Here is a 144,179-nt window from a genome sequence, read left to right on the forward strand (position 1 = left end):
TTCAAGCACTGAAACAGACTGATAAGGTGGTGTGAACTGGTGGTTTACCACTTAAAAAAAAAAAGTTCTCTGGTGTCATTTAGAGGCAAGGTTCTAATGATGCTATGGGGGGAAATTGATCTTTGATCACACATTCAACACTTAGATCCTAGGATAGTCTTTCAAGTGTTAACCAACAAGCCGTTTGTTTCCTTAACCTGAATCATTAGTGTGTCAATTTGAAATGTTCACACATTAAATAATTAGGTGTAACTTAATAAATGTTTAAATTCCATTTTCCCCCCTGTTCTCCTCCATGTAACTGTCTTGTAGTTTATGTCATTATAGCCTACTTTTCAACAGGAGCATGTCTTAATATTGAGTGTATCAAATCTAATCCTACGGTTTATTGTGGACAGCCCCAGTTGGTCCTGTTCTAAGACTTTTCCTCCTTTTCTGGTGAATAGAAGTTATACTGTTGCCCTGCTGGTGGCCTGAATCACCTCAATTTGTTCTAGCAATCAGAGGCAGCTGCTCCATGTGAAAGGAGCGTGGACCACTGAACAGAGCATTAGGACTGACCTCAGGCTGAATGCAAAAGGCTCGGCCTTTTCTACTAGGCCAGTCGAGCATGTGCAAACAGATTTGCTGAAGTACAAAATGGTCCAGTGATTTAAAGCAAGTTTTCTTCTTTCTTTCTCTCTTTCTCCCTTTTAGAAATGAAACAGGATCGAGGACAGACTGGGTACAATCTTAGCAACATCTGTTGCCTTTCACTCAGGTCTTGGCTGAGGACAATATCTTTTCAAAGAGGTACTGACATTTTACTGAAAGGAAAAAAGCCTTAAATAGAGAAGCATTTGGACATGTTTCCCAACATGCACAGTTGGGTCTTTTTTATGGGTGTCTGTCAGAATGTGTTGGGAAAAACACTTTTTTTATCCCTTTTCCTCCCGTTTCTGGAAAATTTGTCAGAAGACAAATCTTCAGCCAATTACCAAACTCACTGGGCTTATAGCATTGAAGAACAGTTATATTTTCCCTTTTTTGCTTTTATTCTCCCAACTAAAGGGTGTTTGACAGCCCAAATCTTAAACATACTTGAAAAGAAGTATGAAGGAATTTATGCTTAACATTGTTTCATATCTGCTACTTTCGAATTTTCTCATTAAGTTAACTTTTAAACTGACTAATGATTGCACTGCAATGTTTTAACACTTGCCATGACTGATAGTATATGAAGATTAATTTTTAAAGTATTTGGATGTTTTCATATCCATTTTCACCTATATTTCCCCTCTCCCCCTCAAAATAATTACAATATGCATTAATTTTAGCCAACACTAAGAAACGGTTACCAGCTTTTTTTTTCCACATTGCTTTTCACAGGCAATTTTGCTCAGTCCAACCATGACACACCTACATAAAAATGACATATGAAGCAGCTGAGTAACTAGTGGGTATATTATCCTCCTGCAGGCATCTGCTGCTCAAAGAGCACCTATTTTTTAGTTGTCCTTAGGACTGAGAATGTATATGTAACTCATATATGAAGCCATTCTTACAGCCGTTCCACTATTTTGAAGATAGAGTACATTAAATAAAAAACTACTCAAAAGTATTCCAATAGATTCAGTCAATGTAGATTAACAATACGAATGTGTAGATATAAAGATAAAGGTTTCAACAAAGAGGAGAGTTCAACAATCCTTTACAAGAAAGTATATTGCTATTCAGGGTTTATAACTTCTTTATTTTTTTTAATCATGCCATAATCATTAAATAAATAATTTATATAAATTTTATAGGTTATGTATATTTTGACTATAAATATTTCAAACTATCAGATGATACAAAATACCTTAAAGTGACTTACATATATCAATGTGTGTGTGCTTATTTTTATTTATTGGTATTGTGATAGCGTGGTTATCCCCAAACACATGACAAAAAGATAGTTCTTGCTACAAAGACCACACAGTGTATGTAGTATATCATATATGTAATAAAAAATCTAATGAATCAGCGAAAATGGTAGTAATTCTATTTAAAAATCAAAGGAGCCTAGGATTGACAACACTAGAGCCATTCTGTGGGCCAGCAAGTACAGCATCCTGGCTCTGGCAGTAGACAACATCTGGTGCTTCTAAAAGCCAGTTGATGGCCCATCCTGTGTACCAGTGCAAAGGAATAAAAGGGTTAAGGTGCCCTTTACTTCCTATCACCAGTGCACTGTACCACCACTTCCTCCAGGCTCCACAGGGGTGCTACTTTCTATCCCTCCTTACACCCATATTCAGGCAGGAGTGGGAGGGGACATGGGGGAAGAGAACAGGTGGAGCCTTGAATAAATAATAAAAGAATCATTGGGGGCGGAAAAGTGAGAGCAAGAGAGAGACTCAGTAGCCTGGTAGTTAGAGCACTCACCTAGGAGTTGGGAGATGCAGCATCCAATGGGTTTTTAAAATTATTTACCACAGTGGAACAGCTTCAACAGGAGAAATGGAGGGACATACCTTTCAGAACATCCCATAGCCCAGAGGTGGCAAAGCCTACTTCAAATCCCTTCTCCCCCTCAGGTGGAGAGGGGACTTGCCCCATGGGTCTCACACATACCAGGTCAATACCTTAACCACGAAAAGTTACAAGGGAGGTCCTTCCTCCCCACCCTGTTTTTTTGATAAAATGGTATAAGTGCCTATTGCCAAGAGAAGGTTTGCAGCTGGGAATCTGGGCAATGCTTCCCTGAACCCTGGATTAGGTGCCTATCTCTGAGAGAGGGGCAGGACTGAGCACACATCCCTTGGCTTGGCACCTGCCATTGCCTAATTTAGGAGCCACCGTGGCAGTTTTTGCCAGTCTCATTGTGAGGCACATGTCTCTCCCCATTCATTGGATAGGAAGCCTGGCCCTGAACTCAGGCTTTGTGCCTAAAAGTGAGTCATGGCAATGCACGGCATTACCATACTTAGGTTCCTTTGTGCATCTAGCCCCTTGTGTCTTGTAGACATATAACTACACCATATCTAACTATATGGGTATTTAACAGTTTGTATCATATGTAAATGCAGTCAGTACTCACAAAGAGTTACTTCATCTCAGATCCTCAAAAAGAAGTATGCAGCAGACCTCTTATGTTGAGTGGAGTCCCACTCAAGTCAGTGGGGCTGCCTATACTTCATTCTTTGCAGGGCCATGCATACATTCTTGCAGTCTGTTGGAAAATTGTTATGATGTGTGCTACAATATAAACCAAAAAAGTTGAGCTAAATAGCCTATAAAAATGTATATCAAAATATCTTATATCTCAAATCAGTGTAATGTACTGTAGATATTTATTTATGCATGCTTGCAATAGCTCCAAGCTGTGTCTGGCCCTTTACACACATGTAGAAATACAAAGTCCCTACCTCAAAAAACATAGTGTTGATAGATAATGAATTAATGGAAGCTGCAGGAGTGCAGAAAGTCCAGGAATATCCTTATGTTGACTATACTAGTAATAGAGGTTAGGTTCTCTGCTACCAGAAAGCTTTTTGCCGTGTCTTGACAGGTATTTTTTGCTGTTTTGAGAAATGGGAATGAAGGAAATAATTGTAGACTGAAGACAGTCAGTGCACGGTTCTGTATTTGATTTATAACTATATCAGCGTGGATATGGAAATCGACAACAATCTCACTTCTGAGATAGAAGGTCATAAATTAAAGTCATACACCTGGACTTATTCTCAGAGCACTTCTGGGCAATAGGAAGAGAGCTTTCCTAAAGGTACTTATAGTTGTACTGGTGCTTTTTTCAAACCATATGGTATAGTTATTAGAGGTGCTATCCTTCAGATGAAATGTTAAACAGTAGACTCTTCTACTTTCGGGAATAGTAAGAGAAAGTTAACATTATGTCTCTGAGTGTAATATATTCTAATATCCAAGGCACTGTGCAAGCTGTTGCTGAACACATAATGACTGTTATTTTTGCCTACACAGTCACTGAGCTACAGCTACCAGCATCTAGTCATTGCTTTTTAAAGCACATACTTTTGAGTATGGATATAAATAACAATGTTGGGAGACCGGACAGCTTAGGGGACTAGTAATACGTTTTAGAACTTTTTATGTCTATATCATCAGTTCAGAACCAGCCCTGAGCAGCAATGGCCAAAAGTTGTTACCATCTGATGGCTGTTTGAGAGTCTATGTGAAATGAGTTTGTGATCTCAGTTCAGACCAAATGTCTGCAGCACAAAAATCACCCATTACAACTGGTATGAAAGAAAAAAAGGCGTCCCCATTTGAAGTCTTAGTAGACAGATCAAGAAGTAAAAGGACATAGTGATCAAGGTACTTTCTCACACCTAGGAGTGGTTCCTTCAGGATGTAGCCAAGGCATATTCATAGGGTGATCCAACCTATGTTGCTGCTCCCCCGCCACACCTGTTTTTCTGACAAACTGAGAACTCTCAGACCCATAGCTCTCACACTCACTACACTCCATAGAAAACATGTAAAAAGAAAGACAAAATCACTAGAAGTGTAGACGACAGCCAAACTCAACTAGCCAATGTGTTGGATATAGCCTGCCTCTCTATCAAAAACTCATCAATAGGTCAGTGAAGAGTATTTATATATATATTAAAATATTTGCTTGTGTTACTAATAAGACTATATTTCTAAAACTGAATAAGAATAATTTACTATTTTATATTTTATTCAGTTTGTGGAGTGAAACTAAACTGGTCTGTTCAATCATTTTCATTTTTGGAGTCACTGGGCTCAGTTTTGCTCCCATGTAAATCAATTGATTAAATAAGTTTAATTTCAATTTGGGAATGTAAAAATTAACACAAAAGAAAAAATGCCTATTTTCATTATAATTTGTTTTTAAAATATATAACTATTTCCATTTATTCCATTTCCATTTATTAATTCATGTTTTGATTTACAGAGTGTAGATCTTTGGCACAATATACTTGACAGTGTGCCTTTAAACTTTTTAAGACATTGAAACCCTTTAACTTGGCTAATACTGAGTATTAGTATTCTGCCTCAGTAGTATATCAGAATCAGAATAAAGGTGAAAGAGCCCTTGTCTCATGGATAGTTTAAAATTATCAGATAATTAATTAGCCCACACTATGAGTCTCAACAGGACAAAGCTTGTTGCTTTCAGTTAAAATTTATAATACTAGTTCCCTCCTACTGTTTCACCTCCCTTCCTTGGCCCAGGTTCAAAAATGAAAGATTCTTTTTAAAACATATTTTCATCCTTGTAGTTGTGGCTATCAAATTAAGTATGAAAATATAAGGATTCAAAATTTTGATTAAATCTCATAAAATATGACAGGAAGCAAAGCCCAGGCATTTATTGTATTTGGTGATTTAAACAATATTCTGTTCTTGAACCTTGTTTTTTTAGATCAGTGCCAACCTCCCTGATTCCCCTTAATCATGAAAGATGCATTAAAATATCCTTTATTGCAATCTTGGACAAATTTTGAATAGTTCTGTACAGTTATGTACCACGGTTTTCTTGCTTGAATTCATCCTACAGTATTAAAATATGACTGTGTACTCAGGAGCTATGTAGGTTACAGAAAGCATATTGCTTCTAGTTACATCTTTAAACCACTTCTCCCTCAATTCACAAATGCTATGATGCTGTATTGCCTATCTCTCCTAGTGGGATGACTTCAGAAAACACATGCCTAAAAATGAAGTTAAACGACAAGACACACATACTGCCACAGCAACTGTTCCATTTTGCATTTATTAAAACGTTTGTGTTTGTAATTTAGTTATTGCAAACTGCAAACAAATCCAAAGATTTTCACTATTTAATATAGTAATTTAAAATAGCCCTCTATTTGTAAAAATAAGCAAATGACTCTACTATCAAGGTATTTTGTTATAAATAGTGCCATACTTCACAGTATGATCTATCAGAGAGCAACATTTAATTAAAAAAAAAAACTACACTGGTTTTTTTGCTCTTTGAAAGTTCGAGAAGGCTTTCAAGAAAAAGGCTATAAATCAAAAGACAACATTGGCTCAGGCCTATTTCAAACAGTTGCCCTTGATATGATTCACTGTTCTAAAAGCAGTTAGTGTTAAAAATATTCTGAATCTAAGGAAAATGTCAACCTACTACATCATTTGTACCCTGTGCCATTTATATAAGGAAGCATTCTGACTTTCTGGTAATATCACTTACCAGAATATCACCCTGTTTTATTGCGGGAGGAAAATGTTTAAAGCATGTTGAAATGAAACAAAGTTGTACTTCTGCTTTCAAAGATTAACTGAATACAGTACGTCAGCGATTCATATCTTACATTTTTGTCAACTCTCTTGTGAGCTGTGAGATTTAGAATGTGTGTGTACATTTTATATGTATGTGTGTGAGAGACAATGTGTTTTCCTTCTCCTTCCAGTACATACAGCTTCAGCACTGAAACATTGCCATTTACTCAATCTTCTATTTCCACCATGTGGTTTATGATAAGCCCTTCTGGTTTTTGAAACCTGCGGTGGGTAGGAGGAGCAGTTGCACTTTATAGGCTAAGGCAGCTACAGTTCTAGGATCCTAATGTGATCGCAATGACAGCCTAAGCCCGCTCCAAACATTCCCTCTGTATTTAAGTTCTTTGAACCCAAGGCACTGGCAGCGCGGTGTAATTAGGCTGTTAAAGCCGCAACACCCCGCCACCCTGTTACAAGCCTATCGCCCTCCTCATCCAAGGAGAGACTCTTGAAGGAGAGAATCTCTTCAAATCATTAAGCGTCCCCCTACTGTCTCCTAAGCCGCTCCTCGCTCGAGCAGCAGCAGCTGGCTGCGAGGCGCTCCCCCTTTGCTCAGGTGCCTGGTTCACACGGGGAGCCGCTCACACCGCAGCGAAGTTTTCCCCCAGAGAGCGGAGCGCGGGAGGAGGGGAGTCTGTCTCCAAGCCCAGAGAAGTGGAAGTGGGACAGGCTGAGAGGAGATTGAAAGGGCACAACTCAAAAGCCAGAAGTTCTGATTAGTTTGATGACTTTGCCTTCATGCCTCGGGAGCTCAATTGATCATGGCTCCTATGACAAGCTTAAAAAAAATATCTTAAACTCTCTCCTCCAGCTCCAAGCTTTCAAATGCAAATAGCTCACCCTGAGATAGACTGGCTCCAGCCCCACCCCCTTTAAGCCCTGCTCCTGATTTTTATCCAAAGGACTCCATCTGTATATCCTGTCAAGGAGGAGGAGGAGGAGCGGGGAGTGGGGGGAGTTGTGGGGATGGGGAGGACGGCTTCTTCTTTGGATTCCTTTCCAGTAGCCACCAGTGGGTCCCCGGGAGGGAGGCAAAGTCTCAGTGCCTCCTCTGGACAGCCTCAGATGGAAGTGACGGCAGGCTCCAGCCGCTGAGCGGTGACATCCCCCATCCGCAAGAGCATCGCCCCCCTCTGCCCCCGCCCCATGCTCCTCTTCCCCCCGCCAGCTCCGCGCCCAGTCTGAGCCGCGCTTGGCACGGGGAAGGAGCGCGCCCCTCGCAGCCGCGGACAAGGGGGCTCCGCTACGTCAAACGCGGGAGCTCGGAGGGGAGGACCGAGGTGGGGGATCGCGTTCCGGTAGGAGTCCCCCGCGGCGCTGCCTGGCGCTCTGCGCCGTGTGATTGGAGGGAGGGGAGCCCCCCGCGCTGGCGCTGCCCGAAGCGCAGACAGACTCGGCTGGCCGAGCAAGTTCTCTCCAGCGGAGCTAGCAGCCGCCCGGGCACATGTGCGAGAGCATCCAGCGAGGGCTTCGCTGGCGAGCCACCCGCAGCCGTTTGGATTAAAAGCCTCACTGCAGCAGCCGATCCAGGGGAAGAGGAGACAGGTAAGTGCCGGCTCAGACTGGGTGCGGGTGTTTTCGGGGGGCGGGGAGCCTGAGGAGTTGCAGGGACGATATTTGTCTCTGGTTTTATCCGCTCGTTCTCCCTCGCTAAACTGTTCCCAGTCCAAAGTCAGATGGTGCTGATCTGCAGAGTCAGGCGGTGGCTTGGCGTTGTTCGCCTTCAGAAGTTTCCTTTTCGCTGTGTTCTCCGGTCTGTGTACTGGGAAAGCGACTATATGCAAATAGCCTGAGCTGAGAGAGCGAGAGATCAGTGCGGTTTGGAAAAGCCATCAGAAATACAGACACCAGATGTGACAGCAGAAATAGTCGAGAACTGTAATAATGATTTAAAAAAGAAAATAGCAAGACAGTCGCCTTGTCTCTGCACGTAAGTCACGCAGACAAAAGGGAGAAAATGAAATACTTCTGCAACATTTAGGAAGGAGCAAGTCTTTTCTCATTAACTGATGCAAAACTCAAGTGGCTCTCTTTGTTGCACCCAAAATCCAGCATCAGGTTTGCAAATGTGGAAATGAGAAAGGCTTATTTCTTTAATTAGTATTCAGCTGGTAAGGTTAGCTCTGCAGTGCTTGAGTGTTTGATACTGACCCCTCTCCCATCCATACACATACAAGCATATCCTGCTTTCTTGGAGCAGAGTACATGCATTGCTGGTAAGTGTTTCATGGTCTGGACTGGATCCTCAGGCTTCAAGTTGATAAACGGAGAAAATTGCTTTCCCCCCTCCCTAAAGATCAGTTCTTACCTCTGTGCTTTCAATAGATGATGTAGTTCAGGTGAGTCAGGGTTATGTTATGTTAACTTCCCTGGTGATACAGGGAGGGGTTTTTTTTGGGGGGGGGGAAGCAGGGGAAAGGATTAATGCTACTGAGGCTTTCTGATTCTGCAAATTGAAATGTTGATACTTTAATCTGTTTCCATTGCAAAGAAAAATCTTCTGTTTGATTGATAACTTCTCAAGTCAAAGCAGAGACTTGAAAGGGCAGCGTATACTTTATAGTCCCTCTCACAAGACATACTGCCCTGCCATTTTTCAAATCAAAATGGGTAATCATAAAACATGTAGAAAATAAAATCATTCTCAGGGAAGGGTTAAAAATAAGCAAACAACCTCCTCCCTCCCCAATCCTATAGCTAAACTGTCTTGAATGCCAATCTCTAGAAGCACCTCAGCTTGGTAATGAGGTGTAGACAATTTACTTTTCTCAGACTTTATTATGATTAATACTTTTTTTCTCTTTGCCAAATGCTTTGAAGTTAGCATGACAATGTATTTTATTGCATGGTCATTAATGTGAGCCAGGTAAGGTGATGAGGGTCATTTAAGTACCAAGATTGACAGATTACATTAATAGCAGAAAAGTTGTGTAACTATAACTTGCTTTAACTGCTGTCTAGAATAAGGGTTTTGAAGATGCAGCAGGTAAAAATTAGTTAGGAAAGATCATGCTGCCATGCTGTTAGCAACATTAAAACAGTTTATTAAATGACAGCAGTGTAGTTAGGCTGTTTAGAAATAATCTGGCCATTAAAACTAGCATGGTTTGACTGTGCTGTTATTACCTTTGAAATATTTAGCTGGGGCCCGAATGTGACTTCTTGTTGAAAGTCCTTGTCTAGACTTTCTAGCCTTTCCAGCTTGCAACTACCAGGGCATCTAATCTTTACAACCTTTTGTGTTTTTTGGAACACTGAAAAAAAGATGAAAAAATATTTAAACAAGCAAACAAACAAACAAAGCAAGGGGGAGAACAGAAAAAGAGCTAAGAGCTGACTCTGACAACTTCTTATATTAAAAAAAATATATTGTCTTTGGTTTGAAAACTTAACAGACACAAACTTCTAATAGTGTTAGGTAAATATCAGAGTCAATAGTCTGATCTAGTACTGTACATGGGAAGTGTTCTTTGATTGGACCAGTTCCTGTTGGTGAGAAAGACAAGGTTTTGAGATTACACAGAGCTCTTCTTCAGGTCAAGAGGTCTGTAAGCTTGAAAGCTTGTCTCTCTCACCAACAGAAGTTGATCCAATAAAAAATATTACCTCACCCACCTTGTCTCTCTAATATCCTGGGACTAACACAGCTAAACAATACTGCATACCTTGGAAATGTGTCAGTTAATGTGAAGGGAAAAAAAAAAAAACAATAATCAGTAATGCAGACCGTTTTCCTGCAAAAAAAAAAAAAAAAAAAAAAACGCCATTAAGCTTTGCAGTTTTAATCAGAGGGCATTGTGCCCTTATAATGTGAGATATTATTGTAATTAAGGGTTGCTATAGGTCATTAGGACCGTGTTAACAATCAGCTGACAGCCTCACAACTCTTTTAAGTTTACTTTTATTGATTTAATAGCAAAGTGCTTTTACCCTTCTGTATAAAAGGGTAATTGTAAAGCATCTGTATAACTGCAATTTATCCTTGAATTGACTGTAATGTCCTATGAACAGAAAGTGATGCAGCTTCAGTGTAGGCTTCTGTTTATCCTTCATATATATGCTCAATACATTGCAACTTTTTATGTGCATGTTGTGTGCATCTCTCTCTGTTTAATCTTGTTAGCAGTCAGGCAGTAAAAATTTGAGGAAATCTTCATTAATATATATTAAAAAAACTCCATGTTACTTTACCCTGAGCCAAAGTCCTTATTTATTAAACAAGCATTGCTGAGGGTTTCTTAAGGGTTCTCAATACACAAATTGCATCCTCTGTGTATAGAAAATTGTGAGTTGAGTATTTTCAACTTGATGTGATTTGGGGCTAAATTTGCTACTTAGGAGTTAGTTTATGAATGCGGGGTTGGCTAATAAGTTTTCATTTTGCATTTCACTGGCTATTTCTAAACCTGATATTCTGATACCATTTTCAATGGATCCAACTCCTTAGCCATCTAATTCGCCTTAGTTGATCACATACAATTTGTTCATGTCTGCGTTCATGTCACTACTGGGTATTACTTTCTCGTGGCAATAAAGGATCAGTTAATTCTAGCTGAGGGAGGGTGCATAAGATATGTGATGATTCCCTCAATCCCTGTCTGTCACAGCACGCTTAACCATAAGCAGTAATATAGGAGTGCCTCCTCTAGGGATTTAGTGGTTCTACAGGGAAATACCACAAAGTAATTTCTTTCCCTAGGTATTGTATGAAATTCTACAAAATAACTGAGAATGCAAAAATCAAACTAAGGCCATTGCTGAAATTTAACTATTTGTGCTGTATAGTCACAACTGTAAAAATATTGTTAAACATTTATTTTCAGATATCTACATAACTGATCAAGTTAGCATGATCCTTTTCAGCAACAGTTTAATATAAGCAGATTGGGAGGCTACAAAGAACTTGCATATGGAGAAAATGACAGACTTTTTAAAAGTATGCTTTAAAAATATAGCATTTCAGCCATATAATGTCACATAATCAACTCCAGAATACCATGGAAGACTGAGTAACAATCACTTTGCGTTCTGTGTACATTATGCGAGACTGTGTTATTTATTAAAGTCTGCCCATTGTTTTTCTGTTGTCTTGCCAAATTCTTTCACCGGAGTCAGAGGGTACTAGAGCTAGCTTTGTGTAACAGTGCCATATGTTTAGAGCAGTGTTAGTTTCTTGCTTGATAACCAGATGCAGACTACACGATGCGCACTCCATTTACAGTGCTCCCATGTGAATATTTAGGCCAGTTAGCGGCAGGAGGTTGTGGTCTGTAGTTGTAATGTCATCTGGCACAGGGAGTTAATGGGTATGATCATGCTGGCTTGACTTGTAGAACCTCACTTGCTCAAAGGAACTCTCTTTTTTTGAGAAGAAAGGTAAAGCCAGCAGTTGCAATGTATACTATAATTATCTAGATTTGTTTTCATATCTTCACCCATAGTTGTCTAAACAAGCATGGATTTAATGTTATTTAATGTAAAAGAGACTCCTGTGATAGGAAAGCCATGTGTGACATGCTTTAGAGCTCGCAGTCACTAAAAGGGAGTTTTATTTTGCACAGAAAATGGGACCATTTCCAACTGGCATTGTAAAATAGAATGTCAAAACATAAATATTTCAGTTGTAATAGCTCAGCTACCAAGGGGCTAACCTGCTGATTCCACTGTATTCAAGGAATCATGGTTCAAGTTCCAGTGGCAATAGTCAATTCTACAATTATCTCAGCACAGAGGGTGTTGCTTTATTGAGTGACTGACCTGTAGTGAGAAAATTAAGGGATAACTTTGCACTATTGACCCATCTTGGGCATCATTTACTGGACAGTATTGTCTTGGTCCCACTTCAGGGATGTTTCCAGAGACAGTGAAGATCAGGGTTAACCCCTGTGTATTGCCATGGTATTGAGAAGTGAAAGCCATTTAAAGAATAGATGTGGGGAAGGAAAAGTGGATAGAACCGGTAAAACTCTTCAGTTACACACATAAAAAAATTGTCATCAGCTGGCTGGGAGACTTCACAGCAGAGCATTACACTGTCATGTGAAGAAATGTAGGATTAGAAAAGCTTTTAGTCTATCATTTCCCAGCCTAGAAGTATTAGGACACATGTATTGGGATGTGAAAGGCAAGGAACTTAGGGTGGGGCTGAGTAGGTGGGATAGGAGGAGCAACATGGTTCATGAACTAAACTGTCAACAATACAGTAGTAGCAATGTGTGAGTGGAGGCCTATGAAACTAATGAGATAGATTTTCTCTGTAAAACAGAGGAGGTGGTGGGAGGAACCGAGGATCTTCTATTGAATAGCCTGGAGGCTTGGGGAAAGCAGGGAAAGGAAGAACTTACACCTGAATATCTAAAAAAGGTGAGGGGAAGAAGTAGGCTCAACCCTAACCACAAACAACAAGAAAAAGTTTTATTACTGGTACAGACATTAGCAACTGAAACAAAATATTGAGCCAGATCTTCAGCTGGTTTAAATAGGGCTTGTTGCTTTGACGTTAATGGCCTTTGCCAGTTTAGAACAGCTAAGGACCCATGAGCTGGCTCTTTTCTTCCAGTCAGGATTGCCCTTCTGAAACAATGTACATTATTCACTCTGACACTATCAGATTGTGCTCACAACATAAAAGCATATCATTTCTCAGTTTAAAAGTGTTCACTGAAACTCCTTTGCTTGTAGAGTTTAACTCAAATGCAGTTAAAATCCCAGTAGCAAGATTCCTTTAGACCTGTGATTTTTTTATGCCATGATGTTTTACAGATCAACCAGCTAAATGTCTGTGTGACAACACAAACAATATACAGTAAATGTTCAATGGTTACTCCTTATGGATTTTTCTGATTCTTTGGGCTTATTCCATAAAGCATACATTTCAGCTATTGTGAGATATGCCAGTAGCAAACAGAAATATTAAAGACCTGGTCACAGAATATACTCCCTTAGATTACAGGATTTATCCCTTGAATTACAGTTTGAATGTTTTTACTGATGTTTGGCACTTTTGGGAAACCAGGGAGCTTTGTACAAAGTAAATTACAAAGCTGAGCTCTCACTGAAAATGAACTGCAGTGATTTAAAAACATATACAATCCCAAATTATTTCACACCCTGACATTTAAAATCTGACCTGCTTTTCTGCATCCACAATTTGAGGACACAGGTTTGCACCCCAAACCTTGTGTGGACACAACCTACATCATTCGGATGTCTGACTACTGTACCTTATCTGAAGGTGTAATTAGGTGCTTAGATGTTTAACTTACATTAGTTGCATCTGCATATGATGTCTCCCTTAGTCACTTGCACCCAGAATACTGTGTGGACAACCTTATTCAAAACAAGAACATTTTAAAACACGATAGACAATAATTGAGGATCAGTTTCTCCTTCACTTGGTACCCAGTCCTTCAACAGCAGATGACACAAATGACACTTAAATCAGAGGCCAGAGCTGCATTCCATACAGTGCTCTCAATGTTAGTTGCTTCAAGTGAAGCACAAAACCCTACATTTATGCCTTGGCAGGAAAAAAAGCCTTGCAGTTTACCTTTTGGCGCTATCAAAATGATATTCCATATAGATGCATCAGATGATCCAGAAGAGATAGTTATTCCCCATATGTATATTAGTCTATATACATACAGTGAGAGAGAGAATATATGATATGATATATATGAATATACTGTATTGTATATCTGTGCATACATAGAGATATTAATGAGAGAGACAATGAAAATCATTTTAATAAATAATTGTCTGTTCTGCCAGGAAGCAAAGAATATTATGCACTGGATATTGATTTTTTTAAAGGAATTATCATGTTGAACTATTAAACATGCTGGAAGGACTGAAACCCCCCGCTCCTCCAAAAATTAGTTCAGATAAAATAACGTATATTAATAGTAAGAGGAATGAAATATCCATTGGAAAAAGTATGTTGCCATTTAACTGAATAAAAGTAATAATAAAAGTAATTGGAACAATGAGACAGTGTGATAAAACTATTTGAGAATGGGTAAGGAATGATTTCTTCCGAAGTACATGAGTATTGTATATTCTGCTTTTTATCAGATTGTACTCTCTAGGATATAGACTGTATTTCAGCTGGTAATTTGGGTGAGTTTTCAGTTCCATGCTGTGATGTGTGGCTAGGGACAACAAGGATAGCACTCCATATGGTGGTTTTCATACTTTCCTTCAGGTGTAAAAGAACAGGGATCAGAAAATGTTCAAGATAAAGGTTACAGAAATGCTAGGTTTTAAATTTCTGTTCAGAGCAAAGGCATTTCAGAGTGCTCTATAGAGAGACTCTAACATACTATAAATGTTTTACTGACATTTTTAATGAAAATCTATTTCATATTTTTATCTCTGATAGATATTAGCGTGCTGCCTCTTTGAAATAAACAGAGAGTTTATCAATATCAGATATCTGCAACTAACCTGGTGTAACAGAGATGTTGAGTTGGTACTTTAAGGGTGCATTTACAATTTCTGGTATGAACAGCACTTCTCTGGAGAACCGTCTCTTAACTGAACTGAGTGGTGGAGTGAGAAACATGTCATTCGGCCAGCGAACAAATCCTCTCCTGAATTGTCATGCTATTATTTTTGCTGGTTGTGTTTTTTTTTAACCAGACTATTGTCTTAATTTAAGGCTCACATCAAAGTTGAGCTATGGCTATTCAGAAGTAATCATTCAAACATATAACAAATAATTCATACACCAGTTAGCTGAAACTGGCACCTTTATGTTAGTCCCACTGCAAAGGGAATCTTCCATGTTCCAGAGATGCTTCAGAATTGTAGCATTTAGAAATCAGGGTCATGAGATAATAAGTTGCTTATTTTCTTCACTGCCTGTAGCAAGGCGCTAGCTCTTTACATATGGAGCTTTCAAATTACTGCTGCTTAGTGAACATGCTTAGTGGGTTTGTGGTTTATCCCACTGGTCTCTAAGTAGAGCCTTTCTGTTGCAAGGCAGTACCCATAAGGGATTACTATAAAAAGGCATTAAATACAGACTGTAATCAGAAGGGCTTTTTATTTGTTTTGGTTTTTTGCCCTCTAGCTACCTTTGGGAGATATATAGAAATTGCACAGCTTAAAAAAAAAAAAAAAAAAACCAACCTCTGGATACTGTGGATACTGTGCACAACTATCAGAAACTGTATTTCACTCAGCTCTAATAAAGATGGTTAGTAATAAAAGAATTTACCTAAAACATTTACAGTGTAATCGCTAGTCCACTCAGTTAAGTAAAACATGCAAAAGATTAACTCTTTTTTTCTTCCAGGGCTTCCTAGATCACAGTATTTCACTCTGTATGAATTACTTGGTAACCATTTTAACTTCATCCTCATTTGCCCTTTTATATTTGACACATTTCTAATGCATCTTGACTGCCTGACACGTTGGCCAGATAAGGAGCGGAAATCCTTACTGCAGGAGGAAACATTGCTTACATAGAGTTAAAGCAGTCAGATGATATCTCTGCAATGTAAGACCTACTTTTGGCCCTCTCAAATAACTCTATTTTTATTTAATTATTTAGGTTAAAGATTTTGGGAAAATAACCTCTTTGCGTTATGATATATTTATTTGATAGATCAAAACAGATTTAATAAATGCCAGAGGACAGAAAGTATATCAGAATGATTTAAATCCATGTTTTAGTAAATTTCCCATGCTATTTTGAGGCATTTTGTTTGGATTGGTCATCTTTCCTAGTAAATTCTGCCAGCTCCTGAATAACCAGAATTTTGAAAGTGAAACAGAGAACATACAGTATAAGAAAATGTTTATTTGTGTTACTACATAAGAATCATTCAGCCTCACACCAACATTGCATTGAACATATAAAATCAAATTATTTTCTGACCTTTTTGAAGATATAAATAGTTGCGTAACATGCTTCATATCATATCTGACACTTGGTTTTGAAATGGGAAAAAAAATGAATGGGGAAACTCCTGGCTTTTTAGCTGATCAGATTCAAATCAGAACACATCAAAACATCTGGTGTACTGTGACTCAGAATCAATCAAGTTCTGAGTCACCTTATACTACTTTCTATCACTTTCCTGCTAAATGCAAGAGATTTAAGCTAACGTATGTCCTATCCTTTGGTATGAATCACTGCTGTTAGATGCTTTGTTCTTATGTCCTAATAATGACAAGTAAAATTAGCTGTAACAGAGAGGAGTAAAAAAATCAAAGCTAGTAAATGTAAAATAATTAGAAGGAGGGGGAAAGAGAAAAGACTGTGGTGTTTGTATTAGGAAAACTTCATAATCAAGAGAACGTTCATCAGAAAAATATAAAACTTTGTATGATTTTATGATTAAGATGCAGATCGACCAGCAAGATTAATATAATCAAAGTAAGACAATATAAAATGTCAAAGCATTATTGTATAAGCTAAAGTCTGTTAATACTACTAACGATGATGAGAAAAGTTTTAGTAAAGTATAAGATGCAGCAAGTGAAAGCTGAAAGCGAATGTATGTTTTTTAACTTCCTGACAATAGTTCTTGTCTTTTCCTCTGATAGGTACCTATTATACCATTTCACTGGTGAAAGCTATTCAGCAGTGGTGACCTCTTCCAATCGAACACTCCATGAATTATTATCTCTGGACTCCCAGCTGATACCTTGCCGGAGGCTAGAGCTACTGAGCCAACTGGAATTGCGCCCACACTCTTATCAAGGTTTTTTCTTACACAGGGGAAAAAAGATGAAGTTGGGCAAAGTGGAGTTCTGCCATTTTTTGCAGATAATAGCTCTTTTCCTGTGTCTTTCTGGGATGAATCAAGCAGAACTCTCAAGGTCCAGATCAAAGCCCTACTTTCAATCAGGGAGGCCGAGAACCAAGCGCAGCTGGGTGTGGAATCAATTCTTTGTGCTGGAGGAATACATGGGTACAGACCCTCTCTATGTAGGAAAGGTAGGGGATTTGATCAGCATTTGGAAAGTGAAGATGCTTGTTTTCTTGATGCATTTTTACAGTATGACTCTGATTTGTCAGTCTATTGACTTGGTAGGAGTAGGCCAGAATAGAATATTTTTTTTTTTAAATAAAAAGATTGTTGGAACTACAAAAAACAGTAACAATACACTCTTATCTTTGATTCCTCATTTAGAGTTTTTTTTCCAGGGCCATATATTGTAGCTATTAAAAAAAGAATTAGGATAACCTAAGCATTTTACCATTGTTATCACAAATATGATATTTAATTATACATATAAAGTTAATAGATGCTCATTACACTCAATATGACATTTATTTGTTACATAGCTATATAGCAACATAACTGTACGTAGTCCTTTAAAAAAAATAAGAAAAAAGGCAAACAGAAAACAGAGTTTCTGCCCTATATTGCTTACAGTCTTAAGATCGGGGTCTGCATTACTGAAGACAATGGTGAAAGGGCAGAATGGCAGGTTGTAGGTGGTGGCTAGGAGAATGAGGGAGTGTCTGGAATTCTGCTGTGCCCTGGTCTTCTTTGACTGACATACTGGTACTTTGGGGGCATAGCTGGCCAGTAATCTTTAGTGCAATCCAAATGCTGAGCTACACTAAAGGGGACACTGTGCCAGTATAAAACAACCTCCAGCATCAGGGAGTCCCAAATGGCTTTTTTGTAGCCCCTTGCTGCATACTGAGTGCAGCTGTGAAGCGGGGCCTAAGCTTAGTCACTGTTTTGTGGTGGCATGTAATATAGCTTGATCAGTACCTTTCCAAATGAGAAATGGTTAGGTTTTATTTAATATCTCTGGTAATTGTTTATTGAAAGAAACATTTTTCTCCTATTTTACAATCTAGTTTCTTATTAAGAAATATATACAAATTAATAGAAGTAGTTAGTTTCTTGGCTGAATTAAAGCAAACATAAAATACAATATAGTAATTATTTCTGATAAAATTATAAGTTTATAAGTCGATAAGAAGATCCAGGGTCCAAATAAAATAATTCAAAGCCTACTGATGCAAACACTTGGGTACGTGAAATTTTTTTATATATGTGATCTGTCCCAGTGATGTCAAAATTACTTATGCTGTAAGTGTTTGCAAAGTTAAGTACACCTTGATCCTGCCAGGTGCTTTAACCACATGAGTAGACCCAAAAAGATCAAAAGAGGGATGGTTATTATGCTTAAAGTTATGCACATGTTTAAGTGCTGTGCTCAGCAGGGGTCAGAGTGCTAAGCACCTTGCACAGTTGAGCCCATAAAGACTTACTAAGGTCAGAGATGATGAAATTATCAGATTCCAGTTATTTCTTATTACAGGAGTCATAAAAAGACCTGCTATATTTAAGGTCATGTAAGAGTTTCTATTCTGATATCCTATTTTCAGTCATTTATGGGTTTCAACCTTTGAGGTTGAAATTGTTCCAGCTTGATCTCTGTCTGAAGGTGTAGGTCTGTTTAAATATTCAGACACTTTTGACTGGTAGTAGAAAGTTGAAGTTTGGCTTGAAAATAGTCCTAGCTGAGAAATATCTACAGCTATTTTAGAGAAAGTTGGTTTGGATTTGATCCATTGCAATTCACATTTTGCACATGTTTAGTACATTTTGCATCGAGTTCTCATTATAGCAGTACCATGCACAGGTAAAGAAGTCCACACCACACGTGCATGGCTAATTTAGTGGTACAATGAGGTATTTATTGAAGGTGCATAGTGAATGAGGCAGGCCTCCAAAGGCACTCTTGTGTCATTTAGGGGTACATTTTCAGAAGTCGGACTACAGTATGAGCTCTCTGTTTCTAGGTACAATTTGTATGCTGCCTATTTTTCTTTTTCATCCACAAAATGATTTGCTGGTACCAGAACTCATATTTGAACTAGAAAATCATTTTGCAGATGCAGAAAATATAGGCATAAATTTGCATGTGGAAAAGGGACAGTGGTTTACTGAAAAATACCCGTTGCTGTGCATATTGTAAGATAAGATGCACAGATCATAATGTTAACAGGAAAGGGGATCTGTAGTGTGGACTTCCTATGGGTCAGATTGTGATATTAGCAATGCTTCCATGCAGGGGAGTGAAGGAATGCAGAGTTACTTTTCTGTATGGGCTACTGTAACATTGTGGAGTGAGCAGGCACAGGTGAGCTGCTGCTTCCACCTCCATGCAAATGGTTGGTGAGTGGACAGGTGGGAGTGGTGACTGGGTGAGGCTTACACCCCAGTGTTCGAGGAGAGTGGGAAGTAAGCTGTGTTGGGATAGTTAGCATAGCAAGGGGGAAACAGGACCAAACTCAAGTCACATTCCAATATGCTCTGCTCTTGGGACAGCTCAGCTGTGCATAGCTCCTTGTTCAAAATGCATTGCAAGGTGCAGTCCAGGTCAAACTGCACAGGACAAGACACCTTCCTGTAGCCCTCAGAAACTGTTTGGGATAAAGTGTTTCAATAACATTTAGACAAATAGATCCACATTACGGTATGTGTTTTCCTATCATTTTCTTTAAGAAGCCATAGGCATTTCAGTTTAAAAAGCAGTGTTAGAGGATGTTAGAGTTGCATGGGAAATCATGCAAAGTCACAAAGTGCCAGCGTTAAATGCATGCTTAACATTAATTTTGTCCTCTTCTTTGTATGCATTTTGACACATCGGGTACATGATGACAGAGGGTGAAGTCATAGCCCCAGTGAAGTCAATGGTCAAAGTCCCATTGACTTCAATAGAGCCAGTATTTCACCCATAATATTTTTTCAAATGATATAATATCATAGTTTTTCTAGAATTTAGATGAATATATGGAGTGTTTTGTAATATTGCATTCTTGTATCCTTAAACGATTTTCACTGCCATAATAGATCAATATACTTTTATATGAAACAGGGCCTGCTTCTTCTCTCACATTGGTGTAAACCACGTGTAACTTCACTATTGTTGGGGCAGGTACATCAGTTTAAAACTGTTAGAAGTCAGAGGAGAATGAGACCCTTAGCCTGTTTATATACATTCTTTTCTCTCCAAGATTTGAATTTTAATGGTTCAGGTCTGTCACAGGGGCACGCTACTCACCACTGGGGCACTTCCTGGTGGCTGCATCTGGGGATTAGCTCCACTCAGGTCTGACACCCCCTTGTGCTGGTCGCTGCACACCCTGTTGTTTTTCTCACAATCCCTGTGACTCTGTCTTCATGGCTTGGTCCTCCAGCCAGGTCATTATAGTCTTCCCCTTCTGGGGTATCAAAGACTTACCATACCAATAGGTTTAGGCAATTTTCTCAGTCTTCCCCAGTGGCTCGTAGGGGAACTTGGGCAAACTCGGTACTTCAGGTTCCAGTCCAGGGACCCTATCTCTAGCAAGGGTGGCCTGCTCACTCCCAGATCATGTTGCTCTTCTCTTGGACTCCTTCCTACATCTCAGCTCTATTTTCTGGCTCCCTCGCCTCTCTGGGTTTTCCCTCCTTCCAGGGATTAACTGCAGGCTACCTGGCACTGTAGCCCCAACATCTCCCTTTTCCCAGGCAGTGATGACAGACTACCTCCCTGCAGCCCCTTTCTGTTGCCAGCTTTCTGTCTTTATAAATCTGGCCCACCTTCTCCCCCAGCTGAACTTCATCAGCAAATTAGGTCTTAGCACTACCTGGCTTTGCTCCAGTGGCAGCCTATAGGTTAATCTTAATTTTGCCCCCTGGTGCATACGTGTTTCCACACATATTTTGATTACATGGTCACATACTGGTTCTCAAATAATACAACAGGGATCAGCAACCTTTGGCACGTGGCCTGTCAGGAAAATCTGCTGGCGCCTGGGACGGTTTGTTTACCTGCAGCATCCGAAGGTTCGGCTGATCGCAGCTCCCACTGGCTGCGGTTTGCCGTTCCAGGCCAATGAGGGCTGCGGGAAGCGGTGACCCCTGGTGCATATATGTTTCCACACAGACTTTAATCCCTTGGCCTGTGCCGCTTCTCGCAGCCCCCATTGGCTTGGAACGGTGAACCGTGGTCAGTGGGAGCTGCAGTTGGCTGAACCTGCAGACGCTGCAGGTAAACAAACCATCCCGGCCCGCCAGCGGATTTCCCTGATGAGTCTTGTCCCAAAGGTTGTCGATCCCTGTAATACAATATAATAGCATACAATTTTTATACTGGCATGCAGAGAATTGTTTAGTCCTTCAGGCCTTGTGTGCAGTGGACACCCCATCACAATGGCTCAATCCTGCATTATGTTCAGTGCCTCCTGGGATGTGCTTAATACCCAATAGGATAAGGTGCTTAGCCATATACGGCACAATTTCTTTCCATCCATCAGCACAGCACAGGTACAATTCAGGGGATGCAGCAGTTAATTATTTAGCAAATCTAACTGAATACAAAATTATTTAGCAAATCGAGCTGAGCAATCATGCATACCAGAGGTGAAATGTAGGGGATAAGCCAGTCAACTCTGAAGCCAATTTATCTGGAAACTTAGGTGGCTTATATTTGTTGGCAAATGTTTACTATTACTCTGCAGTATTTTGTGTAAAAATGCCTTACTGTGTATTTTCCATATAAATTACTTTAATGAAGCCTGTTTGGCATACAAATAATAGTGCACAGTACTAAACAATTCTATGCATGTGTGCCTAAAGCTGTAGAAAAATTGTATGCTATTATATTGTACTATTTGAGAACGAATATGTGATCATGTAATTAAAGTCTGTGTGGAAACATATATGCACCAGGGGGCAGAGTTAAAATTGTGCGTGCAATGATAACTTGGGAATTTTCTATTTTCTTGATTGCTTAACCATGTAACCCTAATGTTCTCTTAATTTTATTTTTTTGGATAAAATGCTGATAAGAATTTCAGTCTCCTCCAGAGCATTGTGAGAAATTGCATGACACCAGATCTCATTCAGCCGCAACCTCTTCCATTTTTTGCCTGTCTAAACAAACAAACAAATCAGGAAAAGAGAAGAAGACTGTGAACGGGAGTGTACTAGTTTACAGTCTGATTTCTGGCTTCACTAATTTAATCAGTGTTTGTCTAGAGAGAGGCACTAGCTGTCAAAATCAGATCCAAACCCAGCTCTGGATTCTAAAATCTTCCAAATTTGAGAGCAATGGGAGTGGTGCTGTCCATCTCCAGTTATGTGCAATATGTTTAATGAGATCCCTTCTTTTTTAATACAATCTCAATAGGATCTGAAAGATTCTGCAAACAAAACACAAAGGAAAATAGGTATAAATGAGTGGAAAGAAAAAAAAAGAAAAATCCCTGTGGACTTTTAAGTGGCATTTTACGGATGAGGAAACTGAGAAAGAAAAGTTAAATGATTTGCCCAAGGTTATTCAGTTAAAGTGTGTCAGAGCTGGAGTTAGAACTCAGGACTGGCTGGCTCCCAGCCCCATTTTGCTTATTTGTTAGATAGCCTCTTGGTGCTTCCTCTTAACTACTTGAAGTTAAAAAGACATTTGGACACAATTTTCAAATATGGGCCAAGATATATAAATGGAATTATTATTATTAATTTATATTGCAGCTGTGTCCTAAAGTCCCAATCAAGATCAGAGCCCTGTTGTACTAGATGCTATACAACATGGTAGACATTGACCCTTCCCCAGAGAACTCAAAAACTAGGGCCCTAATCTTACAACTAGCCTGTGGAAACCACCATGGATGAGATGGTGGTAAGTAGTTGTCATTCATTAGGCCTGAACTCTTATGCAACTCACACTTTCTTTTGAAGTGTAGTCCTGTATCATTCTATTCCACTTGTCCTATCTCCTCTACTGACATGTGCAGGGGACAATCACCTGCTCCTCTCCTTCCTCCTATTTTTTATAATGGGGTGGTCAGCTGGCCCACTTACCCTATCTACAGTTTTTGGGCAGGGAGATTGGGCAACTAGGCTCATACTCTATGGTTATTAAATGTTCTTAATTGGAGCCAGATAATCAATCCACATCTCTTCCCCTACATTCTACACTGTCTCAGAAACACTTACTGCTAAAGGCCTCTTACTTCTCTGTGTCTGAAACGTGCCAGAATCCTGTGGACTCATGAGTGGGTAGAAGACCATTAGCCCACTGCCTAGAGGGCCAGTATATTTAAGAGAGTGTATATATATGCAGTGTGCCATTTGGGAAAGGGAATCTATGGGTAGGGGAATGGAATGATCCAAATGTCTCCTCTCTTTTCTGTATGACCAAATGGCAGACGGTAGTGGTTTTTTTTCCAGCCCTGTCAGGCCTGTGAAAGAGGGTTACTGGGGTGGAGAGTGTGCTCTCTTTCCCTTTCTCTTTGAGGCCAGGAGAGGAGATTTATTAGTGTACAGGACATTTCTTTCGCCTCCCTGTAAAGGTAGGAGATGGAGGCCTGATGAAGGAGGGATGATATTCACATACATTATTAATACTGTTCCAAAAACATACAGCACACTGTACAGAACATGTAGACTAGAGCAACAAAGAGCTACCCCAAAGAGCATAGCCCACCATTTTCAGAAGTAGCCATTTATTTTGTGGGGTTTAATTTTGGGGTGCCCAATCTAGTACACTTTGAAAATGTTGGCCGTTCAGGTCTAACTCCTACCAATATGATGGTACACCAGTTCCTGAAGAGTTGAGGAGATTTCTTCAGTGAAGAAAGTAATGTAGGAAAGCTGAAGACCTCTTAATACAAATATTGGCTATTCACCAATTATTAGAAATTACCACCAAAGAATTTGTTATTGACACTGTGGGACAAATTCTCAATTGAGCCCCGAAACGGCAAGCAAATGCCAAGTTATGGCCACTTACATCTGGGCTCCCAAATACTTTAAGTGTTCTTGCACTATATTTCCTAGCCATGTCTTTCTGGGAGGTATGAAAAAGTAGCCACACAGTCATTTCAGACTCACATGGAGGAAATATGTATATGTGCAAGTTTTTCTTGTCTATGCCTTTTTCTGTTGCATAATAGGTATAAGCTCTATTGCTTTGTATATTCACGATCAACTGTTCTGGAGATTGATAAAACAATTCTATTGTGCTTCTGAAGTTTATCAGTCTCAGCAGCTCTTTATTGCTTCATATAATACAAAGTGATAACAGTTGATCCCTTAAGTAAAAAGGGACACCACCATTCTTGTCAATGATATTGCACTGCAAGTGCTGCCGCTATTTGAAACAAATGAGAAATAAAACGAATCTAAACTCTACTTAGATATCTCAGCATGTCTGTCTTAGGGGGCTGCGCACACTATCCATTGTGCTCTAGGGCATACAAGGGGCTGCAAGCTCCCCTCTGTGTTCCTGGTCAGGTTTATGGGCTTGTGTGGTGATAAATGGCATGGGCCATGGCCCTATTTCCTCCCCACCACCTTAGGGCTGGGTTGTGCTCCCAAGGTACAAGAGGAGGAAGTAGTCTTTGCAGTCCCCTAAGCATAGGGAATGTGATTGCTCTTTCTGGAGGGGACTTAATGGGAAGAAGATTCCTTACAATCTCTCTCGTGCACCCACACAAGGGCCAGGAACAATTTATTTATTAGAAAAGATAGTGTGAATGAAAGAGCTAATGGGATACCTACTGAACTAGGAAGTGGACAGTGTCACTTTTTTGATCCTTTAGCATAAGATAGAACACTGACATTTAATGTGAGGTATTGTGGAACGGAAAGTTTTATGGAAGTGGTGACATCACCACTGTTGCCCTCACCTGAACCTTTTCTTCAATGACACAGTCATGCTATTTAGATAATCTTTTAATAGCAGTTCTGCATTTTGATTGGCCACTGGCCTTCACCAATAGCATTATGCTTGATGTTTCTTCAGGAAGTTATTTTAAACTATGTTATAAGGGCTTCTCTAACAATATAGAAAAGTAAAAGCTAATTTTGCAGTGACCTACTGTAGATGCAGGTCTCATGCATGCTTGGCTAGTTATCAGAAAATGCCTTTTCAGCATGAGGACATGAGCAGATTTAAAATTTTGATGACAGTCAAGCTCATGCTGCTTCAGCTTATTTTTTTTTAGTTTATTTGCTTTCCTTTCCTTTTGTCTTGCGCTAGCATTTCACCTCCTTTTCATCTTCTGAACTTGTTCTTTAGTTCTGTACCCATAGCTTTTGACCATCACTAATTGTGCAGTTTTACCTCTGTCATATACTTTTATTGTTGTAAATTACTGAAATCTGAAATGCAGAGCCATTAAATGGAGGTTATTGGTAATTTTGTTTATCCTAAAAAAAATGAATCCTACATCATTTTAAACTTCATGAACCGATAACTATTTGTCCCACCTTTAAGATTTTTGTCTCATTTGTGGTCAACGACAAGTCAGGATGTATGTTTGGACCTCTTGTCCTCCATGCCAGTGCTTAGCTAACTGTTCATAGGTCTTATCCAAAGTACGGGGGATGCAATGGGAGTCCTTCTATTGACTTTAATGGGCTTTGGCTCATGCCCCTCGTGAGGTGATATCAGAAACATGCCTAGCAAGTCTGATTCTTTTACAATCTGCTAGCATAGTGCATCTCTTCCGGGCAATCTTTCTCTTTACTTTGACATTTTTCACCAGACCTTCCTGAAGCATTTGACACAAATATCTATCTACAGACCCATCAGGCTTTCATTCCAGGTATTAAGTGTTTTTCATCTCTCACAACCATAAAGTAATGCTGGACCTATTGCTGTGCTATAGGCTATTACTTGCATTGTAGTGCTTGTGCCATCTCTTCTATGCTCTGTTTCTCCAGCTGTTAAATAATAACCTTGCCTTCTTGTTACAACCCTTTGTTTCTTCCATCATTCTAGAGACTTGACAAAATGTTTCTATGGAAAGATCTAATACACACAAACCATATTCCTGGGTGTATGTTTATGTGTGAGTGCATATGGGTCTTTTTTCTGTATGAACTTTCCCTCTTTGTTAAACAGAGCATTTATGACTTGTTTAAAGACACTTGGAGATCCTGTATGTTCTAGTGTCTAAAGATTAAAGGCTCAAAGTTTGCTTTGAGTGCACAACCAAGTGAACTTAAAGATAATGGAGATTTGTGTTGTAAAATTTCCCCTGTGTAAGTATCAAAGGGGTAGCCGTGTTAGTCTGGATCTGGAAAAGCAGCAAAGAGTCCTGTGACACCTTATAGACCAACAGACATATTGGAGCATGAGCTTCGTGGGTGCATCCGACGAAGTGGGTATTCACCCACGAAAGCTCATGCTCCAATACGTCTGTTAGTCTATAAGGTGCCACAGAACTCTTTGCTGCTTCTCCCTGTGTAAGTGTACATCTCCTCTACACTGACAACATACTTGAGAGGAGAGGGTGCACAGAATGCAGGAGGGGTGCATGTCAGGGGCAGGTAGAGGTATGGTGGAGCTGAGCTCTGTTATGCCTGATTTCCTCCTCTCCCCATTAATGAGCGTGTATTACAGATCCTCCTTTATGTCTGATCTGCAGAGAATATGTGACGATAAAGCCCCACTTAGAGGGAATTGACTTTTTAGTGCAAGCTATACAAGCTAATGCTTTTAGCTCTGGACAGCTCTGATTCAGTCCTGAATGTGTCAGCCAAAGTGGTGACCATCACATGAGTTCCAGTTTCCACCAATGGTGAAAGTTAAAGGTCTCCTGCTTCTCTAGCTTCCAATGAGGCTGGATGGATGAGGATCAATGAGCAACAATCAGTTCCCTGTATTTTCTATTGCCAACTACATCTGAATGGGGAATTGGGGCATAGGAGGTTCTGTGTTCCAATTAAAAATATTGTATAACCTTTTATATGCATAGAATATCAAAAATGGAATGTAAAGCTAGATCCCTCACTGTATCTCACTTTGTCCCAACCCATGTGTGCATATAACCCATTCCTAGCTGGGCACACAGTAATAACTAAGTTCTTCAAAGTAGTTATATTGCATCATTCCACAAGTACTGTATTTCAGGAACACTACAGCTGGTTTATATTTGTCAGTACTGGTGAAAGTCTACATTCCTTTACATTTCAATATTTGTGTCCTAACCCAGATTATCTATTTTGCTGTTTGCTTTGTATTAAATGAAATGGAACATCAGAAGATACATTTACTTTTGTCTCATTCATTTGTGCTGTCTGAAAAGGAAAAACAAAAACAAAACCCAACACCTAAACAACTTCTTAATAAAGGAAAAAAATCCTATCTTTTGCTCTCACTGAAGTCAATGACCTAACTCCCATTGATTTTAGTAGAAGTAAGACATGGCCCTAATTGCTTATATATTCTTTATGTTCATGTTCTGGTTAGTGGGTAGTATTAACTTTAATAATTTTATAGTTCAATTAACTATCGTAGCTGGAAATTTTCTATTTCTAATTCTTTAAACTTCAAAGAACAACCGTTATTTTGTTATATGCTCTGTATTATATTGGAGGTATTTTTCAGTACTTTCATTTGAGGAAGAAAGGAATCATACAGTTAATTTAAATTAGCATCAGTATTTTTGCTGTACCTTTTGCTTTGGACAAAAAAATATATTGCATAAATATGCTGCTGCTAAGCTATACGCTATGAAAGGGCTGGCAGGTTATAATAGCATAAAATGCATATTTTATTTTGTCCTCAAAGCATTGATAGGAGAATGATTATGTATGGATTTTTATCTTAGGGTAAATATTTTTTTCAAATCCAAAAAGGTGCAGAATAACCATCAGTCTTATATCTTAAATATAATATTAATGGCTTGCGGTATATCTTTGCATAACAATTGAACTTTTGTTAGTCAAATTCAAAACATTTCCCTTTATATTTCTTGGTTATATAGAAAACATCTATCTTTCTTACCAAAGTATATTTTCTTCCAGTTTAAAACAAACAAACAAAAAATACCTCACTTGTTTAACATTTATTTTGTACAATCATTATTTAGGATAACTCATTTTAGTTTAGGAGGAAGACCAACTGGAAATATTGAAGGATCATGTGGTAAAATAGCAGGGGAAACCAAAACTGGAAAATACATGTGCGCTAAATAATAGTGTATATTCAAGACTCAATCTTCCAGATGTTTAGAGACAAGTTTTGCACGTGCTGCCTTGGATAGCTCCAATGCTCAATAGTGTTTTGAAAGACTGGACCCTTGCGGTAGAGACCTTGTCCTTGTATATGTGTGGCGATATATAATCCTAAAATACATGGGAAGACAAATAGTACTAATGGAACAGGAAACACTTTGATACAAGTACAGTACAGTAATTTGTAATATGTACATGTACCTTTTGAAGGTACATAAAGGTCACAGAATTTGCCATAATGTCTCAGAGTCTCAGTCTGTGTTGCTCAGTATTCTGCCTCCGGGGGGACAATACTGAATGCTTCAGAAGAAGGCGAATACTCTGTAATGTGCTTTGCTGATTGTACAGTGGGGTAGAACTGAAGATTCAGTCCTAATGCCTGTATTATATTGGAGATATAAGGGGCAGTGGCCATTCTGCTAGGGGACGTGGCCGGATGCCCAGTCACCGAGAGTGGGTGTTGCAGCCCTGGTTAAATGGGTGTATCCTGCCATTTTTCAAAGAGGCACAAACTAAGATGATCAGTTTACACTCTGAAGCATAAGTGCTACTGACTCTGTTACAGCACATGCATAATTACCTATGTTATTTTTGGCCATAAAATTATTCAGTCCATTTTTTAAAATCCAGTCACAAGATTTAACTCTACAAGTTATTAAACAAAGAGTGCTGAGAATTGCTGGACAACAGGTGGCAATATATTCCACAGTTTAGCAGTGGAAAAAGCATGCCTTAACTTCCTAAAGTTCTGTGTTCTTGGTAGACTGCAGCTTATCTTAGTGCTTGATAGAGTTTCCCATGGATGAACAGGATAAATTTTAGGAACAGGAAAAGAATATCTGGACCAAAAAATTCTACCACTTTTTTGTGGACTGTGAGAAATGAATAAAGCCCTACATTTGCCAAGTGATGTCTGAGTTTCTGACTTCCCCTGAAATGAACTGGAGTCACATGGTGTTATTATCCTTTCACATCTATGGAAATCAGGAGCAACTGTATTCATGTCAACGGAGCTAGTGAGTTACATTTATGTAAAACTGGTGTGAGTGGAAGGAGTCTTGAGCCCACAGGTTTGTGTCTCTGTGTAATGCATTGGAAAATTAAGAACAAGTCTGATTCTTAAACTATGTCTGCACTGCAGTCAGGTTGTATTTTGCTATCTTGTGTGAAAGCATTGTTCTAGCCAGGTTGCTAAAATTACACTGGTCTACAATTTTTGAGAAGTCGTCTGCTTCAGAGATAAAATGTGCTATTTATTATGTATTTTGATGTGCTGAATTCAAATATGACAATTAAAACAACTGATTGGCTACTGTTTCTAAGATATTTAAGTTTTTACATTTTATGTCTATGTATATTGTGTAGATAGTAGAGTTTTAATCATAAATTGTAAAGCTAGGTCTTTTCATGTGTTTATGGTTACTTTACATGATAATATTTCACCTGTCCTGTTTATGTAACACTTTAAAAATCAGCAAAAGGGTTATATAAATAAAATTTATTATGAAACAAAAGGCAAAAAACTATTATGTACATAGTTTAGTCCTATTCAGTGTCTACTCGGCGCTTCTTGGCTTGTCTCTTGTATTCATTAAATGGAGCATCTCTTGTCACTGTCCAGCAATAGTCTGCAAGCATTGATGGGCTCCGTTTGCCCTGATAGCGTTTCTCCATTGTTGCAATGTCCTGGTGAAATCGCTCCCCGTGCTCGTCGCTCACTGCTCCGCAGTTCGGTGGAAAAAAATCTAGACGAGAGTGCAAAAAATGTCTCTTTAGTGACATATTGCAACCAAGGCTTTTGTATGCCTTGAGGAGGTTTTCCACCAACAACCTGTAGTTGTCTGCCTTGTTGTTTCCGAGAAAATGTATTGCCACTAACTGGAAGGCTTTCCAGGCCGCCTTTTCCTTGCCACGCAGTGCATGGTCAAATGCATCATCTCGAAGAAGTTCACGAATCTGAGGACCAACAAAGACACCTTCCTTTATCTTAGCTTCATTTAACCTTGGAAATTTTCCACGGAGGTACTTGAAAGCTGCTTGTATTTTGTCAATGGCCTTGACAAAGTTCTTCATCAGACCCAGCTTGATGTGTAAGGGTGGTAACAAAATCTTCCTTGATTCAACAAGTGGATGCTGAACACTTTTCCTCCCAGGCTCCAATGACTGTCGGAGTGGCCAATCTTTCTTGATGTAGTGGGAATCTCTTGCACAACTATCCCATTTGCAGAGAAAACAGCAGTACTTTGTGTATCCAGTCTGCAGACCAAGCAAGAGGGCAACAACCTTCAAATGGCCACAAAGCTGCCACTGATGTTGGTCATAGTTTATGCACCTCAAAAGTTGTTTCATGTTGTCATAGGTTTCCTTCATATGGACTGCATGACCAACTGGAATTGATTGCAAAACATTGCCATTATGCAGTAAAACAGCTTTAAGACTCGTCTTCGATGAATCAATGAACAGTCTCCACTCATCTGGATCGTGAACGATGTTGAGGGTTGCCATCACACCATCGATGTTGTTGCAGGCTACAAGATCACCTTCCATGAAGAAGAATGGGACAAGATCCTTTTGACGGTCACAGTACATGGAAACCCTAACATCACCTGCCAGGAGATTCCACTGCTGTAGTCTGGAGCCCAACAGCTCTGCCTTACTCTTGGGTAGTTCCAAATCCCTGACAAGGTCATTCAGTTCACCTTGTATTATGAGGTGTGGTTCAGAGGAGGAGGATGGGAGAAAATGTGGGTCCTGTGACATTGATGGTTCAAGACCAGAAGTTTCATCCTCTTCCTCTTCCTCGTCTGACTCAAGTCAGAATGATTCTGGTGCATCAGGAACCAGCAGTCCTCCTCCGTGGTGTACTGGGCGTATAGCTGATGGAATGTTTGGATAATGCACAGTCCACTTTTTCTTCTTTGACACACCTTTCCCAACTGGAGGCACCATGCAGAAGTAACAATTGCTGGTATGATCTGTTGGCTCTCTCCAAATCATTGGCACTGCAAAAGGCATAGATTTCCTTTTCCTGTTCAACCACTGGCCAAGATTTGTTGCACAAGTGTTGCAGCATATGTGTGGGGCCCACCTCTTGTCCTGATCTCCAATTTTGCAGCCAAAATAAAGGTGATAGGCTTTCTTAACTAGAGTGGTTTTACTATGCTTTTGTGATGCAAAAGTCACTTCACCACAAACATAGCAGAAGTTATCTGCACTGTTCACACAAGTACGAGGCATCTCTGCTCACTTTGGCTAAACAGAAATGTGTCCCTTTGCAAAATCAAACACTGACAAATAAGAGAGCACGACACTGTATGATTTCTAGAGCTGATATAGGGCAATTTTTTCAGCAGAGTGATGTAAGCTGTGTTATGATTGCATCACCCATGACTTCTAGGAATAACATGATGCAATTCATATCATGTATAACGCAATACCAGCTTCAGATTGCATCATTCATTGTTTTGCCTAAAAAGCAAGTACTGTCCAAACCCAGTCATAGATTTATTCCTAGATCCAGTCAAAGATGTATTTTAGTAATTTCTGGTTTAAATTGAGATCACTTCCCTTTATAACTCATTTATCCTCCGCCATTCCAAAGTCAAGGGTCGTATATACTGACCCAATACCATATCTTGAAAACTAGAGCCTATCAACAATTTTAAGCATCATTTTCGTTCTCAGTGACCCAGAATTAGTAAAGTTTGACTACATTTATTTCAGAAGCATTTTGGCTGTAGAGCAGTGTTATCAGTGAGAACACAGCGACGTGTACATGGCATGGGTTACGCAAATCTGCCTGAGTCTGTACTCATGTTGCAAGCCCACTCTGAATCCTGCTCTACCATGTCCTCCCTGCTATTTTTAGCAATCTAGCTTGGTTTAAGCTAGCATGCTGATTTCTACATGAGCTGCAAATTATGCTTCTTGGTGCAGTAGATTTAGATACAGTATATGTAGCCTTAGATACAGTACAAAGAGGATAAGCTGTTAAAATATTTCTCACTGAAGTATTAACTTGAAGTTCCTGCCTGCTAGTAAATCAAAGCCAGTTCAGTTTTTTTCTATAAGGTTACACGAGTGTTCTGTTAATTTAATTTTAGCTTGTGCTTCTACAACAATGAAAGATTTTCAATCACAATCTGGGAAGCATATACCCATTTTTTTTTGCCTAGATATGTCACAGCAGCATACATAGAATACCATAAATGAGTAAATAGTTTTAACTAGTTTTCCATTAAAGGTGCTTAAGTTACATGGTATAAACTTACTTGAAATTGTGTTATGCATTTTTATGTTTCCCTTTTAAGTTACAGAACTGTGATACTGTATGGGGTTTATTTGAAGACCATTAATTAACTCTTCACATGCCTAGGTGTTTATATTCTTCAAATATTTGTAGACTGTTATTATGCCCCTTCCCGCAACCACTTAGCTATTGCTTAGTCAAGCAATATGTATATTTCGCTCTTGTAATTTTTCCTCATTAATCAGCCCTCTAGCCCGTGGTTCTCAACCAAGGGCACCAGTATCCCTGGGTGTATGCAGAGGTCTTCCAGGGGGTACATCAACTCATCTAAATATTTGCCTAATTTTACAACAGGCTACATAAAAAGCATTTGCAAAGTCAGAACAAACTAAAATTTCATAGAGACTACTCTATATACTATACACTGAAATGTAAGTACAATATTTATATTCCAATTGATTTATTTTATAATATTGTAAAAATGAGAAATTAAGCAATTTTTCAATAATAGTGTGCTGTGACACTTTTGTAGTTTTATGTCAGATTTGTAAGCAAGTAGTTTTTAAGTGAGGTGAAACTTGGGGGTACTCAAGAGAAACCGGACTCCTGAAAGGGATACTGTAATCTGGGAAGGTTGAGAGCCACTGCTCTAGCCCTCTGATAATTTTTATTGCTCTTTTTTCACTCCATCCAATTTTTCAGTCTCTTCCTGGTAACGAAAAGCCCAGAAGTGAACAGTATATTATAGCTTCAGCTAATCAAGAGCTGCAGAAGGAAACTGTTACCTCCTGCTCCATTATACTATGCAGATTTTACAACTCAAAAGTTGCATGCCACTTTTTATACCATACTATATTGCAAACTTATGTCCACTGCCACCCCTGGGTGGAGGTCGTTAAGCATAGCTGCCTTTCAGGATTCCCTCCCCCCCCACTGAATGCAGCGTCCTCCTCCTGAGTCACCCCCTGAGGGTGCAACAGATTTATGTCAGAAACATTATATGGCCAGAGCTCTTGAGAGAGTGAAGTCCATTGCACCACTATAAAGCTTTCCCTGGCAATGGAAACAGTAGCTCTTGCAACCAGTTGTTCTGTTCTCTCTTCCACAGACAATGCCATGTTGAGTATGACAGAGCAAATAAGGAAAGGAGGACATCAGATTACTTTCTTGGAGGGGAAAATAATAACAAAGACTACAAGGGGCTCCACAGTTCAGACTGCCTGATGTGGACTGACTAGCTAGCTAGGATCCATTAGATGCCCATGTACATCACCCTCTGACTGGTGTGAATACCCCAGGGGATGCTCCTTCAATCATGATTTAGTTAGTCAGTGAACCCTTGGGGAGAGGACAGGTGCGGCTTTGGATTTTTATGTGTATCTGTACCCCTGGATTTTAAGCACAGGTTCACTGTGGGCTTATGTGTCTTCAAGAACCACTTCAACATGCCATTTTCATTTGGCTTGTATTCCTGAAAATGGTTTAAAGTTGGTCTTGATCCATTGGATGCACGTTGCAGACCAGCTGTACGCCAGCAATGGCCAAAAGCAAAGGGAGCTCTTAAAAATCTTATTTTAGCATTAATCTACTAGCTGGACCATTAGGGTTACATGCAGAAGCCTCAGAGACCCAAGGGAGCAGACAGCTGGGTTTGGCGGTCTGTTAATGGATAAACTGATTGTTTTATAGACTATTATCTATTCCTTTCAAGTCCTTTTCCCCCAGTATACTTATCCCCCTTATTTTACTGTACCTGGAGGTATTTATTATCATAGTTGGGGGGAGGGTTGTTTTTGTTTGTTTCTACTTAGAACACTGTGTATATTATGCATTGGGAATTTTCAGAGGCAGAACTTTCTCAGAAAGTTGTCAGAGGCAGGTTGACACCATCTGTATACACATCCTCAGGGAGCTGGAGGTAACACTCTGAGTCCACTTGATTATTAACCCAATTCCAGTTGTTGCTAGACCAATGACATAGCAAACCAGGTCAATGACATCCCAGCCTAGAAACCCAAAGCCCTTATGACCAGCCAGATAGTGCTGTTTAGTGGAATAGGGTTTTCATTCAGTATTACTTTATATTTTTCTAAGATTAATTTCATTTTAATGTTTTAGAAATTCTCTAGTTCCCTTTTTATTATTTCTTTGGTCTTACTAGTTTTTTCAACTCCCATTAGTTTATTATTGGTAACTTTTACGAATATGCTGCTTTCATCCTATTCCAGATCATGTAGCTATTTAATAAAAACACGGGTAACATTTTCAGAAGTCCCTAAGTTACTGAGGCCTGGGCTACACTAGCAGGGGGGTTCCAACTAAGATACGCAACTTCAGCTACGCTATTCACGTAGCTGAAGTCGAAGTATCTTAGTTCGACTTACCTGGCCATCCTCACGGTGGCGAGTCAACTGCCGCGGCTCCCCCATGGACTCCGTTTACTCCTTCTGCCGAGGTGGAGTACAGGAGTCGATTCGGGGGTCGATTTATTGCGTCTAGATGAGACGTGATAAATCAATCCCTGATACATCGAACACTACCCGCCGATCCAGTGGGTAGTATAGACGTACCTTTAGGAGTTTAAATCTCATTGAGTTTCAATTGGACTTAGGCTCCTAAATATGTGTTACCTTTGAATATGGGATTTAGGCTTTTAATTCACTTAGGTGCTTTTGAAAATGTTAGCTGAGATCTCACACTGATTCCTTTCAGTACCTCAACAGATACCTTCCCCAAGTTGATACTTTGGTATTAATCATTACATTTTGCTTAAGGTCCTTCAATTGGCTTTCTGTCTATGTGTGTGAGTTTGTATGCAAGCTGATTGCAGCAAGTGTTTATCCTCCTGCATGGCCAGGTCTATGTACATCTAAAATTCCTCCTTCCACTGGGGTCCGTTGCTAGGCTAGATTTTTGTCTGAAAAATCCAGGGGGCTTCAAACCAAGTACCATGGCTCATGTTACCAGCTGCTGTACTTTAGAGAACTCACAGCTCAGATGCTGCCATCATGTTTCTTTCACAAAGAGTGAAGCTGAATGCAGGTTAAGTTGAACAACTGGAACTCTATTAAACCCTGTGGACTTCTCTGTCCATGCCGCTGAGTTGCTTTCAGCCTATCTCCCTGTGTTCCATGTTCCAATGGTGTCCCCTCCAGGGCACTTGTGCCCTCTAACTCCAGTTCCACTGATAATGATACATTCATGGTTAGTTTTTTTCTGAGATACTATGTGAAATCAAAAATTACATCTACTACTTACCCACAATCAACTAATTTAATAATTTTATCCAAAGGGGAAAAAAATAATAAAGTTTTTTTGATTAACAGCACTGTTCTTTAGAAACCCATGTTGTTGAAGTTTTGATTCCTTCATCTAGAAGTTTGGGGGTTTTCCATTTTAAAATTTGTTCCATTATTGTACAAGGTGTAAAATTTTGACTTACAGGTTGGTCACTATCAGGATCTCTATTCTTTTCTGTGCTTTTCTTTGAAAATAGTTACATCTAATTTTCTTCTAATATCAGTGAGTTTTCTGCTGTCAGTGGATCAATATAGGTAATTAAAAATAGTGTAAATCCTTTTTAAATTCTCGAAACTTGACAAATTTCAACTAATTCTATTCATTATTATTCTCAATGCCCACATAATGCATATAGTCTAGATCAGGTGATTTATTTATTGCATGCTCAAATTTTCCAAAGATTTCGTTCCCATTTTTATAAAAATAGTTATTTGCACACAATCTTCATTAGTTTCTAATTGTTTATTATTAAAAAACAATTAAAATAATAATAATTGGCAGTATTATTATATACCGGTTTAAGAAAGCACACGCTATCACAGCCTCTGCTGTAACTGTCCGAGTCAAAACTTCATTCTACAAGTCAGTTAATTCAGAACCTTTTCTAATTTTACTAATTACAAAATAAAAGGAAAGAGGGAAATAAACTAATTAAATCAGATCCTATTGACCTCTTAGGAAAGCTGCCATGTTGGCTGATGCACCATGGTTTGAACCAGGAACCTCCAGAGTTAAAAGCAAGAGTCTTGATAGTTTGAGCTGAAGAGCCAACACTGTTGGGTGGGGGCTTTGACAAATTTATATTCTCCGTGGATTAGGCACAGAGGGGGACCTTTCATACACACTCACCAGTGGATTACATTCTCATGCTTTTCATACAAATATTGGAGAAATTCTTAAGCCATAAAGAGGAAACAGGAACACTGCCTTGCACCACAGTATTAAGAATTAACAGTTGTAGTTCAGATTCACTTCCCTGGAAAATTACTTTACAGAATGATTAGCAAGATATCATGTGAAACAAATTATGGCTTGATCATTAAGATCAGAAGAATAAAGTTGTAATAAAGAGTGGAGTGATTAACAATATTAAAAGTTTTCATTGAGTCCAACATTATAGCACCTGTAAATAGCCCTTTATCCATAACAGAACAGATGTGTACTGTGAATTCAAGGAGAGTGGTTGTACAGAGTAATGGACTGAAACCAGACTGTTTTTCCAATGATTAGATTGTTCTGTTGAAAGTATGAGTACAATTAATGATGGACAGTGTGTTCAACACTTTCCTAATTCACTGACAAAACCAAGATATGCTGCTAGCTTAGTTGGTGACAATGTAGGAATTGTAGTTGTTTATATCACATAAGATTGGATAGGTTTTTCCAGTCCAAAAGAATAAGAGATTCTTTAATAATATGTGACAGAGGATAAAATGATATTTTAGCAGAGATTTTAAGAGGCTAACATTCATAAATGCCAGGATATATAATTTTGACTCATACAGTTTTACAAAATCTTGGAAAGAGAAATTTGTTTGTCCATATTTGTATCCCTAAAATCTGTTGTAAAGTTTATTGAACTGGTGAACAAAGAAATAGTACAATTCTAAGATTGTAAACTCCTTGGGGGCAGAGATCATCTTTTTGTTCCGTTTTTGTACAGCACCTAGCACAATTGGGTCCTGGTCTACGTCTGGGGCTCCTCAGCACTACCATAATACAAATAAGATGTACTACTACTATTACTAATAATAATGAACTAGCACATATAATTCAGCTGAGAGAGCTCTTTGATATTGATAATTAAGGAGAGGAAGTCAATACCTTTGGCTGGATTCCTTTTAGAATGTTTCAAAGGCTTTTGTATATTTCCATATATTATTTTTGCTTAAAGTGTGATTTTACTCTGAAAAGTGACTGTGTAAAATGGGGTGCTTGCTTACACAACAGATCAGCTCCCTGTGAGAATCACATCTGCTGTCTTTGGTGACAAAAATAATTTTTCTGCTTTTTATTTCTGTTAGCCCTACTGAGTCAACAGTGCTGAGAGAGAGAGAGTGAGCTGTTTTCTATTTGTGCGTGTGTGTGTGTGTACCATCTACAGAATTCTTTATAAGGTTCCAATGAGTTAATCCTGTGTAATCCAGTTGCAGGCAATGGGACGATACATTTGATGAGGGCAGAATTTGAAAATCAGACAGTTTTTCCTGGTATAACTGCAGGACTTTTATTTCTAGTGATGATGCAGCAGAATGGTAGAACACAGCTTTACAAGACTTGATTAAGGTTGCAAGATAGTTTGTTTTTCACTTGTCCACTGAGCCCATTAGATATGCAATAAATTGGGAAGCAATAAATACAGATTTTCACAATGCCATTTTTAACCAGTCAAGTTTCAGAGTACAATGCATGTTAAGAGCAAACCTGTTTTCCTCTGAATATTTTTATTATTACTTTTGTTTTTATTGGTAGGGCTGATTGAATCAGTTCTTTGACCAATACAGTATTTAATTCACGGTGTTTTTGTTTTGGACATTTCATACATTCATATTTTCCCACTGTCCAAACCAATATTTTTCCATTTGCATAGACTCAAGGCCTTCCAGGGCTCTGTTACTAGGCTGGCACTCCTCTGTTGTTGCCCAAGACAAAAAATGGCATTTGAATAGCCCCTTCTTGCTTCTTTATCCACTTATCCATCCAGCTTAGTGTGCTGAATTGGGGCTATATTTGTATGATTTTTTAATTCAGATTCATAATATCAAGTTGCATAATGAAAAACTGCCGTGTCATGAGTGCTGACAAGTTCTATAGCACCAGAGATACAATGGAGTAGTGCTTCTAATTCAACAATCCTATTTAGACACAAACACTTGAACAATGGATGAGCTGCATCCTTAGAAAACTAGTCTTAGTTTAACTCCTTTGAAGAGAGGGGGGAGGCAGGAGCAGTGGAAAGTTACCTCAAAGACAGAACAAAGGAAGCCAGTTGGGTTTAAGCAGCTAGTCACACAAGAACAGGAGGAGAAGACAGGAAGAGAAAATGTGGGTAGCCAGGCCATTTGTCCAGTTTTAAACGAGACAGTCCTCCTTTTGGATGGGTTTGTCCTCCAGTTCGGTACTGTCACAAAACCAAATGGGAGTTTGTCCAGCAGCAGATGGGGGATGCCACTTTGAAGAGCACACCGCTCTGCCCCCGCCAGCCTGACCTCACATGCTCCATGCGTGCAAAGTCACGCCAGCAGGGCAGAGCGGCACACTCTTCAAAATGGCATCCTCCATGTGGCATGATTTCATATGCACCATGAGATCAAGGTCATGCCAGTGGGGGCAGCATCACACCATTCCCAGAATGTCCTGAATTCTAGAAATGCATGAGTGGCCACCTTAAGTGTGGTGCAGGATAGAACAAGGTCACAGAAGTGGGGAAGGTGCTCCATGAGGGAGAAAGACCAGCTATAGCTGCATGAGGCGGGAACATCTTGCCTGCCTGGATGCCAGTGGTTCCCCCCAGGCCTCAAAAGGGAAGGGTGAGCTAGATAGTGAGGGATATTGCAGTGTAGACATACCCTTAAACTGAAAACCAAAAGATTCACACCTTTGGGGTGGAGTTTTGACAGAGGGTTGTGTTTAAGAAGCAGTTTTCTGATAGTGTAGCACTGCACCCAGAAGGGCTAGGTGGTGGGACAGCAGGTTCCAACACTCAGAGGCAGATGCCAGATAGAAGGCCTGCATCCTGAGTGTGCACCTAGGAACCCTCAGGTCGGGGCAGTGGCTGGATTCCCTTTAAGTTCCAGGAGCATAAAACAAAACAGGGACTGAGAACACCAGAGGCTTGGATTCCTCTCACAGCAGTCTTAGTGTGTGGATAGGGAGCGATGCTCACTTGGATCTATGACACTTCATAATTCATCTACACATTCTCCACTGGAGTTATTTAGTCTCCTTGTGTTTGCTTAGTCATCTGCAGCAGCATAGCAGACCCAATGATTCCCAGCTCCCTCTTAGATGATTCCGTAGTTGGCCATCAACTCTAATCCTGAAGACTATTCATGTGTTGTAAACTACATACTTTAAGTTTATTAACATATTTTTAAATGGAAGAAAAAAGCTCCCTGTCTTCTCCTCTTAACAAATATGATTGGAGAGGTGCATGAAAAACAAGATAAAACAGCAAGGCAGAACATAGGGAGAAAAAACAACAACCACCACCCAGCATTCTACTAGTGCAGGAATACTGGGCATTAGTTGCCTATGGATCCTGGGAGAAGGGACACGAGGTAGGAAAACTGAGCACAGAGGACACCAGTAAAAGGGGCATAATACTCATGTTTTAAAATAGAATTTTGGTAATGGTGATTGGGGACATAGGGGGAATCAAGATCAAGCCTTGAACTGATAATTAAATTGATCAAATAGAATTTTCCATTTCGCTCTAGTACTTGGTTTTAATTATGTCCAAAGTTTATTCATCCTTGGTCTTCATTAATTTGACCAGTGTGCTTCAGATTTTTCAATGTTTTTATTTTAAATTTATTTATTTGTTTTATTTTAGACAGCTAGATCTCATTAATTCATAGGTAATGCAATTTCTGAAGAGATTACCTTGGTATTTAAGGATGGTTACTGTAACATTTTTAATGTAGCTAGGGAAAAATATTGGGATCAACTACTCTTAGGTAAGTGAAAAAATAATAATAAATGTACAAAAGCTTAATTAATACTTGAAAGATATATATCAATGTTTGAAAGTAACTTTTTTCCCTTTGAAAGTTATAAATTGGGTGAAAAATTGGTGCAGTCCTTCAAACTACCTTCAAATATACAGGATTCGGAGCAATGGAGAAATGATAGATTATTTTCCTCCCTAAAAATATAGGGACAGATTTTCAGTTGGTATAAATTTACATATTTCAATTGAAGTCAATGGAGCAATGCTGATTTACACCAGAAGATCTAGCCTCGAAGGGACTGCCCCCTTAAATAGTGTTAATTAATATGAACAGAGTGTTAAATAAAACACCTGTTATAAAAAAGCCCACAAGAAGGTGTTATACAAAGTGAAAATGCTTTGTGTAAAAAAAAAAAAAAAAGTACATTGGCTTTAGGGTACTATAATTGGTGACAGAAGGCCAATCAATGAGACAATAATCCTGTAAAAAATACTGGAAGATCAGATTGCTTGTAGAATTAGAAAGCTTTAACATGGGTGCACGGAAGGGGATAGCAAAGGAGTTGGAAACATTCCATATGCTTTGTATACAAAGTAATTAGATTGCGATCACTTAGTCCAAGAGGATAGAAATGATACACAATTCTGCCAAGATGAGACATGCAAATTGGATCAATTAAGCTTTGAGAGTGCTCAAACAATCTGGTGGAGAAGTTTACATGCTGTGTCAAGTGAAACTTAGCAAAGATCAGTCTTGAACGCTGGGGGCAAGTATTACACTGATTTAAACTCTAATCTTCAAAAACAACACATTGGGGATTCAGGTTTAAAAATGAAGTGTTCAGACACTGTAATAAAAGTTTCCTTTAGGAAATGGTTGGTGATATACACAATCAAGAAGCATCACAGGCATGCAAGTAACAGTAAATTTAATAGTTGATGTAGATGGGAGGAAACTTAAAGAAACTGATTTAGTTTGCTGTTAATGAAATAACTCCTCTACCTTCATGATGATCACAATTCTTAAAATACATGGAGTGTCCTGTTGGTATAGTGGGAGTGCACTTCTATTCTTATCCTACCAGAGTTCATTCAGAGGGAAAAACAGCATGAAACTGATGATTAGATAAAAGTGCTCTAATTTCCTCAATTTTAGTTTGGGAGTCTTTGTACATTCAACTTGCTTATACCATGGAAAAGCTTTTGTTATGGTAAAATGAAATATTTGTGTCATATAATCAGATAAATATTTATGTAAATCAGAAGATCCCAGTGACGTGGAATAATGGAATGAGCTTCTGAACTGAAACTTTAAACATTTCCAGTAGAAACCAGACAGCTTTCAGGATTCACAGAGAATGCCCAATTTGAATTTTAATGTAGATTCAGCAACCCCACATATCCATAAGTAAAACAGCACATGCCATTTCACTAATTTCTTACCATTTGGTTGTAAATTGAACATAAATCCATTATATCACCAGCAATTAACAGTGGAGGCTAATTTACAAGAAACATGGAGACAATGGCACAGATATGAAAAATAGATAAAAATCATGTCATTTTTCTGGTATTAATCACCTAGGTCAGAAAAGTTTATATATATACAGAGTGAGCTTTGATTTTAATCAATTAATGTCCTCAGCTGATCATATTAAATGCTAAAGGGTGCTCTTTTAAGAAAACAAGATGTACTGACAGCACAAGAGTGAGATGAGATGATACTTATGTAACACTCTGCATACTCAAAGGAATAGGAAGGGGAAAAAATAAATGCTGTCCCCTTCAACTACCAGACCAGCATTAGACGATTCACTATAAACCCAATCCAACTCCCACTGAAGTCAGTAGGTACTATAAGCAGTTTGTCTGATATTGGCCATCCATACCATATGTAGGTGGTTTATTTTTGTATTGTCCCCTTCCACTCAACTCTGTCACCTACAGTAAAAGTGCCTATCAAAATCCAAATCACTACCCAGAGACCAATCTGGTTATATCCAGAAGTCCTAGTAGACCTGCAAATGTTAACGTTAAGAAAAGAATTGAGAAGAAACCAAACCATTTAAAGCACTTATTCACTGGGGATCACTTTAAATGATCTGAACAATTTAAGACAGACTCTGAAACATCCATATTTACTGTGCATGCCATACTTCAGCTTGTTCTGAATACTGAACAGTTACACTATGAATTTATATAATAGAATCCCGTCGACATTTAATGTTGCTTCTTGCAATTAGTCTGTGCAGTGCTTCCCTCTCGTAACCACATTTCTGTTCATTAAAATACCCTTGCTCTGCATGCACATTAAGGCCCCAGATGAGGAAATCACTTGCACAGGTGCTTAGCTTTAAACATCCGTTTAAGATCCATTGTCTTCAATGGGAGTTTTAAGCGTGTGTTTAACCTTCACAAATATGTCTGATTTCCTGAATCAGAGTGTTATTGACACAGATTTAGTAAGGTGTTGTGACGTTGTGCAGTCTATATGGTTTTATAAAAACATGATAATAAGTGAATATAATGTAACTGGGATAGTTTTAGAAAAAAATATGGTAATAAGTGAATATAACGTAACTGGGATATGCTTCATGCAAAAGGTCTCTTGTAAGGTATCATTACAAAGCTCATAATCTACTGAGTGTGATCATCCTATTTGTAGAAATGTACCACTCTTGTATCTAAAATTAGAAATATAAAACATAACTCTGAGGGCCTATTGTAATTATGTAAAGTGTGGGCCATTAAGGATGGTTTGGAATCTTGATCACTCCCATTGTCTGCAGATGGCTGTATTTACCTGTGAATCTTCCTGTATATGTGTGTGCCCGCAAGTGGGTAATGAAGTCTTGCAGTGACATGTGATCATGTCACCTGAACTGGCTTCCATCTTTAACCTGTTGCTTTTCCAGTGAGAGGGGGTGGAAACCCAGAGGGACAAAGGGTTCCCGCCTTATGCAAAAGATATATAAAGGGGTGGAAGAGAACAAAGGAGAGAGAGAGGAGCCATCATGAAGAATCCCCTAGCTATCACCTGAGCTGCAACAAGAGCTGTACCAGGGGAAAGAATTGTGCCCAGGCCTGGAAGGTGTCCAGTCTGAGAAAAAACTTACTGAAGCATCTCTGAGGGTGAGATTATCTGTATTCAGTTTGATTAGGCATAGATTTGCGCATTTTATTTTATTTTGCTTGGTGACTTACTTTGTTCTGTCTGTTACTACTTTGAACCACTTAAATCCTACTGTCTGTATTTAATAAAATCACTTTTTATTTAGTAATTTACTCAGAGTATGTATTAATACCCGAGGGAGCAAACAACTGTGCATATCTCTCTATCAGTGTTATAGAGGGCGAACAATTTATGAGTTTGCCCTGCATAAGCTTTATGCAGGGTATAACGGATTTATCTGGGTTTAGACCCCATTGGGAGTTGGGCATCTGAGTGCTAAAGACAAGCACACTTCTGGGAGCTGTTTTCAGGTAAACTTGCAGCTTTGGGACAAGTGATTCAGAGCTTGGGTCTGTGTCTGGAGCCAGACGGGAGTGTCTGGCTCAGCAAGACAGGATGCTGGAGTCCTGAGCTGGCAGGGAAAACAGGAGCAGAGGTAGTCTTTTGCACATCAGGTGGCAGCTCCCAGGGGGGTTTCTGTGATCCAACCCGTCACAGGTGTAATATTGGATTAAATTACTTCATTGTTGTTAGTGAGGTTAAAGTTTCAGCAATGTACTGGTTGACAAAGAAAGAAAGAAAGAAAGAAATCTTGGGAAAGAAGAGAACATGGAAAATCAGTATAAATAAAAACTGAGTAAGATGAGAAAAGATGAAGTAAAATGGTACGATCTTGCCCATAACTTCTGAATGCATAAAGGGATATTTCATCTATCCTTCCATCTGGTGGTCTGCCCTACAGAAACTGCAACTTTAAACAAACACTAGTGGTGGTTGGTGGAGAACACTAAAAAAGTGTTATGATTGAACATCAACCAAGCCAGTAGCAGTGAAGAACCACTACCCACCCTAATTATATATATATATATATTAACTGAAAGCAAGAATATATATATATATTAACTGAAAGCAAGAATATTAAATTAAATGGGCAACAATGATTTGAAATGATGGGCTAAACAATGGCAGTGGATTTTGCTGTTATTTTTTTTAATGGACTTTACCCAGCACTGGCACTAAAACACAACACCAGCATCTAAGGGAGCATAATTAAATTGTGAGGTTCACTAATATAAGAAACTGAGCTATGCACTGGTTTCATGTGTTACCCTCTGATATATTAGGTATGGGGTGTCTATGGCATGGTATAGATTTTCATTGGTTCCCTTTTTTTTTTTTGTTAAATAATTTACCCATGCTAAAACACTTTACCCATGCTTGTCTGCGATTCTCTTTTTTTAAATTTCTTTGCCCACTCTCAACTCCTTGCTATTTTTCAGTGATGTGCCATAAGCATGGAATAGCCACCTATTGTATGTACATTAAGGCCCTGATCCAGGAAAGCACTTAATCTCATGCTTAATTTTAAATCTGTGAATAGTCCCATTTAATTTAGTGGGAATACTCATAAGAATAAAACTGAGCAAATGTCTTTAGTAATTCCTGGTTAAAGATCATTCTTTAAATGAATGAAGGAATGAACAACCCTCCTAAACCTAGTCTGTGGAACATTCTAAGTATAACCATATAACTTCCTTATACTATATAGCACTGCACTGATTGTAACTGACTATAGGCTTGTCAGGGCAGGGACTTGTTCATTGTTCAGCTCAGATCACCCATACAGTTATATGGTGCTATATTTAATTATAGTAACTTGATTTTTAAGCAAAACAGCTAGAGTTGAGCAAGATGTCTTGATACATGTGTGTTATGAGTGGGGTTGAAAGTAAGAGGAGGGAGACAAGCGATGATAATGCTATTTTATTTTAATAGTTTCATAGATTTTATTTAACTAGTCTTTAACTGCTTTCAGGGAATTAAAGGTTAGAGTGGACTTGGACCCGGCTTATTGTATCTGTTCTGCATTATAAATCTTTCATCATTAAAATGATCAGATCACGCATAGTGCTGCAGTCCAGCACTTTATAGACTTCTGCAGAGACAATTAGTCACAGTAATTACTTTGACTGCTTTACATTTACACACTATACCATTTTCACCCATCCTATTAGGGTTTCAGCACTTCTCAGACCCACTGACGTGCACTGTAATATTACAAGAGAATTTTCAGTAACATTAAAATTTCAAAAGCAAAGGAAGTGTCAGTAAATGGATGCAACCTTGAAACAAAACAAAACAAAACAAAACAAAACAAAACAAAAAAAACCCCATGTACCCTCCAGGAATCTATTTCTCTGTATTAATGGATTAATGTTCTTCGAAAGCAGGTTCCTATGAGAAAATCATTATCAACCAAATAGTGCTACAAGCTATTTTAGATAATTCAAACGGAAAAAGAATAATCTCTTTAAACTAAAAAGAAGAACAGGAGTACTTGTGGCACCTTAGAGACTAACAAATTTATTAGAGCATAAGCTTTCGTGGACTACAGCCCACTTCTTCGGATGCATATAGAATGGAACATATAATGAGGAGATATATATACACACATACAGAGAGCATAAACAGGTGGGAGTTGTCTTACCAACTCTGAGAGGCCAATTAATTAAGAGAAAAAAAAAAAAAAAAAAAAACTTTTGAAGTGATAATCAAGCTAGCCGAGTACAGACAGTGTGATAAGAAGTGTGAGAGTACTTACAAGGGGAGATAGTCAACGTTTGTAATGGCTCAGCCATTCCCAGTCCTTATTCAAACCGGAGTTGATTGTGTCTAGTTTGCATATCAATTCTAGCTCTGCAGTCTCTCTTTGGAGTCTGTTTTTGAAGTTTTTCTGTTGTAATATAGCCACCCGCAGGTCTGTCACTGAATGACCAGACAGGTTAAAGTGTTCTCCCACTGGTCTTTAAACTGTAGATCAGTAATTTGACAAAAAAAGACCATATAGAGTTAGTGTATGCTTATCTATCCACTCTTCAATTACTTACATAAAAATGCTGTATATTGTGAGTGATGCTACAATTGTATCTACTTCTGAGGTCTTTCTTTCTTTCCTTTTTTTTTTTTTTTGGTCTTAATGCTTCCAAAATGTTGATGGAAAAAATATACTTTTTTATGTACCCCAGACTCCTGGGTATTTGATTCAGGTTTCAAATATCATGCCTAACTATCAGAATAAATATTGTGGCAGAATTAGCTTTCCTATAAGTAGGTGTGCTTTAAAAAAAAAATTCCTTGTATGTATTCCCAAAAGCAGTGGGGGGGTGGGGGGGAGTAGGGGGAAGGAAAAAGTATTATTTTTGCAAAATTTCAGTTGCATGTACTATGTAGATTTCCCCCCCACACACTCCAAAGTACAGAACAGAATCTTGTAATGTCAAAAACAAATCTGAGTACTACACATTAAATAATTAATAGAAGAAAGAAAAAAAAAAACACTTTTCCTCTAATATTCTGCAAACTCCATAAAAAATAGATGACCTACATAATGCAATAAAACCATGCAGTTTCTGGAAGAAAGTTTGCTCATGCAAATTTAGTCTCTATTTACATTATGCTAGCTAGTGCTTCTGGATGGTTTCCAACTGTGGGAGTAGAGGTGGGAAATGGGATTTGTTTGACATGTTTGGGGGAGATAATTGGGGCACATAGTTTAACCCTATCAAATGCATTTGATACCTCTAGCTGCACACTAACATTGCTCCATGTGAGCTGATCCATTGAAGTCAGTGGACCTCTGTGCAAACACAGCGCTCCTTCTACATGGAACACCTTGCAGCATTGGGGTCTATGATATTCATGTATTACACTGCATTCATAGTGCCTATTCACTTTTATAGGAGTTATACATGTGGAATACAGGGAGCGTAGAGTCTTACACAATTTGATTAGAAAACTGAAGCAGAGAGTAGCTGGCTTTTGTTTTACAGCTTCAATGCTTCCTGGCAACAAAATAAATCAAGTCACTGGACTAGTAAATACATTGGCATAGTAAATAATATCAGGAAGCATGATGCATTGTGAATAGACACGACGCATGTGATAAAACCTGTAGCATTTTGGAAGAGAGGTGTGACTCTATCTTGACATCGAAAGTAAATTAAAAGGTTCAAATTTGCCTTCTCCAGCTCTTGAGAATAATTATTCAGTTCAATTATTTAAGTAGAATTGTGCTTCAAACATATTCTCACACTATTTGTTTTCGTAAGCACTTGTATGAGCAAAGTTGGATCACTGAGATTTGTCTGATCACAAAATGAAATCGGTTTTGGGTAGAAACAGAAGTAATTTATATTGGTTAGGTCAGAAAGAAGAAACAATACCATATAACTTATCTGGCAAATTACACAGTTTGAATATTGAAATAGTAATACTGAGTACTTGAAGTAGGGTTACCATATTTAACAAATAAAAAAAGAGGACCCTCCACGGGGCCCCGCCCATTTCCCCACCCCCAGCCCCGCCTCAACTCCACCCCTTCGCCGCCCCAACCCAGCCCTAACTCCGCCCCCTCCTCCCTCCCACTCCCAGCCACGCGAAAAGGTCTGCCCGAGTGTTACCGGCTTCATGGTTTGCCGGGCAGCCCCCAGACCCTGCGCCCCCGGCCGGCGCTTCCCCAGCGCAGCTGGAGCCCGGGAGGGGAAGCGCCCAACCGGGGGCGCAGGGTCTGGAGGCAGCCCGGCAAACCGTGAAGCCGGTAGCGCTTGGGCTTCGGGCAGCCCCCATGCCTCCGGACCCTGCACCCCCAGCCGGGCACTTCCCCTCCCGGGCTCCGGCGGCGCAGGGTCCGGAGGCATGGGGGCTGCCCAAAGCCCGTAGCGCTCGGCTCTTAAACAGAGCCGAAGAGTCAGGGGAGGAGCAGAGCCGCCGCGGCCGGAGGCTCTGCTCCTCCCCTGACTCTTCAGCTCTGTTTAAGAGCCGAGCTGCCCGAGCGCTATCGGCTTCGGGCAGCCCCCATGCCTCCGGACCCTGCCCCGCCGGAGCCCGGGAGGGGAAGTGCCGGCCGGCGGCTGGGGTCCGGAGGCAAGGGGGCTGCCTGAAGCCCATAGTGCTTGGGCAGCTCGGCTCTTAAACAGAGCCGAAGAGTCAGGGGAGGAGCAGAGCAGCCGCGGGAGGGGAAGTGCCCAGCCGGCATTTTCCCCGACATGTTCGGCTTTTTGGCAATTCCCCCCGGATGGGGGTTTGATTGCCGAAAAGCCAGACATGTCTGGGAAAAACCGGACGTATGGTAACCCTGCTTGAAGGAATATTCACAGTAAACACAGACCTCTCAGTGCATGTTTCATCCAGTGTATTGTTGAATGTACATTATTTTCCCTGTTCTAAGTTACAGCCTGATTGACTTCAGTGGAGTTGCATGTGTATAAGTGAGGGCAAAATTGGGTTCTATGTATGTAACCACACAGTTATCCCTTACTTGCCCACTTCCTTTATGTAAGTGTGATGTTGCCTGTGGGCTGTTGGTGGTGCTACAGTACAGAATTGTTGCTTTTTCCAATTAAATATTTTGCAATTAGTATGTGAAGATGCACATTATACAAATGGCTTTTACCACTCAGAGCTGCCAAACTGTCATTTAAGAGCGCGAATAACAAATGACCATTTTGAGGAGTGACATACCATGATGATGGCCCATTAAAACTCCTCAAGAATACTCATGGACTGCATATGCCACTCAGCCATCTACAACAGCAGCTGCCTCTGTGCTCTTCCTCTAACTGTGCTAATCTTAATGGGCTTGCTGCACATTTCCTTGCAGCCACAGGGCATCCATGCTCTTATTAAAACTGGGGCAGAGGAAGGCAGAGGTTTAGGATTGCAGCATCTGGACATGTAGAGAATTGAGAGGACCCAACAAGGAGATTTATATCTCTGTATGACATTATATATTATGTATATATTTAGTTGAGTGACATTGCTTGAGAGGAAAAAAGTTGTGCACATGTTATAGAACATGTGTGTGACTTGGCTGGTCTTATCACATCCAATTTTCTGTATGTTCTTATTAATTATTCAACCTCCAGTTCTTAGATGACAGTACCTCATATTCCTAGGTGGACCCTGACATCTGAACTTGGTGTTTCATTCAGGAACCTTGAGGGCTTACTTAGATTATAACTGAAATTTTTTGAGGAGTAAGTTTAAGAATATTGTCATGGATTATGATTGAATAATAGTTTTATCAAGCATTACAGATGTGTTTGCATCAACATTTCTTTATTTTAATGTTGGTTCAATCAATGTTCAGTTGGATCCCAGGGTGTTTAAAAATCTGATATGGGCTACACAGTGTGATATTAGCACCATATAGTCAGTGGCATAGCCAGGATCTAAGAGCAGGGGGAGCAAACATAAAAAAGGCGCCCCCCGCTTGGCTCCTACTCTGATCACACCCCCCTTGTCTCCTCCTCCAGCTGCTCCGCCCCCCCATTGGCTGCCGGCCGCCATGATGTGCCCCACCCCTTGCTCCTCCGGCCATGGCTGCTGGCGGCGCTGCGGAAGGGGATGTGTGTCTGTGCCTCCTTTGCGGGGCTCTCCCGGCCCCGGGTGGGTTCTTGCTGCTCCTGCGGCATTCCCGGCCCCACCCTTCCCCGTGACTTTGCCTCCCGCACCAGCCTTTGTGTGCGGAGGAGGGACAAGCCCGTGCCGGGAGGGAGGCTGGATTTTAGGGCAGGGGAGCAGCTGAGCGCTGCATCTCTGATTACAGAGCCGGGGGGGGGGGCAGCCAGCGGCTGCAGAGGGTTGGGGCGGGGGCCTCCTGCTTCTCGCGAGCCCTGCGAGCTGCCCAAGTCCTGATCGAAGCCCCTGGGCCCGGGACAGGCGCTGCCATTTCCCTTGCCTCCGTGTCTCAGTGCGCCCCGGGCGGGCGTGTCCAGGGCTGGGGCAGGAGTGGAGCTCGCTGCAGCAGGCTCGGGCCACGGGGGACCTGCCCGCGCCGGGGCTGAGCTTGTGTCTCACTTGAACACTAGGGGGCTAGAGCAGCAGGCGAAGGAAAGGAAAGAAGAGTTATTCCGATGGGATAATGGGCCTGTGCAAGGAAGCTCACAGCTACTCTGCCAGTGCTGCGCCCCTCGTCACTCTGCCTCCTCCGGCTGCACTCGCCACCCCGGCCCATTGGCTGCGCGCCGCCCCGCTGCGCCCCCCCCTCGCTCCTCCGGTCATGCCGCCCCCTCCCCATGGCTCCTCCTACGGTGCTGCCCCCCCTTGCCCACAGGAGTTCAGCGCCGGCTGGCAGGTGCGCCGCTTTTTGAAAACGTGCTGAGGGAAAGCGGCTGCTTCCCCTGCACCCCACTAGCTACGCTACTTTATATAGTACCAGTTTGGAAGTGTAGACAGGTTCTGTGCTTCATAAAAGCTCTTTGGCTACTTTAAAGATATAAAGGTTAAAATAAAAAGTGAGTCTTTTTAAATGAAATTTATAATGCTTGTGGAAGTTGGAGGCTTGGCAGTGTGGAAGGGTGAAGTCCTCCTTATTCACAGGACAGGTACTGCATATGGCTTTTGCAGTGAATGCATCACCAAACTGCCCCATCAAATGTCTCAACCCTTGACTTGTAGGAGTGAGAGGACAGTTGAGTCCTCTTGTCAATTCAAAACTTGGCCTCAAGAGCTAGCAACTATATTTCCTGTGAGGAAATGAATAAAATTCTTAATTTTTGATCTCTGTGACCCAGTGCCTACTCTCAGCTCCGGCCCCTTTGTGTTGCTCTAGCACCAAAAAGGGCCAGAAATCTTCCCTAACAGGATCAGTGAAGAGTAAGCTGGCATATGTGTCACAGTGGGTCACAGCTGAAAATATCAGATTCAGGACAAACTGCTGAGAAATAGGGCAGAATCACTCCCAAACTGGTGGTTATTCTATCATAAGATATACCAAGCCAGTAACAAAAGTAAATTTTGTCTCACCACACTGGTTAACAATAAATCTAAAATGCAGTCTCCTTAGGCATTCCAGTCCTTGCTTTACCACCCGGACACTGGACTCTATGATGAGTGGTTACTGAAAACCAATTTAGTCACATATAGGGTCCTCTAATCCCAAGAGATCAGCCACATAGCCAGGTCAATATTTAACTCAGATTTTATCCAATAATCTACACTGTTGCCAATCCTTTATTATCTAATATCTGAAGGTTTATTTATAGAAAATAAAGAAAAGACAGAAAAGAAAGAGGAGAGATTTAAAATAGTTAAGGAAGTCTTATACATACAATCATTGCAAAGTTCTTGGATCAGGTTTGTAGCAGTGACGTTACAGACTGCTTACTTGTAAAGTGTGTGGTAACTTCCAAAAGATTAGAAGGTCCTCTGACCACAGTAAATATGGTCCTTTTAGTGTAAATCCATAGTCCAGAGATCAGAGCAGGAAAGAGGCAAAGTGGAGATGCTTCCAGGGTCCTTCTTTTATACTTTCTCCCATGTGGAGGGACTGCTTAGTTTATGGAAAATTACAGGCACAAGATGGAGTTCAGGGTCGCATGAGCAAGTCACATAACTTTGCATGCTTTGATGACTCATAGACACAGGCATTACCCATATTTTGACTAAAGCATCCACAGGAAGGACCACCAGGTGGGGAGAAGCTTTTTCTGTGGCCCATTGTGAGATTTAAGTGTTATTTAATGGGCCATCAACTTGAATAGTTCATTCACAATGTGCTGGCCAGATTGGATATAAATTACCTTGTGGGTGTTATGTCAGGAGCAAACACATTTGATATATAAATCTGTATAGCAAATATTCATAACTTCAGACACAAAAATGCTACATGCATATAAACAGGATAACCATACTCAGCAAATCATATCTTTTCCATTGACACATTACATGACATACTTTCTACAAGATTTGTTGCAATTGTCTAACAGTGGCAATATTAATGATTCAAATGGTCATATTTCAATCATACAGCATCACAATAGGGAAGCTGGTTGGCTAGAGTTGACATAGCCAGCCCTATGCGAACTCTCTGACTGCCCATTGTATCAGAAGGGCTGCAGGAGCAGGAGATGGTGAGGCAATCATCAGCCAGTACAGAGGCCCTTAAGGAGGGCTCTCAAAACTGGCATAATTTAGAGCAGCCCTGGGCTGCTCTAAATTACTCTGGGGATTGCAGTGACCCATGGAAGCCCGGAAGCTTAGTGAAGCACAAAAGTTTCTTAAGGCCGTATTTCCTTCCATTTTATCACTCAACTATGCTGTTCAGAGCTCTGGAACAGCTGAGGATCTGAGCCTGTGACTCTAAATTTTGAAAAATACTCTAATTCTTTTCACTGCTCTGTGCATGTGTGGTCACTTGCATTTTTCCTTTCCCCACCCCCCGCTTAGCACCTGATTCTGCTGATTCTCCATCTTTTTTAATGTACTACAATCTTCACTGTGCCTCCTAATATATAATGTAACTGTTAATACAAATTTTCCCTGGAGAACAAAGTTTCTCTGTAAACACAGGGTAGTTACAGCAAACATTTACAGTTACTTGATGCTTGTCCAGCAGCAAAAAATGCTGTAAACATTCATAGGATATCCATTGCCCAAGTTGGAATATTAAAAATGCTGGTGAGCTGCTACCATTCTATCCCAGAGATTCTTTCTCCACCCCTAGACTGCAAAATCAGCCCCATTCGCTACTTTATTTTGTCCTTTCTTTCTTTTTTTTACCATCTCCATAGTTCTTTATTTTTCCCTTCCATTCCTTTTCACTTTCTATCTCTCCTGTTATCTTTTCCCTCCATATCCTTCTACCCCAGTGCCTTCCCTCCTCCTCTGTTGTCACTCTGACCTCCATATCTGGTGTGCCCACCCCTTCCATGTCTGACATCTGCTTTCCTCTCATTCTCCCCATATATGGTCTATGGCCATATATGCGGGAGAATATATGCGGTGCGGGCCAGGCCACCGCTTCCCGCAGCTCCCATTGGCCATGAATGGCGAACTGTGGCCATTGGGAGCTGCGAGCGGTCGTACCTGTGGACGCTCAAGTAAACAAAGCTTACCCTGAACAAGCCGCGAACCAAGCTTGGGAACCCCGGGTCTATGGTGTCATGTCTACTCTGTTCTCTTCTCCCTGATGTCTTTTTTCTTCACATCTCGCTGCTCCCCTTCCTGACCCATATGGATCTGTACTCTCCATTATCTCTGGACTTCTGACCATGTCTCTGCATTGCAAAGCCAGTACTAATCTCTTCTGCCATCTACACTCCAGTCGGCATCTGCGCCTCATTGTATCTTCAGGCCAGTGCCCAGCAGATACTGTGCTCTGGGTTGGACCAGATTCTTAGTAGTCCTTGATGTTTCTGCCTGTGTTACACAGAGTGAATGTGTGTTTACTGTGGTGCTACTTCCTCTACTGCACTATGGTCATTTCTGCTCAAGATCCCAAAGCAACAGAGCCAAACACACGTGGCTAGTATGTCAGAAGGGTGAATAGTGGCATTGTGGCATAATTATCTACATTGGTTCCATTCAAGCACTGATGGCATTGCTGATGCTGAAGGCTTGGACACCATGACAAAAGCCAAGCCTTTAGAACACATCTTATTTAAAATAGTTTGTTTTCCCCCTTAACATTCGCTGATTAAGATTATAGTTATTTTTGGACATACATTTATATTTGGTGCTTTTCTCTTTACTTTATCCCTTCCCTATATTGATTCTTATACAAAAAGCAGAACATAGAATAGTGTTTTCCCCCTGTGATCCTAGCATTGTACAGCAATGTAACATAAAATAACAAAACAAAACAAAACAAAAGGAAACATTTGCCCTCCAGGAGTTGTTCCTCAGTGTTTTTTGGAAGCAGGTTTCTAAAAGAAAATCATTATCAGCTGAGAAGTACTATGGCTAGCTCCTGGGTGTGAGGTGAATGATGCGAATTACAAGCCTTTGCTGATGTCAGTTATGTGTATTACAATTATCTATTTCTATTTCACATGATTTTGTGATGAGGCAAATTGGCAATTCATGATATACGGTTAGATTTTCAAAAGTGCTCAATACTCAAGAACCCATTTTGAGAACAGTAAGGTCAATAAGTGAGTGTGAGCCAGGGAGAGCGAGCACCCTGATTTTAACAGGAATATGACAAGTCTCCAAATCAAATTTAACTTTGACACTAGCCCTACATAGACTAATTTCATTCCAGATTTAAACTTCTACTCAGGTTGAAATTATTCCAGTTCACTGAGTCATGATCCCCAAACACCCTCCCATATAACAAATATTATATAGGTATATATTTTATGGAAATATGTAACACATTTTAAATTAACAATCACAATTCAAAATGCCAATACAAACAACAATATAAAAATATATGGCAAAATTGCATAGTTACCATCAAATAAAATAGTAAATCCAATAATATTAAGTATTTAAGTAACAGCATTGTCGTTCATGACCATTGAAATGAATAAGATGGGAAAGAAAGGAGGGAAATACAGTCTTTGCTAAAATAATTTTGTTTGAGATTCCCCCTACTTTCATTCCATCTTTAGACAATTTAATATTTGAAAAGTGCCTTTAGTTTCATCTGGGCATGTGGCTGCACATTCCCTCCCAGCCCACTTCTCAGTCTTGCCAATGGGATGGCAGCAGGTAGTTGTGAAGTAGTTCACTTCACAATCCATCTCCAGTCTTTTTGGTGAGATGAGTTGGTGGGAGGGGAGAAAATGGGGAGAAGGGTGCTGCCAAGGACCTAGCTCATCGAAACTGTTGGCTGGACATAAGACCTGAAGAGTCCACAATTGTAGAGCCAAAACAGAGAGTTCTGCCATTTTGTCTTTCTTTATTGCTTCCCCCAACCCTCATCCTCCTATCTCCCCATCATCCCTGCTCAGTTTTAGTGTTAAGACAAGAGAGCAGGTACATTTGTGTCATCTCCACTATGGATGAGGAATCAGTTCTCCTTTGTCCCCCATCCCTTTCTCATACTTTTCATAGTGGGATAGAAAAGGGGTGAAGTGTGGTGACTCCTCCTCAAGAGACTTTCTCAGTTATACTGAGAATAAGTATCTATATTTGATTCAAAAGCCCAATATTTTTGAATCTCTGAATACTGCAGTGTCTCATACTCTTTTTCTCTCCCTCTTTTTCACCACAGCCTTTGTGATCCTGTTGGTGGTGGAAAGCCTGCAGCTCCTCATGTTCTTTCTGTCTCTGTCTTTTCTACCCTGCCCCAGGCTTTGCATCTCTCTGGACCTTGCAATGAAACAGGAGCCATTAACAATCCTGTCACCATGAGGAACAGCTTCAGATATAGATTTAAAATGTATTTAATGTTAGAAAGAGGAAGACAGGAATATTAGCATTCCACCTATTTTGAGGGAGTCTGAAACCAGGGAAATAGCAGTCCATGCCTCCAGAAGTCAGGGAGAGCCTTGCTGGTCAGACAAATTGACTCTAGTGCACAGGTATCTATAGTTATTGATGGAAATAGATGTTTAGCTCTATAGGAGATACTACAACAGCACACAATAATGCTAAGTAATGCAAAATGATGTTATCATTGGCCCTGTGAATCGCAACCTACAAGATGGCTGAAAGCATAGAGCATTTAGTGTCAGTGAATCTAAAAGAAATGGACTAGTCATTTGTTAGACCCTCAATGGCAGAGTAATTGTTGTCCTAATTAAATAAATACAAACACAGCAGGTCTGACTGTACCCTAAGGTTTAGCCCTTCAGGTTCAGCAGGTCCCATGGGTGTACTGAGGGCAAAATTTGGTTTATTTTTTGATTAGAGAAGTAGTGTCTTTGCTGGTCAAAATCTAAAGAGCTCACTGTATCTCTCTCTCACACATACACACAAGAATATTTTAAAGTGATTTTTGTAGGGCTTGATCCTGTGAAGCGCTAAGTGTTGATTTCATTGGGAGTTAAGGGCTCTCAGCAACTTGCAGTGTCAAGCACACAGTGAAAATAATTGTCATTAGTGATACATAAACCTCAAAAAATGTGTATATGTAGTTCAGAAAACTACCAAACCTCTGGAGATCTCCTCATTCCCAACAGGCTAACATGACCCTGCCTTTCTAGAGTTGTTAGTTCTCCCTAAATCTTCCTGATTATGGAAGCATCCTCCCACTGTTAAGGATGCATTCTGTGTTTTCTCTTTTAGAGCTGGTGCCTTCACTTTTAGTTCTCGTGAGCTCTTGTGCCCAGTGCATGCCAGGGAAGATTAAACCACAGAACCTACAAAGCCTAATGGTAGATGTGCTTGGGGCTCAGCTGAGAGGCATCTGGGACCATTCAACAGATCTTGGAAGATAGAGATAAGGTGACCTAGATCCCCAATGTGGTGGTCTTGCATGGAGGCACTAGGAATTGGGGGAAACATATAGTACCTTCATTAAATGAAGAGAGCTGAAATCCTTTGAAAAAAAAGTTTGGGTTCAGAGAAAGTAATGAAGACCAGTCCCCCCTAATTATGGCCTCTTGTAAAGAAATCTGTGGCTGATGGGGATAGGAGATCTCTCTGAGGTGAAGATCACTGGATTTCCTACAAACTGTGCCTGAAAGGCAATGAGTTAGGGGAACTCCAGAGTGGGAGTGGGCAAAACTTCCAAACCCTTTGGATTCTTGGGACCACCCTCTCTACAGAGACATGAGTCATTTATGTTGCTCTACTGGATAACCTCTCCCCTGAAATCATAACATATTTGCACTGCTACTGGCTGGGCCCCCTTTTAGACTTCTGTGCTAGATCCCTCTTGGATTTCTATGTGGGAAATCACAAGTGCAGCGGAGAGCCTGTTGGGGGCAGTGCCACAGAGCAATAGTACTCTACCTTACACACAATCTGAATTGCAGAAACTCTCTGGAGCTCTTCCACACAGAGTTCCAGAGCAGGGTTTTCCTGGAAAACAGCTGGCAAAGAGTGCTGCAGAGGTGGCACCATCTCTTTCTGCATATTAATCCCCCAGGATCATCCCAGGTCAGTTACAAGGCCAAATATCAATATTTAGCCCTTCCAAGTACTCTGCAGACATTTATTAATCTTTACAAATCTTTAGACTCTGACCTGGGTAAATATCATTATTCCACTTTCAGATGGGGAAACTGAATAACTGAGAGTGAGACTAGTCCACAGACACATTAATAGTCAGTGGCAGAGGTGGAAGTAGAGCCCAGAACTCCTGGGTCTAAGTCCTGTGCTCAGTCTACAAGTTGAGTTACTTCCTCCATCTTAACAGTAGACTTACACTAAAGAGACCCAAAGCAAGGCTGATGTGTACATTCTCCAGCTATCTGGATCCTTTCAGTGCAGTTGAATTTTTTACATTGTTCCTTGCACAGAACTTTCATTTTTCTCAACCTGGTACTAAAATACTCAAAACAGTGTTTAAACAAACTTTTTAGGGTGTTCTTATAGAATGAGAGCACCACACTGCCTTCTGTGGTGATATAGGGTTTTCCCTAGGGTTAAGTAAGTAGGGAGTGCTTCTGCAGCTAGTTGAGCCTGGGACACTGTTTTTTAAAGATTTAGTAGAACAAAATATTCTGTAATTTTAATAAAACAAAATGTGCAGTGAGTGTAGCTCACCCACAGCCTGAATTTTGTAGTATCAAAGAACATTGCTGGTCACTCTTTCAGTCCACAGAGTATCAGTTGTCCACTAAAAGTTCAGACTGCAATCCATCTATTAAGATTGGTAGAAGGAGCATACTGCAACTGCATAAATAGTAGCTATCCAGAGGATATAAGCTAGGTAATGTATAAGTAATATGTAGCTCTTTATCCATTTGAAAAATTCAAAATTGGTCTCTGATTTTTCACTGCTGAAATGACACAGGCCTTTTGCAATTGTATTAAGTTCTGACTCAGACAGCAATTTTCTGCCCATGAATTCTGGCAGTGATTACAATTCTAGTGATACTCCCAGCTGAGAAAAAAAAATAGTGATGGAAAGAATGATAACGATGACGGCAAAGTACAAACAGGCTCAACCTGCGTTTGATATAGGGTGAAAGATGTTCCAAAGAGGATAAGAGAAGCAAACAGTTTGAACATCTTTGTCATTGTTCTCAAGTAATATAATCTTTTAACAAAACAGCAGGTGCTAAAGTGCACATGATTATTCTTTTCCCTTGTTCCCTACTGAAGTGTTTTTTGTTTGTTTGGGGCTTTATTGTGAGTGTGGGGGGGGGGTGGAGTTGGAGTTGGGGATGTGCATGTGTGGGTTCTGTTACCTTTATTCTGTCCCATAATAACTACGCTCTGACATTCATTCTGTGAAGTGGTAGACATTATATAAAGGTGTTAGGCCATCTCTTGGTTCTTTTCATGTTCTAGCCACATACCTGTGTCAAGCAGGGTTGGTTCCAGCCATGAAATGCAGCTGTGGCATACAGTGCTCTTACTACCTATATTGGTGCAGATTGGTTATACTCTTCCTGTATTTTAGGACGGGCTTTAGATGATGTATAATGAATAAACTGATATCATTCCTGGAGCATAGAAAGGTGTGACTATTTTCCAGGTTTTTACTGATCTACACTTTTGCCATTTGTATTACAAAATTGTATTTTGATCATGTTTTGGATGAAATTTTGTGAACTTCTTCTTGATCTCAATGAAATGATAATTTTTAACACTAGTGCAACTCTTTGCAGTCTGGTAAGGGTTGTCCACATTTTACATATGAGGAAACTGAGGCACAGAATTAAGTGACTGGTTCAAGAATATACAATATGTTAGTAGCAGAGCAAGACTCCTTGATTCTCTAATCTATTCTGATTCTCCCAGACTATGTTGTACAATGAACACTGGGAAAACTATCTTGTAGCTGATCTAGGGTACCCAAAAGCAAAGAAACAATTATTGAGATTTAGTTGATAGTAACTTTGCTCCAAAATCACAAACATCCTGTAGGACAGGCGTTGATAGCTGCTAAATGGTTACACCTATTTAAGAACAGACAGCATTCTAGAACTGAAATACAGCATGAGGCTACTATTGTTTTGAAATGACATAAAATACTTTTGAAAGTGAGATTGCATACAGAAAGGAAAGACATTTTCTTGCTCACAAGAGCAAGCTGACAGATTCTAATAGTCTTTCACATGCCGCACACAATAAACAGTCAGCTTATCTTTCCAAGAACAATAGAATTTCATGTACTGCTGCATGACATAAGAATTAGTTTTACATATCTCCATATCACTGACTCTCTTGTAAGTTAATCTCATCTCTCATCAATTTTTCACCAGCTTCACTCTGATGTTGATAAAGGAGATGGCTCCATCAAATACATCTTGTCAGGCGAAGGGGCAAGTTCCATTTTCATTATTGATGAGAACACTGGGGATATTCATGCTACAAAGAGGCTGGATCGGGAAGAGCAGGCCTACTACACGCTCCGAGCACAAGCACTAGATAGGCTGACTAATAAACCTGTGGAACCAGAGTCGGAGTTCGTCATTAAGATTCAGGACATCAATGACAATGAACCAAAATTTCTGGATGGCCCTTACACTGCTGGGGTTCCTGAGATGTCTCCCGTGGGTAAGTAGAGAATACATTGTTCATATCTTGGGAAATCTGTTCTTATTATCTTTTTTAAAATGTCATTATTTTTTTATGGTATTACACCAAGCTATTTAATTATCTATGAGCCACCTGCAACAGTTGGATGTTTGCAGGCTTGATGGGAAAATAAGGCTTTACAAAATATTTATTCTTTCAAAAATGTAGAAAAACTTAAATTAGCTACATCGGGATTTAGATAGGCATTTTATGGTGTACTTCTCATTTCAGTGCCCAGAACCTTTGTTTTATAATTCTCATTAAGAACAGAAAGTTTCACACCTACGCTCTGGCACAGAGAGGTGATAATACCTCCTTTTGTATACATCAACTCCATTATGAACAAATTCCTTTAAAAGCCATTTAGTACATAAAGTGTTTAGTGTGTGTTGCTTATATTGGTGTGTTAGAACTGTACCTCATTTGTAATAGCCAAATTATGCTCTGTGGGAAAACATGCATGGACCCAAGAGCAGAACTTGGCCCAACTTAAAAGAGTTTTGAAGTTTATTGGAATTAGAGAGTGAAGCCTTGTAAGTAGTTCAAGTATTCTACTGGAATATAGCAATGTGAATGAGGCACATCTAAACTCTATCTACATTCAGATCCATTATTTAGTCATTTTAAAGGACCAGCTCCTCAACAGGTGTAAATTGTCAATGTTCTATTGGCTTCAGTGGAGCTATGCTGATTTACACCAGCTGGCAATCTAGTCCAGAAACCGGCTCACTTACATTGAGTTTTGTTCCAAGCTAAGGGCTTGTCTACGCATAAACTGGAATTGAAAAAAAAAAAAACCCGAAATATGTTGTAATTCAAACCTTTTGTTACTTCAGTTACTTTGCAGCTGTATGTGTGGACACTCTTCTTTCAGATTAAGACTGCCCTATGTCAATTTAATTTAAATTGATTTTTTACTGATTTAAGTTGTATCAAAATGGGACATTCAATCTGAATGAACAGTGTCCACATACCCTGGTGTGAATTACAATCATTTTAGTTTTTTACAGTTTCGCTTTTGTATGTTGGCAAGCCCTATGTTACTGTTCCAGAATGAAAGGAGGAGAGAGAACAAAAAAAAAAAAAAAAAAATCTTGTTTAGGACTCTACTGAAATCATTAGTCACCATTACAAATAAAGGAGGCTCACTTGAAATCCAAAATATTAGCAGAGAGAACATAAGTAGAATGTTGCTTTTGTCATTTGATTTTACTTAGCAGAAGTCATAGATATGATCCCTCAGTTGATATTTTGCATTTGTCCATGATCATTTCATTCTAGGTCAGAGTCAGAAAAGGCAGAAGTAACATTTGAAGGAAAGAGGGAGATCGATATTCTTGTAAAATATTAGGGGGAAGGTGAAGAGGAGAGATACTTCTAAAAACTGTTTCCTGCTGCACTCTGGAAAGAGAAGATAATTCAGATAATTCAAGAGATTTTTAAGAACAAATAATCCAAAAGTTTAAGAGCAATATATTCATTACCAAGAAAAACCAAAATACCGATGTTTCAGACTAAGTGACCTCACCCAGGGTTAAGCTAGTTTTACTGCAGCATCACTGTTTTCAGTCATCTTTGTACTAAATATATATCATTCTTAAAGTGTTGGCTCAAGTAAATTTATTCATGGTGCAACAGGAAGTAAGGATTTAAAGCATCTAACTTCTTCATCTTGCACACTGAAGAACAGTATCTCCATCTTTCCTCCTGGTGTAACTTCTGCCTTTTTCCACATTTATTTATATTGTTAAGGCTGGGTCTACACTACCCGCCTGAATTGGCGGGTAGAAATCGACCTCTCGGGGATCGAATTATCGCTTCTCGTTGACAATTGATCCCCGAATCGACGCTCTTACTCCACCAGCGGAGGTGGGAGTAAGCGCCGTTGACGGGAAGCCGCAGAGGTCGATTTTGCCACCGTCCTTACAGCAGGGTAAGTCGGCTGCGATACGTCGAATTCAGCTATGCTATTCGCGTAGCTGAATTTGCGCATCTTAAATCGACCCCCCCCCGTAGTGAAGACTGGTAGTGACCATGGTAAGTGCCACACTAAAAGTGAGGGCTTTCCCCCCCAAAAAATATAGTTGGAAACATTTTTTTTGTTGTGCGTTTGAAACTGGATTGTGCACCTGACTCTTTTGCCATTTGATAGCAACCCACACTAGTGTCATTATATATGGTAGAGAACACACACACTATTGTTTAATGTGAGCTACTTTCACATATTCCTTTGCTGCTTCACCAACATAAATGACTGGGTGAAATTCTCCCCTGAGCAGAGGATCAGCACAAAGTATATATACCATTTCACTCCTACTTAACTACTCAAAATGGAATTTAAGTGGGACTTGAGTGGTGTGGAAGCCTTGTGCTGACCTCTACATGGGTCTGAATTGCACCTCATTTGAGATTTCTAGAATAATACATTTTAAACATCTTTGGAGTTTGCATTGTAGTAATACTGAATACTGCATTAATATTGGATTAAGGGTTTAGTAGCATGAAGCCCTTGTGTGGCATTTATCTTACATAGTCACATTGATTCATAGTTTATTCATATTACATAATTTCTAATTAAACATCTGCAGCATTCGTGAAATATTAAGGGGGAACAAAGTATCTCTCTCCTATTTTGTCTAAAATTATATCAATGACAAGGATTCCTTAATTGAATATGAAACAGAATGAAAAAAGATCACAGGTTTATAAACCAAAATGAACTATAAAAGCATGAGAACTATAACCCCACACTTCCAAATATCATTATTATGTAAGCATGATGATTCTACATTACATTTTGCAAATATTTTAGAACATTATCTGAGGACTATTGAAGCCAATCAGAGTCTTTCCTTCAGTGGGCTTTGGATTGGACCTTTTATGAAAATATTGGGCAGGGGAATATCTTCATAGAATCATAGAACTGGAAGGGACCTCAAGAGGTCATCTAGTCCAGTCCCTTGCACTCAAGGCAGGATTAAGTATTATCTAGACCATCCCTGACAGATGTTTGTCCACCTGCTCTTAAAAATCCCCAATGATGGAGATTCCACAACCTCCCTAGGCAATTTATTCTACTGCTTAACCATTCTGACAGTTAGGAAGTTTTTCGTAATGCCCAACCTAAATCACTAAATATTGATGGCTTGCAAATTTTTCATTGGAATTAAAAAAGCTCCAAAAGTATGGCCTATAGGAATGTCAGAGACAATAAAACATGTTAAATTATGGATAGAGTTATGAGTGACAATGTATTTTGCTTATTTTAAAAATGTAACAGAATGTTATATTTCAAACAAAAAAATAAATCCCTTTGCGAATGGATCTAATGATGTAGGCTGGAATTTCAAAAGGGCTTAGTATGCAAAAGCTCCCACATTAGCATCTAAAAAAGTGGATTTGCAGAACACTTGAAAATCTGGCCCTATGTGCTTCAAAAGTAAGGAGACTGAAAATTAAGATTTTTACGCCTACCTTAATTCTGTCTCTTTGCTCTGCCAATTTTTCACTTACAAGAAATCCTCCCCATTACCACATAAAAGAAACATGTCTGTCTTGTTACATATATGATGGGCTTTCATCGTATGATGATTTATTAAATTTATTTATTTTTAATCTGTTATTTTGCCACTGGTCAACTCTGCAGGGACTTACAATTTTTTTTTTAAACCAGACCTTTATCAAGCATAGCCAGTCACTAAAAATAGGTTTTCCTTAATGGGCCATATCAGCCCTAAAAACAATCTTCTCCCCAATATTCCTTGCACAACCTCATTTAAAAACCCTGCCTCCCATGCCACCGCTTTTTCTCAAGGTACACCTACAAACCCCCAAATAAGCTCCTCTGCAAAAACCAGTTAACCTCAAGCAACCTTTTACCAACATGAATAGCCTAGGAGAATAGGTGACCTTTAGCAGCATTTCCTGAATCTGGGAATCCACCAAATCAAAGTGGGAATGAGTTGTAAAGCCAAGAGTCCCTCACTCCAAATGTCCTGCTGCTATCCCCTAAAAGTTTAAATAAGAGAGTAGTTAGGTCACATGCTTCAGATTATTATAACTCTCTCTCTATATATATATAGTAATATTTGCTCCCTGCATGAAACACCATTTAATAAGCACTCTGCTCCATTCTGCACTAGCTGTATTTTCTGGAAGAGTTTAAGGTGTAGCCTAATTACAGAGGTCCTACCTGGAAGTGACTAAGGCATGGATAATTGTGGTTAGATCCACATCTAAAAGAAAAGGAAGAAACCTCCTTGGCAAGTACAGAGGATAAAATAATTTACAGTCTTATTTTTGGCCTATACAGGTATAGGCAAACCACAAGACATTGTGAGGATGTGTATTTTGCTGTGTGTTCCACAGCCCACCTATGTAGGTGGATATGGTGCAGATTAATCTTTTGCTTGTATCTGGAATTTGGGGTCTCTGACCAATCTTGGGATGGTGAATGAAATTCATTGGGGCTCCCAGTTCATTATTGGTGACAGATGGGAATAAGGTGTGGTGTGGTTTGTATGTGGAGTATCAATTGCAAGATGTAGCATACCTACCTCATACCTGGAGGCCAGAAAGGGTTTGGGTCTGTGGTCTATAAGTAGTAGGTGGGTTCACACTTTATAAGCCAATATGTAGAACTGATCATGGGATAGTGAGGTTATATAGCATATATTTGAATATTATATGAGGAAAAGTGGTAGGAAGTAACAGGTAGCTTTAAAGTTGGTGTAGGAATCTTAACTTCCAATTTCCTTACTTAAAAGTGTTGGTTTTGAATTGTAACTACTATAGAAAAATCTGTTTTTTTTTTCCTAAGTAATATAGATTATTGTCCTTAAATCTTTCTTAACAAACTTTTGGCAATGAATTTTTTCTTTTCTTTTCTTTTCTTTTCTTTTCTTTAAGTAAAGTAAAACTTCCAAGTACTTCCATTTCTTTCCACTTCTATTTTAAATTACTTTAATAAAGAACTTTTGGAAAAGAATGAAATACAAATCTTGTTAACTTATATAAGGATAAAACAGCCGGGGGGGGGGGGGGGGGGAGGATGTATGTTCTACTCCTTGAGAGACGCAAAAGCAAGACTACCAGGGCTTTTTGTCACTATCTGCATTTTCTGAGCGTTACAAGTACTGACTCTCCAAACCTTGTCTTGTACTTCCCTTAGAACACATCTTCCTCCCAGGGGTAATTTTCTATACAAAACCTTCACATAGAAAACTTCCTATCTGAGGTGATTTTATGCTGAAAATTTGCTACACAAAGGCTTCTACATGCTAAATATCATATACATAAATAAGTAGGTTGCACACATTTCTTTTGTAAAAAGTCCTTTATAAAATATCTGCTCAGAAACACACATATAGATTTGTGTGAAGGTTACTATATGAAGGTTTTCTACCTAGAAAGTTTTCTGCAGGAGATATTTGTATGAAGGGACTTATCTTCACTCCAGAGGAGAGCCAGGTGCACCAAAGAATGGTTTAATAATTTAATAAGTCCCTGATTTATTCCTCTCATGAAGTTTAGAAGCTCAATTGGCTTCATCAATGGAGTTTGAAAGTACACAAGTACAGTTAAATTTGAAGAATTTACAAGCTCCCTATGTTGTGGCTGCAGAACTTGTCATTTCCTTGTAGGCATTTGTTTGTAGACCTTGAAAAAACCATGAGCAGTGAACAAAGACCTTACTGTCTGAAGATGTTTTAAGCATCACTTGCAATATTTGCAGACCTTGTAAGCTCCATTGGCAATGCTTAGCGACCTTGTAAATTCCAACATAGTAAGCCTGGCATTCACAAGGAGTACAGAATATCAAATAATGGTTATAATATTCATACACTCCAACGTTAAGGATTCTGGCAGGGTTAAACTAGGCCTCTGTATTAGCTTTCATTGTAGCTCAAGCTGTAAAACCAGTTTAAAGTACTGAATCAAAGATCTTAAGTACCTACCAGGTCCCTAGGTTGCTGAGAGGAAGGTGACAAAAATCCACCATTCCCTGTCTAATCTGGCAGTGAGAGAAAAATTCCTTCCCAGCTCCCAAAAGCTGACTAGCCTGATGCATGCCCCAAGACCCAGAAACCTAGTCGTTCTCTGATCCCAAACAGGGGCAGGGTGGGAGTTGTTCATCCCAGATGCAGAATGACACCTCAGGCAAAGGAAAGGGCTTATTGACCTTCCCATCAAGTGCATGGGAGCCAATGGGCTTTTGCTGAACCCTTCCAGCCAGCCAGCCTCCTCTCCCCAAGCCAGTGAGGAGGCTGAGGGCCCACAAGGAGGAGAGGAAAATTAGGAGAGACTGTCCTTAAAGGGGCCAAAGGTTTTCTTTCCACTGTTGGCCCCAGATAGGGAAGGGTGGTAGGGGTGGGGCATGTATAGAGTTGTTGCCATAGCTAATAGTGAGTTGGGATCTCAGCCCATTTGTGGGTGGACAAGTGTTTACATAGCAAATTACCATCACAGGGGTCCCTAATGCATTCCCTTATTGGTGATCTGATCACTGAGGTCAAACATTAAGTGGTCATAGGGAATGAATGTCCCTCATACTTAAATCTGGTCCCTCCAGGTCAGGACTGAGCTACATTGATGGGGCAATGTGGGGTAGTTCTCACTGCCTATCTTGTGGACTACTAAAACACTTACGTCACAAAAACAGCGAAGCCAGCTCTTACATCAGAACGAAAAATAACCATAAAGGCAAAATATTACAATATTCAATAAGATTATGTACTTATTATACATTTCGTGAGGAGGTTTTAAAGGGCAGCAGTTAATCTGTACTGACATTACAAACTTGTATCATAGTAGCCTGTAGTAGTCATTTAGAAAGGTGAGCTAACATTCGGAGTGGGATCAGTGTGGAAATGTAGGGTGGGCTAGTCACCTGTTATGTTAGGTGGAAGCAGAGGGATGGAAAAAGTATAACATTGTTTGTAAGTCTAGTTTGTTGCAATAATGTAATTCAGAACTGTGGGACATTTAACTAAAGTAGTGTCTTAAACCTTTTGTAGGAACTTCTGTGGTTCAGGTAACAGCTACTGATGCAGATGACCCTACTTACGGCAACAGTGCCAGAGTGGTGTACAGTATTCTGCAAGGACAACCTTACTTTTCTGTGGAGCCAAAGACAGGTAACTTTTTCAGGTTCCCCCACAGATAAGTCCACAACAATGCTGAGATATAGTTTATACTACATTTGTTTGAAACTCAGACGGGATACCTGCTAGTGCAGTGTGTTGTTAGAAAATGAAATGTGGTTTTAGCGCTCTTATTTCCATATGTCAAGAACATGTTCGGTTTATAAATTAACAGCACACATTTGAAATATATAACCACTTGAAAATATTTGTATCTGTCTTGTCCCTGGCTGTGATATCACCAGCTTCCTTATCCATTGCCCCTACACACACCAGCCCTCTTCAGGCTTCCCGAGATTCCTCTTCTGTATGACCATCTTTCTCAGCTTCCATCTTTCTTTGCTGCCAAAAACTTCACTGTGGGGCTCAACCAGTCTTCATATCTGTATGGGGCCTGGCCTAGATTGTTCCTTTGAAACGTTGAACATTTCTGGATTGTCTCTAGATGTTCTCAGATGAGCATAATTCTCTGGGCATGCCTGTTTAAGAAGTCCCAACGGCATGCAAGTAGCCAGCTCAGGACCAATACAAAGCCATAAACCAGCTAGGGTCCAGGGTTAAACCTGGGAGTTTACGCTGGTGTGTGGGTAGGGTTGTGGATTTGCAAGAAAAATGGTTTAAAAATTCAGACATTTCTTGATAAAATGATCAAAATTTCAACATCTCCACCAGAAGCCTGTTCCCACTTTCCACCATCTCAGTACACATCCGTAGCACCACAATGAGATTGAGTAATTTTTGGCATAAATTTCCAAGGTGTTCTTCACACACCACAAATCAGTGCCATTTATTTTACTTAAAAGTAGACTATAATAAACTCTATGGTTTACAATGTGGGCCTGCAAACATTTTGTGCAGAAGGATCCATTATTCTATTCCATTCTGCTTTGATCCACATATTGTACTCATCATTGTGATATCGGTAAACATTTGCCACCAGTTGCTGCATAGCTGCTGCAGTTATTGTTATCATTATTATTTTCATTTAAGCATTCATGATATTCTGTACAAGACATACAGATTAAGACTTGCCTCCCTACCTGATTTTATTTTGTACTCCTCTCGCTTCTGTGTTTTTATTCCCTTCTCCCATTTTGTAAATGTTGTCTCCTTTGGGATGTCTTCTGACTCCGGATTTCCTTCTCAGTGAGTGAAAATGAAAATTCTGTGAGAAATGTCAAACAATTCTTTTTAATTTTTATTAAAAAATTTCCATAGAAAATGTTTATCTTTTTTTTTTTCTTTGACCAGGGCTAAAAACAAGACATTGTGCTTTTGAAACCAATAATCACCTGTCACTTTTCTTCCAGCCACTACCAAAAAGAAATATTTCTAAAAAAAATTTTCTGAATGTTTCATAGGAATTTATGAACTTTTATAGCCAAACCATCATGCACAAACGTCTTCCTGAAGTTTGTGAACATTATCCATTCTATTGCATCCGTTCTTATGAAGACAAAATTAGTAACTTTTGCCCTTTTTCTTTAAGTATGTATCTGGTCCCTACTAATGCAGCATCTGAGTACTCAACAGTCATTAGTGAATTTACCCTTACAATGTCCCTGTGAAATAAGGAATTCTTACTATCCCTGTTTTACAGTTAACACAAACTGAGGCACAAAAAAATAAAACGATTTACCCAAGGCAACTTAAGAAGTTGGTGGCAGTGCTGGGAATGTAACTCTACTGAGTCCCAGTGCAGAGCATAAACCACGTGGCCATCCTCTCTCCACGCTTTAACAATGCCTGAATTTATGAAAATGAGCTATATTTTGGTTTAACTGCATTCACATTAGGGGTTTTGTGCCTGTTTCTAAATCGATATACTGGTATCTAAAATTTGTGTAGACCAGCCTCTTAGATAGTGGCATGGTAACTTCTGCTCAATCAAAATCTTTGAAGAATGAGACTGAAATGTTTTGTTATGTTTTTATTAGTTGTGACGCCACAGTCCTCTATGTACATGACAATTATCTTCCAGAAAGGATGACTAATGTTGGAAGAGTTATGACAGTAGCTATAAATGACAAAAAGCAAGCAAATCAGAACATTTAGAAACAATTAAACAAATATATTGTGAAATTAAGTATTCATTTTTTTCCACAAATTTGTTGTACCATGAAATCTATTTGTAAAGCAAATATTTTTGCACAGAAAAGTTTAATGCGGAGCCCTGTATTCAAAAGAAGAGAAGATAAATAAAACTGTAACTAAACATTTGACAAATCTCCGATGAAGAGATATGAGCCCCAGTGTGCCTCTCCTTTATTTCAGTTGTTTGTTTCCTTTGTTGGTGACACTAAGCATTGGTAGAATAGATGCCTGCCTCTCTGGAAATCAGAGTTAGCAGCTGTACAATGTACCAAACATGAAATATTCATAAAGTCATCATGGTTTGAGAAAGAATATTTATTTATCTGATACGTATGGAGAGAGCAGAATGGGTAAAGCACTGGATTTTTTGCTTTTTTTTATTTTTAAACCATAATTACAAATTGTATGTAAATGACTAAGTGGATATAGCAATAATATTATTTCATATATTAGAGTATTTCAGTTAATACATCAAAGCTACCTCATTACATGGAGTGCTTTAGAAGTAGCTACTGTTTAAATAAATAGTAGCCAATACAAAATAGCTTCATTTGAAGGCATTAGTAGGATATGAGATTAATAATACTAAGACTCCATTTGGTCAATGACAATTTCAAGACATTTGTTAAATTGCTCGCTCGGCTTGGAATCTTGAAAAACAATAACAAATGCGTCTTTCTCCATATCACCAAAATAGTGGGGAAATACAGGTGTATGAGAGACTGGATGGCTGAGGACCCAAAAAATGTACAAGTGCCAGCAACTACATGAAGTACACTAGGGACTTTGATATTGCTATTGCTTTTCATAGAAGGCTCTCATAGTACAGTGATGGGTGGCAGTATAAAACCATAAGGCAGAGAGAGCCATTAGCCCATGGTACCGTTGTTTGAAAATTGTTACCTTCTGACAACAGTGAATGGTGGACACTTTGAAATGAATGTGTGGGTTCAGTTCAATTCCCAGTGAAAAGGTGCCATGACAAAATTGATACTAATTACCTTGGCACTCTCAGCAGAGATGCAAAGGATTGAATGGATATGGAAACTGACCTAGAGGTAGTTATTTCAGACCAAGCTTCAAACAGTTAGCAGGAGCTTACACTACATGGCTGATGCCTATGTAAAAGCTTTCTATGAATAAACTACTTTTCTTGATCACTAATTTCACAATAGGAAAGATAAATCTATAGATGTTGATGCTGTCCTAGGTAGACCTAACAAGGACCTTCACCGTTGTACCTGACAATATATTATATACATGGAGATACTGGGTCAAGTCATCATTGTATCTCATTATGACACTATTCTTTTAAGGCAAACATAATGTTTATGTCAATATATTTACCAATAATAAATGCAACCAATGACATTGTGTGTTTTGTTGTTCTCCAGGTATTATCAAGACTGCACTTCCGAACATGGATAGGGAGGCCAAAGACCAGTATTTACTTGTTATTCAAGCAAAGGATATGGTTGGACAAAATGGTGGACTATCCGGGACCACATCTGTAACTGTCACCCTGACCGATGTCAATGATAACCCACCACGTTTTCCACGGAGTAAGTTCCCGGTACTTTATGACAATTGCTACCATTTCTAAATGTTCTTGCATGCTGTACATTACACACCATCTGTAAAATGGAGCTTATAATACTTATCTCCTCTTTAAAGTGCTTTGAGATCTCTTGATAAAAATTGTTATATCACAGCTAGGTTATATTATTAGTAGTATTAGTATTATTACATTGCAAACATCTACCTTGTTTATCAGTCCACACAAAAATATTTTTCGGATCAGTTTAAGCAAAGTGATGCACACTATGTACATGTATTAATATCTTGTGCTCTTTCCCTGACAAAGGAAAGATAAAAGATTTATAGTGCAGCATTTATTTCTTGGATTTCAAGATGCATATTTTTTTCTTTCTTGCTACACTTCACATTCCTTTGGAAATTCAGCAAGATTTTTCTTGTGCAGACACTCAGTGTTTTATAAAAAATCAATCTTGGAAGAACCAGAAAACCATCTGCCCCCAATTTACTTGTGTTCACCAAAATGGCTCTTGACTTAAACAAGAAGAGGAAAGAAACAAGTATATTACCAAATTCGAGGCACCCTGTTTATAAATTACATTTTATCTCATCCCTTTTCTCTCTTTCAATGGTCTTTCATTGCTACAGGAAATTAGAATAACGTGCAGAATGTATTCATGCCCAATCTGGCCTCTTCTCAAGTGTATATGAAAAACAAATATGTCCAAAGAGAAGGAGAATTAGATTTCCTGCCACCAATTGCTTGTGGTATTAATAGAACAACAGTGAATCTATTTCTGGAGGTGAGAATGGTATTGGCTGCACACTACACTCAGAAATCCCTTCTAGCTGCATTGTATATCACTTTCTAGTTGAACTACAAGGTTGAAATTTTCAAGGGAGAGGGAGATGCACTTATTAAAGGGTCAGACACTGAGTACATCTCAAGAGCCAGCCATGTCAAGTATGGGCAGGGCTTCCTTGAGATTTATAGTAATAAAAATTAGGGCTAATACTCATTCTATTGGCTTTTACTGTATTCCCCTGATATTATAGGAAATATACCAAAAAAATCTTGTTCTCTTGAACCTTTTTAGTAACATCATCTCCTTACTTCACACCTTCATTTAGAGAGATGATTATAAACAATCCCACAAACCTGGTGTGAGAGAGTGGAGGATGGAGGAATGATACCCACTGTTTTTCACCTGAAAGGGCAATTGTTCTATTTTTCAACTAAGATTTTTATGTGGTACCTTCAGTAGAGTTGTCAAGTTAATATAAGTCATGACCCCAATGATTATTTTAAATTTCACAGGGTCATATCAGTATAATGTCCCAGAGTCCTTGCCTGTGGCTTCAGTGGTGGCCAGAATAAAAGCTGCAGATGCTGATGTGGGACCTAATGCTGAAATGGAATATAAGATTGTGGATGGTGATGGCCTTGGAGTTTTCAAAATTTCTGTTGACAAAGATACACAGGAGGGAATCATTACTATTCAGAAGGTAACATTGACTCATTTTTTTTTTAATTTGTGGTGGAGTAAGACCAATGTAGTAGGTATAAGGATGAGACTGTATGGCTAAGATGGGGAGGATCCTCACCTGCTGTTACTGGGTCATGTTAGCAGATCTCATTTTGATTTGATTTTTTTTAAATGCCTGAACATCATTTGTATTGAAAACTCTTATGATTTTATCATGAGTCCAATGATCTTTAGTGTATTTTTTTTAAGTCCCAGCATCTATAGAATTATCTGAGAATCTCAGCTTTCATTTATAAACATGTAGCTTTCTAGCCCTCAAGATTGCAGAGAAAAGCCACAAGGCAAATAAAAAGGATCCCAAGTTTATTATTTTTAAAATCTCATGATTTTTAAGCCATTCTCATAATTTTTAGGGGCCTGAATTCACAATTAGAACTGTGTAGGATCCAGAATTTCCATTCTGTGGGAAATTCCACAAATTGTTTACAGGTTGAAGAGGTGATTTCTGCATGATATTGCAATGTACTGCCTGATCCTGTGAAGGTACTGAGTACCTCCTGAGAGCTGCTGAACTCCCCTGAAGTCAGAGCAATGTGAGGATGTTCAGCTTCCCCCCAAATCAGTTCCTAACACTGCAACGTGATTTGCAAATATCCTCTTTCAAGGCAGAAGCAATCAAGCATACTTCTTGCATACTGTGCTGATTTCTACTTAACACATATTTGAAATATAGCTAGTGAAAAGTTAGCCTTTTCTTTGTTCAGCAGCGAAATTCAGTGTGGCTTCTTCAGCTTGCTCATTTAATGTCTCCAAGTACAGCTCTGGAAGAATTATGCCTGTCCTAGAGGGAGAACATTTGTCAGTGTCACACTGAACAATATTGAATCAGTCTGGGGTCTCTTATGATCCAAGTCAGGAGCTGACGCATATGTTTTAATTTTGCTATGGAACTTAGACTCAGAGAATCTTGATTTCAGTGTTGTGCAGAGTGGGGTAAATAACTGCCATTCATTATTATTATTATCTCTGTTGTCATTGTTATATTTATTGTTGGGTTTTGACCTGTCCTTTTCAGTGCTGAAAATTTGGTCTGGAAAGTGTTTCATGAAATGTCTGGTGAACCACATTAAAAAGAAGGTTATCAAATTTTGACTCACTCTACTACTCGATTCTGTTAACCGTTTTGAAACCTTTTTTGGGACAAACAATAGTACCTCAGAAATATGGTAGTATTTTAACATGGAAAGTCAGACTTTTTTCTCGTATGGGGTGCTTCCAGCATCCCATCCGTTTTCCTGATTTTAGCAACCTGGCCTCATTTTCATACCCTAACACACTAAAATCTACCCTTGAAGCACATGGCAAGCTCAAGACCCTCCACAGTACATAAGCTCCACACTGGAGTTGCACAAGGGAACTCAGCGTGGGCTGGGTATGTGGGGGTGCCTGTGCACAGTCAAAATAGCCTCCTTGCTAAGCTTGCATATCCCATTGCAGACAACGTTGAGTGAGGGGGAGAGGGATTGACAGTGGAAGACTCCAGGACTGATCCCAGGCTTGGGGCTAGGATTTCATTTCCCAATTCCCTTTCTCTGCAGTCCACTTATACAGAATTAAATTACGGGTACTGTATGCAGGTGGAGTGGATTTCAACTATAATGACGAACATGCTAGCTCACAACTGAATCAGCCAGAGGGTGTCACTGCATGGTAACATCACTGAGCTCTGCATAGAAGTGTAAGGGAATGAGCGTAAGTCTGTAACTTGGAACTTACCTAATAGCAATGCTGTGCTACCAACTGCAGGAAGTATTCTACACAAGTGTCTGTAATTCATTGATTTCTTCCCAAAAATCAGAGTATGCATTAAGGAACAAAATTTCAAAGAAGCCTCAATCCAGCCTCCAAATTTTTTGCCCGTAATTTAATAATACATAATCTGTTTGTGTGTGCAGATGTCATTTGTGCACATATCAAGCAATCAGATGTCATGGGAAACACTTCTGAATAGGGAGGCTTGTGTTCAATATAAAAAAATGCGTGTGCAACTGTGCATCTTGGCTTTTGCACATAGTTGCTACAGTCATTTGTGCAAATCAGGCAAATGGGCATGCAAAGGACCACTTGCTGTTAGAATAAATATAGGAGCACAGTTACACTTGCCTCTCTGTTTAATATTTGGCTTCCTGCTGCTTGGTTTTCACTTAGAAATTATGATTTTACATTCTGGCTTTAGTGGGGCACAAATTTAGAGATAATTAAAATTTTGGTCCCATTGTTAAGGGACTTAATTTTGCTTAATTACAAATCATACACAGAGCTTATAGAATCATTAGTTAAAACAAATGAAGGTGATATTTCCTAAAAATAAGATATCAATGATATAGAAAGAAATGAGATTTAGGGATATTAGCAAATAAAACAGAACTTGTTTATATTAAGACTGAATGGGAAAATGAAAGAAACTACCCAAGTCAGCAAAAGATGTAAATAGCATATTATAAAATAATCTATTAAGGAAAGAGCTGGGCGGATGTTTGGAAAGGGCCAGCCACAGGGATGCTGCTATTAAGACTCAGAAGCTAATTTATAGTGGTGTATTCAGTGAGATTATTTGTATCTAATAGATCTTGCTCATTTAATATGAGTATTGTCTTTGCTGAGGTTGAGATTGAAGTATGAGCTTTGGGAGGGTTTTAGAAAGATACACATCTGTATCTTAGGGGCACTTTCCAAAACAAGGAGTTGTAGTCTTTGTAGCTGTACTCTAAAGTGTACAATACATTATTAATCAGAAATAAACTTCATGGGGTATATTCTGTCTTCATTTACACCTTTTCATTCCTGCTCAATTCAGTGGAGTTGCACAGGTATACCTGGGGGCTCCAAGATAGGTTCCCTACATCTTCTTCCCATTGTTCCCTGGCAACACAATAAAAAGCAGGATTTGGCCAGTAATATCTTAAGCAGCATTGCTATGCAGGGCCATGTAGAAGTCTTGCATATAGATCAGTAGAAACTCCGGAGCTCTCCTTTCTCTGAAAGTTTGGGAAGGACCCTTCCCTCAGTTAATGGAAGAGGTTGGAACAAGACCCATCTTTCGATTGTGTGCATGTGCTTGTGATGCCTTACCCGACTCCATGCCAGGCAAACTAGGATTGGACACCAGGACTGGATGAACAGGAGAAACATTCAATATTTAAATTTGTTTCAAGCTCATGTCACATAAATTAATTGGTTTTATTTTCTTTTGATTTTGGAGATCGTTCCTTGGGATAAGAGTCATGTCTTCTACAAAGCAGAACGCTCAATTGGGGATTAAATAATAATAATGGGTGAAATCTTGGAAAATTGAAATCAATAGGAGTTTAATCTAGTAAATAATAATAATAATTATAGAAATGAGCCATTTGCATTGCTATTGGCATTTTAAAAAACCCAACCAACCAGCAAATTAAGTCCCTTCTATATCACATGGCACATATTATGCATTTGAGTTACTAATCCGTTCCTTACCTAACAATGCATGCACTCTTTGTATGAGCAAACATTTTATCCTGCTTATATATAGAAACACACATACCAATACATTGATACATTGTTCCTAGCATGTCAGTTTTCATTTACTGCCTGAAATCAGGACTTGAAAAATTTACCAGATATGTATGAGTAACAAAACCTACTGGTCAGAAGCAAGTACAAATAATGAATGAATGAGGATTCACTACCAACATCCCAGAGGCCTCATGAAAAACCCAGCCCATACCTATCCCGAGCTACTGGAAGGATGGAAAGTCCTGGGACTAGTAGCAGGGAGCTGTCCTAGCAACCTGCTTAGTGTGTCCATCTTTCATAGCAACTCCTGGCTAGTAGTTATCTGATCAGTTTGGAGCCCCTTCTTCTCTCCACCATAATTCCCCCACCCTCCCTCACCAAACAAAACAAAACAATTCTTCTGGCTGCTGGAAGGGAGAAAAAGTATGTTCATTTTACTTTTCCTCCTAGCACAAAACTGCCTTCCTGACCTTTGTAAGGGCATATCTTCACGACTAACTCTCCACTACTCCCCTGGCTGCTGCAAATGGAAGGAGAGGGTTTTTTTTGCTTCTCTGTGTGTCCTCTAGCCTTAGGTTCTGTTTTTCTTACCCTTAGTGAATAGCTAAGTAAAATCAATAGGAGTTAGGCAACTCACCTACTTAGGTGCTTTTGTAAACCCTGCTAGGCACTTGTATGTATCTTTAGGAGCCTAAATTCCTTTAAACATCTGGCCCTACGTCATTTTTGAAAATGGGACTTAAGCACCTAACTGCCTTAGGTGCTTTTAAAATTTTTACCCTTGGTCTCTCTGTGCCTCCGTTCTCAATCTCTAAAGTGGGGATGATAGCTTTTTCTTACCTCACAGGGGTGTTGTGAGTGTACATATTTTAAATGGTGAGGCGTGGGGGGCATTATCAGTAACTATGATTGATAGGAAACTTTTTTTAAAGCTTAAAATCTACAGATGTGTATGACACGGAGTCACCACTCACAAGAAAAAGTGCCAACTGTACTTACCAGTCGTACATGGAATTTTAAAACGTTGCCTGACATTCTCTGTGTTGGTCTTCCTAACCTTTTTGTTGTCTTTTAAAAATATGAATGCTTAAAATTCACTTTATTTTTAAAGTATGAATGCTTAAAATTCACTTTCTTTTTTAAAAAGGGATATGACTGTGTTGATATTGTGGTTTTATTTGCTGGAAGAGCGAGCTGAAGGGACAGTGGAGGGGACATGATTGCAGCAATTGCACAATGGACAGAGAGAGCATGACTATGGGCTTGTCTCCTCTTATCAGGGGATCGACCCATGGCGATTGATCCACCGGGAGTCGATTTAGCGGGTCTAGTGAAGACCCGCTAAATCGACCACTGATCGCTCTCCTGTCAACTCCGGTACTCCACCGGAATGAGAAGCATAAGGTAAGTTAATGGGAGAGTTCCTCCCGTTGACCCAGAGTGGTGTATACACCGCAATAAGTTGACCTAAGGTACGTTGACTCCAGCTATGTTATTCACGTAGCTGGAGTTACGTAACTTAGGTCGACTTAGCCCGTAGTGTAGACCTGCCCTATGACTGTTCTTTCTATTGTTCAATTTTGGTGTTCTTGAATGAGCCTTATCGACATTTAGCTATTAATATTTTATTTAGTAAGGACCCTACTGATAAAGTAATTGTCGAAATTATGTCACATTCTTCTCCCCAGAAGTAGCCTTGGAGTTGAAATAGAATATGTGGAAGTGGAATCATGGTTTGATCAATTATTACCCCCAATCATAATAAAGGAAACTTACTTTTTCAAAGTGTCTGTACAGAAATGTGCTTGGACAATTGCAAAACAAATTTGCACTGGCTGTTTGCACAATCAGATGTTTTGAGCATGCTTCTCTTTCTGTATGAAAAAGCATACATACAATTTTGCACAGGCCATATTGTATATGCATTCTTAAGCATTTACACCTAAGGGTAATGGGTGGAGAAGAGAACCATGTATATTGATTTCAGTTTTATTTACTTGTTTTTTAATTTAATATATAAAAGAGTGTCTGTACCCATGTTGTAGGCAACAGTTAATCTTACAGTCACAAAAACATTACCCCATAACACAATACATTAAGAAAATGATTGTACAAGGCACCTGATAGATAACAAAGTCTCTTATATCCATCTCATCCCACTCCATCTAAAAGTTTGTCTTCCCCAGAAGTGTTGTGAAATACACAGCTTTTAAAGTGGTAATGGTAGTAGTAGGTAGGTTGTGCATATCTTATTTTATTTAAATAGAATATATAATAAAGTCCTTAAAAGTGATAGAGCTTGCTCCAAAGTCCTTTGAAGTCAATGGAATGACTTCAGTGGACTTCGGAACAGACCTTTACCGCAGTGAGAAATCCTGAAAAGCAGTTGGAAGATGGTCATACTTGATTTTTGTCTAGTAACAAGTATCAAGAAGCAAGATTCACTTTGTAGAGCTGCTGTTGTCTTCATTTTCCTCTCATACACACCCCCATCACCAATATCACCACCCAATTTGAATGTTATATGAAAATAATTGAAAACAAGTGATGCAAAGTAGTTTGTGTGTGTGTATGTGTGTGTGTGTATGTGTGTGTGTGTGTGTTGCTGTTGAGTGATTATTTTAAAACCTGAGCTGGCTTCTAAGAGTAATATTGGCAATTATAAAAAGAGGGCTTTTATGAGTGAGCCTTTGAGTGTTAACATTCCATTTTTTCCAGCTAGGAAATTTGCTTTCAATTCTGTATCAGAGTTTACAATGTAAGAACTTGAGCTGTTCTTGGTTCCTTTGAGATACAATGTGCATTTGTTTGATGTACTGTGGTTTTCAATATGAGACCTCAACTGGGCTTAAAAATGGGATTTTCACCTCTGTAAAGTACATTATTACAAAGTTACCATACAGTAAAAAAAATGAGCATTACAAAAATGGGCTTACTGTGAAGGATAACTGCATATCCAGCTTCTGTACTATGGATGACTTGTTTTGTAATTTCCTTCAGATAGGACAAAATCCCTATCCCCAAAAAAGAAAGAAAAAAAAAATAAAGACAAGATGAATGGAGCCTGTACAGGATCTAATCAGATAACACTAATGCACAGATATTAATGAAGCTGTCAAGCTCTATTCACTGTACTGAAGGAAGAGCTAAAGTATACATTGTCCTTTTAACCTTCAACACTGATGTAGTGATTTGTAAGCTTTTGGCTCGGTATTCTTTTACTGAAAATGTGCTTCTGTTATAGCATGCAGTAATGAGGGGATAATCTGAAGGCCAGATAAATGACGCTCTGTATAATATTAGCATCAATGCTAATTAGATTGATAGAAAGAGAAAAAAGCCAAACCTGCAGATCTTTCCAGTGTACTTTTCTGCCTTTTATTAGTGTCTGTAATGTGCAGTATCTTTGTCATTTTCTATATTGAAAGTTAACCTTGTTTTGAACACATATTTCTTCCAGGTCAGTAATAATATCTATTGCTTCTATCATAACTGAGAAAGGGTTTTCCATCCTCCCAGATTACCTAAAGTGTGTAGCTTGATTTTCTGCCTTAAAGCCTGCCATAGAAGACACAAGTGTCCTATTTATGAGCGTTTGGGAAGTATATCCTATGTCAGAATCAAACTCTTAGGGCTAGATCCTATAAATGCTTCCTTCTGCTGCTGCTTCATCTTATTATTGGGGTATCATTTTGCTGTATATTGTACACATATATGCAAAGAGACAGTCTCTGTTCCAAAGAATTTATAATCTAAAAAGACAAGGCAGACAATATTATTATCCCTATATAATACCCATACTAGAGTTATTATGACCTCCATATTACAGATGGGGAATTGATGAACAGAGATATTAAGTGACATGCCACAGGTACACAGGAAGTTTGTGATAGTCAGGAATTAAACCCCAGACATTGCCTGAAAAACAAGACATCTTAATCTCTACTGTAAGTAGTTCCATTGACGTCTGTGTGGCACTACTCACAGTAGAGTAGTACAAATTCTTCTGCTGGCCACCTGTTCAGGACTGAATTTTACTCTGTATTGTCAGAAGTTTTCACAATTTTTAATTCTGTGAAAAATTTGGAATATTTGACCTTTTGTCTTGATTTGGGATGATTTTTTTTTTCAAAAATTCTAAATTTTAACAGGAGGGAAATGCCCTTTTCTGTCCAGGTCTACTGTTGAACACCCTCTTCAGGGTGTTTAGTTACCATAGTTACCACTGATTTCTTTGAGAGTTGAAGGCTTCCATCATCTTATTGGAGGTTCCCAACACCCTCCAGGACTGGCAATTCACAAGAATTAATGATGAGCCCAATTTCTTTCTTAAAAATGTATAATTATTTCTGTGAACAAAGTCTACACTATATTACTAAATGCATTTTCCCATCAAAAATGTATTTTAAAAGTTTTTGGACCATATTTCTTTAGCAAAGGTCCCTGTAGGTTTAGGAAACAATTGGTAGCACGGAATGTCCGATACTGCAGTCTCACTGCCCTTCAGATACCCTAGTAAGCCAGCTTGTAAAACATATGTAAACTACATGATCTTATTCATCCATCCTTCTCAGTAATGAAATACCTCCCTCTCATGAATATGTATTTTATTTGCCCTTTATTGTTTCACATTGAATCTTCTATCACTCCTGTATCCTTGAATTACAATCTAAAAGAGAAGTAAATTTCTTCCCTTAGGAAAAGAGGCCAATAAATGGTAAAAAATTAAAGGTACATGTCAGTGGGTCAAATGAATATTAATGTGTGGTTAGCAAAACAAAGGCCAAGATGTGTTTTAATTTTTAAACTTACCAGAAATTTTAATTTAAATCATTTTTATGAACTACACATCATAACAGGAATATCTGTAAAAATTGAACTTTGAATCATACTTTTTTTTAACTTGTTGTGCCCTGCTCTATTTGAATTAGGCTTTGCAGAGTTTATCTGATGCAGTATATTGTACTATTTACACATTTTCTTTTAAAATGGAATTCCTTATGAACCTTTTTTTCTTTGGAGTGCTGACTTTGGCAGTGATGTTAGCTGGTCACTAATATCTAATAAAAAGATATTTTACTCTGCATCCTGGTAATAGATTTCCACATGTGTGATGAAGTCCTCCTGTAATCTAAAACATCTTACTCCAACATATTCTATTGTTGAAGTAACGTAACCACCTAAAACCAACCTAAAATTCTAAAATCAAAGGGACATTTGAAACATAAAACTAATGTATTTTTTTAAATAACTGCTACCAGTACCACCCAGCAGAGAGTTAGCAATCAGTGGTATATAGTATATGAAGAAACCCCTCATATAAATTTTGCGTCCAGTGTTTCTAGCTCATAATATGTTCCTGTGTATTACTTGATTCTGCAGCATCAGAATTTGACGTAGGGTGAAAACGTGGCTCTGCTGGAGTCAGTGGATGTTTTGCCATTGTCTCCAATAAAGCCAGAATTTCACCCACAGAATGTATTGGTTGTTGCAGAATTATAGAGTGAGATGTTAAATTACCTCTGTATTTGACACTGCCACATTGCAACTGCTAATGGAACACCGTGTCCAGTTCTGGTGTCCTTACTTTCAAGAAGGATGTTGAAAAATTGGAGAGGGTGTAGAGAATAACCAACAGAATGAATTAATTGGAAAACTTGTCTTATAATAAAAGACTCAAGGAACTCGCTGTATTTAGCATAACAAAGAGAAGGTAAAAGGATGACTTTTTCAGCATCTGTGAGTACTTACATGAGGAAAAGAAATTTGATAAGGGTGTGTGTGTGTACCAAATGTGAGACCTGGGAAGCATGGAAACTTCAAAAGACTTATATTGAGATGTGCCAGACTCTGTCACAGGGAATATTTATAAACATTTGTGAGCTAGGGATTGTATTCTAGCTCTATGGAGGAGAGTTACCAAGCATCCTCCAGGAATTAAAGTCAGTGGGGTGTAATTACTGCAAATCTCAGGACAGGTAAACAACTTCAAAGAATTACCACCCCCTGGGGGTAATTGCATATACTGGTTCAGACCATGTTCAAGAGGTCCAGGAGTCAAAGAAAGAGCTTTGTGTATAAAGGGTCACTCTGAACTGTCTGAGGGCTTCTCATTTAATCCTCAAATTGGTATGAATTTGTAACCTAGAGGGCAAAACCCTCCTGGAAGGTTTTAAAGTACTGCCAACTTACCAGGATCTCCAAGTGGAAGATGGGTAACACCTGGTAAGCTAATATGTGTATAGACTGTTTTCTGTTTCTGATATACTTTCTCTGTAACGATTTTTTCCTAAGTAAATGTACTGTGCTCTGAAAACTGGTTGTTAACTGGAAGAGCAGAACAGCTGGTGCTGGACTAAGGTCAGACCCCTGGGATAATCATAGTGACTTGCAAGAGGGCAGTAAGCCTAAATCCCTAGTCTGGAGGGAGAGGGAAGAAGGTCCCCACTTAAAGACGTGATGGTTGGAAGTATGAGACCTATGGGAGAGCCCTTGAGCCAATCCCAGAGGCAACAGAAGTTCAGTTAACCCTGGAACTGTGACAGAGGGCTTCTCAATCTATCAGACAAAGGAGTAACAAGAACCAGTGACTGGAAGTTGAAATTAAATAAATTCAGACTAGAAAGAAAGCACTTTTTTAAAAAAAATCAAGGGCTGTGTGGGATTCCCATAACTGGATATTTTAAATCAGGATTGGATTTTTTTTTCCCTAGAAGGTATGCTTTAGTTCATGCACCACTATTAGACTTGAAGCAGGAATAAATACAGGGAAATTGTATGGCTGTGTTATAAGGTCAGAATGGATGATCACAGTGGTCCCTTCTAGCCTTAAAACCTACAGATATATGTTCCAGAATAAAATCTTTTCTTTCTGTTTTGAAGTTGTGTTTCTGGCCTCATAATTGTGAATGAACATAGGCTTGAAAATGTGAACCAAGTGCAAATCAATAGATCAACATTTTCCTAAATCTTCAGACAGCCTAAAACACTAGCTCTAAGGGGTGTGAGCTGCCCTAGTCATCTTTATGGTTTTTAAACTCTAAAATCTTAAGTTAAATATCAACAATGTTAATTCTTTTATTTCTGAGAATTTTAGCAGAAATATGCAACTTTTGTCCAGCTGCCCCAAGCTCCAGTTACTCCCATGATAATTTTTATGATTCAGTTAAACCTTGTCAGTACAATCACCTGCAGCAGATTGAAAATGTTGGGACAGTAAATGTTAAACTGAAATTAATATCAAAATAAACAGAATGGGGCTAGTGTACTGACTGTATTATTCATTTGCATAGCTAGCTCATTAAAACCTCAATTTTCTAATTTTAAATGAAGCTGCCACTGCCACAGCACAGCGCCACAGAATTCAGACACTTGGCTACAGAATTGTGTGCACTTTGCCTCAGAGTTCCCAGGCTTTGCTCAAAACATATCATCTTTTCATCTTTAACATTTTCTCCCTCCTCTCTATGACATTGTTTGGAACCTAATTTATTTCACTTGTATGGGTAGTTGCGCTAGAAAATAAGAATAGCCTTAACACATTGCAGGTTTCTTGTTCTCTCTGTAAGCCTGATGCACAGCATATCATATCAATTGCTTCATTGCCCTGTTTCTGGAACATCTCTTAGATACCATACATACCACAATTCCTGCCAGGCTACATCATGCTAGCACCCAGGGCTGGCTCAGGCTTTTTTGCCGCCCCAAGCGGCGAAAGAAAAAAAAAAAAGCTGTGATCGGCAGCACTTCGGCAGTAGCTCAACCGTGCTGCTTCATTCCTCGGCGGCAATTCGGCGGTGGGTCCTTCAGTCCAAGAGGGGCTGAGGGACCCGCCGCCGAATTGTTGCTGAAGACCCAGATGTGTGCCCCTTCCCATTGGCCGCCCCAAGCACCTGTTTCGTTCGCTGGTCCCTGGAGCCAGCCCTGCTAGCACCATGCATACTGATACTTAATGGCTGATTGAAGTGGGTTCCTCAGATTGTTGTATTTCAGATGTAAAACCAAATGGAGGTTGAGAGTCAAATAACTATTTGTTTCCATAATAAAAATTAAAAACAGTCCACTCATATATCAAAATTACAGTAGATCAAGAGAATCTGCTTTATTTTAATATTTGAACTGCTCAGAATGACTGTCTTGGACATGATTTTTGAATGCCTTAGGCCCTGATTCAACAAATCATTAAACATAGAATCATGGAATCATAGAAGATTAGGGTTGGAAGAGACCTCAGGAGGTCATCTACTCCAATCCCCTGCTCAAAGCTGGACCAACCGCAACTAAATCATCCCAGCCAGGCCTTTGTCAAGCTGGGCCTTAAAAATCTCTAAGGATGGAGATTCCACCACCTCCCTAGGTAACCTTCCTAGTAAAATAGTTTTCCTAATATCCAACCTAGACCTCCCCCACTGCAACTTGAGACCATTGCTCCTTGTTCTGTCATCTGCCACCATTGAGAACAGCTTAGCTCCATCCTCTTTGGAACCCTCCTTTCAGGTACTTGAAGGCTGCTATCAATCCCGGATCACTCTTCTGCAGACTAAATAAGCCCAGTTCGCTCAGCCTCTCCTCATAAGTCATGTGCCCTAGCCCCCTAATCATTTCCATTGCTCTCCGCTGGACTCTCTCCAATTCGTCCAGATCCTTTCTGTAGTGGGGGGCCCAAAACTGGACGCAATATTCCAGATGTGGCCTCACCAGTGCCAAATAGAGGGGAATAATAACTTCCCTCAATCTGCTGGCAATGCTCCTGCTACTGCAGCCCAATGCTGTTAGTCTTCTTGGCAACAAGGGCACACTGTTGACTCATATCCAGCTTCTCGTCCTCTGTAATCCCCAGGCCCTTTTCTGCAGAACTGCAGTTTAGCCAGTCGCTCCCCAGCCTGTAGCAGTGCATGGGATTCTTCCATCCTAAATGCAGGACTCTGCACTTCTTCTTGTTGAACCTCATCAGATTTATTTTGGCCCAATCCTCCAATTTGTCTAGGTCACTCAGGACCATATTCCTACCTTCCAGCCTATCAACCTCTCCCCCCAGCTTAGTGTCATCTGCGAACTTGCTAAGGGTGCAATACATTCCATCATCCAGATCATTAATGAAGATGTTGAACAAAACCAGCTTCAGAACTAACCCCTGGGGCACTCCGCTTGATACCGGCTGCCAACTAGACATTGAGCAATTGATCACTACCCTTTGAGCCCGACGATCTAACCAGCTTTCTATCCACCTTATAGTCCACTCATCCAATCCTTACTTCTTTAACTTGCTGGCAAGAATACTGTAGGAGACCGTATCAAAAGCTTTGCTAAAGGCAAGATATATCACGTCCACTGCTTTCTCCATATCCACAGAGACAGTTATCTCATCATAGAAGGCAATCAGGTTGGTTAGGCATGTCCTGCCCTGGAGAATCCATGTTGATTGTTCCTAATCACTGTCCTGACCTCCAAGTGCTTCAAAATGGATTTCTTGAGGAGCTGCTCCATGATTTTTCCGGGTCAGACGTGAGTCTGACTGGTCTGTAGTTCCCCGGATTCTTCTCCTTCCCCTTTTAAAAGATGGGCACTATATTTGCCTTTTTCCAATCATCTGGGACCTCTCCCGATCTCCATGAGTTTTCAAAGATAATGCCCAATGGCTCTGCAATCACATCAGTCAACTCCCTCAGCACCATTGGTTGCATTGCATCTGGCCGATTGGACTTGTGCATGTTCAGCTTTTCTAAATAGTCCTTAACCTGTTCTTTCACCACTGAGGGCTGCTCCCCTCCTCCCCATACTGTGCTGCCCAGTGGAGCAGTTTGGGAGCTGACCTGGTCTGTGAAGACAGAGGCAAAAAAAACATTGTCTACTTCAGCTTTTTCCACATCATATGTCACTAGGTTGCTTCCCCCATCATTCAGTAAGGGTCCCACACTTTCCCTGACCTTCTTCTTGTTGCTAACATATCTGTAGAAACCCTTCTTGTTACTCTTAACATCCCTTGCTAGCTGCAACTCCATTTGTGCTTTGGCCTTCCTGATTACATCCCTGCATGCTAGAGCAATATTTTTTATACTCCTCCCTAGTCATCTGCCAAAGTTTCCACTTCTTGTAAGCTTCCTTTAAGATCACAGAAGATTTCACTGTTAAGCCATATTTGCTATTCTTTCTCCACATTGGGGTGATCTGTTCCTGCACCCTCAATAAGGCTTTTTTTAAAATAGAGCCATCTGTCCTTGACTACTTTCCCCCCCATATTAGCCTCCCAGGGTGCCCATCAGCTCCTTTTGAACACAATGAGCCAAATTCTTCTCTTATTTATGCAGGTGTATACACTATTATAGGTTGTACAGTAAAATTAATGTAAACATCATTGATTTTGATGGACTTACTCTGGATATATATATATATATATATATATATATATATATATATATATATATATATCAGCATAATTGGCCCACAGTGTATGCAGGTTAGCAGATTTGGTTCTGATTTGGCTAATAATTCCCATAAACACTGTTCCTCCAAGTGTGTATAAAAATGTTTTGCAGATATCAGCAGGTTATTGTGGCAGGGCATTTCAGATGCTAACAATTTTTTCCAGTATCTGTACAATCAAACCAATTTTCTGGAAGTATTTATAGTCTCGTGAACATAGTTTGAAAGTGTAGCTGATTAACCAAACTGCAGACTTAGCAAGGCTTCAGTCTCTTCATTGTTGTCTATAAATGAATACTTCTGTAATGTAGAAGGTAGCTAGGTAGCGAGGCACTCAGTGCATCCTGACTCCATCAGGCTTAGACCTTCAGGGTAGCCAGAGACATTACATTGTAGAGTATGGGCATATCGCTGATATTAATTCACTTCTTTATTCCAGGGTCTTCTATTGTAGCAGGATGTCATATCATCATCAGTCAAATTTGTCCTTTAGTTTCATGGGGACTACTCTCCAAATCATATCCTTGTGTTCTAGAAAAGATGATTGGGTCTGGAATATTGAGTGCTGTGTGTTTCTGTGTGACTTCTAATATGGTATTAATTGTCCGTGAAAAATATATTTATATAGTGGATATTGATGAGGCAAAACCAAGCGAAGCAACTTTTGCATAGACTGTTTGATAAATAGTCTAGATCAAATGTTCTTTGGGCTACATCCAGATGCAATATGCTATGATGCAGACAATATAGTGTGATGTTGATTTGCTGTGGTGCACTGTATCCAAACTGCTTCTGCATTTGGGCCATCTCATTGGTCGGTATCTTTCTAACACTGTCTCAAAATTCTGTCCAACTGTTGTAGTCTTTTAAATGAGAATTTCTAATGAGTAACCCCTCCGCCAAACGTATAGCCCTAGACAGTGCAGTAAAAAGGAAATTATAAGGTGATATTATATTGATGGTAAATATTCATAACACAAAATGAAGGATTCACACACATTAAAAACATTGGGTGAAATTCTGGCCCTGGGAAACCAAGGGGATTTCATCCTTAGAGAGGGATTTTCAAAAATAATCATTACTGGCCATCAGCTTCAGTAGAAGCAGAGTAGGCCAATGCTGGGCATTTTTGAAAATCCCCTTCAGACAATACATCTCATTTGCCTTTATATGCTACAACAAGGATTCATTAAAACCACATGGTAAAGTTTTGTTTTTCGGTTTGTACTCTTACTCCATTTTGGTTAAGCAGCACTGGCTTCTCCTGTTGAATTTTTGCTCTTTCCCTTGGCAGTTGCATGTTGTTTTATAACTACAGAATTAATGCACTGATGGAAAATAACTTTAGCATTTAATTGGCAGCCTTGGAGTTAATCAAAATATCTTGGATTAGATGGAAGGAGATACTGCAAATAGTGGCAAGCTAAATGGTAAAAATCAGTAGTTTTCTATGAACTGCCAGTCAAAAATGCTGCCTGGATACCAGTGGCAAAGTTCTTTATATACATACTGACATTTGTCAATGAAAGAGTTTTGCTGCACCATCTCTTTAACTAGTAATTAAATTTCAAAATAACTTTCTCTTTCTAGGAGCTGGATTTCGAAGCTAAGACAAGCTATACACTGAGGATAGAAGCAGCAAATAAGCATGTTGACTCTCGCTTTCAAAGTCTGGGACCCTTTAGCGATATGACAACAGTGAAGATAATTGTGGAGGATGTGGATGAGCCCCCTGTATTTACCTCCCGTTTGTATTCCATGGTAGTGTCTGAAGCAGCAAAGGTTGGCACCATAATTGGAACAGTTGCAGCCCATGACCCCGATGTCTCGAATAGCCCTGTTAGGTAATTATAAGGCTTTGTTTATGTATGTATGTACATACGTACGTACATATGTATGTATGTTGTCCTTTGATGTCATTTTGTCCACTATATTGCAGGATTATTCATTTGTAACGGAAAGGATTATTTCATTTTCTTCCCTTGCGGCATATGTATGTGCTGTTTGAAAAGTTTGCTTATTTTGACTCCAGTGTTGCAGTAGCTTTGATCAAACAATTTATTTAAATTTCTTTAATATATATATATATATTCAGGATTCTGAAACAAAAAATCACTTGATTATCCAAGTTCAGCAGCGGTTGGGAAGAATCCACAAACCATAGCTTATGTCTCTATTAAATCAATTATGCCAAACCTATTACAGAGAAAACTATGTATAAAAAAGAAGTGATGAATTTTCTGGATGCATTGATAATGTGTATGTTGTAGAATTTGTATTCACAAGAAGAACAAACTGGAGGTTCATTTGTTTAGCAAATTATATTTGTATAACTATTTGTGTGAAAGATATGTCTTGCGTCTGATGAAGTGGGCATTCACCCAAGAAAGCTTATGCTCCAATACTTCTGTTAGTCATAAAGGTGCCACAGGACCCTCTGTTGCTTTTTACAGATCCAGACTAACACGGCTACCCCTCTGATACCTTAGTAAAAACAAAAACATTTTAATATTGTAGTTCAGAAACTTGGACCTGAGGTTCCACAAACAATTTCAACTATTTCCCCATATCATCACCACAGTGTGAATTGTCCATATATCATAGAAATGGACAATGTCAAGAAACATATTTGGTTGCATGTGGGCAATGAAGACTCAGCAGGGGGTTTCAATAAGTATAATGGTGTCCTAAACAGGATAGAGAGGATGGCTCAGATACGTTGGCTGTGTGCCTTTGACTGGTCCCACTGAGGTCAAATATCTGCCATCACCACAGGAAAAGATGTGATCACATTTCCCTCGTATGAAGGAGGGAATGAAAAATCTATTTCAGGTATTTCCCTTCTCTGTGCATGTTTAGGTGGAGAATCTGCCATTCCTCCATAATATCATGCTTGGGACCCAAGTATTATGAGCATACGACAAGGAGCCGCATATAGAAAGAGTGAATTTTATGTTTGTGGTTGTGTGGGGAGAGAGGGACAGAAAATGATCACATAAATTAAAACACAGCCAGATCACTGTAATTCGTTTTCTAAGTACTGTACTAGGTGTTAATACTAGATGTCAGAATGATATCCACAGGATACAGACAGTATAAATAAAAGTTTTATATAATATTTCTGTCCCACAGAAATTCTAACCTATTCAAGGTCCGTGGAAAATAGGGCAATTTATTTAAGAGAAAGTTGTTGTTAAGTGTTATTATTGTTAATATTATTCATTTGGCATACGCACTGAAAACCTTATATGGTGCTAATTAATTATTTCACCTTTTCTGTTATCTAATTTTTATTTACACTTATTAAAGGTGATTTTGTCACTATGTTGTGGCTCTGTAATTTACAATGCAGCAACCCTAATATGTAAAAATAAAGCATGTATCTCACTTGAAGAGGTGATATATGTGTTCTCTCTTTCTCAATATAGATTAGCAACAGATTCAAAATACATGTACAAACAAGTACTAGATGGATGAGTTGGCATGGATTTACTTCTGAAATTTATCTTCACTAAGCTCTCTCTGCCATGGCAGTGTTTTCTGGCAGTGTTGTTAGCATCTGGTTTATAAAATTTGGTTTTAGTAGAACTGCAAGGGTTAGTGTTAATTCCAACTTCCATCTATACACAATCTATCCTCAGTGTACTCTTTTTTTCCTGTAAAAAGGTGACGGTCAAATTCTTGATCTCACTTTTGTCAATTTGCACCACTACAGCAGCACAAAGCAGCTATAAAACTAGCTTAATTGGCATCTTGATGATCTCTCCAGGCATCTCAAGGTTGCGTAGGACTCAAGGGTAGAGCAAGCCAAAATTTTTCAGATAAAACTTTTTTCTGCAAAAAAAAAGCAGATTCAGTGACATCAAAATGGTTATTCATTTCAGTTTCACCAGATTGTTTGTGTAAAAAAAACCCCACCACCCTTTCTTTGAAACATTTTGTTTCAACATTTACAAAACTTTTTTTTGATTTTTTTATTCAAAATGAGATTTCCTCTTGAAATTTCCTTTAATTTTAATAATGAAATAAAAATGTTTAAATACTGCTCAAAATGGAAATTACATTTTATTATTTGATATTTCAATTTTCTGAAAATTTGTCCCAAAACTTTTTTTTTTTTTTTTCAGTTTTTCAGAATTACAAGTGAACCAAAAAATCAGTTATTAGCTCAGCTCCACAGAGGGGGTGTGATTGGAGAAAACAATACAGAAATAGCCAGGGTGTGCCAATGACATCGTAATCCCTGGGTGCCGAAATCACACCATGAGAAAACACTGATCTAAATTAAAGTGTCCTGAGTCTGCTAAAATTTACATAAAGGATCAGACTCACCAGGATTGGAAGAGCATAAAACAGCCATCTATATATATAAATCATATATATAAACTTCCTAAATGGATCAATATATATATTGATATTATATATATATGATTATTTCAACAATGTATGTTCCAAGAAGGAAAATTGATATTGACTAAAGAACTGAATTGCCTAGAAACATACATGTCTTGAAATTTTGGATGGGATAGTGTGATTATAAGATTAGACACTTCTAAACCTTGACATCTAAGAAAAACAGAGGCTGTGGTAAGAAAAGCAGGAGTTATCTCAAAAGGTAATGGGAATTATTGAGGTTTGAAATAGCTTTGACAAAGGACCTGCCTAACTAATTTTCAAACACAACTGATACTAAAGAATTAAAAGATTAAATCACATTGAAATAGATTTTTAGAATTTGAGTATGGATGCAGTACTTGTAAGTCAGTGTTAGGGGAAATCTCTTTTTCAGAATGTTTAAAGAACATTCATTTTTCTTCTTGTTCTACACATATGTGTTGCAATTTATGTAATCCATTGTTTCTAAAACAGTAAATCTTTGGCTCATCAGGTTGCTCAGTGATAGTGTTAATAACTGGAAAACCTGGGGTTTGGCAAGGGACTGAATCACTGCTGCTGGCAAGACTGACTGCATTGCAAAAATGACAGGTACAGCATACTCTCTAGGGATAACATGCCAGCCATGAAACAGTGATGAGCACTGCTGACCAAGTACACAGCAGTTCTGGCATGGAGAAAAGGGAAAATTGAAATAGAAAAGACAGGAAATACAATAAAATAATAAGGAGTGTTTGCTGATGAGAGAGGGGAAGTTCTAAATGATGAAAGCCAAAAAGTTTTGATTAGTGCTTCTGTTGACGTAGCACCCTCAGTACATAATATTATACAGTAAAGCAACACCAAGTGTATAACAAGTCTCTGCTCCAGACAACTTGCAGTCTAAAGGGACAGATGAAAGCAATGCAGTACAGCACAGAACAAACTGGCATAGTACAATATAGTACAAATGCATAATGGTATATGGTCATTATATCTGGGAAGTGATCTCTTTGAGATAGCTACTGTAATTTGACCTTCCACATTTTTAAAAGGTTTGATCAGTAGTATACCAAAAGTGAAGTAGTTGCATTGTTACGGCAGTAATTATAACATCTGGCCAGATGATGATTCTTTATCTCACGCTGAGTAGTAAATAAGAATGGTATGTCAAGGCGTCATTGTTAGTAAACCTAAAACTGCATAATCCCATCTCCCATTTTCACACAGGAAAAGTAAACAGTGAACAGGTTCTCCCTTTCCTCTGTGTTGTTTTCTGTTTGTTGCTGAGCTGTGTCCCCCTTCCTAGCAAACAATATGTTAAGCCAAGAAACTCAATGTGTTTGTCTAATGACAATAAAGCACCAGGAGCTGGCAGTCAAACATGTAATCCCCTGAACTCCTCCAAGCATTTTTTCCCCAGCCTTGTAGCACAGAGAAGACAGGAGCTCTTCCACTACTGACAGAAGTTCTGTTCCTCTCAGTGCCAGCTCTGCTGGGAGCTGCATGAATTTGATACAGCCCTGTGGCAAGCTTCCAATTGTGATTCACATTAGGTTGGGTTCAGGAATATGCTATTCCATGAATAAATGAATGGCTACCTTAAGGAGGAAAGTAAGAAAAGAGAAGGCAATACCTGTAACCTCATTTAAGAAGTCATTGTGTATGGGAACAGAGCCAGCATCTCTCAGCACAGTTCACTTTGTAGCATCGAGAGGCTGCATATACAGCTTTGCTTCTTCCAGGAAACCTGAGCGATATTGGACAAAAAGAGTCCAAAAAGGGGGAAAAAATGAGTGCTCTCTCTATCTAGTGAGAAATTAGTGAAACATTTTAACAAACTATAGTTGAACATAAATCAAAAGTTTTCTTTAATCTTTCACCTAGGTACTCAATCGACCGAAACACAGACCTGGAGAGATATTTCAATATTGATGCCAACAGTGGAGTCATTACAACTGCCAAGTCTTTGGATAGAGAAACGAATGCTGTTCATAACATCACTGTCTTGGCTATGGAGAGTCGTAAGTTACAATTTAAAGGTTTTATACACAGAAGGAACACAAGCTACAGGTTCAATTATAATAATTGCTTGATGGCATTGAATAAAAATATGAAAATTTAGACCTATATACCTGATCTTACTATAGATAATGTGATGAGGACTGTGTTGTAAATAAGGTATAGATAGATAGATAGATAGGCGAGAGGGGTAGCTCAGTGGTTTGAGCATTGGCCAGCTAAACCCAGAGTTGTGAATTCAGTCCTTGAGGGGGCCACTTAGAGATCTGGGGCAAAAATCAGTACTTGGTACTGCTAGTGAAGGCAGGGGGCTGGACTTGATGACCTTTCAAGGTCCCTTCCAGCTCTATGAGATAGGTATATCTCCATGTCTTATCTGATAAATAAAGACCTAACACCTTGTGCAGTCATTTAGACCTGTCTCATTGCAGACAGGTGTTTTATTCATTAAGACACATGTCCTCTCAACTCTGTGATTATCAGTTTACTGTGCAATACCCCTTTCACCACAGATTAGCAATTGTCCTGTACACCAGTAGAAAGTAGAGGTCCATATTGCTAAAATCCATGATTGCTTCAATTTGGGGATGTAATTCAGGTTTGAGAAGAATTACACCATGTCTGCAAGTAAAGGTGCTAGATTCCTAGAGCTAGATTCACTCTTAATAGTAACGGAATTGCAAGGAGATTGACTTGAGTGTGTAGATGGTACTTCTCTTATGCTTCACACAGTTACAGGGAAGCCATAAATTCTGTCATGGCCTCCCCTAAATTACTGAAGGGAATTAACTGAATAAATGCGTCCCATATCCATTCAAATCATGCCCCATCCTAGGTGAATGGTACTATGCTGACTGGCTGTGAGCCCACAGGAGGTGGCAGGGTTTTTATGTCACCTTATTCCCCTCACCCCAGGGACTTTTTGCTCCTGAGGTTTATACATTGGAATTTGAATTTGACCCCTACGGTGAAATACAGTCCCACTGAAGTAAATGGCAAAACTCCCATCGTCTGAAAAAAGGCCAAGATTTCTACCCTAGAGTTTATTTTACATTATGTTTCTAAGGGGTATTTTAATTGATTTTGACAGGTTTGTGCACAAGAAAAAATGCAAATGAAAGGCATATTGAGCCAAAAAAAAAAAAAAAACTTGTAAAGGGTCTTTGTTTATGTGTTTGTTTATGTCTTTGTTTGTTTTGCACAGAGAACCCAGCACAGATTGGGAGAGGATATGTGGCCATCACTATCCTTGACATCAACGACAATGCCCCCGAGTTTGCCATGGAGTACGAGACCACTGTCTGTGAAAATGCTCAGCCTGGCCAGGTGCAGATCAATACTTCCAGATGTTTATTCACATTGGTTAGGCAGTAATTTCTTTTGAAACGATGCCAGCTTTAAGATAAAAGACAGTCAGCGTATTGCAATACAAATGACACTTTGGAAGGACTGCGCAGCATAAACAAATATTAAACAAAGTCTAAAAACTCTACCATACTGGCTACAGTGAAAGAGCTGCAGAAATAAAAATTAGATGTGCACAAGCCGTGTAAAACTCCAGATGTCCTTGCAAAGCAAAATGATGCTATGTGAACTTGATTCTGTGCAGGGGTGAGCACCCTTAATTCCCACTACGAAGTAAGAGTGCTCAGCACTTCACATGACTGAGTCCTATATCCTCTAGCACTCCTAAAACTGAAATGTGGGTGGCACAAGTTTGGCTGAGTTAGGAAAAAAGGGTCCAAGGGCCACAATATCCCCTGTGACGGTTCTCTTGTATTAGAACTTGCACAAGGTTTCCCTCACAAGGCCTGACTTTCAGAGGTTCCGAGCACTCCTTGCACATATTGACTTCAACAGGAGTTGTTTGTCCTTGGTACCTCTGAAAATCAGACTCAAAGAGACCCCAAGAGCATTCACATTGCTCCAACCTCTCACCTTCTAGGAAACTGGAGGCAGTTTTATTCCTGAAATTCACAGCATCCATGCACCGCCCTGGATGCAATGGCCCTCTGCATGGAGGATTTCCACCTCTGTGCTATCTCCCAGAGTCTCAGCCTTCCACCTCTTTCATGAAAGACATCACTGTTCTGTCCATTTTTCAAAATTACAACAAAATTTAAAATTACAACATGAATTAGCATGATTAGCCGCATTTGCTCAAAAGAAACCTAGAACTGGACCAGCGGGGGTCTTGTAAGCCATGAGAATTCAGATGGACTGACCAAATTGCATATGAGTATCTGCTCACACTGTCCCTGGCTCTAAACAATTATTCCAGATACTCATGACCATATATAACTTATAAACATCAAAGACATGAATCTAGTCCAATGGTGGGCAACCTGTGGGCTGCGGGTCGCATGCAGCCTATCAAGATAATCTGATTGCGGGCCGCAAGACATTTTGCTGACATTGACCATCCACACCCCCCCTGCAGCTCCTAGTGGCCGTGTTCGCCATTCCCAGCCAATGGGCACTGCAGGAAGCGGTGGCCAGCACATCCCTGTGGCCCGCCACTTCCTGCAGCTCCCATTGGCTGGAAATGGCGAACCACGGCCACTGGAAGCTGCTGGGGGCTGGGCCTGCAGATGGTCAACGTCAGCAAAATGTCTTGCGGCCCACAATCAGATTACCCTGATGAGCCGCACGTTGCCCACCAGTGGTCTAGTCCAGGGATCGGCAACCTTTGGCACGCAGCTCGCCAGGGTAAGCACCCTGGCGGTCCAGGCCAGTTTGTTTATCTGCCGCGTCTGCAGGTTTGGCTGATCACGGCTCCCACTGGCCGCGGTTCGCTGCTCCAGGCCAATGTGGGCTGCGGGAAGTGGCAGGGGCCGAGGGATGTGCTGTCTGCCGTTTCCCACTGCCCCCATTGGCTTGGAGCGGCGAACTGTGGCCACTGGGAGCCGCGATTGGCCAAATCTGCGAACACAGCAGGTAAACAAACTGGCCCAGCCCGCCAGGGTAAGCACCCTGGCGGGCCGCGTGCCAAAGGTTGCCGACCCCTGGTCTAGTCTGTTATATTTTGTATGGTTTGTCATGTTTCAGAATATGTTGATTAAATTAATACTCAATTCTGTTTTATTCATCCTTAATTAACTCTAAAATCTGGCCTTTACTTTTACACCTGTGGTTTGCAGACACAATGTGACATTAATTGCACCCACAAATAATTGTGAGAGGCTTGTCTCTCTCTCTCTAGTGCTAGATTATATCCACTGTTATTTTCACACATAAGGTGTCCCCTTTCCAACACTATAAAACTCTTATTCCTAGCCTTAATGAGTGGTAATGTAGTAGATCTTAACCTGTCACTGGATGAATATTGGCCACATAGTGCCTCGGGCCAGTGCAGATTGGGGTAGAGAAAGGAAAGGAAAAATATTTATCTTGCATCGTGTTCAGTGGGGAGATGGGAGACTAAAGTTAATGGTGTCTAAAATTGCTTACGAGGTTGAAATGTTAGAACAAGGTGTTAGGGGGCAGAACGGAAGTCAGGTGGCTGAAGGTGCATGACAAATGCAATTTATCACTTGACCATGAGCACTGTATGTATAGGGCATGTGTGTATATACTTCTTTGTATTATATAAAATGTAAAACCCAATATAACTTCAAACTAACTCTCTTGTTTCAGGTAATCCAGAAAATCAGTGCTGTTGATAAAGATGACCCACCCAGCGGTCACCAGTTCTACTTCAGTTTGACAGCAGAAGCAGCAAATAACCACAACTTTACTCTGCAAGACAACAAAGGTAAAAATACAAATGTGGTTGGGTGCCTTAGGTGAGCACTGACTTAGGTGCCTTAGGTGACCACCGCCCTTTTTTCAGAAACATGGTGATCATCATTTAGGCGAACTTCCCTGCCAGTGAGGACATTAATTAAAGAGCAATCAGCCCCGTAAAATAACTTTTATCTAGAGATTATCTGTCAAGAGGAAGAAACTGTTATTTAAATCATGTTGAGCCTTGAGCTAAACAGCAGGGCTTCAAATCTTTTTTTTTTCCCCAAATGCCTTTTTTCACTTTTTTTTCCTGTATTTATAGGTCTTTATCCAAATTAGATTTTACTTTGGGGGCAGTGACTGAAAAATGTCCTGGGCCTCATGTTTTATTAATATAACTCAGGGCATAAAGAAATGAGCCCCAAAGACATGGGAAAATGAGAATTCCTTTGGAAAAAAACTTCCACCTTTTCAGCAACTGAATGATGTTTTTGGAGGTGAAGGCTGAGTGCTCATTTTTTAGGCTACCTACAATATTTACACGTACTTTCTAGGACTGTATTTCCCTGAAGATCTACACAAAGGACCATCATTGGCATCACATTCCCACTGGTGAAAAGAGATGAGAACACACTCCTAATTGGCGTTCTCATTAGTTGCTGTATATGTGTGGCAGCTGGACATTGTCAGTCTGCTTAGCTAATGGTTGAAGCAAATAGAATAAAATAGAACCCCATCTCACTGCTGCACTCCTCTATTTGCTCTGCAATGTAAAATGGAGTAAAAAAACTTGCTCTTGTTAATAAAATAAATGATTAAACATAAGTTGAGTGAAAAGGCACTATTTTTATGGACTATTTTTCAAACTGTATCCACACTTCGATTCCTTTTGTCCCGAATAAAAATAAGAATACAAACTAAATATAAAATGAAATGAAGTGTCTTTCCTGGACCACAATACAAAAAATCAGTCTGTTGATAAAGAACATTATTCAGCTGTCCACAGTTTGTTTTTCCAATGTGCTTAACTTTACTTATATGAACAATAATAGTGAAGTCAAGTAAGCATATGCTGAAGTGATTTTCTATATCATGACCTAAAGATCTTTTAAAACTTAGTACTAAACATTACAAATCAGTTGTGACCGCCATATCTATTTGAGCAGCTTAATAAAGTTTTCAAAACCTATCTTTGGGTGCTTGTGAGCTGTTAATTAAATCTCAGCTATTCTACTATTTGATTGTCACTAGAGGCTATATAGCTTTTTATTTTCTTATGAAAGATATTTGAGATGTGATTATGGATTTTGAAGTGATTGGTTCCATTGCATATGTCTTTAAGCCACTAGACACACCATTTTGAGGAGCTCACTTGTGACCTTGAATATATAAACTAATTGTCATTTCCAGGTCAATTTTAAACTCCTGTACACTGGGTAAGCCTGAAACAAGTGCAGACTCCCATTATATGTGCAGATTCTTGCATTATTTGTGTACACTAATGGGTCTTTGTGCATGCAGACAAATAATTAGATGTGCTATTACCTAATTGTGCATTTGCACACACAAATACGTGTTTGTGTGTGCGGTTGCCATACTTTTTTTTTTTTTTTTGGTAGTCATACACAGTGACCCAAGCTGTGACAATGTGGATTTCTGAGGCTTATTCTCCTCTTCTCCTCTTCCTGTGTGAATCTAACTTCCATTAATATCAATGCACATTTAGGGTGGGGAAACAGAGCCTGTAAAATTAGAAGTGAAATGTGTGTTGATATACTGTATAGCTACTTAAAGTAACAAGTGAAGTGCAAACTTTTTCATCTCATTTACTGTGCCCCACCCCTTCTGGGATTTTGCTTCATGAATGTGGCACTGCAAGTGTGACTAAAATTTATAGGCCTCCACAATTCCAGCATAAGCCTTACTGGTAAATACAGTCCTTAATGGTTTTTCCATGAGCTAGAACTAGAATCTCAAGCAAATCATATCATTGTAGCACTTTATGGGGGATGGCCAGGAAGTATAAAGTTAATAAAATAATATAAAACTTAAAGTCCATCAGACAGAAAAAAAAAATGCATTTTTACTTGTGGACTATTCCTCTAGAACAGTGGTTCCCAAACTTTAACAACTTGTGAACCCCTTTCACTAAAATGTCAAATGTCGTGAACCCCCTCCTAAAAATGAATATTTCCAGGGATTTTCTTCTTTAACTGAGTATAAATTATAAAAGCAGTGATCTTGGAAATATAAAATTTGTTTCTATGACATGCTTATTACATACTATTTATTATTAATTATTATTTATAATTACACTATTTTTATTACATTATGAAAACGGCAACACTCTTCCAAGATCTCACTTCCGTAGCTTGTATCACTTTGAATAAGCCTGTTATAAGACCAGGCTCCTATGTTTCATCAAGGAGTATCAGATTTGAAACAGCAGGAAGGTATTTAAGAAGCCAACTCAAAGAGTTCCTCCTACATAAGCATTCAGGTCTTGAGTAGTCCAGGCAAACAACGCACGTTACAACAAAGCTTAAATTTGTTCATCATAATTTTAAAAACAAGACTAGCTGCCTATTTAATTTTAAAAACAGCAAAAGATATCCACCGCCCTTTCCATTTCTTATAAGGAGTCTTGAAGTTTAAATCTCCTCAGTGTGATAGCTATGCATGCTTTGATCTGCTTAGCTCTTGGAAGTCCAGGGGCTCCAGGCTGCTGGCCCTGTGCTCTCCGGGGTCCCTAGGGACAGCTCTGTCCGTCATTAGGGAATGTTTTCCCAAGAACCCCCTGTAACATTTCGTGAACCCCCAGGGGTTCACGAACCCCAGTTTGGGAACCACTGCTCTAGAAATTCTGAGTGTCTTACACTTGTCTTTTTCTTCTTCTAGACAACACCGCGTCTGTGCTAACCAGGAGAAATGGATTCCGGAGACAGGAACAGTCTGTTTTCTACTTGCCAATATTCATTGTGGACAGTGGCTCGCCTTCACTTAGTAGCACCAATACCCTCACTATCAGAGTGTGTGACTGTGATGCCGATGGCATAGCCCAAACATGCAATGCAGAAGCATACATCTTGCCTGCAGGACTTAGCACTGGTGCACTTATAGCAATACTTGCTTGTGTACTGACATTATTAGGTATGTCCTTGGTGTTTTGTTCATTTACACCCAAAGTACAGTAGTAACAACAAACAAACAAACCTTGTTTATTGTTTATATCCTCAGAGGCATTTTATAACATTCTTGATGAGAATTAGCATATTTAATTGAGTAGTATTTGCATGCTGTCCTTTTGTTATACCTGCAGCTGTTAGCATAGTTGCATTTTACATTCCATGGCAAAACTGAAACTAGATAAGAGAGGGAGAAAAACTGATTTGGAAATTGTGAAATCACACTAGAAGCTGAGTTGTATTAGGATTTCTCACTTCCCCCTGGAGACTGAAGTGAAATTGAGTAGGCCGTGACAGTATTAAAAACTCAAGATTGTGGAGTAGAAAGGGGAACCACGGAGCTTCCCTAATATTTTCACACCTAGTGCAAGATTCTGGTGCAGTCAGAGTCCCAGTGTTCCTGAGGCCCCAGCTGAGCACATGCTTAAGTGCTTTGCTCAGTCAAGGTTTGTAGGAGTACTCTTGGTGAGCATATCATCCCAAAAGGCGTGGGGAGATTGTAGTGTCCACAGTTTGGTATCATAGACACAGAGGTAGCTAAAATACTGAATCAGTTTAGGTGGCTCCAACCAATAGGCTTTTACTGTAGTTTCCTCCACTGTGTGTGTACAAACCATATCCAGCAGTGTGCCCTTCCTGGTGTTGACTACTTTGAAGTCTCTAAATGCAGTCCATTGCCTCTCCTCCCCTGCAGGAGCCTGCAGAGTGAATTAGGTGAAATGGTGGAGAGCAGGCCACACCTCCCTAAAGAATGCCTTGTGCCTCCCTGAGGCATCATATCTTCTGGTACTCTGGACTGCCCAGACAGGCTCAAAACTAACAGGCAGAGACTGCCTGGATCACTATTAATGGAACAATAAAACAACAATAGTATGGAGAACCCAGTCAGTTTACACAGTGGTTGTACACAGGTTGTACTGTTTCCTGTTTCTGGTGTTTTAAGCCTGTGACAAATAAAGCAGGGAGCTTTTCAAATTTGTTCTTTACTCATTTTGCTGTACTTAAATTGCTCCATCAATACTTAAGAACAGTATGTAGAGTTAATAAGGTTAAAAATGGAATGGAGCCATATGGAAAAAAATATTACTACCCTGATCATCAGCATGACTAAAGAAAGTTCCTGAACACATGCCCTCCCATATTTGCACACTTGAATCAGTGACTAAGGGCCAGATCCTTATCTGGTATAAATTGGCATTGCTTGGTTGAAGTTGACAGAGTAATGCAAGTTTGCACAACTTGGGATCTGGCCCAAAGTACTTTACAGAAATACAATTTCTGTACTCATAGAAAGCCATTTCACCCAACACTGACATACCATCATTTCTGGAATATAAATAAATGAGACGGTTATTTTCAAAGACCTGTAAAAATATTCCATGGTTTACAGGACTGGTGTGTGTGTGTGTGTGTGTGTGTGTGCGTTTATTAAACAGGAGACAGTGTTTCTAAGGGAAATCATTCAGTAGAGACCCAACTTGTTAGTTGTCAAGTTGCCAGGTAATAACTTGTTTATTCTCTTCAGTGCAACGGGGTTGGAATGCAGCAGATAACTTATGGCACCACAGTGCTCTTTCTCATCCCTTTGAGACTGTTCACAAGCACTGGCAAAGAGAAGAGGAGAGAATCTCAGAACATATTATCTAAATAATTTGTTCTGCAGCATAGGTGTCAAAAGAACTGACATTCACTGCATTTTGTGGGCTTTCAAAACTGGCCATCTGAATATCCCCACAAAGCTCACTTTTGCTTGTCCAAATGAACATTTGCATGGCTGAGCCCGTTACCACTTTCTGCCTACAAAGTCACATTTGGATGCTTACATGCAAAGCTGCAGGTGCATGTTAAACAGCTGGCTTTGAAGATGTAGTCCTGTGTGAATGCCAGAGTTAGAGCCTCAAAGTGGAGCGGTCAAAGGGGTGAGCTTTTTCCCCCCTAGTTTGACTAATGAAGATTGATTTCTAAACTCTGTTGCACAAGCAAGTTCCAATAATCAGTCGATTACTTAGAAAAGCTGCACAGTATCAACTCTGCAGCAGAGCTGTTGTTTTCAACAAAAACGTGGCTGTAATTTATACTACGAAGAACATGTGAAAAGTACCATGCTGGGTGTCATTCACTTTATACTGTGCATAATTATTTTAAGAAATAAGAGAGGAAATCTTTAACTCCTTTGAAAATTATATGGTAATTTCATTCAGTGTAATTTATTTTTCAGTTAACATCTCACAGATGCAATAATAGTTTTTATAATAAGCATTTAACATAGCGTGTAACTACAGTTTTATTATATGTACATGTAAAAGCTCACAAAAAGAAGTATTTGCATGTAAAGTTACACATAACCTATTTCCAGAGCTCAGGAATTTCCATTACATTGAAACAGCAGTGAGGTAGAATGTGCTTTTCCTACTTTTAGCTTCCATACTTGAAACGGTAACCCACCACCAGCACCCACTTTCCTATCCCATACTAAAAAAAGGTCTTTGCACCTCATTATATACACTACTATATGCTATATTATATAATAATACAATTACATTTCCAAAAGTAGATTTAAAAATTAAAATAAAATTGTTTATTAATTGTTAATATTATTGTACCATGCATGGGTCCTAAGGAGATATGAGACTCTTTGTGCAATTTTGGTACAAATACATAGTAAGAAACAGTCCCTGTCCTAAAGAGTTTACATTCTAAATAGATAAGATGGACACGGGATCTGAAACTGACTCATAAAGAGATTATGGCCTATATTTTTTTTAAGTAAATGGTGTTTTGGGGTGAGTCAATATTGGGATACCCAACCTGAGATACCTTGAAGGGGGGCTGATTTTCAGATGGTGCTAAGAACCTGTTCTCTAAAAATCATCCCCTGCTAAGATCTCTCAAATTGGGCATACAACATTGCCAGTCATTTTTGAAAATTTAGGCAAGGATGATTTACTCAAGGACATCCAGAAAACCTGTACAGATCTGGGAACAGATCTCCTAGTCCCAATCTGCTTTAACCACAAGAGCTATCTGATTGCACTAGCCGTGAGAGTGTATGAATTAGAATGCTACTGAGGCATTTCTTAGATGGTTGAAGGTACCCAGCCTTTAACTCCAGGATTCATAATACATCCAAGGCATGAACCAATTCAACTCATTCTAAGCCTGATGTGGTTTATTGCTATATTAGAGAACATGCTAAAGGGACTATTGTATGGCAGTGGGTATTAGCTACATGCCGTTCTTTATAGCCCTGATTGTGGTCCTCTCTTCCGGATTGTCTGTTGGTTATTATTACATCTTTACAATGATACAGCAATTGCCTTGAGTACAAAATGAAAGTCTAGAACGAAAAGAGAGACAGGGAGACATGCTGGGTGACAGCCTACTAAGGTAAGTAAGAACTTCAAATTTACACACATTGCACAATGGCTTTGAGAGGCAGTGACTTACACAGGAATATACTTGGGACTGGTCTACACACAGTTTTTGCATTGACTGAACTATATTTGTTCGGAAACAGATTAAGGTAAATGGTTACAACCCTTACTATGGCTGCAGTGACAGAAAGGTGTTAATTATCGGCATAGCTGATTTTGACAAAATGTATCCAAACAAGCTGTGCTGATATAAATACATTTATATCTGTATAACTGCATCCAGATAAGGGCATTGTAATAATTTAACTCAATTACTTTTTCTACCAAGCTAGTTAAATTGGTACAAAATCCGAGTGTGGTCCCAGCCATTTGTTCTGGTTATTCATGGATTAGTTGTTTGTAACAATTGGTATTAGCTGCTTTGCTTATTAAATATAACAACCAGTGATGTTATTGTCTGTGTCGTTGTTTAGTGTTAATATGTATACCTAATGCGTGTACTATACTTTTATTTCCACTGTACAATCTATAAAATTAGCTTTTCTAGTCATTCAGTCAGGCACACTTTACCGCCTTGATCACTGGTTCTGTGATGAGCATGGGAAAGGAAATAGGCCATAATGGGAAATAGACTACATTTAAAATCAGACGTGCTTGCTTTAGGTACCACAGATGTTTGGTTTTGGCCTGTAATAATCTCCACAGTCCCTGCAATGCAGCTAAGGCTTTGTTCATTTAGAGGTTAAACATTCTTGTTCATAGCTGCTGGAGTAGTTAGAAATTAATAATCTCTTAAAGCCATCTAAATGCTAAAATGTTTAACCTTTTGAAAGACTTCATATTTTTCTTGGCTTCAAGCAAGAGTGGGATGTACAAGGCATACTACATAAAACATTCATTTGATCTTGATTTTTATTGTACCTCTAGGCAGGCATATCTACTAAGTTTCATATTTTTCACTTATTAGCAGGTATTTAAATCTCAAAATGAAGTCTGCTCAGCATGACAGGAGTGTGAAAACACATTTACACTTGAGTAAAGGAAGTGATTAGATGCTTGTTACATGGCAATAAAAATTGTCACACTGACATGGTAAAAATATAAAAGAAGAACTAAAAGATGGAGAAAACCCTTAGTTCTGTCTATAGTGATCTTAAATTAAATCACAAATTTATCACTGATAGCAACATAATTTGTCTTTCATTTAAAAATATCACTTTTAGTAAGAAAACCTGTTAAGAGTGAAATGTAACCATTGTGTCTAGGAGATATATATATGTGTATAGGGAGAGAGGGAGTGTACATATTATGTGCACCATACTGTAATTTACAACAAAACATATATTCTGCTAACACAAAAATGTTTGGAAACTACTCTAAATCCTTTTTAAAGGTCAAACTCCTAATATTTCAAACTGATGTAAACGTGGCTCAGAATAGTGTTCACCAAACCAGTGCCGCCTTAAAGTAATGTGTGTCTTTCTTATGCCAGTAGATGTCATACAAAAAATATAGGCTGATGCAGCAATAATTCACAATCACAAGGCATCTGCTAATAGATGGATCATTAGATGCGTGCCCTGTAGCTACTACATGAAAAATAATGTATTGCTTACTATATTTGTCAAAAAGAGAAAACTTCAGGAAGAAAACTTGTTTCAGTCTTACTTTTAGAAGACACGCAATGTGCCCAGGAAGGAACTGCAAAAACCCGTCTTTGAAGTCTGATTGTGCTGTAGGCCAATTTGACACTGGACTGGAAAAGCTACATAAGAAAGATGGTGTGGTACTTCTAAACAGAAAAGCGGTCTGAATGGCTTTGAGTTGCTTAGGTATTTTTACCACCTGACCCACATCTTAAATTATGCCCTCTGTGTAGATTGACATCTTTGTAGAAAATACTTCCCTGAAAAGATATTCTTATGAGGATGACAATCCTGCGTTATGTACTGCATTGATGTCACACATGAGAATACCTGGGGCCAGTTCACGTAGTTGGGGAGTGCCCCAAGGTAGTTATTTATGTATTTAATACCCATAATGTGTCTTTGGGTTAATGGTGTCTAATTTATATTTCATTAGGTAGTATCTCAGTTCAACTACTCTTATTATTGTGGTATGCCCTAATATCGCTACATATCTGGCTGTGCTTCTGTTTATATTATAAAACCTTATATTCAGTGTTTTGCATTCTGAAACAAAAGTTCAGTCCATGAAGAAGCATGGCATGCAAAGAATCAGCCAAAGGAGAACTGAGTTCCTTTAAACCAAAACTGATCTAAATGAGCTTTCAGGAACTTTTCCCTTCAGGAAGTCTGTGTAACATCCAGCAGAAGTATGTGAGTGCTGTGGGGCAAAGAATATAACCTTGGATCATGTATTTTTTTACAAAAATATATTCTTAGGAGAGTTTAAAAATAGCACCAAGGCACAATGCTATGAGATAGGGTGGAAGAGCAGCTTTAATACTGAATGTCTTCTGATTTTTATAACCTTAAGTATACATTATAGCTCCCACTAATCCCATCAAAGTTATTCAGATGCTTCAATGTTAAAATAAAATAATCATTTTTAGGAGGATGCGTAACAGTCTGTTATCTCTCAAACATGAATGTAGTATTCACATTAGCTCCTTCAAATTATGTTTATGAATAGTACCTGTTTGTTTACCAAAACATATTTAAACTGTAAATGATTGCAAGTATATTATATGCCTGGAGTGAATCTCCTCCTTGTACTTTGGCTAAGTCTCTATAAATTAATCTTGGCTTTTAAGCTGAAAAAAAGAAATCTGAAATATCAGAAATTTTTAAACCATTACCTTTAGTGGTTGATCCAATAAACACAAGCAGCCTTAGCAATTCTCATCAGACATAATTCACAGGCACCAACTATAGTATTTTGCACATTAAAGCAAAGTGCAGTCTAATATAGAGATGCTTTTAATCCATGAACTCAAAACAGGCGTATATTAGAAATTACTAAACTACTCAGAGTTTCCCAATCAAGGAACAGGTATTTTATCAGTGAACCTATGGTGGCATACTTTAATTCAGTCCCTTCTCAAACTACGGTTGTTAAACTCCATGCAGTATCTTTATGAATGTGCTTTTACCGCTTGGGCAATTAGGAGTTCAGAAAAAGGTCTCTTTTTTCATTTTGTGGTTGTAAGATTGAAATAATCAGCCTCAACTGGCTCTTAAATTTATGTTTAGCAGATAGTGTGGGATATAGCATTAAAGATGAAGACATTAAGTCAGAATTACTGTGGAAATAGAAATAGATTCTGTAATATCTAAAAGGTCTTTGTTTAAAAGCCATTTTAGAACCTACTAGTGATTCGAAATCTAACTGCATGATGTGGACATTGTGTTCCCTGGATAAGGAAAGGATCTGTATGGTATAAACTGAGGAATAGTTCCACTACTGGAAAAGATCTGAGTGGAGGATAAATTCAAACTTCAGCTTCACTAAAAATTTCGTCTTTTGTGTTCCAGTGCTGGTCTTGCTGATTGTCACCATGAGACGGCGGAAAAAAGAGCCACTCATTTTTGATGAGGAGAGAGATATCAGGGAAAACATAGTCAGATATGATGATGAAGGCGGCGGAGAAGAAGACACAGAGGCTTTTGATATGGCTGCCTTGAGAAACCTCAACATCATCCGAGACACCAAGACCAGAAGGGATGTGACTCCCGAGATTCAGTTTTTGAGCAGACCAACTTTTAAAAGTATCCCAGATAATGTCATTTTTAGGGAATTTATCTGGGAAAGACTAAAAGAGGCTGATGTGGATCCCTGTGCTCCGCCATATGATTCCTTGCAGACATATGCCTTTGAGGGAAATGGCTCAGTGGCTGAGTCACTCAGCTCTTTAGATTCCATCAGTTCAAACTCTGATCAGAATTATGATTACCTCAGTGACTGGGGGCCTCGTTTTAAACGACTTGCGGATATGTACGGAACTGGACCTGACAGCTTATACTCATAGCCTTGGAATCTTTCTATGTAAATGAACTGAAGAAAAACAAAAACTCAACATCTGGACTAAGGCAAGTTGTAAATATTTCTCCATTTTTAACCTTTTAGGTTTTTTTGCCTTGGTGAAGCATATTTTCATTAGACTTGTCCTAGGGACTGCACTGACCACACAGATCCTGAGCATTTGATGGCGTTTTTGATAAAATGAGATGCTCAGCCATATCCAAATAGATAGCAACCCTCATATACCTGCAGAGGCAACTAACTTCTAAGAGTATGTAGTGCACTGTGACTTCAATGAGCCAATGATACCCTATAGATGCCTTCACAGTACTGTCATGTCTAGATTGTAAAATCTCTAATAAGGGATAAGTAGAAGAGGAAACAAACACAATCTTCCATTCAAAACAGTCTTATAATATACAGTGTACTTTTCTGATACAAAATCTTTTGGCAAATTTTATTTACAGTATTGCATGCAGCTTGCTTGCTCAAAAAACAAAAACAAACACAAGACAAAAAACAAAAAACCAAACCCAGCAGAATATTTTTATTGGTGGTGATGGTGGTTAAAAGAGCTATTTAATCAGAAATCTCTGTAAATACCGAGGTTATCAAAAGAAACAAAAATAATTGCAAACCGTGCTAAGAAAACCTGCAATGTTTGTCATCAGCTTATTGAAATAATTTACAATCCAGATAAAATAAAAAACCATGAAAAGGAATTATTAAAGTTGAAAATGGTCTTGTGATGCCTGTGTAGGTATGCAAAAAGTTGCTGTCTATTTGTTATTTTTTATTATCTCTTCTGATTTGTACAGGAGAATTTATCTTTTTTTTTTTTTTTTTTAATTTGACACATAGAGTTATATTTATTTTGGAGCTCCAGTCTCCGCTAAATTCAGGTCCATTTTACTGCCTCATGGTATTAGACTCGTCAGAACATGCTGATTTTTCTCCAGTCTCAGATACATGAAGGAAATGAAGCATGGAAATGGAGAAATTACAGTGAAGCGATCGAGCCCACCATTCATCTCTCAGAAAGGAGCACAGCTACAAGGACACACAGTCATTCTTCTGAGCTATTACCATGTCGGAGGCATTTGAATAAAATATTTGTACATTGCATTTTCGAAAGAAGACTCAGAGGTAGTTGGGAGTGTCTTTAGTGCGAGATTTAGATTTCAAGGTCACATGTCCTATGCGCTTGGAAGACTTTAAAGACCGTGCTTTTTTCTCCCCTTCTCTTTTGCTGTTAATGAATCACAGTAAAAGACTGTTAAAAATTTCTTTCATATGTTAAGCAATGTAATGCTATAAACTCCAGAATCCATCTTTTGATCCTGACTCACATAAGTATTTTCCCCAGAGGAATTAACTTCACAACACATAATTTCTACACTGATTCAGGAGTGCCAAAATAGAAGGACAATTGCAGTAGGTTAAAATATTGTACAATTTTGAAGTAGGGTTTCTTAGAATAAGACTTTTTTTTTATAATTCTGACAATATTTATACTTCATCTTTCATGATTTATTATTAGAAAATAAGGCATATATTCAAGTAATAATAATGTATTCTTTTAATATTCTTTCCATTTTTTTCTTTTTGAAGCATATGTAGATGAGTTCCTAAATAAGGACCCAATCTTACAAACATTATTCATGTGTTAAATTCCAGTGACTTGACTTTGCTAGGACTTCAGAGGCATGCATAAGTGTTGAAGGGTTAGGGCCTAAGTATGCAGTGAGTAGTCACTCCATAGTGGATAAGGTTCACTCTGAAAGTGCTTCTTTCTGAAAAGAGGACCCTTAAAGTGAAATCCTAATATATGGATTGCACATGGGGGTGGGGGGAAATATCCTCAAGATTTTGTAATTCTTGCAATCCAGTATTATCAATAACTATGTGAAAGTGGCCTTCAGCCTCATTAAAAACGTAATTTTGATCATCTGCAACACAATTATTTAATTTGGATAACATTTTTGTAGACAATCATTGCTTCATGATTCAGTAGATTTGCTTATAGTTGTATTAAATCTATATATATAGATATATATATAGATAGATAGATGACCGATTTTGTAATGGAACTGAAAGATAATTACCCATGACTTTTAGTCACATATGTAAGATTTTCAATAAAAGAAAGTGAAAAAAGTATCAAGCGTATGCAGTTCAATAAAAGTAAGGTGTTATGTTGGTGTTAAATCAACAAGGTGATGGGAGAACAATTTTATAATAATCTCCTTGTTGGTGGTAAGATAAAATAATTCATGCATTTGGATTATGAAGTCAAAAGTGCTGATTTTAGCACATATCACTCAAAGGAGATTTCAGTGTTATTTAAGTAAACAGCACAACTGCCTTGCTTTTTTCCTGTTTTATATTTATAAAAATAAATTATATCCCCTTTCTCATAAAAATGTGTCAGCTTTGCCTTGCATTGCTATGGGAAGAAATCTGTTCCACTTTATTTAATGCATTGAAAATTCTTGCATGTATTCATTTTCCATTACACAATTTGAAGATGATCCTGAAACTCTGTTGTTACACTACACACATTTGTCTGCTGGGTATAAAAATTATTATATTTAAAAAGTCTCTAATATTTGATGAGAGATGTTACTATAGTACATATAATGCAATTTTTAAAAGGATTCTTCACAGTATCAATTTATGGTGTTCCATAGTTTTTCATTGGATTAAAATTCTTTATTTTAGGGGGGTTTGTTGTTGTTGTTCTTATGGAGCCTTATGTTGAAAACCTTATAAAAGACTAAGTGGCTGACTAAATATAAGATCAAAAGAATGGCTAAAATGGATCAGACCAATGGTCCATCTAGCTCAGTGTCTTCTGACAGTGACCGGAGCCAGATGCTGAAGTGGGAATGAATAGAAGAGGGCAATTTTGAATGACCCATCCCCTGATAGCCAGTCTCATCTTCTGGCAGTTGGAAGTTTAGGGCATCCGGAACTTGGAGTTGCATCCCTAACCATCTTAGCCAATAGCTATTGATGGACCTATCCTCCATAAACTTATCTAATTTTTTTCTATCTCAGTTATACTTCTGGCCTTCATGACATCCCAGATTAATTTATGTGAAGAAATACTTCTTTTTGTTTGTTTTAAACCTGCAGCCTATTAATTTCATTGGTTGACCCCGGGTTCTTGTGTTATGTGAAGGACTAAATAACATTTCCTTATTCATTTTCTCCTCAACATTTATGATTTTTTAGACCTCTGTTGTATCCCCTGCTTAATCATCTCTTTTCTAAGCTTAACAGTCCCAATCTTTTTAGTCTCTCCTCGTACAGAAACCGTTCCATAATCCTATTCATGTTTGTTGCCCCTCTGTACTTTTCCAGTTCTAAATGGTGAAAGTAAAGTGTATTACTTCTTTCTGTGTGTCCCACAAGGACAATGGAACATTCCTATAAGCGCTCTTTTGAACAGACTTTCCTTCACAATTTTTTACAAAGTTTTCATGAAAATTTTGAAAATTTCTAACTAGCTCTTGTAGTTAATGAGAGTTCACTGAAGCCCTCATTTGGCAGAATATCAAACAACCAGCCACCCATAATTAACTCCTTCCTGTTCCCACCAAGTCACAACTGAGTTGTATGGTGGGTATGCCTAGCTGAAATTCCACGAGGCCTCTACAATATTCTAGCACAGGGATCGGCAACCTTTGGCACGCAGCCCGCCAGGGTAACCACCTGGCGGGCCGGGCCAGTTTGTTTACCTGCCACGTCCACGGGTTCGGCCGATCGTGGCTTCCACTGGCCGCGGTTCGCTGCTCCAGACCAAAGGGGGCGCCGGGAAGGGAACCGCGCCCAGCGGGACCCACGATCGGCTGAACCTTCGGACACGGCAGGTAAACAAACTGGCCCGGCCTGCCAGGGCATGCCAAAGATTGACGATCCCTGGTCTAGCAGGACTACTGACAAAGTCTGGGTAAAGCTGTCACACTCAGGTGAGATTATAGACCAGGATCTTCACTCTGCTATGAACATGTACATCCACTGTAATCAGTGGATTTACTCTGGTGTAAAACTGATGTAATGGAGTGAGTAATCTGACCCTATATTTCTTATTATCAAAGGAATAAGGTCAGTATCTACACAGCACTAATATTCAAGATAGATCTCATTCCTTCTTGAAATAAATCATCCTGTTAGATGGATTGATGTGATCACTCCAATACTCTTACCAGGTGTCATGATATCAGCTGTGACGAAAACAGATTATTAAGGATCAAAGATAGTATTGCTTCTGTTGTGTTTGTTCTTTTTCACTGTTTGAGACTTTTTTCTTTACGGATTTCTCTCTTGAATCAATGTTTCCCTTCTAAATTACTTTTCTTTATTGATTTTCTGTGTATGCACACTTGTCAATATCAAAACGTTTCCCATCCTCTTTTCTTCTACAGATTCTGGGTGAAGCCATGTTGTGCAATATAAAATACCAATTACTTATGTTTCCAAAGTACTCACCACTGGATGACACAAAGTCAAGTGGTATTTTCTAACCTGGTCATCATGAAAAGCAAATACACTCTAAACCACATAGTTGTTTGCACTTGTAAGAACATTGCAGAGCTGAAATGGGAACACACAATGCTGTTGACTGTGGTTTCCAGCAAATCTGTTATCAAATTCATGGTCGTAGTTGATCACATGGCTGATTTTTTTGTATAGAGCACTTCTCCTTGAAGGGCTATGCTCAGGGCCGGCGCAACCCATTAGGCACCCTAGGGTGCTGCGATTTGGGGGGCAGCGACTGCAGTGGTATTTTGGTGGTGGGACCTTCCGCTGCCTCTGTTGGGGGGGCGGCATTTTGGGGCGGGACCTTCTACCACCTAGGGCGGAGGAAAAGCTGGCGGCGCTCCTGGCTATGCTCATTTTAAAAATCTGAGCATAGTTATACTGATCTGAGGAATGCTAAGCAGCTTCACATTCACATCAGCACAGATAGATATCATTTATGTGTGATTCTTATTTCAGCTAATTGTAATACAGCACTTTTTCATCCATCAAGCTCAAAATGCTTTGCAAAGGAGTGAAACATCATTATCCCAATTTTACAGATGAGGAAAGTCAATGACAAAGCCAGGAATAGAATGCAGGTCTGCTGAGTCCCAGTTCAGAGCCCTGGCCATAACATCATATCCCCTCCCACATTCTACATCTCAGCGCATAGATCAGTCTTGCATATAAACAACCGTGTCTAACTCAGATTCATCACAAGTGCAGCAGGAAACATTCAGCACTGTTCACAAAAATAGTTTTAAGGATGACTAAGGCTTGGTCTACACTAACCCCCCAAATCGAACTAAGGTACGCAACTTCAGCTACGTGAATAACGTAGCTGAAGTTCGAAGTACCTTAGTTCGATCTTACCTCGGTCCACACGCGGCAGGCAGGCTCCCCCGTCGACTCCGCGGTACTCCTCTCGTCTAGCTGGAGTACCGCAGTCGACGGCGAGCACTTCCGGGTTCGACTTATCGCGTCCAGACAAGACGCGATAAGTCGAACCCAGAACTTCGATTGCCAGCCGCCGAACTAGCGGCTGGGTATAGACGTACCCTAATTGTCCTTATGTTCTCTGAGTTACAAGAGTCAGAGATCAAAATAGGACTGTGCCTTATTCAGAATATCCTCTAATGCATTGGTTCTCAAAGCCGGTCCGCCGCTTGTTCAGGGAAAGCCCCTGGGGGGCCGGAACAGTTTGTTTACCTGCTGCATCCACAGGTTCGGCTGATTGCGGCTCCCACTGGCTGTGGTTCTCTACTCCAGGCCAATGGGGGCTGCAGGAAGGGCGGCCAGCACATCCCTTGGCCCGCGCTGCTTCCCGCAGCCCCCATTGACCTGGAGCGGCGAACCACGGCCAGTGGGAGCCACGATCGGCCGAACCTGCAGACGCGGCAGGTAAACAAACTGGCCCGGCCCGCCAGGATGCTTACCCTGAACAAGTGGCGGACTGGCTTTGAGAACCACTGCTCTAATGGATCAATTCACTATCCGAGACAAGCTTACCAACCAGTGTGTGTAGTAAAGCATGCTGACTAGGCAAAAATGTCATAGTTTAAATTGTTTTTTGACTTGCTAGGGAATCATTTGCTACAAGATGAGTGGGATACTTGAAAATACCTGTGAGGTGTTACATGAAATCTGCGAACTCTTAGATCATATTGTTACTGTCAGAAAACAACTGGACATGTATTGCCTGAAGAAATCAACTTACCAAATTATTATGAAGATTCTGCAACAAAAGAAAGGGATATGTGGAAATCACAAGAAAGAACAAAGATTGTAAACATAGATATTGCTCTCTATAAACTCTCAAATCAGTGGAATATTTGCTGTCAAATAAAATATATTGAAAATATTTCTTAATCTATGTATACAGATTGTTCTAAAGAACCGGAAGCCAATGGGGTCATGTATCATGATGCATCTTATCTTTATTCTCCTTAGATCCAGCAGGGAAAACACATCTCCTGCAATTAAATGTGCATTTAATGATCCCACACTTTTCTTTTATGTAAAAGCACCCAGCGTCAGTGTGTATTCCAAAGAATCAATTCAAAGAATCTTCTCTAAAACCTTAGGCCATCCCTGTGCATAATGGTGTAATAGCAGTGAAGAACAATCACCAACACATGTAAATGATTACATCTCAGGCCCACCCCAGAAAGGCTAAGATTGCCTTTGACAGGAAAATCAGGTATGTTTATAATATTTTTGACACAAATGAATTCAAGAAGTGTTGGAAATATTTCTAGAACTCCTATTCCCAGGAGATTTATAGTCCATTTGTGTTGTTGCATACTTGCTGTAGTCTCAAACTAAGAACACAGAGTAGTTCACTTTACCCACCACAACTGTGAAGTTCCTCTGAGATGGAATGATTTAGCCATTTTACTTTACACCCAGCAACACGTCACAGTTTAAGTTACAAGAGAATTGTAAGCAGGAAGAAGCAACTGGGATTTGGTTTGAACCCTGTCACTCTTCCAGAAACCACAATGCTAATTGCCTAACAGATCCTAGCTCTCCTTAGTTACAAGACTCAACAGCTTGTATGTTGCTGGGCCCCTCACTCCTCCCAACTATAAGGGATGAGGGAAAGACAAGAACCAACCCAACCCCCACTTCTCCTCTACTGGTTCCCAGAGAGAGAAGATCATGAGTCAGCATAGCTCATCCATCTACTTTTCTGCCTCATAAACATTAGTGAACTTATTCTTACAATATCTCTAGGAGGAAGGTAAGTTTGAACCCTATTTTACGGATGGGGACGGGAGGTACTGAGTAACTAAGGCAGCACGCTGATTCTGTGGCAGTTCCTAAATTGAAATTCCCAATACTAGCCTTGTTCCTTAACCACAAGAACCATCCTTCCTCTTCTGGAAGTAAGAGGAAAGGCACCTCCTACTGTCATCTCAGGGGCTGGGGAGAAAGACCTATATACAAAGGAGCATCAGATGCCAAGGTGTTATAGTAACCATTGATAAGGTTAAACTGTCATTAACATCACCATTCTTATGGTACTCTAGGGCTAATACTTCACCTTCAGAACAGTGTCATTTTCTACTAGTTTTATTAATAACATTTAGGTGTTTAGCAAAACTAAACCTTAAGATTTTTTGAGGTTCATTACCTTTAGCATGGTTTCTTCACTAGCATTTATAGCATTCACTTTAGCTATGTGCAGAAAGAGAGAAAAAAAAGATATAAAATTAAACTGAACCAGCACATGTGCAAAATGCCCTATGTACACTAACATTTATTGCTTTCCTCTAATTACTGCTTTGCCTCAGTACTCCCCTATTCCTCTTATTGAGACTAACTACTCATCAGCTAGGCATAAGTGTGATATCAAACTAGACATTCAAGCCACATTAGATCATTCGAGTCTGACAAGATTGGGCAGTATGAATTTTTAAATCTTTTTATTTCCTTAGTGATTAAAAAAAAACTACTACATGAAAAATAATATCACATTGATGAGGTGGTGGTAGGAAGAAAGAAGTGTCCATTAAGACACAAAAGATGAAGGGTAAAATCACCCTCTCTGAAGGATAGTAAAGGGAGAGTGATAAAATGACCATTGAAAGTGGCAGGAGAAAGGATAGTTGGTCAGGTTTGATGCTCTCTCCTTTCTATCATCTCTTTATTCCCCTTCCTCTATTAGGAGTCACTTTTCTTTGTCCTGTCATCAACCAAGCATCATCCACATATTTTATGGTACTACACCTATCTTACTAGGATGTTTTTAATGGCATAATCTAGTTGCTTTCAACAGAGTACACTTAACCTTGCTGTTACAGACAATACACTTGCTCTCACAGGTCATTTCTGAAGATTGATATCTCTGCACACACTAAATACGAATAGTGTTGCAAGAGGTTTATATTTTTGCATGATGTACAATACTGACTGGAAAATAGCAGTTCAGTGTTTTCTAAAATCCATAAAAAGTGCCTTGTGATGCTGTAAGAGAGCTTCATGTAGGGCCAGATTCTGATGTCCTTACTTGCACTGAGTAATCCACAGGCAATTCCATTTACTTCAGTGGGACTACCAGTGGGGTAAAGTACTATTCAAGTGTATCACAAGCTGCCCCTTTCTGTGTGTGTGTGGGTGGGGGGTGGAGAGGGGTAACTTTATTGTCATTTTTGTTCTAATAAATGAAATGAAATAAAATAAATAAAAGGGGGTGAAGAGAGGAGGACAGAGACATGAAACAGAAAAGTTTTGCCTTGGTGCTTTCATTGCTTCAAAAATGATCCAGTGACAAAAGGGAGTAGTGTTGCAGGAGTAAAATTCCCCAATGGAAAATGAAATTGCCCTATGGAGTAAACACTTCCAGTCTTAATAATGGATAATAATAGGAATGATACCAGATAGCAAGCTTAATGGGAAGTATGAAATTACCAAAAGCAACAAGTTCTTGCCAATGGATATTTACCCACACTGATCCTTATCTATGAATGAAGTGCTCAGAAGAAATGCATTTTGTTCATGCTGTTCTATATTTAGTAGGGAATAGCTCCATGTCTTTTGATGTTTTGTTTTTTTCTCCCTTCAATTCCTAGCAGTGTTTGACTGTAGCATACAGCAAACACCCACAGGGATGAAAAGGTGTTCTTCCTCTGATGGTATATGGTACATCCAAGGACATTGCAAGGATTCATGCAATGTATGAGGTTAAAAATTGCTTCCTCTCATGTGAACTAAATAGGCTAGTGGAAAGATGTGTGATTCTGTGTTCTTTTTGTCCAATTCCTGTTGGCCCCCAAGACACAATATGATTGAGGTTTTTGTTAGATATCATTTTTCTTCTTTGGGTACTTATTCATTTATTCTCCCTTGCAGTGAATGTGTAGAGGGTGAATGTAGAATAAGCAGGCAACACAGTTGAAGCTTGGAAATAAGAAAGGGGATTTAATAGTTTCTTCCTTTTCACTATTGGGTGATATTGGCAAACTGGTTGCAAGGAAATGAAATGCTCATATTTCCAGTATGGAAATATGTAGGGACAGTTATCCTACAACAATACAAAAATATAATAATAAAAATTAATAATGGTGAATAATTAATCATAAAAATAGATGAATAAACCATAATCCAATTCTTATGACATGGCAGAACCCAGTACCAATGATAAGAGCCAAATATCAACACCAATAACTGGAAGCCAAAGTTTAAGCTAGACATTCTGGTCCAGATGCTGCATCACTTGTGTGAAGTGACTTTTATTCAAATAGCTAGCAGTAGACCTGGTGATGAATCAAAACTCAAAGTGCTGCAATGTCATGGAAAGATCCTGAGATAGGCAGCAGCCTTAGGATTTCCATTTTCCTTGAGGGAGGAAAATAGTTTCATATGGAGTTGGAGGTAAGGAGTTGAATTCAATGGCAGCTGTGCACATCTATATTTAAGGGCAAAATCTGACCCTACGAGCATTGCTGCAATTGGATGATTAGTTGAACAGCATTGTAAAGAACCCCTGGAGGCTGGAAGAGGAATTATATTGTAGTCCTGAACGATGCTATAGTGGAAAAAGTCATCAGTCTCACAATGAAAGGGGGATGATTCACTGCACTGTGATGGTGGATTAGAAGGACAGAGAAAAATAAATTGTCATGGACATTTTAGAAAACAGTAATAAAATGTAACAGGTAAGAAATGTTTAATATAGTGCATGAATAAAGGTCATTAGGCCCATCAAGGTTCACAACATGACAACATGATTGTGTCCTCTGCTGGTGTATATCAGCAAGCATTGAGTTCAGTCAAGCTACGCAGGTTTACAGCAACTGAATACCTGCCGCAACATTTTACAGGTAAAGGTAACAACTGTGGTAGGTCTACTATTTCTGTATGCACATAAATGCATATCTGTAGTTATTCTTTATTGAGACAATGTGTGGCTGTGTCTAAATCTTGTCAATTCTTCCTGTATATCATCTGTAAGGTAAGGCCTTTCCTCCATCCACACAGCTAAAACTCTTGTCCACGCTTTCATCATCTCATGTCTCAGTTACTGCAACATCTTTTTCTCTGGCCTTGACAAATGCATTCTTGCCCTGCTCATACTCATTCAGAATGCTGTTGAAAAGGTCATTTTCCTAGCTCATTGCTTTGACTATGTCACCTTTCATTTTGCAACCCTCCCTTGGTTCCCCCTTCGCTATTGCATCAAACATAAGCTGCTTGTCTTCACTTTGAAGGCCCTTCACAACCTATCTCCATCTGTCTGTATCCACCTGTTGTCCCTATTTTATATGCTCATTGGAGCACGGAACATCTTTTTATTTTGTGTTTGTACAGTGCCTAGTACAATAGAGGCCCGGTCCATGTCTAGGGCTCCTAGGTAAATAGCAATTAATAAAATGATCAAGTGGTAAGGCCCCTGGGCTTGGAGTCAAAAATCCTGAACTCTATTCCCAGCCTTACCATTCACCTGCTGCAGGACCTTGGGCATGTCCCCTCCTCTATGTCTTCCATATTCAAATCTACAGATAGAGTTCTGAATATGAGTTAGTGTTCTAATTATAGTTACAACACTAGAAATACTATGGCTTTGTACCCCCAAATAAACAATGTTTGTCAAGTTTTTAACTGAAGCCACTAGACATAATAATAGGTAAAATTCAGCTCCAGTATAAGGCTGGAGTAAGCAGCTTCAGGGTCAAATTCAGCAACAGTATAATGTAGATGTTGGGTATAGGGCAGCAAATGTGTGTAAGTGGCAAAGGTGCATAGCTTGAACTGATCTGGTATTTAGGCTGTGTTCAAAATGAATGCAACTTACATGCCAAGGGACATAGTGGGAAAAACAAATAACAGGAGCAAGGAGGTGCTTTAGCTATTTCAAAAGTTCCTGCAAAACAATTCCCTCTTTGCCTTGATATACCCATGTCCCATACACTTTCAGAGGGGAAAGGTGAGAGGCTGGGATAGCTACTCATTTGTTTTCCCTTTCAAGTACTTTTTCAAGTCCCTAACCAAGAAATCAACACCACGGGGCCCCCAGAAGTATAAAGGCCAATGTCAGATGCTAGCCCCTCTGCTCAGCTGAGTTGGATACAATGCTATGCCCCAAGTCTTTCAGGTCCTTGCCCCAGGATGCAGTGTTTTGATCTTTTGCCTAAATTTTATGTTTGAACAATAAAAAAGCAGGTCCTCTATCCACACTAGCTACAGCTCCCAGAAGCTTTATACCTTGCCTCTCAATGTTGAAAGAAGGTGAAGCCAGCCTAGACCCCTGCTTCAAGTCTTACTACACTAGCCAAGCCAAGCCAAGCCAAACCAAACCAAGCCCACTCCCCCAGATAGCCCTTCAGCTGAGCTCTCTCAGCCCTTTATAGGGATCATTCTAATCTTTTCCCAGCTGGGCCTGATAATTGAACAGAGCTGGCTGGCCCTAGCTTTCTTGATACAGGCAGTGTTAAGGAAGAGTTTATACTTTGTCCCTGAAAAAAAGAAACAAGTTGAGTATATGAATGAACAAAGACCAATATTCAATTGGTGATCTAAACCAGTGAATGCAAACATATCTTCCTGTATGACCGGGGAGAAGGGTTTGAGTGTATCCTCCTCTGCATTTTTTTTGGAGGGGGGGGTAATATCTGATACTTGTTCTAAGTCATTCCAAAATCAAAATATTTTCTCTTCAGAAGTATTTTTGTAAGCCCCAGGTTGAATTAATCTCAGAGGGAATAAATTAAAGATTCAGGGAGGAGGCAACAGCATCAGAGGAAAATAATTTAATCCTTCCTGCAGTTCAGTCATATAAATCAGCAATTCCCAAAAATTTGGAAGCTGAGCCTCTCCAGAAAAAGAAACTGTATTGTACCTGGGGCCGACAAGTCACGTTAGCAAGCAGCATGAGGGAAACACACATGGCCGCTGTTGTATGCCCCCCCCATCTGTTTTCTGATTTGACAACATGGCCAATACAGCAAATGTTTCAAATTGTGAATTTTACAGTCAGATATACAATTTGAGGGAAATTTTCTAGGTAAAAAATAGCTTTTTCATGAGGATTCATGCTGGTGAAGCTCAAGCGCTCAAATATTGGTTGAAATAGAACTCAAAAGTATTGGAAATAAAATTATTTTCAAATCAAAATGACTGTCCATAAAGACATGTTTTCTATTACGAGCTCTGCTCTATAGAAGATTATATCCAAACAAAATGCAAGAGGAATTTAGGTTAGGACACAGGAGGTTAACAGCTCTGCTCTTTTACAAGACCTTGGTTTTATATTTCATCCAGCAGAACACACCCTTAGTAGTGCAATACCATTCTTTAATTGTGTGCTGGGGCAATTATTCAATACTGACTCAGAAGGCAGAGTGCCACCAACACTAACTAGCCAATAGCTCTGGGGAATATCACTGACACTCCCTAGAGCGCTTCCAACAAAATATTGACTAAGTCTAACTTTGCTTACTCTATTAAATGTGGCAAGATTCTCAGTCTGAGGAGATCTGACTGTAGAAAAAAGGGAGGTCATATGCAATCTTCACCTTTTCATGTTATGTTATTATAGTGAAACAGATCATATCAGCCTTTTATTCTGATATGTCCAAAGGATTGCATGAGTTTTCAGCTGCACAATTCCCTCTGAAGCCACATAACCTAAAATTCTTTTGAAGACTCTCCCTTGATCTTACTTGGGGATCTTTGGTAGCTTACAAAGAAAACTTTTATGATTTCTAATTATTTTTCAGTTGCCCTGCTTCCCTTCTCCAGCTGCTGCATGAGGAGACATATGGTAGGTCAAATAATACGTCTTCTCTCTTTCTTATTTGCAGTTTTTATAAATCTAGTCGCTTTGACATACAACGTGAGTCAAATTTTAACATCAAACATCTTTCTGGTTTAGAAGCATAACGAGCATGCTAGGTTTAGAAGTGTACAGTATACGATTATCTCTCATCAACCATCCCATATAATGTTTTGGGTTATTTTTGTTTTGTTGAGGGTTTTTTTGCTGTTTTTTTATAAATGAGTGCTTTTATTTTTGCCTACTTTTACATTCCAAGACACAAAGTGAATTAAGTACCTTTATACATATTATCTTAGGAGTCAGAGTGACACGTCATTTTCAGCCAACAGGCAGAACTGTGAGGGTGACATGATGTTAGAATATGAGGCTACAACTCTCACCAGCTCAGAAACAGGATGTCTTGTTTACATCTGTCTGTATTCATCAGAGAGCTGTTAACTGGGAAGTATTAAATTTAGTGCACTTTAGAAAATGTAAAACGGAGCACAGGAGACTGAGAGTATAAATTGTATTTTACGGGCAAATAAATCTAACCTTCTCCCAGCTCTAAAATAGGTATAAATACACAGTGTAATATGAGAAGACAATTTAGAGGTCAATCATTGTGGTAGTCCATCAGTATTTTATAGGGTTGCCACCTTGGTGGCATGAAAATAAATAGCTAGTCACATGATCTCTTAGACTTCCTTTGCTCTTGCACGCCTCCACCCTTCCCTCTGTTTTTCCCTCTCTGCATTCCCCTTTCCTTTTCCCATAATACATTGATTTTATTGTACAGACTCTCAGTCTTATAAAGGTTAAGATTTACCAGGTGCACTTGCTAACACAGAAACAAAATCCTTGGGCTGCAGAATGAGACTGCAGTCCTGGGTCCTTTAATCAGTGCCTCTGGAAGTGCTGCATTCTCTTAGGGTTGTTTAGAACCAAATTCTTCACAGATTTGCACAGGTTGTGTTTGGTATAACTCCAGAGAAAATTTGGTTTTTAACCAAGTGGAAGATTGAGTCAAGATGTTTAAAAAATACATGCCAATCTACTCTTGCCTTTCTTCCTATCTTTGTATCCTAAAGGCTTTCAAAAATAGTTCTGCTTTGTAGAAGAAATGATTAACAGTCTAACAGGAGGTTATGGCTCAGCAAACTAAGAATTACGGTACCTAATAGCACTTCCCTTGTACAATAAGATGTTCATTTGAATGGGGCACTGGTCAATAGTCTCTGAGCTGCATGATCTTCTGGGGATTATTGTGTGGTCTGTGTGAAATGTTTGTTGTAGGAGTCCAGTTCATAGAGGACAAGTGTTCACATTACAACTTGACCATGAAACTTGCACCCTTTTTGGCAGTTTCAGCATAAAGGAAAGTACTGAATTGATACAGAGACTAAACTATCTTCTCACCCTTAGAACTGTTCCCTCCAGCTCATTTTTGAGTCATTGGTGGGTACTAGCCCCTGCTCAGCAAGAGCAACATAAGACTTCAGATGCTAAAGGATGGTAAATTCAACATCTTTCATGAGCAATGCAAAAACAAGGGAAGTAAAACAGCTGAGTAGGCCAAGACAACTCATGCTAAGTTATGGTCACTTATAAAAACTCTTCTGATATTTAATCAGCTATCATCTTAACTTTCAAAACTTATCTAGCAGTTATGTTCTAAGGCAGGCCTCAAGTCACTAGCATTTATGCCAAGGACCCATTTCACTTTTAAAAAACAATACAACATTATTACAGTTGGCTAAAATTCCAGCATTCTCTGGTTTTTATAGCTTTGTACCTCAACTTACAAAAACTGCAGATGTTCAGGGTGTATTCAGCTGTCAGTGTACATTACATATAAACTTTGTTGATCAGCTTACCAACCAAACAACAGAGATGTCAAGCACAGCCAAGGCTGTTGAGTTTATTTTGCAAATGTTGAAACACACAAATAAGTTGACTGATCTGTGCAAAGACACCAAATCAATGTTACAACAGAAAATGGAACTTGGATTCTCTGACTCCCATTTTTGTGCTTTAGCCACTATACCAGTGTTTCCCAAACTTGGGATGCCACTTGTGTAGGGAAAGCCCTTGGCGGGCCGGGCCAGTTTGTTTACCGGCCGCGTCCTTAAGTCCGGCTGATCGTGGCTCCCACTGGCCGCAGTTCGCTGCTCCAGGCCAATGGGAGCTGCTGGAAGCAGCGCAGGCCTAGGGACGTACTGGCCGCTGCTTCCCGCCACCCCATTGGCCTGGAGCGGCGAACCGCGGCCACTGGGAGCCGCGATCAGCCAGACCTGCGGACGCGGCAGGTAAACAAACCGGCCCAGCCCGCCAGGGGCTTTCCCTACACAAGCGGTGTCCCAAGTTTAGGAAACACTGCACTAGACAATACTTTATTCTTCATATTCTGATAATATATAAACATATTGATAATATCTGTGGATCTGTAGGGTGTAGAGACCCTTTAAATCTTTGGGGGCCAGATTCCAGTCTTTCTTACCCTTGTCATTCTGAAGCGTATAGTGAAAGTAACTCTGCTGAAGTTAATGGAGTTAAACTGATATAAATATTGTCAAGGATCAGAATCAGGCCCTTGCATTCTATTTTGTTGCCCAAGGAAATTCATTTGCCCAGCCATGAAACGTGTGTGAAACTGCAAAAGTTAGGACATGAAAGAATAATATTCTGGCTGTTATAGTTAGTTGAGGGCTGCATATAACCATATCTGCCAAGTCCCTGGCTTTTGGCCAGAGATGCTGGCTTTTTTCTCTGTCTTTACACACACTTTGGCTCACCTCTCACTACCTCCAGCTTTCCTGGCTGCCTGTCAGAACCTTTTTTTTTGTTATTGTTCACTTTCTGCCTGACACAGAGGGCCCTGCAGCTGATAGGCAAGAAATAGGTCATCCTGGCAGTATCTTCCTTTTCACAGCCCTGCATGGGGCTCTCTGCTTCTCAGCTATACTTGCTCCTGCTCCATAGTTCATTGTGGAATTGGAGGTGTTGAAGAGAAATGAGGAGACAGAGCTCCTTTTGTATATGATATCATGCTGCAGTGACGGGCACCACTCCAACACCTTCCTCTTCCTCCGGTGCTCCACAGGCAAGCAGCAGTGAAAGCAAGGGCAGAGGATCTATGGGGGTAGGAAAAACTGATAGACTGAGAGTAAGGAAAGAGGAAACATAAATCTGGGTGTTGAGCTGGATCTGGGTGTTGAGTTGAAACGAGAATCTGGGTGTTGAGTTGGAGAGGAGATTTGTATAGTTGGGATCCATTTGAATTTTATTGCAATTTTTGTATTGTTTTTCCCCAAGGCTTTTTAGTGTGCCAGTATGGGAAGGTCTGGACCACCTATACAGGAGCCCTTGTTTTATTTTTTGGGTTTTTGTTTTTATTTTTCCAATATCTTTTCCTGATATATTCTGATATGGATGGTAGTCAGGGAACTTGTTCTACCTTTAATTGGCTGCGGGTTTTTTGTATTTTTGACTTTGAGCAAGTGTTCATTAATTTGTACATAATAGCCTTTTTACCAAAAATAATTTATTGTGAGTAAAGCCATTCATCTAAGGAAAGGAAAAAAGTTAATGCCTTGGAATATTAAAATTATTTCTCTGACAGATGAATCATGCTATATTTTAAAACCATAATGTAAACCTTCATCAGGGAAAGGCTGATATAAGTATGAGAATTAAGATCATAATACTGTACATTTATATTGAGCTTTTTTTCTGCACTTTGCAAGCTTCCCCTAACACAGTAAGGTAGGTATTAGTGCCTTATTATTCCACTAGAGATTGGGCAATGTTAAATATTTAAATGACTTGCCAAAGACTACACAGCAATTCATTTGCAGAACCATAAATTAGAACCCAAGATTCCTTGCTCCTTGTCCCCTCTTTCCTGCCAAGCATCTTTCTTGTAGACAAATATCCTACTGCTTAGTGTTGATGTGAAATAAGAGGAAATGGAGTCCGCCTTCTATGCTTTTATTAGGGCTTATCTACATGCTGGGGAAATGCACTCAATAGGGGGCTGATTTCTAAAGTACCCTAATATGCTGCCTATTAGTTGGTTGGTGTAGATCTTGCTGGTGTGCATTAAAGGTTCCACAGTATGCTTTAACATGGTACTTTTTCAAACAGTAATATGTTAAAGCACAGTAGGGAACCTTTAGTGCATGCCAGCAGCGTCTACATGGACCAATTAATGCTCAGGATGTTAGTGTGCTTTAGAAAACACATTCACCCATCGGTCAGATTACCCCATTGTATAGGCCAGTTCTTAGTTGATATATCATGACAATGCTGCATGGATTTTACCTTTCTGGGCCTAAACGTGTAAATAATTTTCTTTTCTTTTTTCTCCTGTAAACCATCCTGATTTAAGAAAGATGCAGCTGTGCATGTGAATCAGTAAAAAAATAAATAAATAAAACTTTGCTCACATGGCAACAGTGGTTGACCAAAGAGTAGTAAAGAGCAGCTGTGACAGCAAAGGACTGACTGCATTAAGAACTTAAACAAAAGTCAATGCTGTATTAGAAATGTGCAGGAAAATAAATACTTTCGATCTAAATATACATATGCCGCCACTGCTGTTTCCGAGGTAACACAATGTGCCGCTCTGAACTGTCATTCCCAAAAGGAGCTGTAACTTTCAAGGGATGCAGAAAGACACTCATACCCACAACATCTCTAACACCAATTGGTTATTTTAGTTGATTTTTTTTTTCAGTCATAGACCTTTATATAAATACCATGCACAATTCCCTCTCAGTATGGGCACAGAGAATGAATGGTAAACTATCAATCTTCTGGCTGTCTTCATCTCTGTTTCTTTCTGCATAATCTATGCTAAAGTAAGTCATTAGCAACCAGTACAAAAAAAAAAAAAGAGTCTGAGAAGAAAGGAAAGTCAAGGAGCCAGGTGAGCATTCGCCTGGAGCTCTGCTGTCTAACAATTTTGAAGCGCTCGTCTGTCAACCATTTTGTAAATCCTGTGGTTTTGCAAAGCTGGGCAATCGCCTAGGAACAGGATTCCAGTTCTGAACAAGCCGCAGGAGGCAGTGCGTCTAAAGCCTGATCTATACTTGAAATTTAGGCTTACAGAGCAACAGTGTCAGTGGTGTAAAACACGGCTAGGACAATGGAAAAAAATGCTTCCGTTGACCTATCTACCACCACTTGGGGAAGTGGGGTTCCTACAGCAATGAAAAACCCCTTCCATCGCTGTAATCTAAATCTAAACTCCGGGATTACAGCGGCATAGCTATGGCGTCGTAGCTATGCTGCTAGAGAGCCTGTAGTGTAGACGTCACCAGAGCCTTTTAGCTTGTGCAGTCATTTATACTTGTACAAAGTGGGTGTAAAATTCTACCATTCTGATTTCTACTTGACTCCTTTTTGCACAGATATAAATGATTACATAAGACAATGGAGAATCAGGCCCATTCATGTTATGGGGACAAAAGCTAGGACAAGGATGAACAAACGCATTTCCATAGATCTTTACTTTTTATTCAGTGCTTGCAATAATATTCATAAAATAATAATTATGTATGAAAGTGAATAATTTCAAATTGTGTAAAATCTTCTAATAGGATACCAACGTATTAAAAGCTATTTGCAAATATATTTCATAACATATCATTATCAAATGTCATATAGTTGTCTCTGCAGAAATCTATTTTAAATATGCACTAATTGAGAAAACAATAATGTTATTACTTTCAGGATTCCATAGTGTGCCTATTAGCATGTCATTCAAAGTTCTGGTGGACTAAAAATCCAACAATGTATGCAGTCAACATACAATATTTCCTTGTTAATCCTTTATATAGTCCCTTTGTTTATCTTGCTGCACATAACTTAGTTAATTTGTCATATACCCTGAGGCTGCTTTACCACGAGAGATTGTGGTTTTGCAATTTAAACAGCCTTTGTGGGATTATTCTTGTACATGGTGAAATAGTCCCAGACAAGGCTTTTACAGACATGATTGACTATTTGTTTCTCATTCTTACTCATAATCTTCCTTCATAAATTCAAAACAGAGGCCTTCAGCCAAAGGCTGTTTAATTAGCTGTATTTGAACACTATGGCTCAGAGCCATCACCCATAATGTGTATTTTACCCCTGGCAGATTATGGCCCTGAAGACATTGTGGCTGGTCATAGGAGGAATGCTGTACTGTAAGGGACTTAAGGAGGGGCTTAAGTAGGACAATACACCACCACCCACTCAAGTTCTGTCTCTGACACCTTGCAGACCCAACTCCCTACACAGCTCCAGTTTTGGGAATTGTGTGGAGTGTACAGGAGGCGATATGTCTATTCCTTCCTAGTGCATATGGGACAGAGGTCTGGTGCATCACTATAAATTGCTAAATAATTAAAAAATATTAGTCTAGGACTCAGTTATGCTTTGGTAGATTGCAAAGGGGCAGAACTCCTCCCAGGGCAGAATACACCCCCTGCTGCACCTGCACAGTCAGACAGCTCCACTGGCCAGTGAAGAGAGGCAGTGTGGCGGAGTCTTCCTAGCAACTTTTGATGTATGTTGTGTTCTAATGGGCAAGATGCAAAGAGAGAGCAGCTTCTGAGCTTCGGAATGCAGGTTTGTCAGATTACAAAAGGTGTATCTGGGAGATATTCTTTGCCCCAGCGTCATTTTGTATATCTGCAGAACAGGCAAATGCAAATCAGCCCCTAACAAAGTAGTACAACATGTGCTGAACAAACAAATCAAAGAATTATTGTCCTGATGTTAATGCAGGAAGTCCACAAGTGGAATACAAAGAAAATTTCATTTAGTTGTGTTTAAAAAACAAACAAACAAAATTATATAATACATTCCCTATTGTGTCCAGTAGCTTCAGTTTACAATTTATCATCAATTTTCCCCATTGTGAACTCTATAAACTTCATGTGGAGTGTGAGTGAAAACTGCACAGATTAATGAGTAGGCAGCCGTTTGGAATGTTAACAACAAGCTGCCTAAATTTACAGTCTAATTTTCAAAATAAGGTTCATCATCTAACTAGTGGGAGGCTGTTAATATCACTGTTTATTTCCATCCGGAACATTAGTTTAAACACTTTATGTTTAATGGTTGTTTTTCCTCCTTTTTTTAACAAGAAATAAATAAAAGTAATATTTAACAGCTATGAGCTAACAACCAATAAGCCGAGTTCTCTGATGACAACTTAACTGTGAAACATCATTTTTTGTTCATTGGACAGCTCCCAGAATCTTGCTGTTTTCAATTCCTGCTTTTTGTTTAGCCCTTGTGGTGGCTTGATTACCTGACTCAGCAGAAGGCGTCGGGCCTGATCCAGAGTTAGTGGAAGTTATTACATTGTCTTCAATGGGCATTTGATCATGCCACTGATCATTAGTTGGGGGAAGGAGCCGTATATTTAACTGTAGTGTCCCTAGGTTGTTTCCACTGCACAGTACAAAGTTGAAGATGAGACAGTAGGGACTTCTAAGTCTGAATTTAGGTTCACAGCCAAAGAAACAGAAGCAGCAGCAGCATTCCCCAGCTGTGCTTATTACTATGGCACAACAGTGATAATTACCGAATTTCTATATTTATAAAAATCTCATGCCTTCATAAATATCCAGCTGTGCTTTTATCTACATACAGTATGTGACCATTTTCTATAAATATAGAACTTCTGTAGACATATTTGTTAACTGTTTTTTAAAATACAAAAGTAGATCTGTTATAGGAATGCCAATGACTTTTTTTTTTAAATTCCTATGAACATAGCTTATCAGAAACACCAATATAAGACACTGGCATTTTCACTGACCAACAATGCAAGCATTCTAGGCTTTTGACCTGGAGGTCAGTTGCAGTATGGGCTATCTTGATAGGAAATTAGCAGCTCTGTAGAGTTTCTGGCTAGTCTGACTAATACACCTACTCACATAATTGACGAGCATATTGGGACCAATCATGAAAATGCTGGCATCAAGCAGCCCAGCAATGATGTGATGAAGCTACACATCTAGCACAGACCACATACACCAATGCAGGATAGATGGAACATTTCAATTATTTTTTACAACAACAACACCCTTGTAATAAAATACTGTGGTTAACTTTGAAAGTGTGTTGGCTTTTCTGGTCAAATTAAGCAGCTATAGTGAGAATATTGTCAGTAATTAATGCATTGTAGATTTGGGGCAAAAGCAGCCCTGGGTCAGCATCAACACATTGAAGGCAATGAGAGTGTCTGGGAGCAATCCAGCTGAGAACGTCAGGGAGTTGTGAAAATGTTTGCAAGCAGCTTCTTAAGAAATATTCATATAAAAATGACTCTACCTATAAATGGATTATAGTATGTAGAAAGCCACATAGTATTATATCATCAGTGCCAGCTGCTTGTTGCAGTATCGAATCTTTTTCCATCTTGGCTAATAAGATTTGCCTTAAAATGTGTGCCCCTTTTGACCAATAAATAAATAAATAGATAGATCCCCCAGCAACCCAGCAACCAGCAAAAAACTGTTTATGTTAGAAAAATTGTTTCTTTTAGTTAATCCTAATGGTTCTTAAGAAGTCTTTTTATATAGCATATGCATACTATTCTCCATGCAGTTGGAGCTACAATATATAATACGCCTACACAAATCCTGCAAAATAGATTGCAGCTTTCAATTGATGTACCATCCCATTTCCACCCCCTGGATTGAATAAAGGGTTAAGGTTTAAACTATTAGCCTGTTTCTCTGTAGTCACTTGGGTTCCCCCGAGTTTTTAAACTTTTCACCTGTTAAAGTGCTTCATTTTTAAAAAGCACCGGGGGAACCCAAAGCCATAAAAAATTGGCAGAAATCCCAATGTCATCAGGAAAGGGTGAGGAGAAGAATTCAGGATGCTAAACTACCGCTGAAAATGTCAGCAATTAAAATTAATTAAAAATCATTAAGTAACTCACTCCCATCTTCTTGTTGCCTATTGGTGTTTGTTTAATTTTGACAATACAGTTGCAGTCAACTCATGCACAGACTGAAAACAAGCTAAGGATCCAGGTCTAACAGTGTCAGTGATCCATTTATTTTCATTCTTCTTATCTTTGTTGTTCCTGGAGCCAGTGACATTAGTAGGCCAGATTCTCCTCTCATGTGCACCATTGTAAAAATGGTATAACTCAATTTTAATAAACCGAGGAGGAAGCATACCCAGTGGATAGGACCCTGAACTATGAGTTAGGAAAACTGTATTCTATTCCTGGCTCAGACACTTACCTGTGGCATGACCTTTCATTAGTCCCTTCACTTCTCCCTCCTTCTGTTTCTTCTCCAACCTTCATGCCAAGCTTTTTGAACCACCTGACTCGTTAAAACAAGTGACAATCTCCTCTACAGGTTGACCTATCTCCTCTGTACTATCCTCACAAGAGCCTTGATTCAAATCATGTCTTCCCTAGAGGAGATCAAAGGGAGCAAAGCCAATAGATTCTTGGAGATCACATCTATATGTGAATAACAAATAAGGGAGTAATATATCCCAGTCATTCATTCTCCTGGTAAAGTATCTTCACCATAGTTTACAATGTCCCTGTGATAGTCCTCGTTCAGGAGGTTTCTTTTTATAAGATATTCTCCTGTCCTTACATAACTTCTCAAAGTCTTTTGTCTCAAGACCATCATATGACAGTGGTTCACTCACTGGGTCTATTCTTTGACATTTAAAAACTCTCAATATCAAGTCTAAGATTTTAACAACTCTGGATTATGATCTGTAAATCCAGTTGACCTGTGGCATGTGAATCCTGCCAAGACTATGCCAAATGTCAGGCTGTCTGGAATGGCTCATGAGAGAGAAAAGCAGTCACAGGTTAGACTGTTAAGAAGCAGTGCACAAACCCCAGACTGGTTTTGAGTGCTATACCTAGATTCAACCGACAAATATAAATGCCTCCGGCACTATACAGACTTATCATGGAGTCACAGACATTGATATTCTGGATATTCTGATCTATTTTGCCAACCAGACAAGCTTGATTCTATGATAGATGGTCACTTTACATCAAGGATCACAAAATATGTAGGTTACTCCCAGGCCAAAAGGACCAGTCACTTACACCAGGTCAATTTGCACCTTAAATCTCCCACCAACGACAATGCTTGTAGACAAACTAACTAAAGGTTTATTAACTAGGAAAAAGAATTAAGAGAATTATTTACAAGGTTAAAGCTGGTAAGCACACACACAAAAATGAGACACAATTTTAAGTTCAAAAGGTAATAGAAGCTTCTATAATAAGCAAGCTTCTATGCCCTTTGGGGCTAGCCCAAGCCAAGCAGCTTGGAGATTGGTTGCTTACATTTAGGAATCTTTGTGCATTAGAGTCCAAACAACATAAAAATACCATGCCTCCCTGGAGTCCAAGTTGATGGGGTTAATGCTTCTGCACACAGATTCTTCATGGGTGGGTGGGTGGGTGGGTGGTGCAATCAACAAAATCTTTGTTCCACAATGGCCCATTTGTGTTCAATAGTCCTTCCTGATAGGCTGGAGATGACATCTTCTCTAGGAGACCAGCATTTTGCATTAGATGCAGGTTTTTCTTTTCTTCTTTGGTGAGTTACAGAGTTTTAGAACAAGCATTTTACCGTTATAGAGCAAACACTTAAATATTACCTTGTAGCACTGGATACAGCTATTATATGTAGGGTTAATATATGCAGCATGCTATACACATTTCATAAAGTCTAAACACTAAACACATTCTTATATCATGAATATCTATTTTAATTATACTAACCCACAGATGAACAAGACTGGTTTCCATCTATGCATTGTTCCGTGAGGCCGAGGGTCTTGGCATTAGCTGGCATCTGGTATGCCAGCATCACATTACCAATCCCAGTTTCCCTGCAAACACTAAATAAAGACCATCCCCGGAACAAAATCACACAAAAATCAAGTCTACACCTGCAAAGCACAAAATTACCTCAGGCCAATCTCCCACAGAAACTCTATTCTTAGTGCTATTGTAATCTGCTCCACCTGGTGGAAGGTTGCTGTCAGCTACTCACCTAATTAATCTGGTCCCAGCACCATTTCCTCTTTTCAGTAATCAAAACCCAAAACTTACCAGTTGCCGAAAACTGAAACCCTTTGGGTTTTCAGCAACTGAAAACTATTTGTTTTTTGTTTGTTTGTTTTGACTTTTGGTTTTTTTTAATGGAGATATGAAAAAATTAGATGAAAATAGTTTATACAAAAATGTTTTCCATTGAATAAACTTTTAATTGAAAAATTTTGACCAAGTATAATTTTTAACCTCTCTTCATGTGTCCAGCAAATCTGGGTCTGGGCCAACATCTTACTAGATGTGAGTGATATCAGTTTTCTCAGATTTTTCTATAGTCAGTATCTTCTCTTACTCTCTATTGTTAACGTTATGCTTGCACTAGCAAGAGAATGTGTAATGCTCTTTAGCAATATCTTAGCCTTTATGTCTTCATTTTTCACAGCTCAGTAAGAGAATTTTCTCTCTAGGATACTTGCTGTCTCATCAGGTCTTCTCTTATGTAAACTACTTTGCCCCAATCCCTTTATTTCCTTTAATTTATTTCCTGAACTTCATTTTGAATCAGTGTCTTTTCTCTCCTCCTGTTGGTGTACTGGGAATATACAGTCACATTAACAGGTGCCTTAGTCAGCATAGATTTCAATGCCACAAGACCTAAATGTATGCCACAAGCTTTCTTAATGTATAATAAAGGTCAGAGCTAGCCATATACATTTTTAGACAAAGTGCAACTATAACCCCTGGTGAGTGTGGGTTACAGTCACCCTCTGTGCCTGATCTACAGATAATATGAGTCTGTTATAGCAGTGGCTAAAGAGAGCTGTGTCTTTAGCTGAAGCTGAAGAAATTAACACTGTTAGTTGTGGAGGTCCACTGGTGAATCCCTGGCATTGGTCAAGATGGCAACCATCACAGAAGAATCAGATAGGGAATTGGGCATCAGTTTCTTGGACCCACCCACATACTGTAACTGTCCCAGGTTCAATCTTCCTCTGATAATCTAACCATCTGCACATCAATTTCCATCTTTCTACTTCTTGGTTTTCTTGCCAGGTGAAAACCAGTGGCCTGACTTCCCTCAGGTGAGCTTCAGCTCCTCTCAACATTTTAGCCTGCCCACATCCTCCTGTTTCCTCCTCCTTTGCATGCTTGATCTTAGCTTATTTACTCCATTTCCTTTCCCTCCCACCCCAGCTTCTTCTGCTGTGTTGACTACTGGTCATGAGCCACAGGCACCCACACTTCTGGCATCACCTGAGAACCAGTTTGAACAAAGACCCAACACCAAATAATGTTGGGGCTCAGAGGAAGAAATAAAGCGGCTTTTTTTCTGGTACAGTTTCTGTTCTATTCTATATAGATTTTTATACCACGCTCATCACTATAGCAGCTGAGCTCTTGAACACTCAACTATAATTTCAGTGTAAAAATTTTGCATTTCGTGTATTGCCATAATTTACATCCATACAATGAGAGATCATACCAGAGCTATTGGTTGGTGTAGGTGCAGTGGATCTTTGTTTCAGTTCCCACAGGTTTACATCCATTACATTCTGCTTTGAATTTGGGGTTCGACAGGATGGCGCTCTCATCTTGCAAGATCCCATCTTACATCTAGAGTCTACTTTTCAGAAGCAATTAGCTTACCCATTCTGACTTTTCCCATTTTATTCAGGTAGCTCAGTGATCGGCTATCCAATGTCTTCTCATGAATAATCCTTTAAAGTGGTATTTGGCTACTGGTGAGGGGGCAAAATGATATGCTCAAACAGACAAAAATGTCCTAGTTGGAATTCTACACCTAAATTCCCCAAATTTCAGTGAGTTTCACTGAAACTTGGTGAACCACTGAGAGTTGCATGTTCATAATAAAATCAGAAGTTGGGTGAAAGTTACTAGCAGTCAGGTTTTGATAGAAAAGTCTGATAAAACCTTAATTTACAGCAGATTTTATATAGTATCTGAACAAACATTTCACAATAATATTATTGACCAGCATGATCCCGGCTTTCATTTGATTCTTCACATGACATTCTTTGGTGGACCAGAATGTACACACCAGAATCAGGACATTCCTGTAACACTCATGACAGTTGGCACTAAGGGGTTCTTGGATCACACAATGCTGGGCTTTGGAATTAGGAATACCCTTCCTCATTATGGGCCTGATTTAAAGCCCACTGAACACCACTCTTGAGCTCTCCTTGACTTCATAGGGCATTGAGCCACACTTTATGGGCCAAATTCATCACTGACATAAACAAGCACAATTGTAATGAAGATTTGCTTGTGCCAGAGGTGAATTTGGCTCTAGCTCTGAAAGAAACATGGTAAGAAAATGTTCTTTAAATGTTTGTATTTTTATTGGTAATTCATTTTTACATTAAGTTTTGGAAAGTGCACCCACAGTTTTGCAGACTTTTACACCTGCTACATTTCCCTGCATTGTTGAAGTTCCTCCTCTCTTAAAACAATGAAGAAAAAAGTTCACTGTGAAAAGTGGAGGCAGAGAAAATTAGTGGTTTTTTTCAATCCCCATCTCCAGTAATGATAGTATCTATTTTCTCACACTTTCATCCTTTGACCCTCATGGTTTCATTACTGCTTTGCTAGCAGTCACCTCAGTTTCATCAGTTAATGGTGACAGGGGAAGCTTTCCTTTACAAGATCTTTTGTAAAGAATCTTCCTTTGGGAAGCTAACTGACATCACAACCATTTTCGTAATGAGCTATTGATTTTCTTGTGCTTTCTCTCTCTGTCAGACATGGGGACTTCATGCTTTAAAGATGCTATAACTAGGGAAGCAATTCAAACAGTATATTGTGAACCATATTTTGAGCTCCTATTAACTCTTGTTTATCTTTCTCTTCCTCTTACTGTTTTCTTAACCTTTTAACGCTCTCTCTACCATGCAGACATATCTCCAAGGACTTGATAAACCACCACAAGCTTTAAGTTCTAAAGAACACTACAACTTTTCAGAGACTCCTTTGTCTTCTCTGAGAGGAAGAGGAATTATTTAAGCTCAGTACCAATGTGGACACAAGAACAAATGGATTTAAACTGGACATTAGGAAGTTTAGACTTGAAATTAGACGAAGGTTTCTAACCATTAGAGGAGTGAAGTTCTGGATGCCCCCGGCAGATATAAAGCTAAGAGAGCTGACACCTATATTGGGATTTAGAGGGATAGGGAGTGACTGAATCATGATGTATCTTCTTTCCGCCCCTATAAAGTCAGTGGGAGCTGATGGGTTTTTAGCACTTGTGAAAATCAGGCCATTCATTTAGTCAACTAAATATGCATATAGGAACCTAACTTTTAACATCTTGGCTTTTGCTTTTTCTCTTCAAGTTCCAGTTTCTCTCTCTCAGGTGTACATTTTCAAAGGCCCAGCTTCCTTTACCATGCACTATACTGTACTTGTCCATGCACAAACTTGTGACTGCAGTGGGCAGGTGGAATGACCTGTACAAACACCGTAAATAATTTAAAGTCTACAAGAAAACATGCCTCTTTATGTTGACATTGGTTGGTGCAAATTCTAACATTTGTGCAAACCAAGATATAAACATGGGTTAAGGCTGCATGCAAATATTAGAATCTTTGACACATGTATCTGACTTATGTAGAATCTTTGACACATATGTAATAGGTGCATTTTCACTTTCATTATGTGAGCATCAGTAAGTTTATTGGCATTTGGAGCCCAGGTAGAAGACAAGGTGAAAATGTACCCATCAAAGGGGATATGGGGAAAGGAAGGCTGGTATTGCCCATCCTCTTTTAAATCAGGTATGGTCCTGAATTTACCCACTGAGAGGCATTAATTTTGAGTGCATCTTTTAATAAGTCGCCCTGTCTGGATAGCTATACAGTATATTAAGCACATTCAATTATTATAAAAAATTACATACCTAAACATATTCAATTTTAAACAGGCATTAAAAGCATCTGTTTTGTTGCCACTTACATAGCTAATATTATCAAAAGGTTCTCTTCATAAAAAGCAAGAAAGTCCTCAGAAATGGATTAAAGAAATCTGGAGCCCAAGGCTGCCACCTTCCACAGCCTTCTGCCCACACTCTACCCCCATCCCTGCTTTGGAGGATTTTGGCATATATCCACACAAGATCCATATGCTAGATTTGTAAGTGGCTTTCAAGTGCTCCTTTTTTGGGCAGGCTGGGGATTCTCTCCCTATCACACCAGTTCTCCCTGCCTTTCAAGCTGACTGGGTTCAGTTCAGAAGTGACGACAGAGCCCTCTCTCACTCAAGCAGAGGATTGTGTGGGTTCCCACCATCATTACCTCAGCATAGCATGGGCCAGTGGCAGGAGAGACAGCATGGCCCCACAAGCAACAGCACAGTGGTATCCCTAGAGCTGCAGCTGGCCCTGTTTGCTCTTGATCATGGGTGTGGATTCTTCCCTGGTTCTAAAAGCTGCTATGCCTTCCTCAGTTGAACATGGTCTACAGACTCAAACAGATGTCACAGGCAGCACGGGTTCACTTTCTGAAGCTTTTCTTTGCAGCCATGTGGGCTAGAAATGTTATTTTTCTAAATGAAAGTTTAGTCTGATATAATCACAACTCCAGGAGCTGGAGACAAAAGCACAGACCTATTGTTCCTCTTATTGTTAATCCAACCACAGACATTTCATTCATATATATATATACACTGCATAAATGTTCACCATTTTTGAAACTGTTGAGTCTCCTCCAAAATGTTCCAGACAACCTATTTAACATTCATAGCCTGCAACAATAACATAAAATATATGCATGTTCTTGTAAAGCAGGTAACAGGTTTCAATGTATTACGGAAAGATTCCTGAATGGAGTCAGAAATTTCCAGCAAGTAATATTAATTTAAGTGTCCACTGAATTAAAGCACATACAGTAAGCATTATGATGGGTATCCTCATGGTCTGAGGGTTTACCAGATTCTCCATCAAATCATTGATGTTTGACAGCTGGTCATTTATTTTTACTGATTATTTTGTATTGTTTGGTTTATAAGCATTGACCAAACAGAGTCAATGCCCATTAATAATTGTCACCTATCTATTCCTTCACTAATATATGAGTGTTTCTTAACCTTGCTTTGTTTAGTAGTTTCCCTTCTTCTATTACTTTAATTGACTTCTGGTCCTTAAGTAGTAAATTGTTTGATTCTGTGCTCATAGAAATTTAGCCAACTTTCTAAATCCCTTCATTTTTAAATATTTAATGAGTCTGGAAAAATCACCTTCACAAAGACCTTTGAAATCATTCCATAAATAAAGTAATACAAAGCACAGAAGTTTTGACCTCAGTTAGACACTGAAACTCCAAGCAATTAAGTCAGCAATTATCACATAGGTGTATTGGAGGTTTTAAGAGATAAGAAAGGCAGAAAGAGCATCTTTTTTTGATTGCTTCCCTGAAGTTAGCAGTTATTCTCCACAATAATTTATTCTCTTCCAAATATTGCATCTAACTCTACTGCACACTTGTGGGGTTTTTTACTAATTGTTCCTATTGCTGCTTTTTGATCATTGATTCCATCTAACAACTAATCTATGTGTAATGACTGAGATTCCCTCTGAATAGCCTCGGTTCTAAAAATAATATCGATTTAATGATTCTGTCCTTTTTTTTGAGTAATTAAGGTCCCCAATCCCATCTAAAAAAAGGTAAAAGATGTAAAAGTTAAGGAAAGCGAGCAAGTGTTTATGATGGCCCAAGGTGATGTAACATGGAGTTATGGAATGAAGCGGAGAAAATAAAAGTGTAGGTTGAACAAAAGTTTCTCAGTAGTTGACTGTGAAATAATCTTCCAAGAGCATTGGGGGAAGACTGTGTCATTAAATAATAATGTGTAGTAAAGGACAATGGGGTGGGTAGGAGGAAAGAAGAAAAAAGAAAACACACAATAAAAGAAGAATCAAGAGAGAAAATGGACAGAAAAAAAACACAGATGGTGGCAAATGTGTCAGGAGATGGTGGGAGGGGATAAGGGAAGGAGTGCCCATGCAGCAATTCATCCTAAGGGGCTCCAGCAAAAAGACTTGGGAGCCAGTGTCCTAAACAGAAACAGAATGAATACAAAATGGCATTCTATGGAAGTTTGGAGATAAACCAATATCAGATTAGGGCAGCCTTTTGATGTCAAGTATTAAGCAGTGAGAACAGCTGCCTCTGGGATTGATGGCTGCATATACACATGGTTGTGAGCATCTGTCCTTTGTGTGAAGGAATAGCTGAGACTCCCTTACAATAAAGGGAACATCCACCCTCTCTATCTTAGTCTCACTAAAGCCAGTGAAGTGAAATGTGACCAATAGGACTTCTTACATGCTTTAAAGGAGTCACATGCTGAAAATACCTTGATTAACTGGGACTTAATGACTTGCCCGAGGATCATAGACAGGCAAGAACAAAACTAGAGTTAGAATTCAGGACCTGTCAGCACCCAACTTTGAGCTCACTTGACCACATCATGTTCTCTCCTACATTATTGTTAGACATGATTTTTATAGGGAACTGTAGGAGCTGAGAATGCTCAGTCCCTCACAGAAATGGATCATTAGTCCCTTCGTTAGCTTTAATTTCAAGCAATTTATTCTACCCCACAAGCAGTTCTGCCAAGGAGTCCTGTCCTCAGTGATCTGCAAGCCTTCTATATTCCTTCATATTTAGCCCCCAATGATTTTCACTCCACTGCCATGTTTCTGTTAAGCATGTTCACTTAAATGGAACAGTCACCTGTTTTTGTCATTAAAGGGCACCTGTTTGAAGAAGTTAAAGACCTCAGAGCAGCATATCAAAAAGGTTAATGGCAAATGAAATGGTGCATTTCAGTGATACTCTGGACCTCATTAAAATTTAGTGTCAGCTACAGGTCTTTTTAAGATTCCCAGCTTCCACCAAATCATCTGATTCTGCCCTTGTGATTTCGTTAATAATTCAAAAACTTTTGTTTCAAACACCACATGTCAGCATCACTGTCAGCATCATGCTAATAACTTTTAACATCACCAGAATATAAAAGAAGGGAGTTCAGAGCAGAGGCAGAGGATGAAGACTGGAATGGTGTCTTGTAGTAGCAATCAATCAAAGGGAATGTATTTTCCATTGAGAAGCATCAGCCCACTAAAGAGGACATTGTTTTTATTTATATAATTAATATTTTATCATATGCTAAATAAAATGTATTTATATTATAGGGAATATTCTTACGCAGTGCAGCTATAAAATGCAAATAACAGACCATCTAATGTAGAAATGTCATAGTTGTTTAATGTCTGTGAGCTAATACTATATCACCAGACTTTGCCATTCAAAAGATAAAGAGAGAGAGAAAAGTGTTAAAATATGTGTGTGTGTGTAAATCTTCATCTATAGACTTTGACATAACTCACCCACAAGTGGAGGATAAGTAGGATGCAATTTCAAGTTAATTAGTTAATAGGGCACCAATTTAATGTTTGTTTATTTATTTATTATGTTTACTTATATAGGATAAAATTTAACAGTGGTGTAGAGATCCAGAAAGAGACCAATGCACCACCCAGTTAAGCAAGGACTCAGACTTAAATGTTGCACAGACCTTGTCTTTGCCCACTTCACAGGAGTGTTAATTTCATTTCTTGTGCCAGAAGTGTGCTAGGCATTTTATAGAAAAAACATATACACAAGATCTCTGTCCCAGAGTGACCAGACTGTAGAAATCTTTTTTATTCTGACTTCTCACATATAAAAATATCTAATGAAGTATGTAACCTTACTAAAACATAAGCCATATCTCTAGTTGGGATACAATGATATAGATCTACTTGAGGATCTGGCTCTTTAGAGTGTTGACTTGGATTTCCACTTTTTTTTTTTTCAAAATTATTCTTTTGACAGCCATTGCAGTTCTTAGGAAGTATCTCTTTTCACTTTGGCTTAGAGAACAGACAAACCGTGTTTGCCAAAGGTGTGTCTCTACACAGAGAATTTAAAGAAAGTCTGAATAAAGAGGAGTGCTAATAAATCAATTCCATAGTGAACCCACATGTCATAAGGTTTAGTCTCACAATAGTAACCCCAAAAGAGTCATACTATAGGGTAATCTAAGGTCACTTACAGCATATTCTAAGTTACATAATACTCATATGATTCAACTGAGTTCTGAACACTTTGTGAATTACATTGCATATGATTGCCTCAGTCTTGAGCAGTGGATCAACAATGGGTTTCTTAATGACCACATGCTAAGCCTCTGAGTCCTGAGTAATATTCATCCCAAGATCTTTTTTCAACAATAATATCATTGAGGTCTTGTTGTCTGTTCCAAAACCTGGGTACATTTGCAACATGTATAAAAAAAGACAATAAGTATGAAGTTAAGAAAAAGAGACCATGGTAGTTGGATGTCAGTTTTATTAGATGTAGCCTGTATTGTCTTTCTCTGAAATTTCGTCCTTCAAATGCAGGAATTATATTGAAAGAAATACTGCTTATCCTGATGTGTGTGTGTTTTCATGCGTGCATGTAAATCCAAATGAGGCACCTATATCAATGATCGCTTGATCTGGCCTGTTACTTAATACAAGTATTCAAATGGTATTTCTGAAAATTCTCCGTTTAAAGCTTTTTTTAAGCATAAAATGCTTTTTCAACAAAAAAATAATAAAAATACTAATTTTGTACAACTTTTTTTTCATGGTAATAATTTTTGAAACATTATTTTTAATGTGGATGAGGGGGGAACACCTCCATATCTTACATTTTTACTGGAAAAAAGATTGACAAAAATCACTGAAAATTTTGAACAAAACATTTAAAAAAATTATGTGAAATATATTTTTTTTCCAATGAGCTATTATCATTTGAGGGGCCCTATGGACTAGTATCATTGTCTGTCCTTGCTACTGCCTAGGGATCTGACAGAAATCCTATAGTCCTCCTAACACACACTTTACTCAGGCAAACCTCCCATTGACTTCAGGTAAAACTTTCATTTACTTCAGTACTTCCATTATTTTTCTGAATATGGAGGAGAAATTTGCCAAATTTGAGATGAAATGTGCCAGTTTTGGATCAATATTTGCAAATTTTAGAACTTGTATTTTGCTATTTTAGCTGTATGAATATATTAGTGTGTCCATTAAAGAACATATAGTTCAAAAATATTTCAAATCCACATATCCTTGAAATACAAAGATGAAATCTTGCCAACAGAAAAACAGGAGAAATTAAAATTGTAAAATGTTGTGACATTTCATCTGTCATGAGAATCTACGTCTCTGTTCAGTCCTAGCTAGGACTGCATTTTGACTGCAGAGTCAGTTCTGTGATTAGTTATCTATTCCTTTTAAGATAATATTCAACCTCTATTAAAGACCATTGAAATATATATATTTTTGTTTCTGGCAACCTTTCACAAGTCATGTTTTGATCTACCTCAGAGCCCCAGTTTTATTGTCTTCTTAGGGCTTTAGAAAATAATAATTAAATCTCCTATCCCGTATAAATTTAAGCATGTGCTTAAGTCTTACAGCGCTAGGGCCCAAATCTATAAAATTATGTTTCTGCTCCTTCATCTAGCTGCATCTCAGGAGAAAATCAATACAATTGTAAATGCTTCCTTCTGTATTGTGACCTATAGATTAAATCTAAACTTAAAATCTGTAGTTTGGTTAAGGTTGTGAAGAAAGCAGCTGTTTTGTTACTTTAGTGCTTTTGCTGAAATAATTCTTTCCAAAACTATATTGCCCCCACTTTACCACAAATTCATGGTTACAAAAGAAAGGCAATCATATCAGAAATAGCATAGAAAGAGAAGGTGATTTAGTGTAGCCATCCTTATAGCATATTGTATGCTGGCTGACTTTTATCTTGTAATTGTTTCTTGAATCTGCTCCTAAACCTTTTGTTCCCTGGGCAGCGCCATCTTTTGCGTAACACACCATCAGTATGCCTTACTAATACATCACTGGCATGACAGCTTCAATGGTGTACTGAAGCAACAGCTCATCAGAGCAGCAGCACACTCTGATGATTTATCACTCTAACACATCATCAGAATGAAGCAGTCTAATAATATATGATTAAAAAAACCTACAGGGGTATTATGCAGGAGTGAATGCAATTTAGGCACCGATTGAAAGTATGCGAGAAAACTTCCAAACTATTGTCGCTGATGTAACAACAGTATTTGCATTCTTGCAGAGAGTCACATACGTCTCTCCTAGACACCTTGTCCATTTAGTTCTTACCCTGAAGCTCTAAGGAACATCCAAGCTGCAACTCAGTGATACTATCTTTTTGGTTTGTCTTGGAATGAGACAATGGTTTTACTATGCTCTAGGGTCTGGTTTTATTCCCATCTCTGCCCAGGCTAATGGAGTCATAACAGATCTGTCCATAATGGACTAGTAATGTGCTTTGGAGAGATGCTCTCAGAGGGTGCATCCTGAAATATGATGCAGTCAAATGGGATTATAGCATTTATTATCACTGGTTACAAGGTCAAAGTCATACAGCATAGGATACATGAAATGAAAATTGGATATACAGAGAATGCATACTTAAAAATTATCTAGTAGATATGTTCTTGCTATTGGGAAGCTTTGCTACAGGGAAGGATAAAATAAGATGAAGAAAGGTTATGAGAACACCTTCTTAGAAATTATGGTCTGACATTAGTTTTGGGGGTTGCCATGCATGTTTACCAAATCGAATATCTACCGAGAGAAATCAGTAAAATCTTTCTCCTTTGGTCTCTGCTCTATTGGTCTCTTTAGGAGCCCACATGCCTTATCTTCTGAGGAATATTGGCTGCATATCTGCCCTTCCACCCCAATTACATCATTTAAACATCTCACCAATTTTTACTACAGCAGTAAATGACTTCAGTATGTGCTAGGGGTATTACATTACCTGCAGATTTTCCCCATCCAACTAATTCCTGTGGTTGGGTCATTTGAAAATAATGGGATATTGGGTTGTTCCACTTATTGAAGGAGTGCTTTTCAACTTGTATTACTTTTTTCATATTCAGTGTTCTGCATGAGACACAAATACGGCCAGACTCTATCCTCACAACCGTGTAACCCTACTGATGTTAAGGGAAACTGCTCCTGATTTCTACTGGTGGAACTGGCAGCAGAATCAGGCTTTTAGACTCCAGAAGGGGAAAATGCAAGACTTTTTAAAAACCATAAAATAATAATAATAAATAATACATTAATTAAATTGTTAAGGCTTAATAATTTTTCATACAAGAACTAAATTGAAATTACATGGAGACTGGCAATAAAAGAATGATTCTTTAGTTAACTGTCTGAGAGAAGAATGTTTTCTGCATGACTTATATAGGCCATTTAATGGCAAATATGATGCTTATATATTTTCCTAGTAGTGTACAAATCTTGGCAAACGAATCCATTTATGCTAATCCATTTAATGAAAGCACTTTAATCCAAGTGACCTTTCTGAGTCATGCAGAACTTTTTTTTCTTTCATGAAATCTTCTCTGCAGATCCTTCTTCTAGGGATAATTTTCCTCTCCTTAAGAGCCAAGGAATCACTCATAGGGAGTAGAACTGCTTGAGGCCACTTAGACATCAACCATAGATACAAATTCTCTAGAACTCAGGGTGTAAAAGGAGGAAGCCACTGCATATTTTTTCTCTTGGACTGCAGAGTTCAATTTATTTGTACCCTAGCACCAGTGCTTCTTTGGATCTTACTGAGGCTGCAGAGAGTAGATCATCTTGAAGTATGAGGCACCACATCCTCAGTGAGTGCTGAAAGACTTCAGATCTTTCTTTTTCAAAAGGGTCTGTTTCAAGACCACTACAGGTTCTGGAGCAGGAATTATCTGTGGATTTGCAATGCTCCTTGGGTCCAAATCACTCCCCTATTGAAAAACTGCCCTAGTTCTGGCTTACTTTTTATGTAGGGGCAGCACCACTGTAGTTCCATTTACCCTTGAATTGTGTGAAGGTACCTCCCATAGAATGGCAGTGAAGGCTTCAGATCTGTTAGAGTATCATATTTACGTTAATTGGCCCTCTCAGTTCTAGTGGCTTCATCTGCATCTAGGGAATCCTTCTAGTTGAGAGTCTCTGGGTCAATCATTTACATTCAGTCTTAGTTCTCTGCCTTTGGCTTGTGGCTCCTCTTTTTGAGACCAGGAGTTTCACACTCCTTTCAGGATATGTGGCCTATAGAATGTGTGGCTTTTGATTCTACCTCATCCTGGTGCTGTTGGTGAAACACTTTCTAAGAAGAGGAGAGATAGTTGATGTGTATGTGTATACACTGAAGGACATTGTAATTATGTGACTGCTCAGTGCTGTGGTACACCAAACCTCTTAAGCTACACAAACAGCAGGACTCAGAGGTAAGCACTTAAGGCACTTCAACTGCTAGCCCAAGTGGTTCTCACCCTGTTATGTTCAACACTTAGACCCATAGCTAAAGTAAAGAGATATTTTACTAGGTTGGCAGAAAAGGAAAGACTGTAAATACCCTAGCTACATATGTTTAAGCAGCTACATTTCAAGATAAAACATAGAAATTCCTATCTTGGGCGCTAAGAGCATCCAATCAAAGGGGAGGGCTCCTCAGGCTAGTACCTAAGGTGATATCTCCAGGCTAGTCCTCTAGTAAAGGCGAGTAGGTAACTTTCACATTTCCTGGCCAGGATCAGTCTGTGTTGTTTCATTATGGGGACCCTCTGCATTGTCCTTCTGCTGCTGCTGCCACAGCATTTCCAGCACAATCCCCGATAAATGGCCTGCTGCAACTGGGGTGGTAGCTAGACTACAAAAGGCCTCCTATAGTCTTTGGCTCTGTATAGTGTCCTTTAAA

The 144,179-nt window shown here is 39.1% G+C and overlaps 1 protein-coding gene across 1 annotated transcript; it reads left to right on the plus strand.

Annotated features, from left to right (window-relative positions):
* Positions 1 to 7,302: 7,302 nt before the first annotated feature.
* On the plus strand, positions 7,303 to 109,631 carry CDH7 (cadherin 7). The gene is made up of 12 exons (XM_054020769.1): positions 7,303 to 7,821; positions 16,831 to 17,224; positions 59,771 to 60,065; positions 67,103 to 67,222; positions 70,717 to 70,884; positions 72,177 to 72,364; positions 87,913 to 88,166; positions 92,584 to 92,720; positions 93,923 to 94,044; positions 96,355 to 96,472; positions 99,343 to 99,594; positions 106,501 to 109,631. The coding sequence occupies exons 2-12, from the start codon at positions 17,015 to 17,017 to the stop codon at positions 106,992 to 106,994; spliced, it is 2,358 nt and encodes a 785-aa protein (XP_053876744.1). The 5' UTR covers positions 7,303 to 7,821; positions 16,831 to 17,014; the 3' UTR covers positions 106,995 to 109,631.
* The last annotated feature ends 34,548 nt before the right edge of the window (positions 109,632 to 144,179 follow it).

This window comes from Malaclemys terrapin, chromosome 2 (genome assembly GCF_027887155.1).
Source record: "Malaclemys terrapin pileata isolate rMalTer1 chromosome 2, rMalTer1.hap1, whole genome shotgun sequence".
NCBI classification, from domain to species: Eukaryota; Metazoa; Chordata; order Testudines; family Emydidae; genus Malaclemys; species Malaclemys terrapin.

Bases quoted from the DNA above. Each gene is read 5' to 3' on its own strand.
- CDH7 (XM_054020769.1), top strand. From the start codon at position 17,015: ATGAAGTTGGGCAAAGTGGAGTTCTGCCATTTTTTGCAGATAATAGCT. The intron at 17,225-59,770 runs GTAGGGGATTTG...ATTTTTCACCAG, and splicing joins ACCCTCTCTATGTAGGAAAG to CTTCACTCTGATGTTGATAA. The intron at 72,365-87,912 runs GTAACATTGACT...TTCTCTTTCTAG, and splicing joins GAATCATTACTATTCAGAAG to GAGCTGGATTTCGAAGCTAA.